A 138345-nucleotide genomic window follows, 5' to 3' on the forward strand; every position below is an offset into this window, starting at 1 on the left:
CTCCAAATGAGGGACTCGGTCCCATTTAGTTCAGAATTTAACAAATACACCCAATTTACTCCACCTTCCCATTCCTATATTATTTAGGCAGAACTTAGAAGCCCTTACACATTGGGAGGCTGTCCTGAAAACTAACCACACCCACCCACCCACAGGGCAACATATCAAGTATTATATCAACTAAAAAAAAAAAGAGTGTGGCACTTAAGAATTATTTTTAAAACAATTATTACTCTTTTTCTCTTAAGCATAATGTTGCTAACATATCTATATATATAAAAGGCTAATATGCAAAGTGTGCCCTCAGGAGTTCCATCGCTCGCTATGACATTCACTGACCACCAGGGGGCGGCATGGAGCGAAGGAAGACCCCGGCCAGCAACCTGCAGCCAAGGAAGGGAGGCCCCAGCTGGCAGCCAGAAAGCCTCAATCAGCACTGATTGCCGGCCAGGCCTAGGGACCCTACCCATGCATGAATTTTGTGCACCAGGCCTCTAGTCCTACCTTATAATAGAGAAACATGCAAATTGACTGCACCTTCGCTACGCCCATAGCCAATCAGAGCGAACAAGATGGCGGTTAATTTGCATATGCGGGCGCTGAGCGGCCTGGTTCCAGGAAACATCCTCCAGACCCAGGCCACTCCTAGCCTGTAGGCCCGTGCTTAGGTCCTGAGTGGCAGGGGTCCCAGAACGCCCCCTGGCCACTCAGAGCCTATGGGTGTAGGCGCCAAGCAACCTGGCGGGCGAAATATCCCCGCATCGCTATGTTCCGCCCCGCCCCCAGCGGCTTGCAAAGGCTCCTGCACAAAGCGGCGGTTTGGGGCCACGCCCCCAGCCAGGCGCCCAGGACCTGGGGCTGCCACTGGCCTCTTGAGTGTGCCAAGACCCTGGCGGCCACTGCTGTGTGCTGCCCGGGGTCCCTGCAAGCCCCGAGCCTGAGCACCTGGCTGGGGGCGTGGCCCCAAACCGCCACTTTGTGCAGGAGCCTTTGCAAGCGGTTTGGGGCCACGCCCCCAGCCAGGCGCCTAGGACCAGGGGCTGCCACTGGCCTCCAGGGTGTGCCAAGACCCTGGCAGCCACTGCTGTGTGCTGCCTGGGGTCCCTGCAAGCCCCGAGCCTGAGGTCCATGGTCAGGGTGGCTGCTGGCCTCCCCAAGCCGCTTGCAAAGGCTCCTGCACAAAGTGATGGTTTGGGGCCACGCCCCCAGCCAGGTGCCCAGGACCGGGGGCTGCCGCTGGCCTCCTGGGTTTGCCGAGACCCTGGCGACCACCGCTGCGTGCTGCCCAGGGTCCCTGCAAGCCTCGAGCCTGGGGCCCATGGTGGGGCTGGCTGCTGGCCTTGGGGCGTTTGGAGACGGGGATGTTCCCGCCCCGCCCCAGAGGCTTTCCAAGCTCCAGCACCAAGTGGCAGATTGTGTCCACGCCCCATGCCTAGCGCCCTCCACAGGGGGATGGCTGCTGGCCTCTGGAGTGTGCGGAGACCCCGGCAGCCACCACCAGGTGGCAGGGACACGCCCCTAGCCCAGTGGACACAACCCAGGGGCTGCATGAGCTGCAGAGGATACACCTTTTTTAAAAAATTTTTTTATTGATTTTTTTTTTTTTTACAGAGAAGAGGGGAGAGGGATAGACAGTCAGAAATATCAATGAGAGAGAAACATCCATTAGCTGCCTCCTGCACACTCCCCACTGGGGATATGCCTCCAACCAAGGTACATGCCCTTAACAGGAATCAAACCTGGGACCCTTCAGTCTGCAGGCCCACGGTCTATCCACTGAGCCAAACCATTTTGAGAGTAAATACCTTTTCTGACAACTCATTGGCTAAGCTCCCTGTAGGCCCCCAATTGCAGTGTTCTTGGTAATTTGGGTTATAAGAATCCAAGAAGGTAATCTAGGGTTTTTCCACCACACTCTTGAAGGAAAAAATGAAAGTCCCTTGAGGTCCTAGATTGGAGAGACTGCAGGCTGGGCTGAGGGACAACACCCCCCGCTACCCCCCTTCCCCGCTGTGCACGAATTTCGTGCACCGGGCCTCTAGTTTTAATATATAAAAAGACATTAGTTTTCTGCCTCAGTTTCCAAAAGAGATGGAAACTCCTAATTATCTTTTTAAAAATGTCTACCTATTTTTTTAACTTCATTTTTATTGTTGACATTATTACAGATGTCTCCATTTCTCCTCCTCCCTTTGCCCACCTCCACCCATCCCCCACCATTCCTTCTCTCAGGCCATCACAACACTGATGTCTATGTCTATGGGCTATGTTCTTTGGCTAATCCCTTCACCTTCTTTCACCCAATCCTCCCTCCCCCCTCCATATTTTCTTTTGATCTCAGCTTAAGATGCCAAATCACCTCCTCTATGAAGCCTCCCTGTACCCCGACCAACAGAGTGACCTTCTCTATGCTTCCAAGCAGGCCAAGCAGGCCCAGCAGAGCACTTGAGCCTGTATCTCCTTCATCCTATTTCTCATTTGTGACTTCCATTAGACTGAGAGTCTTGAAGGTAATAAACTCAACCTTTTCATTCATTCAATTCTGTCCTATCTTGCTTCTGGACCTTCACTCCTAATCATCCTTTATGGCTTTGCTTAAGCACTGCCTCCTATGTGAAGCCTTCCTTAATACTTTCCCACACTCCTCCATCCTAGACCAAAATCCTATTGCCTTGTGACCCACTGGATTTACTGTAATCACCTATTTGCTAGTCTGTGTCCAGTGGTGTGTTGGTAAATGTTTAATAACTTGTTTTCTGAAAAAAAATCCTAGTTTATAGTGATTGCTGATTTCCATGGTATAAGTATTCCTACCACAGTCAATGTAGGAGTACATTGCTACTAATGTGAAGTCAGTCACTCAGCACTGTGTTGGAAAGAAATGCTCAGCAACACAGCATTATATAGTATTTCCATTATACAGATACAGTAGATGTAGGTAATCTCAAAAGTATATATAGTAATGAAAGTCAGAGCAATAATTAGAAAGCAATAGCTTAGAGTTTGGTATTACCTTTGTTTTAACTATATTTGTATTTAATTGCGAGTTTATATAATTTAACTCTTAATAACAGTGTGTTTAATAATTGTTTTTGCAAAATTTCTGAAAATTTATCAGTACTCATGAGCCAGTAGGACCTGACCCCAGCACATCACTGTCTCCCTGACTAGACTGCAAGCTCCTTGTACACAAAATAATATATACTGATTTAAGAGTAACTCTCTTGTTACTCATTGTACCTATAGCACCTAGCATAGAGAAGTCACTCACAAATGTTCACTAGTGGCAACCAGGCAAATCCATACTTTTGTCTTCTCAATACTACTTGGACTTAAAAAAGGGCCATTTTACCATTTGCAACAGCATGGATGGACTGGACTTGGAGATTATTATGCTAAGTGAAATAAGCCAGTGAGAGAAAGACAAATACAATATAATCTCTTATATGTATAATCTAATGAACAAAATAAACTGACAAACAAAATAGAAACAGAGGCAGGTTGGGGTACTGGATGAAAGAAGGTGTAGGGATTAACAAAAACATATACACATAACACATAGACACAGACAATAGTGTGGTGATAGCCAGAGGAAAAGAGGAATAGGGGTAGGTAGAGGTGGGCAAAGTTGGGGAAAATGGGGATGGAAAGAGACTTTGCTTTGGGTGGTGGGCACACAATGCAGTGTACAGATGATGTTTTGTTGAAGTGTGCCCTTGAAACCTGTATGGTTTTGTGAACCAATGTCAGCCCAATAAATTCAACTTTAAAAAAGAAGTTAAGAGAGAGCTCAGTGTGCTGTTTAACCACAAAGGCCACTTGGCAAACTCTCTAGAGGAAGCCAACCAACCTCAGCTAGGAACAAGGTCAGACCTCTGTTATATATAGCACCTTATGACCAACTTCCTACACACTCAACTAATGTGCCACTCCCTGTTGAGAAATTGAACAAGGCTCTGCAAGTGTTTTATCCTTTCCTTGAAGGGGTTAGCTTCAGCTTTCTTACTAAGGAATCAAGCAAGGATAGTACAGGTCTACTCTTAATGCCAAATTCACACCAAATCCCAATCCACAAAAGAGAACTTTTGCTGTTCCAAATCTCAGACACTGATTTAATTATTTCAAAACCCATTAGAGTTCACCAAATTTCAACCCAGCAGAAGAATTTAGACATTTTCCTAAGGTTTCTTTTAATGGTTTTGAGAGCACCAGGCTGGCCACTAGCAGGACAGAACCACAGCAATAGTCACAGTGTGTTTAAAGTCAAATCCTAATTGTAGTAAGTAAGCCTACCTTTCAGTCACTGGAAGTGATCTTTTTTGTAATTATAACAATAGTTAACATACAATGAGTGCTTTCTACCTCTGTGCCAAGCACCATGTGAGACCATCCTAATGGCCTAATTAATGACACCTCACATAAAAGTCCTCAACTGGTTGTACTCTCATTTAAATTGTCAGTATATTGGAGCTGTTGCCAATCCAGTAAGATCAGATTTTGGTTGGGATCAAAAGGTTCTGCAGAACAAATTGGTAGTTGTAGAATAGCCACAGAGATGTAGATTACAGCATAAATCAATAACCTATATATATAAAAGCCTAAGCGACCGTTTGACTGTTCAACCGGTAGCAATGATGTGCACTGACCACCAAGGGGCAGATGCTCAACACACAAGCATGGAAACATGGAACAGACTGATGAATCTCAGAGGGTAGAGGGGAGGGGGGAAAGAGATTAACCAAAGGTATTATATGCATACTAGAGGCCCAGTGCACAGATTCATGCACTGGTGGGGTCCCTCAACCTGGCCTACGGGGATTGGGCTGGATCCATGCACTGGGCCTCCAACATCCCCCGAGGGGTCCCGGATCGCGAGAGGATGCAGGCCAGGCCAAGGTATCCCACCAGTGCACAAATATGTGCACCAGGCCTCTAGTATCATGATAAATATCTATGGGGCCAGGAGGGTACTTGAAGCAGCAGGGGGAACCACTCCATAAAGTACATGATTTTTCTAACCACTTTGCTGTACATCTGAAACTAATACAGAATGATATTGAATGTAAACTATAATCGAAAAATTAAAAAAATAATAAAAATTATGCTGTAGATCTCTGAGAAATCAGTTAGAGGAAAAGTCTCTCAGAGACTATTTACTTTGTTGCCAAGATGGTACTATTCAAACTGGCAGGAGACATGGCTTCCTAAATAAGTGTGCTCAAGTGAATCACTCCATTGAGAAGCATGGCAGGAAGAGATCCTATGGGCTCAACTTTGCGCCTCTCTGACATCCGTTCAGAGTTGAAATCCAATGCCTTTTCAGGGCAGTGGGTGACACTACCCACGTTCCCCTACAGATCTTCAACAGGTTGACATTTCAAGTCATTTGAATAAATCAAAGTGACAAAGGTGCATTAAGTTGCTGAGTTAGGAAGATGATCATAGAGAACTGAACAAGACATTTTCATTTTCTTGCTGATAAGCAAAATAAGTTCATTTTGAAAAGGAAGTGGGATGTTTTGTGGGAGGAACCTTCTCAAGGAGAGAGCTGCAGTGGTACTTCTGTGTTGTCCAGTAATGAACCCTAAAAATCCAATATGTAGAATCCACACTTTCCCTTAAAACAAGAGAGCTCTGACTTGGTAAACCCTGACCTTGGAATAAAAACTCAGTGTCACATGGAAAATTAGATCCAGTTTCCTTTAAGTGAATCTTGAGCCTTGGTCCACCATGGCTGTTGATCTTTATCTTTTCCTACAATAGGAAGTCATTTTTCTACCACTGTTGGAAACTGGATGAAAAAGGGGCCACATGCTAACCTGACTAGCTCAGGGAAGGCCTGCATGGTGGCCTTGCAAACTCAGAGACCTAAAGTAATCACAAAGGATGGTCTGAAATTAAAACTTTTAAAACCAAAAGCAGTTGTGGTAGATAGTCATGTCCTAGGCTAGTATCTTCCCTGACAAAGGTCAATATTTACCTTAACTGAGCCTGTTTATTGTCTTTTTGCATCTATGATAACATAACGTTGGCTAACAAAGTAATTTTCCTATTTCCAGACCCTTCAAAGCACAGCCACCACTCTGCAGAGACCACAAGTCCCCCTCACTGTCATTGAGTTAATTGTTTTTTTTGTTGTGTTTTTTTTTTAAATATATTTTATTGATTTTTTACAGAGAGGAAGAGAGAGGGATAGAGAGTTAGAAACATCGATGAGAGAGAAACATCGATCAGCTGCCTCTTGCACACCCCCTACTGGGGATGTGCCCGCAACCAAGGTACATGCCCTTGACCGGAATCGAACCTGGGACCCTTGAGTCCGCAGGCCGACGCTCTATCCACTGAGCCAAACCGGTCTCGGCCATTGAGTTAATTGTTGACTGTTAACTATCCAATACCCACTTATGTAAAAGAAGTATGTGTTTATCCAATTTTACTTTTTATCCAATCCCAGAGTATCCCTGCTTTGCTTTCTCCCACCCCTAATCTATTACCAATGGATTTCATGTAACTTACATATATCTCCTCTTTTGATTGTAAAGTATAAAATAAGGTGCAAAACTGCCATTCTCTGGAGCATTATCTCAATCCTTTGAGACTTTGCTTCCTGGCAATTGTCAAGTTTGGCTCAAATAAACTCTTCATAGGTTTGAATGTTTCTTACATTGACAAAACACAAGCTTAGAGAGGTACTCTTCTATTTGTATGCAGAAACAGCCTAACACTGTTTTCAAGCTACTTTGTTCAAACTGAGTTTGAGTAAAAACAAAAAGCAAGCAAGCAAACAAACCAAAACCCTAAATTGTTCTGCAATTTAGGTAAGAAGTTGAAAAGCACAATTGTGAGGCCTCATTGAGGAAGGAAGATCATTTTTATGCTAATCAACTACTAATTATAAAATCGGTGATAGCAGGCACTGTGAGGAACTAAAAAGGAGGGGGTGGGGTTGTGCTACTTCATAGTTTAGTCACCCTTGATTGGAAAGTGGGCGTTCAGAATTTGGCACCAAACCCCAGCAACTCACTCTGTAGTGTGGGTTTCTCTCACTTTGAGTTTTCAGTTTGGACACAGAAAGAGCAAGCCAAAAATTAAAGCCAGAAGGGGTGATTTTTAAAAGGCCAAGTTGCAAAGAAGAGTGTGCTTCAGAATCCTTTGCAAATACAGGTGGAATAATAGGAATAAATTCTCAAAGGCCTGGGGGGAAGGAAACTCCTAGAGGTGGTCAGCTATCATTCCAAAATAATGCCCTTAGAGTAGCCTCTAAGATCCTGGGTATAAATGGAAGTCCTGATTGGGGGTACTAAAGCCATTATAAGATACCAAGTCATAGCATTGCCAATGTCAACTGCCCAGAACCAAGTCAGGGGAAGTGTATTTGGTGTCTAGGAAGTAAACCTAAGGCAAGTGGTCTCAATTTTGCCTGCATATTAGAATCATCTGTAGAGATTTAAAAACTCTTAATGTCCAGGCTATGATCCAAATGGATGAAATAAAAATCTCTGGGAAAGGAATCAGTATTTTAAAATGTATTTATTTAGTCTTCAGGAGCCAAGATGGCGGCGGAGGTGAATGGCTGATCTGTTGCCTCGCATGGCAGTTTCAGAAATACAACTAAAAGATGGACTGGTGAGCGCGGCGACTCCTGCTTGCGTCTCCCCAGGCCAGGTGGCTTCTCCTCTCAGTCAGCACCTCAGCCAGGGCCATGAGCTCGTGGGCGGCTGTGGCAGCTGCTGTGGCGGCGGCCGCGGACTTGGCGCAGTGGCTCTCAGTGAAGGAAGAGACCATCTTCTGCAGGACGGGCCCATCTGCGTCACCGACCTGGCCGAGCTACCCAGTGAGATCCTTGGGGCCCCGGAGACTGCCAACACCTACTCAGAGGATTTTTAGGACTTCCCGTCTTACATTCAAATCCTTTAGCCATTTTGAGAGAGGAGAACCAAGAAGACAGCAAAGTTAAACAAAGGAACTTTGCCGCGCACAGCAATTTCAAAAATACAACTGGAGGACAGAGCGTCTGCCACCCAGAACCACAGGAGAGCTGGCTGAATGGTGGACTTACAGCTAAGAGGGAAGAGGAAAGAGTGAACTCGGAGGGGATGAGGTGTGGAGGCACGTGGGTCGGGCTGGTGGCGGGGGAAGGGTCGTGCGGCTTTTGTTCCAAACCTAGGGGAGATTAGCTCCCCATCACCCTGAAATCCAGCTTCTGGGGACACGCAGGAGACCCAGACGCCTGCGGGGAGAGGCTGGACTCTTGGCCTTCGTGTCGGAGAGTGGGAGTAACTTCCTTGTGGAGGTGCGCCCAGCAATCAGTGTTTGCTGCGCTGGAGTGTGGAACGAGGGGGCTTAGAAACGTGGAAAGCAGAAAAAGCAGACTTGCAGCCATTGCGGTTCGCCACGCCATGGCCTGGTGGCGCCCTGAGGCCCCGCCCCGCCCTGAGACCCGCTCCGCCCTGGGACCCGCCCCGCACGTTTTGCAGACCCGCCCCGCACGTTTTGCAGGCCCACCTGGGCTCCAAACAACGGCTTTTGCATGTGGGTGGCCTGCCCTATGGCAGCTTGACCAGATAAACTGCGGTTCTAGTCAGACTGCTCCAGGGCCGCTCAGACAGGAGGAGGAAACTGCAGTTTTTGTTGTAATTCCTGCTGAGTGGCCTCAGGCAGTAGCTGACCTACACTCCATTGGAGACCCAGAAACGAGGGCATCTAGTGGTCGGTGTGAGATGACACCAGATTTCAACCACTCGCATAAGGGACACATTCAAGAGGCAGACTCAGTGAGCGCCAAAGCCTTGCTGCACCAAGACCCGGCCCATAAACGTGTTTCCTGCACAGCAACTCTTCCTTTATAGACACAGAGGGTCCGCACGGCCAATTGGCCTGGAGGACAATTCCTCCCAGCAACACCAACAACAATCAAGACTTAACTATACAAAGGAGGACCAAGATGGAGGCATAGGGCGGAAGCCTGATTGTTGCCTACCACAACAATTTTGAGTCTACGACGGGAGAGCAGAGCAGACACCATCCAGAACCACCGGAGGGCTGGCTGAGCAGATGCTCTACAACTAGAATAAAAGAGAGGGGTACACGGGATGATGCTGATGCCGGTGACCCAAAGATCACACTTTAAGAACTACGGCTCAGGCGACACAATGGCGGCCTGGAACGTGCTCGGCGCAGTTCCCCTGGCGGTCTCTGGCTGAGGGGACGGCTCCACTCGCTGCCGAGCACGGACAGACGAGCCCCTGGGAGACATGGGGTGGGAGACTCCGCGCTTGCTGACCTCCGAGTCCTTCAAGAATCTCAGCGCCCCGGAAGCGGCCAGGTGCGCACGCTCAGCGACCAGCCACCGCTGCAGACCCAAGGGCCGACGCAGCCATCCCGGACCAGCCTGCCGCCGTGCACCGGGCACACCGGAGCTTCACCGAGCCCACCGCCCAATGAGTTCTGTGGTGGCTGCCCTGGAACTCTGAGAAAATAGCCGAAGGAATTGCTGAGATGGAATTGACCAACAGGAATTGGGATCAAGAAGATGAAACCCCGCTGGGTCCCGGATCCGGGTGAAGCCACGCGCCCCTGGGTCCGGGTGAGGCTGGGAACTGGGTCAGGGTGAGGCTGGGTCCAGGGTCCAGGCGAGGCCACATGCCCCTGGATCCGGGTAAGGCCGCACGCCCCTGGGTCCGGGTGAGGCTGGGTCCCGGGTCCAGGTGGGGCCGCCCCCTGGGTCCGGATGAGACTATGTGCCCCTAGGTCTGGGTGAGGCTGGTACCTGGGTCCGGGTGGGGCCGTGCGCCCCTGGACCCGGGTGAGGCCACGTGACCCTGGGTCTGGGAGAGGCCACGCACCCCTGGGTCCGGGTGAAGCTGTATCCCGGGTCTGGGTGAGACCGTATGCCCCTGGATCCGGGAGAGGCTGGGTCCCGGGTCCAGGTGAGGCCTCGCGCACTTGGGTCCGGGTGAGGCCATGCGCCCCAGGGTCTGGGAGAGGCCATGCGCCCCTGGGTCCGGGTGAGGCCACACGCCCCTGGGTCCAGGCGAGGCCGTGTGCCCCTGGAACAGGGTGAGGCTGGGTCCCGGGCCCGGGAGAGGCCATGCGTCCCTGGGTCCGGGTGAAGCTGAATCCTGGGTCTGGGCGAGGCCGTGTGACCATGGATCCGGGTGAGGCTGGGTCCCGGGTCCGGGTGAGGCCGTGGGCCCCTGGATCTGGGTGAGGCCACGCGACCCTGGGTCTGGGAGAGGCCACGCGCCCCTGGGTCCGGGTGAGGCCACGTGCCCCTGGGTCCGGGGGAAGCTAGATCCTGGGTCTGGGTGAGGCCATGTGCCTCTGGATCCGGGTGAGGCTGGGTCCCGGGTCCGGATGAGGCCGTGCACCCCTGGATCCGGGTGAGACCACACAACCCTGGGTCTGGGAGAGGCCACGTGCCCCTGGATCCGGGTGAGGCCACGCGACCCTGGGTCTGGGAGAGGCCACGTGCCCCTGGGTCCGGGTGAGGCCACGCGCCCCTGGGTCCGGGGGAAGCTAGATCCCGGGTCCGGGCGAGGCCGTGTGCCCCTGGATCCAGGTGAGGCTGGGTCCTGGGCCCGGGAGAGGCAATGCGTCCCTGGGTCCGGGTGAGGCCATGCGCCCCTGGGTCCGGGTGAAGCTGAATCCTGGGTCTGGGTGAGGCCGTGTGCCCCTGGATCCAGGTGAGGCTGGGTCCCGGGTCCGGGTGAGGCCATGGGCCCCTGGATCCGGGTGAGGCCATGCGACTCTGGGTCTGGGAGAGGCCACACGCCCCTGGGTCCGGGGAAAGCTAGATCCCGGGTCCGGGTGAGGCGGTGTGCCCCTGGATCCGGATGAGGCTGGGTCCCGGGCCTGGGTGAGGCCACGCGCCCCTGGGTCTGGGAGAGGCCATGCGTCCCTGGGTCCGGGTGAGGCCATGCGCCCCTGGGTCCGGGTGAAGCTGAATCCTGGGTCTGGGCGCGGCTGTGTGACCCTGGATCCGGGTGAGGCTGGGTCCCGGGTCCGGGTGAGGCCGTGGGCCCCTGGATCTGGGTGAGGCCACGCGACCCTGGGTCTGGGAGAGGCCACGCGCCCCTGGGTCCGGGTGAGGCCACGCGCCCCTGGGTCCAGGGGAAGCTAGATCCTGGGTCCGGGTGAGGCCGTGTGCCTCTGGATCCAGGTGAGGCTGGGTCCCGGGTCCGGGTGAGGCCATGCACCCCTGGATCCGGGTGAGACCACGCAACCCTGGGTCTGGGAGAGGCCACGTGCCCCTGGATCCGGGTGAGGCCACGCGACCCTGGGTCTGGGAGAGGCCACGTGCCCCTGGGTCCGGGTGAGGCCACGCGCCCCTGGGTCCGGGGGAAGCTAGATCCCGGGTCCGGGTGAGGCCGTGTGCCCCTGGATCCGGGTGAGGCTGGGTCCCAGGCCCGGGTGAGGCCACGCGCCCCTGGGTCCAGGTAAGGCCACGCGCCCCTGGGTCTGGGTGAAGCTGGATCCCGGGTCTGGGTGAGGCTGTGTGCCCCTGGATCCGGGTGAGGCTGGGTCCCGGGCCTGGGTGACGCCGTGCACCCCTGATCTGGGTGAGGCCACGCGACCCTGGGTCTGGGAGAGGCCACGCACTCCTGGGTCCGGGTGAGGCCACGCGCCCCTGGGTCCGGGGGAAGCTAGATCCCGGGTCCGGGCGAGGCCGTGTGCCCCTGGATCCAGGTGAGGCTGGGTCCCGGGCCCGGGAGAGGCCATGCGCCCCTGGGTCCGGGTGAGGCCACGTGCCCCTGGGTCCAGGTGAGGCCATGCGCCCCTGGGTCCGGGTGAAGCTGAATCCTGGGTCTGGGCGAGGCCGTGTGCCCCTGGATCCAGGTGAGGCTGGGTCCCGGGTCCGGGTGAGGCCGTGGGCCCCTGGATCCGGGTGAGGCCATGTGACCCTGGGTCTGGGAGAGGCCACACGCCCCTGGGTCCAGGGGAAGCTAGGTCCCGGGTCCGGGTGAGGCGGTGTGCCCCTGGATCCGGGTGAGGCTGGGTCCCGGGCCCGGGTGAGGCCATGCGCCCCTTGGTCTGGGAGAGGCCACCCGCCCCTGGATCTGGGTGAGGCCATGTGCCCCTGGATCCGGGTGAGGCTGGGTCCCGGGCCCGGGTGAGGCCACGCGCCCCTGGATCTGGGAGAGGCCACCTGCCCCTGGGTCTGGGTGAGGCCATGTGCCCCTTGATCCAGGTGAAGCTGGATCCCGGGTTCGGGTGAGGAGTTGTGCCCCTGGATCCAGGTGAGGCTGGGTCCCGGGTCCAGGGGAAGGCGCGCGCACCTGTGTCCAGGTGAGGCCACGCACCCCCTGGGTCCAGGTGAGGCCACGTGCCCCTGGGTCCGGATGAAGCCGTGCCCCTGTGTCCGGCCGAGACCCAACCAGAGGGAATCGAACCTGCATTACCACCATTTGTCCACCATCCAGAGCTCAGGGGTCAGTGCCGACATGTACACATAAGGAACTGGTGGACATTGATATTGGGTCTCAAAAGAACTGTTGGTCCAGAAAGAAACTCACTACAGACTGATTCATTTGCCTGTCAGCATAACTATTATTGCTCGTCTCACATTCAGTTCATATAAGTATATCTCTAGTGACACATGGTCTCGCTCATCTAGGGGAAATGATGAACAACATAGACTGATGAACAAGAACAGAACCAGAAACAAGGAGGCATCGATCGGACTATCAGGCCTCAGAGGGAGGATAGGGGAGGGTGGGGGGAGGGGGAAGAGATCAACCAAAGGACTTGTGTGCATGCATATGAGCCTAACCAATGGTTAAGTTCAACAGGGGGTTGGGGCATCCATGGGGAGGGGTGTGGGTTGGGAATGAGGGGATGAGGACAAATATGTGACACCTTAATCAATAAAGAAATTTTAAAAAATAAAAATAAAAAATAAAATGTATTTATTTAAATAAGTAACTTTTCTGATTGATTGATTGATTTACTTATAGGTATCAGTATTTTTAACTCCCTAGGTATTTTCAACGTATAGCCAAGGTTGAGTGAAAATCATGAATTAAACAACAATAAAGCATTGCTAAAATAATAAAATATTCTATTACTTATATAGTCTTGTGTTTTTCCAAATGGTGCATTCTTTTATATCTGGCATGCAATATAGAAAATTACTGTTAGTGTTGGTACTCCAATTTATTTAATTAATTAATTTTTATTACATAAGTTTCACTTGTACAACATTGTTAATTTGAGATTTTATATACTAGAAAATGATCACCCCCAAAAGTCTAGTTATTTTTTATGTAAAATAAATATTTTTATTTTTTATATATTTTTTATTTTTATTTTTTTATTGTTTAAAGTATTACATATAGTAGTACATATATCTCCTTTTTTCCCCATTGACCTTCCCCCAGCCTCCCCTACCCCCTGTCGCATACCCTCATCCCATCGCCCCAGTGTCTTGTGTCCATTGGCCGTGCTTATATGCATGCATACAAGTCCTTCAGTTGATCTCTTTCCCCCCCACCCCAAACTTCCTCATCCTTCCCGCTGTAATTTGACAGTCTGTTCCGTGCTTTACTGCCTCCGTATCTATCTTTTTGTTTATCAGGTTATAATGTTCTTTATTTTCCATAAATGAGTGAGATCGTGTGGTATTTTTCTTTCATTGCCTGGCTTATTTTACTTAACATAATGCTCTCCAGGTCCATCCATGCTGCTGCAAATGGTAAGAATTCCTTCTTTTTTATAGCAGCACAGTATTCCATTGTGTAGATGTACCACAGTTTTCTAATCCACTCATCTGCTGATGGGCATTTGGGCTGTTTCCAAATCTTAGCTATGGTGAATTGTGCTGCTATGAACATAGGGGTGCATATATCCTTTCTGATTGGTGTTTCTAGCTTCTTGGGGTATATTCCTAGAAGTGGAATTACTAGGTCAAATGGGAGTTCCATTTTTAGTTTTTTAAGGAAACTCCATACTGTTTTCCATAGTGGCTGATCCAGTCTGAATTCCTACCAGCAGTGCACCAGGGCTCCTTTTTCTCTGCATCCTCGCCAGCACTTGTTTGTTGATTTGTTGATGATAGCCATTCTGACAGGTGTGAGATGGTACCGCATTGTCCTTTTGATTTGCATTTCTCAGATAATTAGTGACTTTGAGCATGTTTTCATGTGTCTCTTGCCCTTCCTTCTGTCTTCTTTCGAAAAGATTCTATTTAAGTCCGTTGCCCATTTTTTTTAATGGATCATTTATCTTCCTTTTATTAAGTTGTATATGTTCCCTGTAGATGTTGGAGATTAAACCTTTATCAGTGATAACATTTGCAAATATGTTCTCCCATACAGTGGGCTTTCTTGTTGTTTTGTTGATGGTTTCTTTTGCTGTACAAAAGCTTTTTATTTTGATGTAGTACCATTTGTTTATCTTCTCTTTAGCTTCCATTGCCCTAGGAGCGGTATCGGTGAAGAAGTTGCTTCGGCATATGTCTGAGATTTCTCTGCCTGTGGATTCTGAAAGATAAAACAGAGGGCCGGAGACCATGGGATACCAGGACACAGGCTTTATTGGAGATCACCCTGCCAGCCACCTTCCAGAGGGGAAAAGAAGAGAGAGAGAGAGAGCGTGCCCGGGTGAACATGCCTTTTGAGGGGAGGAAAGGAGGGGACGGGGCTTAGGGCACTCAGCACACGCTGATTGGTGGTTTCATACAGGGCACTTGATTAGGCACCTAGGGACTTAGGAATCAGGGGCTTAGGGTATTTGGCAGGTGCTGATTGGTGGTTCAATGTACAGTCCATATAAGGTGTTCAGGAATGTCCGGCTGCAGGTGGAGTTTATGTCATACTCCGTCCATCAGTTGGGGGAAGGGAGGAACTATCATTCCAGGCTTTTTTTAACCTTTTGCACTCAGATGTGGAGTGTGACTCGACACGGTTAGCATTAGAATAAATGAATCGAGAAAAAAGCAAGCGAGTGCAAAGGGTTAATATTAAAAAAAAATTGAGAGTCCGGGCAGGGTCAGGGGGTGGAGGTCCATCTTCCGTAACTGCTTCCAGCTGAGAGGGGTGTCATTAGGGGCGTCTACCCAGAGTCTCAAGGATTCTGGTGTTAGGTTCTGAATTCAGTGCCAGATAGATCTCTCCCACCTTCTGGTTGGCGAACGCCTGCATTCTGTTCTGCAAGAGACTAGAAAACAGAGCATGTGAAATGGGCCAAAGAGCAAAATTAAGAGTATAAATACCAGTGGGCCTAATAGTGAGAGGCGAGAAAAAAACAGGTAGTGTTTTCCGTGCTTGACGAGGGGTGCAGCTGCATGATTTCCCCAAGAGACTGGTTGGTGAAGTCTTGAGAGCGATCCTGTTGAGTCACTTGGAAGGTAAAAGCTGGTCCTGAGGCTGCCACAGCGTCACTTGTCTGTTTTTGCTGCTTTTCTGGACCTGGAGCTGAAATACAACTGAGACCTATATGTTATTTTTAGGGTGAAAAGGAGTAGGGGTCTCAATTGCCTCACTAGTGATATGAAAGGGGAGAAGAGGTTACCCTGGGGGTGAGATTCTTGCTTTCCCAGTTTTTCCCCTTGCTGGGCATTCACATGCTTCTTGTAGGTCCTGAGACAGGAATTCAAAATAGGTAGAGAAGTGGTTAAGCTTCCTGTGGCAGTTCCGACTCCTGCGGTGATGCTGAGGATTAGGAGGAGAGGGATGATCTGGACTGCCCTTTTGTGTCAGATATGGTGGGTTATGGGGACAAGTAAACACTGATTATTGGGGCTGCATCTACATTGGGTGAGAGATAGATGAGAGTACAGGTTCCTGTCCAGCTGATGGGGAGACAGATGTATGTGTTTTCCTCACAGAGGAAGAAAAATCCCTATCATGGAGACAAGCTGAAAGGTGTAGGGAGAAGAGGTGGGCTAAAGGGTATGAGATTCCTTTTTCTAGTTCCGCACTCCAAGCTGAGAGGGTGGTCACCATGGCACTACCAATAAGGGGTGACAGATGAGTGATTGAGATTGTATTGTAGTGAAAGTGGGAGGGAAAGGAAGGAAAGGAGCAGTGGAAGCCAGGGACCTGGATGGTTGGATAAGAGGTTAGACACTGAATATTCTGGTTTAGCTTAAGAAATATCCAGCAACCTTGTCCTGCCAGGCTTGGAGACTGAAGCCTCACTTTAAACATGTCTAGATGCTAGAAAAGGCAGTGGGGGAGGGAGCAGACTCCGAAGACTGTTCCCAGGCTAGCCAGGCCTCTAGCCCCTTCAGTCCCAAATGGCCACATTCTTCCTACAGATAATGATCATCCTATCTAATAAAACAGTAATATGCAAATTGACCGCACCTTCGCTACACCCATAAGCCACGCCCACCGGCCACGCCCACCGGCCACGCCCACCGGCCAACCAGGAGCAAATATACACGTTAAACCAGCAAAGATGGGGGGGCGGGGAAAGGGCAGCACCCATGTCAGTGAGATCCAAGCCATGATGGTGGACCAGGGCAGGCGGTGTGGGTTAAGGCCGGCAGCCGCCTGCCCAGGTCCGCTATCCCCGATCGCGGACCTGGGCAGGCGGCGTGGGTTCACGCCGGCAGCCGCCTGCCCAGGTCCGCCATCCCCGATCGCGGACCAGGGCAGGCGGCGTGGGTTAAGGCCGGCAGCCGCCTGCCCAGGTCCGCCATCCCCGATCGCGGACCAGGGCAGGCGGTGTGGGTTAAGGCCGGCAGCCGGCTGCCCAGGTCCACGATCACAGATCACGGACCAGGACAGCTGCCTGCCCAGGTCCATCACTGATCTCAGAGCTGGGCAGGCAGCGTGGGTTAAGGCCTGCAGCCGCCTGCCCAGGTCCATGATGAGGGATCACGGACCAGGGAAGGCGGCGAGGGTTAGTGCCCGTAGCTGCCTGCCCAGGTCCGCCATCACCGATCTCGGACGAGGGCAGGCAGCTTGGGTTAGCGCCCACAGCCGCCTGACCAGGTCCTGGATAAGGGCTTCGAGTCAGCCATTGCCAGTGGCAGCTGACTTAAAGCCCCTATCAGGGATCATGGACCAGGTCAGGCAGCGTGGGTTAAAGCCCACAGCCGGCTGCCCAGGTCCGTGATCACCGATCTCAGAGCAGGGCAGGCAGCGTGGGTTAAAGCCTGCAGCAGGCTGCCCAGGTCCACGATCATGGATCACAGACCATGGCAGGCGTCATGGGTTAGCACCCGCAGAGGCCTGCCCAGGTACCGGATCACGGATCCAGGTGGCGTGGGTTAGCACCCACAGCCGCCTGACCAAGTCCCCGATAGGGACTTGGAGTCTAGCATAAGGAAAAGAATAGTCAGCAAAAGCAGGAGACAAGGTTTCATAAGTTCTCCCCCAGGTCACCACTGTTCTCTTATACATTTTAAGTATCCCAGACTTTGCATGATGGGATTTGATTTGAATTATGCCTGATAGAGATTTCATGACATGAATTGTAGGCTCATTCTTTCTTTTTGTGGTTGCCTGACTGAGAAAGGCCTTGGAATGAGAGAAGGCACTTTTATTTTCCTTTTTCATTCTTTAGAGGCTGAGGAATTACAGTTATATGAAGAAGTTAGTGAGAGAATGAAAGTCTCATGCTGTATTATTCTGTAAGTTTTATCATGTGGACTATCAAAAACTTGGTGGGATCCTTTTCAAGAGGTGTTACAAAAATTATGTTGAAATTAACATTCAAGAGTAAAAGGAGAGAAGTGAGTGGTGGGTAAAGGAAAGAACTTTGTCCTAGAAACCAAATAGAAGCCACATAAACCTTCAGATTCTTACTCATTGTGCTTTGGAGGTATCCTATCTAATGAAAGAGTAATATACAGATTGATCATCACTGCAACACACAATATAGCTGCCCCCATGTGGTCAAAGATCCTGCCCCCATGTGGACACAAGATGGCCACCACAAGATGGCCAGCAGGAGAGGGCAGTTGGGAGGCACCCAGCCTGCAAGGGAGGGCAGTTGAGAAGGACTAGGCCTGCAAGGGAGGGCAGTTGGAGGTGATCAACCCTGCAGGAGAGGGCAGTTAGGGGTGACCAGGCCGGCAGAGGAGGGAAGTTGGGGGCAAACAGGCTGGCAGCAGAGTGGTTAGGGGCAATCAGGAAGGCAGGCAGGCAAGCAGTTGGGAGCCAGCAGTCCTGGATTGTGAGAGGGATGTTCGACTGCCCGTTTAGGCCCGATCCCATCGGGCCTAAACGGGCAGTCGGACATCCCTTGAGGGGTCCCATATTGGAGAGGGTACAGGCTGGGCTGAGGGACAACCCCCCTCCGTGCACGAATTTCGTGCACCGGGCCTCTAGTAGAGGAGATAAGGAGATAAGGCGTTTACAGTCCAAGGAATGGCTTGGCCTTTTGGGGTAAGAGAGTGAAACTGAGGTAGGTGACTGTGGTTTGGGACAACTGGGTTTTATGAGGGGATGCATGGTAGTCCTGGCTGGGCACCAAGGTAGAATGAGAAAAGAGTGAATGGGGAATTTAGTAAGATGTAGTGTAGACATGAGGTGGCTAATGGCTGTGAGACTAATCCGTCAACCCCCGTAATAGAGACTGAGGAGTGGACAAGGGTCCCAGCAAATTAGGAGGGCAGAATAAGTGGCCCTAGTGTCAGTTAAAATGGAGATCGACTTACCTACCACCACAGTGGTTACCCGAGGCTCTGTCCTCATGATGTAAGTCTGTGGGGCCCTGTCAGGGCCTGGGCAGCTTCTTCGGTGGCCAGTCCCAGGAGGTCTGGGAGCTCCAAACCGGATCCAGAGGGTGGCCTGCTGGACTGGCTGAGGCCAGACCCGGAGGACCCCGACTACAGTCTGATTTCCAGTGGCCTTCCCTTCCGCACCTTGGGCAGGGCCCAGGCGGGGGTCTTGGGTTTGAGCAGGACTTGGCTCAATGTCCTTCCTTGCTGCATTTGAAGCATGGGCCCGGAGGAGGCTTAGCCCCTGACTTACCCGCGGTTGGAGGACTGGCACTTCCTTTGGGGTTTGAAAGAGGTGGCTAGGAGCTGGAAGGCTCCCTACTGGGCCTGATCTCGCTTGATTTTGGATTTGGGTCTCCTTGTCTCTATTATTAAAGACCTTAAAGGTCAGGTTAACGAGGTCTTTTTGAGGGGTTTTTGGACTTGTATCTATTTTTGAAGTTGCGGCGTATGTTGGGGAGTAAAGGTGGTCAGGTCAGTGGAAAAAGAAACCTGAGATGCCTCTCAATCTGTGAGGCTGGACATAGAGAATGGGACGTGGACTCAGACTATGCCCTCAGTTCCTGCTGCCTCCCTCAGGGGTAGAGTGGATGTGGGAATAGAAGAAGCTGTTGAGGAAGGCAGTCTTTGGGTGGCCTGAGAATGAGTGTTAGATGGGAAAGGCTGTTTTGGAGCTCAGGTTCTCAGGGTTTGGGCTCAGGGTCTGGGGAGAAGGCAGCTGCTGGTTAAGAGGGTCTGAAGAGAAAGAGCCTAGGTGGTTTTCAATTTGAGAAAGATCAGAGAGTGAGAAGGGAAATGGCCAGCCACCTGTGAATTTTTTTGCTGGAGGCCACAGGAGCGGAGATTAGGCGGAGAGCACAGGGGAAGGCAGGGGCGGGGGGGCGGGGGTGTTAGAATTCTCAGAGGTAGAAATGCCCAATCCTGCCTCCCATAATGAGGGCGGGACCAGGAGGGGCTTTGCAGGGAGACTCAGGAAGCGAACACCCTGAGGGAGAGGAGGAGCGTGTAAATGCTGCTGCTACTGCAGCCGCTTTTCTGGCTCAGCTGCTACCACCTCTGCAGGTCAATGGGCAGGACCAGTGTGAAGGAAAAAAAAAAAGTTAAACATACTCCCGGAGTCCTCCAAGGACTCCACTCCGGCATTGACCTGGGAAAAAAAGTGCTTAGTCAGAGAGGGACAGGTTTAGGATTGTAAGGAGGTGGCGAGATTGAGACACGTAGAGAGAAACGATCCGCTGAGCTAGGTCGAAAGAGTCAGAAGACAGAGAAAGGAGTTTGAGAGGGCAAAAAGGACTTTGCGAGGAGGATCTGATGAGTGGAACATGAGGAATAAAACAAGGGGGGAGAGCAGGAGGTGGGTAGGGGAAGCCTGTTCATAGGAATCTTGAATGCTTCCCAATCCGGTGGCAAAATTATCTAGATCTCGGAGGATATTGGAATTTTCAGGCCACAGAGAGACATTGTCGAATTTATATTGTGGCCAGGTAGAGCTTTGAGGTTATGAGAGGGTTTGGATTGAGGGGTTCCCTTGACCGGAGGGAAAGGGCCACTGAGAAGTTGGGGAAGGAATAAGAAGCGTCCTTCTTTTCCCTCTGCCAACCTGTAGATAAAAGGACGAGAGAAGGTTGCAAGGTCGTCACCCTGAACCTTTCCTGTGGAATAGAGCAGAGTTTTCCAGGCCAGGTACCTGGGCTTTCTTAGAACGTAGAACGTAGTAGAACGTGTAGCCGTGTAGTCGAGAAAACTCTGAGGCCCTTCCAGGTCAAGGGAACCAGGGGGAAGGGGGGTCGGGAAGGTCCCTGAAGCCTACCGGTTAGAAGGAAGTGACGAGATTCCCATGTGTCCTGGTACGGCAGGGTTTGAGAAGTGTTCTGAGCAGGCCAATCGACTCAGAACCATGCCGCAGAGCAGAGCTAGAGCAGGAGTCAGAAGCTCGGGGCTAGGTTCGAGGATAGTCCATGCTCACCCAGGTTCGGAACCATAATGAAAGATGAAACAGAGGGCCAGAGACCATGGGATACCAGGATACAGGCTTTATTGGAGATCACCCTGCCGGCCGCCTTCCAGAGGGGAAAAAAAGAGAGAGAGAGAGCATGCCCGGGTGAACACGCCTTTTGAGGGTAGGAAAGGAGGGGACGGGGCTTAGGGCACTCAGCACACGCTGATTGGTGGTTTCATACAGGGCACTTGATTAGGCACCTAGGGACTTAGGAATCAGGGGCTTAGGGTATTTGGCAGGTGCTGATTGGTGGTTCAATGTACAGTCCATATAAGGTGTTCAGGAATGTCCGGCTGCAGGTGGAGTTTATGTCATACTCCGTCCATCAGTTGGGGGAAGGGAGGATCTATCAGATTCCTCTAGTATTTTTATGGTTTCCTGTCTTATGTTTAAGTCCTTTATCCATTTTGACTTTATTTTTGTGTATGGTGTGAGTTGGTGATCTAGTTTCATTTTTTTTGCATGTATCTGTCCAATTTTCCCAACACCATTTATTGAAAAGACTGTCTTGACTCCATTGTATGTTCATACATCCTTTGTCAAATATGAATTGAGCATAGTGGTTTGGGTTGATATCTGGGGTCTCTATTCTATTCCATTGGTCTATATGTCTGTTCTTGTGCCAGTACCAGGCTGTTTTGAGAACAGTGGACTTGTAATACAGCTTGAAATCTGGTATTGAGATCCCACGTACTTTGTTCTTCTTTCTCAGGATTGCTGTGGCTATTCGGGGCCTTTTTTTCATTCCAGATGAATTTTTGGAGAGTTCTTTCTAGGTCTATGAAATATGCCATTGGTATTTTAATGGGGATTGCATTGAATCTATAGATTGCTTTGGGTAGTATGGACATTTTAATAATGTTGATTCTACCAATCCATGAACATGGTATGTTCTTCCATCTGTTTACGTCTTCCTCTATCTCTTTTTTCAGTGTACTGTAGTTTTCCACATATAGATCTTTTACCTCCTTAGTTAAGTTTATTCCTAGGTATCTTAATTTTTTTGGTGGGATGGTAAATGGGATTGCTTTTTTAGTCTCTCTTTCTGTAAGTTCACTATTGGTGTATAGATATGCCATAGATTTCTTGGCGTTAATTTTGTATACTGCTACCTTGCCAAATTCAATTATTAAGTGTAATAGTTTTTTTTATGGAGTCTTTAGGGTTTTTATGTACAATATCATGTCATCTGCAAATAAGGACAGCTTTACTTCTTCTTTTCTAATTTGGATTCCTTTTCTTTCTTCTTCTTGTCTAATTGCAATGGCTAATACTTCCAGTACTATGTCGAACAGGAGTGGTGAGGGTGGGAATCCCTGTCTTGTTCCTGTTCTTAGGGGAAATGGTTTCAGTTTTTGCCTATTGAGTATGATGTTGGCTGTAGGTTTTTCATATATGGCTTTTATTATGTTGAGGTATGATCCTTCTATTCCCACCTTGCTAAGAGTTTTTATCAAGAAAGGGTGTTGGATTTTGTCAAATGCTTTTTCTGCATCAATTGATATGACTATGTGATTTTTATCTCTGTTTGTTTATGTGGTGTATCACATTTATTGATTTGTGGATATTGTACCATCCTTGCATCCCTGAGATAAATCCTGCTTGGTCATGGTGTATGATCTTTCTGATGTACTGCTGGATCCTATTTGCTAGAATTTTGTTGAGGATTTTGGCATCTATGTTCATGAGGGATATTGGCCTGTAATTCTCTTTCATTGTGTTGTCTTTATCTGGTTTTGGTATTAGGGTGATGCTGGCTTCATAGAATGAGCTTGGAAGTGTTCCTTCCTCTTGAATTTTTTGGAATAGTCTGAGGAGGATAGGTTTTACTTCTTCCTTGAATGTTTGGTAAAACTCCCCTGTGAAGCCATATGGCCCCGGGCTTTTGTATGCTGGATGCTTTCTGATGACTGCTTCAATTTCTTCCATAGTTATTAGCCTATTGAGATGTTTAGATTCTTCCTGATTGAGTTTTGGAAGGTTGTATTTTTCCTAGGAATATGTCCATTTCCTCCAGGTTGTCCAGTTTGTTGGAATAGAGTTGTTCATAGAATTTTTTAACAATCCTTTGTATTTCGATGGGGTATGTTGTTATTTCTCCTCTTTCATTTCTTATTTTGTTTATTTGTGTCCTCTCTCTTTGCTTCTTGGGGAGCCTGGCTAGAGGTTCGTCAATCTTGTTTATCCTTTCAAAGAACCAGCTCTTGGTTTTGTTGATCTTTTGTATTTTGTATTTTTTTGGTCTCTATGTCGTTTATCTCCGCTCTGATCTTTATTATTTCCTTCCTTCTGCTTACACTGGGCTTTTCTTGTTGCTCTCTTTCTAACTCTGAGTTGTAGGGTTAGGTAATTTATTACCATTGTTTCTTGTTTTTTTGCAGTAGGCTTGTAGAGCTATGAACTTCCCTCTCAAGACTGCTTTTCCTGTGTCCCATAGATTTTGGATTGTTGTGTTTTCATTGTCATTTTTTGCCATGATGTTTTTTGTTTCTTCTTTGATCTCTCTGGTAACCCAGTCATTGTTTAATAGCATGCTATTTGGTCTCCATGTGTTTGATTTTTTTGGATTGTTTTATTATAGTTGATTTCCAGTTTTATGCCACTGTGATCTGAGAAGATGCTTGATATTTCTATCTTCTTGAATTTGAAGAGACTTTTCCTGTGACCCAATATATGGTCTATCTTTGAAAATGACCCATGTGCACTTGAGAAGAATGTATATCCTGTGGCTTTGGGGTGAAATGTTCTGAAGATGTTGATTAATTCCATCTGGTCTAGTGAGTCATTTAGGATTGATGTTTCTTTGCTGATTTTTTGTTTAGAGGATTTGTCCAATGGTGATAGTGGTGTATTAAAGTCTCCTACTATAATTGCATTGCTGTCAATCTCTCCCTTGATATCACCCAGGAGTTTTTTTTTTGTTTTGTTTTTTTAATGTATTTGTTTCCTCCTGTATTGGATGCGTATATGTTTACCAGAGTTATTTCTTCTTGTTGGATTGTTCCCTTTAGTATTATGAAGTGACCTTCTTATCTCTTTTTATGTCCTTCACTTTGAGATCTAATTTGTCAGATATAAATATTGCTACCCCAGCTTTTTTTTCATTTCCATTCGCCTGAAAAACCTTTTTCCATCCCTTCACCCTCAGTCTGTGTACGTCTTTTTTTCTGAGGTGGTTTTCTTGTAGACAGCAGATATATGGGTCATGTTTTCTTATCCAATCCATTACCCTATGTCTTTTGATTGGGGCATTTAATCCATTTACATTTAAAGTTATTATTGATAGTTACTTGTTTGTCGCCATTTTTATTCTATACCCCTGTGTTCTTTCTTCCCTTCCTATTTCTTTCTTTCTTTCTTTCTTTTTTTTTTTTTTACAGCAGACCCTTTAGCATTTCTTGCATTGCTGGTTTGGTGGTAATAAACTCCCTTAGTCCTTTTTTGTCTGTGAAGCTCCTGATTTCACCTTCAATTTTGATTGATAGTCTTGCTGGGTACAGTATTCTTGGATTCAGACCCTTCCTTTGCATGACTTTGTATATTTCATTCCATTCCCTTCTGGCCTGATGAGTTTCTGTTGAGAAATTAGTTGCTAGTCTGATGGGGGATCCTTTGTAGGTAACTTTCTGTTTTTCTCTAGCTGCTTTTAAGATTCTTACTTTGTCATTGGTGTTTGCTAATTTAATTATAATGTGCCTTGGTGTCGGTCTTTTGGGATTCATTTTGCTTGGGACTCTGTGAGCTTCTTTGATTTGTGTGGGTTTTTTCTTCCCTATATCAGAGAAGTTTTCTGTCATTATTTCTTCAAACAGGTTTTCTATTCCTTGCTCAGTTTCCTCTTCTTCTGGAACTCCTATTATGTGGATGTTGTTTTGTTTCGTGTTGTCCCAAAGTTTCCTTAGGCTCTCCTCCTACTTTTTTTTTTTTCTAGAAGCTGTTCTACTTGGGTATTTACCTACCTTGTCTTCTGGCTCACTGATGCGGTCCTCTGCTTCTTCTAGTCTACTCTTGATGCTTTATATTGAGTTCTTTACAGTAGCGATGTCATTTTTCATTTCCTCTTGGTCCTTATACATATTGTCTAATTTGTCTTCCATTCTTTTCATTCACCTTATGACCAATTCTCTGAATTCTTTCTCTGACAGGTTGCTTGTTTCCATTTCGTTTAGTTCCTTTTCTGGTGATGCCTGCTTTTATTTCATATGCGGGCTGTTTGTTTGTCTCCCATGATCTCTCTTCTCCAGGTGTCTGGTTATGTAATTCTCTCTCTCCTTTCCTTGAGGGAGTGTAGAGCTCCTCTGAATCCATGTGCTTGCACCACTTGGGGACCGGTGTGGTGTTCTTGGGTTCGCAGCTGTTCCGTGAGTGCCATAGTTGTAGATTCCCCAGGTTTTTCAGGCTTCCAATAACATCCACTTTCCCCTTCAAGATGGTGCGGTCTCCATGTCCGAGCCGGTCGCTCCGGGAGGGAACTCAGCAGCAGTGGGGGCTGCCCAGCATTCCCCCACAGTCTCCTGGAGTATAGCTGTCCCTCAACTCACCAACAAACACTCCCCGTGCGACCACACACTCTCCCTTTGTTTTCTCACTCACACACACTATCTTGCAGTCTGCCTTCCCATCAGCAGCCATCTTCCTTTCCTCCTCAAAAGTCTAGTTATTATCCATTACTATACAGTTGACTCTTTTTATCTATTTTGCCCACCCCCAATTCCCTTCTCCTCTAGTAACCACTGATCTGTTTGTTCTCTGTATCTATGAGTTAGTTTTGTTTTATTTTGTTTGTGTTGTTTTTTATTCCATGTATAAGTGAGATCATATTGTATTTGCCTTTTCTGTCTGCTTTATTTCATTTGGCATTATATCCTCAAAGTCCATCCATGTTGTCACACATGGGAAGATTTTCTTTTTTCATGGCTTATTAGTATTCCATTTTATATGTGGTATCTCATTTTAGTATTGAAATAAATATATGTAAAGTGGATACCTAATCAGGAAGCCAAGTCGGTGACTTGACATTAAGCAAAGAGTAGGCTGGCAAGGCTGATAACCATCACAGAGATATGGGCTCCTGAGAGCTTGTGGTCTTGGAACTTGGTATGGTTGGCCAATCAGTTGCTATCAAATAATCAAGGTGGATCCAAAGTATGAGAGCCAGGCAGGTATATAGAGATTGGTCAGAGCAGGCAGGGTTTATTTGATACTGAAGTTTGAGACAGTGTGGAGAAGCATGAAACATGTATGTCCCAGAGATGGGATAGAGCACTGGAAGGGGCTCAGAGAGAGTGAGAGTGCTTCACTTTTTGCAACACTACAGTCTTTATTCAGGTGCAGACAGTGGCTTCCCTTCTCTTTGGAAGTTTTTTTGAAGTTTCAGGGGAAACACCTGCTAAGGCATCTGCTTCATGGTCAGTCTTAGTTTTATGTTCAGTGTGTTCTAGTCAAGAGCAACTTGTCTGCTTGAGGACAGTTCTGAGGTGCCTGGGAGTTTCCTGGCTAGAGAAGCTGTATGCTGGTATGGTGAGACTGGTTATGCCAGGCCCTTTCTCCATGGTTGAAGTCATTATCTATTCTGTCCCAGTTGCCTTCACTGTCTGACTGTTAAGATGTCAACCAATAAATATTGTATTTTTGAGGATATTCATTAATTTATTCACCCAACAACTCTTTATAGAGGGCATAATAAGTTTCAGGTGCTTATGAGAGATGAATGAATCAGCTAAGCAGAGGGTGGGAGTGAGGTGTGTCCCAGTCTTCTGGGGAAGACGATTCCAATAGGGCTTAAGGAGTACACAAAGCAAGAAAAACCTTGTATAAGAAGAGTTCCTAGAGGTAATGAATCCTTTTATTAAATTTTATTTTATTTGCATCATTTATCCTCCCTGTACCCTCTCCCACCTCCATCCACACTCCTCCCCACACAGTCATCACACTGTTGTCTGTGTCCATGAATTCTTTCTCTTATTTTTCCTTTATTGTTCAATCCCCTAACACCCCCAGTCTCTCCCCGCCTCCCGCCAGACTCTATCTATGAGTCTGTCTCTATTTTGCTTGTTAGTTCAGTTTGTTCATTAGATTCCAGATATGAGTGAAATCATATGTCTTTCTCTGACTGGCTTATTTCACTTAGCACAATGTTCACCCAAAACACTAATTTGAAAGAACATATGCACCCTATGTTCATTGCAGTGTTATTTACTACTAGAGGCCTGGTGCATGAAATCCATGCACTGAGGGGCGTGTCCCTCAGTCCGTCCTGCACCCTCTCCAATCTGGAACCCCTCCGGGGATCAGGCTTAAACCAGCAGTCGGACATCCCTCTCACAATCTGGGACTGCTGGCTTCTAACCACTCTGTCTGCCTGCCTGCCTGATTACCCCCTAACCACTCCCCTGCTGGCCCAATTGCTCCCAACTGCCTTCCCCTGACAGCTGATTGCCCCCAACTGCCCTCCCCTGCAGGCCTGGTCACCCCTAACTGCCCTCCCTGCTGGCCATCTTGTGACGATGTGGGGGCCGCCATCTTGTTGCAACCATCTTGTGATGACATGGGGGTGGCTATCTTGTGACAATGTGGGGGCAGCCATCCTGTGTTGGCCATTTTGTGATGACGTAGGGGTGGCCATCTTGTGAGGGTGTGAGGGTCAATTTGCATATTAACTCTTTATTATATAGGATACCCAAGATTTGGAAACAGCACATCAGTAGATGAGTGGATAAAATAGCTATGGTACATTTACATGATGGGATACTACTTTGCCATCAAAAGAAGAAAATTTTACCCTTTGTGACAACATGGATGGACCTGGGGGTGCTGAATCTTAAAGAATGAGTAGAAGCTCCCTAGGGGAAGAAACATGGGAAGGATGATCCAGGCAGAAGAGACAGGGAAGAAAAAACATGTTTCTGCGGGATACCAAGTGCAGATCAGTGTGGCTGGCGTATTTAGTGTGAGGAAGGGAGGGACAAGAGATTCAGATAAACAGGTATAAGGGTGCTGATGATGGACCTCTGGGCCATTAAGAAGCTAAAACTGTATCCTAGGAGCAATAGGAAGCCACTAAAAAGCAGTGTTTCTCCATTTTGGCTTCATATTTAAATCACCTGGAAAGATTTAACACTATTGATTCCTGGATCCAACCCCAGAGATTCTGACTTAATAGGTCTTGGGTGCAACCTGGGCATCAGGATATTTTAAATCTGTCTTGTTGATTCTAATGCATAGCCAGAATTGAGAGCCACTGCTTTAAAGGACTTCAAGTAGGATTATGATGTTGTCAGATGCCTGTTTTAGAAATCTCTTTGTGACAGCAGGTAGAGGAGCAGTCAGAGGCAAGAGCCAATTTAGAGACTATTGCAATATTCCAAATGAGAGATGACATAGGACTGATCAAAACAGTAGTACTAGGACTGGACAGCAAGGGACAGTTTTGAGAGATGCTTAGGATGTTAAATGGCAAGACTTGGGTGATTGATTAAACGTGTGAACTAAGGAAAAGGGAGGAATCAAGAATGACTCCAAAAGAATTTTGACCATCATACATTACTTGTGGGGTTGTAAAATGGCATATTAATTTTGGAAAATAGTTTAGCTGTTCTGCAAAATCTTAAGCATAGCTTACTATATGACCCAGAAATTCTGCTTGTAGAGAACCGAAAACAAATGTTGCACAAAAACTTATATGCGGATGTTCATGGAAACTTAATTTATAAAAACCAAAATTGGAAACAACCAAAATGTCCCTCAACTTATAAATGGATAAAGAAAATGTGGTACATATATACAATGGAATATTATTCAAACATAAAACAAAATGCTACAACATGGACAAACCTTGTGAACATTAGGCTAAGTGAAAGAAGCCAGTTACAAAAGACCACATATTGTATGATGCCATTTATATGAAATATCCAGAATAGGCAAAATCCACAGAGGGTGAAAGTAGATTAGTTGTTTCCAAGAGTAGGAGGGGTAACTGCTAATGGATATGAGAGATCTTTTTGGGGGCAAATGAATGTTCTAAAACTAGATTGTGGGGTTGATTGTACAACTCTGTAAATTTACTAAAAAGCACTAGATTGTACACTTTAAAAGGATGAATATTGAATTACGTCTCAATAAAAAAAAATGACTTCCAAGTTCTTACTTTGGCTGGCTGGGTTAATGATGGTGCCATTTAAACAGTGCAGAGAAGACAGGTGGCAGAACACATTTAAGAGATACTAGTGTCTGTGGGATCTTGGGTACCAATGTCCAATAGACAGGTGGATAATGAGTCTCAAGCTCCCGGGAGAGGGCTTGGTGGGAAATGGAGATTTTGAAATAATCAATTTGGTCATCAATTCTAATTAATGTTGTGGGAAAGAATGCAATCACTTAGGAAGAGGGTGTAGTGTATAAAGGCTGTAGGCAAAGAAAGATCCCTGGAGAATATAAACATTTAGGAGATGGTAGAGAAAGAAGAGCTCATGAAGGAGCCAAAAGAAGAGACTCAGAAGAGTTGAGGAGATGCAGCAAAGTGAGAAAAGAAATTTCATGGGAGAGAAACCAAGATGGCGGCATAGGTTAAACACCTAACCCACAGCCTGGCACAACAATTTCAAAAATACAACTAAAAGTCAAAGCGGACATCATCCAGAACCACAGGAAAGCTGGCTGACTGAAATGCCCACAACTAGAAGGAAAGAGAAAACCACAAGGAAAATCAGAGGAGCCATAAAAGCCTGAGGTATGGAGACACGGGAGGAGACACGGGTGCGCACGCATGCGGGGAGGATGGAGCCGGAGAGGAAGGGGCGGCTGACGGCCTGGCCGGCGTTCTCTAGCAGGAAGGAGATAAAAGCGCCAGATTGTGCTGAACCCCAGCTCCGACTGCACTGAACCCCAGTTCCGGGCGAAACCCTGGGAAGCCAGGCTCATGCTGGGGGAATCTGGGCTGTGGGGCGGAAACACAGAGGAGCGGCGAAAGGCAGAGCTCTGGAGGCGTGCATGTGAATGCGCGCAGAGGAGGGACTGTTGCCTGTGCCGCTGAATTGCCCTGGCAGGAAGGAGACAAAAGCTCCAGACTGTGCTGAACCCCAGTTCCGACTGCACTGAACCCCAGTTCCGGGCAAGACCCTGGGAAGCCAGGCTCATACTGGAGGAATCTGGGCTGTAAGGCGGAAATGCAGAGGAGCGGCGAAAGGCAGAGCACAGGAGGCGCGCACGGGAATGTGCGCAGAGGATGGTCTGTTGACTGTGCCACTGAATTGCCCTGGTGGGAAGGAGGCAAAAGCGCCAGACTGCACTGAGCCCCAGTTCCGACTATACTGAAACCCAGTTCCGGGCGAGAATCTGGGAATCCAGATTCATTGGGGGAGAGACTAGACTGTTTGGCGTCGGGCGAAACTCCAGGGCGCTTTTCTCTCAGAGGTGTTTGCAGGGAGTACAGAGGGACACTGAGACACAGGAACTTCATAGGGTGGGGCTGACGGGAAGCCAAGGCTGTAGGCTCCACCCTGAAACTCCGCCCCATCCAAGCTGAGCACAGACGCTTTTACAATTTTGCAAGTCTAGTTGAATAAGGCTGTCTCCCGGCATAGACACAGCTGATCCTCACAGCCAGTTGGACTGGAGGTCAAATCCTCCCAGTGTACCAACAGCAATCAAGGCTTAACAACATCAAGACTTTGCACTCAGCCCACAAAGGGGGGTATCAAGAGCGACCACCTAGGGAGATCAGGGAAGCTGAGCTATAGGGAGGCAGCCAAACAGTGAAGACACCGAAGCAGGTCACGAATAGAAGGGATGAAGGAAAGTAAACTAATGGACGACACAGTGTTCAGAACCACATTTATAAGGTTACTTAAGAATCTTCTGGAGGACCAAGATGGCGGCATAGGGCAGACGCCTGATTGTTGCCTACCACAACAATTTTGAAACTACAACTGGAAAACAGAGCAGACACCATCCAGAACAATGGCTGGAGGAATTGCTGAGAAGGAATTGACTGATGGGAGTTGGGATTGGGAAGAGGAGGCCCCGCTGGGTCCTGGATCCAGGAGCGCTCGCCCGGCGACTGGTCACTGCTGCAGACCCAAGTGCCGCTGCAGCGACCTCAGACCAGCCCGCCGCCGCACACCGGGCGCACTGGAGCTTTGCCGAGCCCGCTGCCCAGCAAGTTCCGCGGCAGCCACCCTGGAGCTTTGAGAAAATGGCCGAAGGAATTGCTGAGAGGGAATTGACCGACAGGAATTGGGATCAAGAAGACGAAGCCCCGCTGGGTCCCAGTTCCTGGTGAGGCCACGCCCCTGGGTCTGGGCGAGGCCACGCGCCCCTGGGCCCGGGCGAGGCCACGCGCCCCTGGGCCCGGGTGAGGCCGTGCGCCCCTGGACCGGGTGAGGCTGGATCCTGGGTCCGGGCGAGGCCACACCCCCCTGGGTCCAGGTGAAGCTGGAAACCGGGTCTGGGTGAGGCCGTGCGCCCCTGGGTCCGGGAGAGGCCACGATCCCCAGGGTTCAGGTGAGGCCATGCGCCCCTGGGTCCGGGTGAAGCTGGATCCCGTGTCTGGGTGAGGCCGCGTGCCCCTGGATCTGGGTGAGGCTGGGTCCCGGGTCCGGGTGAGGCTGCGCCCCTGGGTCCAGGAGAGGCCATGCGCCCCTGGGTCCGGGTGTAGCTGGATCCCGGGTTCGGGTGAGGCCATGCGCCTCTGGATCCAGGTGAGGCTGGGTCCCGGGTCCAGGCGAGGCCGTGCGCCCCTGGGTCCAGGAGAGGCCATGCTCTCCGGGGTCCGGGTGAGGCCACGCGCCCCTGGGTCCGGGTGAAGATGGATCCCGGGTCCAGATGAGGCCGTGCGCCCCTGGATCTGGGTGAGGCTGGGTCCTGGGTCTGGGTGAGGCTGCGCCCCTGGGTCCGGGAGAGGCCACGCGCCCCTGAGTTCGGGTGAGGCCACGCGCCCCTGGGTCCGGATGTAGCTGGGTCCCGGATCCCGGTGAGGCTGGGTCCCGGGTCCCGGTGAGGCCACGCCCTAGGGTTTGGGAGAGGCCATGCGCCCCTGGGTCCGGGTGTAGCTGGATCCCGGGTCCGGGTGAGGCCGCACACCCCTGGATCCGGGTGAGGCCACGCCCCTGGGTCCGGGAGAGGCCACGCGCCCCTGGGTCCGGGTATAGCTGGATCCCGGGTCTAGGTGAGACCGTGTGCCCCTGGATCTGGGTGAGGCTGGGTCCCAGGTCCGGGTGAGGCCGCACCCCTGGGTCCGGGCGAGGCCATGCGCCCCTGGGTCCGGGTGAGGCCACGCGCCCCTGGGTCCAGGTGAGGCCGCACGCCCCTGGATCCGGGCAAGGCTGGGTCCCAGGTCCGGGTGAGGCCGTGTGCCCCTGGGTCTGGGAGAGGCCATGCGCCCCGGGGTCTGGGTAAGGCCACGCACCCCTGGGTCCGGGTGAAGCTGGATCCCGTGTCCGGGTGAGGCCGTACGCCCCTGGATCCAGGTGAGGCTGGGTCCCGGGTCCGGGTGAGGCCGCGCCCCTGGTTCCGGGAGAGGCCACGCGCCCCTGGGTCCGGGAGAGGCCACGTGCCCCGGGGCCTGGGTGATGCTGGGTCCCAGGTCCGGGTGAGGCCATGCGCCCCTGGATCCAGGTGAGGCTGGGTCCCGGGTCCGGGTGAGGCCGCGCGCCCCTGAGTCTAGGTGAAGCCGCGCCCCTGCATCCTGGCGTGACCAAACCAGAGGGAGTCGGACCTGCATTACCACCATTTGTCCACCATCCAGAGCTGAAAAGTCAGTCAGTGCTGACATGTACACATAAGGAACTGGTGGACATTGAAATTGGATCTCAAAAGAACTGTTGGTCCAGAAAGAAACTTACTATAGACTGATTCATTTGCCTGTCAGCATAACTATTATTGCTCGTCTCACATTCGGTTCTTATAAGTATATTTCTAGTAACACATGATCTCACTCATCTAGGGGAAATGATGAACAACATAGACTGATGAACAAGAATAGACCCAGAAACAAGGAGGCATTGATCGGACTGTCGGGCCTCAGAGGGAGGGTAGGGGAGGGTGGGGGTAGGGGGGAGAGATCAACCAAAGGACTTGTGTGCATGCATACGAGCCTATCCAATGGTTAAGGACAACAGGGGGGTGAGGGCATCCGTGGGGAGGGGTGGGAGATGGGAATGGGGGATGAGGACAAATATGTGACACCTTAATCAATAAAGAAATTAAAAAATAAAAATAAAAATAAAAAATAAAAAATAAAGAAATTTCATGGGATCCCAGATAGAAGATCCAGTTCAAATCATCCTACCTAATAAATGGGTAATATGCAAATTGACCACACATTCGCCACGCCCACCAACCCAAGCCACGCCCATCAGCCAATCAGGGTGAGTATTCAAATTAACCCAACCAAGATGGCGGTTAATTTGCATACATAGGCGCCCTGAGCGGACCCCCTGCAACGTCCGCCCCAGAACCAGGCCAAAAGCTTCCAGGGGAGGCTTTTGGCCTGGTGCATGAGCGGACCCCCTGGGATTGATCACAGGGAGCTGGGTGTCCACTCCGGTACCAGGCCGAAAGCCTATGGCGGAGGCTTTTGGCCTGGTGCCGGAGCAGACCCCTGCAATCAATAGCTGGAAGCTGGGTATCTGCTCTGGCACCAGGCCGAAAGCCTATGGCAGAAGCTTTTGGCCTGGTGCCAGAACAGACCCCTGCAATCGATTGTAGGGAGCTGGGGATTGCTTCAGCCTGGTGCATGAGCGGACCCCCTGCAATCGATCACAGGGAGATGGGTGTCCGCTCCAGCACTAGGCCGAAAGCCTATGGCAGAGGCTTTCGGCTTGGTCCCAAAGCAGATCCCCTGCAATCAATCACAGGCAGCTGGGGGTTGCTCCGGCACCAGGCCAAAAGCAGACCCCCTGCAATCAATCCCAGGCAGCTGGGGGTTGCTTCAGCCTGGTGCATGAGCGGACCCCCTGCGATCGATCACAGGGAGCTGGATGTCTGCCTCAGCACCAGGCCGAAAGCCTATGGTGGAGGCTTTTGGCCTGGTGCCAGAGCAGACCCCTGCAATTGATTGCAGGGAGCTGGGGGTTGCTTCAGCCTGGTGCAAGAGCGGACCCCCTGTGATCAATCGCCTAGGCAGGGAGCTGGCTGTCTGCTTTCGGTCTGGGCAGGAGCAGACCCCCTGCAATTGATCGCAGGGAGCTTGGTCCACTCCTGCCCAAGAGGCTTTCGGTCTGGGCAGGCCTGGGCAAGGGCTGAGCTGGTGATCAGAGGGAGCTGGAGGGGCCTGCCCAGGCCTAAAGCTTCGGCCAGAGGCTTTAGGCCTGGGCGGGGCCCAGCCCTCTATTGGTGTGAACTATAGAGGAAACACCTTTTCTGACTGCACATTGGTTAAGCTCCCTGTATGCCACTGGTAATATTCTTAGTAACTTGGGTAATAAGAATCCAAAAAGCTGATCTAGAGTTTTTCCACCACACTTCTGGAGAAAAAAAATGAAGGTCCGCTGCTGGAGGGCTAAGAAATGTCATATACTGCCCTAGGCGGTTTGACTCAGTGGATAGAGCCTCAGCCTGAAGACAGCAGGGTCTGGGTTCATTCTGATCAAGGGCATGTACCTAGGTTGCAGCCTTCTCCCTGGCCGGGGCCCAGATCAGGGCTCATGCAGGAGGCAACCAATCAAAGTGTTCCTCTCACTTTGATGTTGCTCTCTGTCTTTCCCTTTCTCTTCCACATTCTCTAAAAGTCAATGGAAACATATCCTCAGGTGAGGATAAAAAATAAATAAAGAAAAAAAGAAATGCATATCCTATGAAAGACACATCTTGAAAATGCCTAAAGAAAGTTGTCATTTTTTCTTGGTGAAGGGACTGGAGTCCGTGTTGATGAAAACACCTTGGTGGCTGTGGTGACTGACAGTGGCTGCAGCAGTAAGGTGATGGGGCTGGTGCCTTCCCCTGACCAGCCCGGTTGCCTCCCACAAAGGGAGGCCAGACTGCGGCTTAGGCCCACTCCCTGTGGGGCGCGGGCCTAAGCCGTCAGTAGGATATCCCCTGAGGGCTCCCAGTATGTGAGAGGGGGCAGGTTGGGCTGAGGGACCCCCGACCCCCAGTGCACGAATTTCGTGCACTGGGCCCCTAGTAATAATAATAATAGGCCAAGCGGTGTCATGACCAAAACGACCAAATGACTGGTCACTAGGAGGTGCATGGAGCACCTCTCAGACATAATTACCTAACAACCAGTCACTATGATGCCCACTGTGGCCAGCAAACCGGCCTGATCAGGGGGTGGGGCAGGCGGCCAACCTCGTGGCCCCTCCCCCTTGCCGGCCTGCCCCTGATTGGACTCTCCCACCTCGATCAAGACCTGGACCTGCCAGCCAAACGCCCCCTCTCTTCACCCCCCTCCACCAGCTGCACCCCCATCAGCCCGCCCCACCACGATAGGCCCACAGCCCCTCCCCCCAGGCAGCCCGCCCCTGATTGCACCCCCCCACCCCAATAGGGGGCAGGGATGAGCAGCCAACTTTCTGCAGCCCCTCCCCACAGCTGGCCACACCCCCAATGGGCCCCCACCATCCTGATCGGCCCACAGCCCCTCCCCCCAGCCAGCCCCACCCCTGACCGCTCCCCCACCCCAATAGGGGGTGGGGCTGACTGGCCAATCTCCTGCAGCCCCTCCCCCCACCCGGCCCCACCCCAGATCAACCCCCCCACCTCAATCAGGGGCAGGGCTAGCCAGCCAACCACCCATGGCCCCTCCCCCAGGCTGCTGGCCCCCAATCGGCACCCCCCCACCCACCCCATTTGGGGGTGGGACCAGTCAGCCCACCATCCACATCCCCTCCACATGGCCAGCCTTGCCCCCAATCGGCCTCCCAACCCCAATCAGGGGAAGGGCCCACCGGCCAATTGCCTGCAGCCCCTTTCCCCAGCTGGCCTGGTCCTGATCGGGGGTCCTGATTGGGCCCTGATCCAGGTGGGATGGCTGGCCAACTTCCCGCCATCTCCTCCTCCCGACAGGCCCAGCCCTGATCTGCCCTGATTGGGGCCGGGATGACTGGACCCCACCCATGCATAAATTCATGCACTGGGCCTCTAGTACTATTATATAATTCTCAGTATCAGCCCTTGTTTTGCAGATATGGATAAGATGAATTTTGTCCAATGATAAATTCTCTATAATTTTTAAATTCTCTTTAACAAGGTAACTTTTTCAATAAAAACATTTTTAAACTATATTTTTATTGATTTCAGATAGGAAGTGAGAGGGAGAGAGAGAGAGAAACATCAATGATAAGAGAGAACTATTGATCAGCTGCCTCCTGCACTCCCCACACTGGTGACTGAGCCCGCAACCAAGGCATGTGCCCTGACTGGGAATTGCACTGTGACCTCTTGGTTCATAGGTCGACACTCAACCACTGAGCCACACTGGCTGGGCTCAATAAAAACATTTTTTAATTCTTTTGTTTTCCTTCTGCTACAAAATTCACTTATTTTCAGCCAGATAAAATTTTCCAACTGCATACATGGATATATATTGTAAGTTCCTTCATTGATAAATGTCCTGTTAACAAGAGCCATTTCTAATTATTAAAATGCATACCAAACATCTCGTCTCTTAAAATTCAACTTAATTAATTTGCCCTGGCCAGTTTGGCTTAGTGGATAGAGCATTGGCTTGCGGACTGAAGGGTCCCAGGTTTGATTCCGGTCAAGGGCACATACCCGGGTTGCAGGCTTGATCCCCAGTGTGGGACATGCAGGAGGCAGCCGATTGATTATTCTCTCTCTTCATTGATGTTTTTATTTCTCTCTCCCTCTCCTTTCCTCTCTGAAATCAATAAAAATATATTTTTAAAAATATGACTTAATTAAACTGCTAATGTATACTAGTAAGCTATAATTCTGGTCATTGACATGAGTGGCATGTGATTTTTCACTGATGAGTCTAGAGCAATATTGACATATTACCTCTCAATGACATTTCGTTTAACATGAACATTTTAAAATTCTATTTTACAAGTCCTGGTCCCTCTGGCAGTTTCCTCCTTAACCCTGTGACTAGAAAGACAGAGGTCACCTCACTAGGGCAGACTTTGTTCCTCTACCCTTTGTAGCCCTGTTATTTTTACCGGTACTCTTAGAGACAAGAGGAAGAGGTATTGTCTCTGAAAGACTGAAAAATGAGCTATCAAGAGTGGACTCTTCACACGTTGCCAAAGTTGTCTGCCTCATGTGTTGAGAGTGATATTAAGAGCTAATGTTTATTAAGTGTTTACTATTTTACTGACATAAGCATTTACTCATTTAGTTCTCATAATAACCTTGTAAGTTAAGTACTGTTATTATTCCCATTTAAAAGATGGGGAACATGAAGCAAAGAGAAATAATTTGCCTGGCACTGTCTATAGAGAGTGGTTGGATGCTAAGGAACACTTGGCCTCAATCATTACTCTACTTACATCTCAGTAAGCAGCACAGAGCAGTGTGGTGCAACAGTCATGGGAATGGATTTGAAGTCAGACAGTCAAGTCCAAGCTCTGTAACCTAAGAGCCAACTATGTATCATATAGCACCTCATGCAACCCATCTGAGCCTCAGTTTCCTAATCTAAATAATGGGGATATTAATATTCGGTCTGCATATCTCACAGGTTTGTTGTGATAACCAAATGAGATGTGTACTAAGTGAATGTTTAAAACAATAAGCTCTGTGCAAATGCAAATAGGTGGCATTATTGTTTTCCCAGAACCTCACTTGGAAGTTGACACAGAGTAAGAGCTCAGTACTGCTGATTGAAGGAACACACATATCCTGTTCCTTGCTCCATTGTGACAATAACTGCACTTTATTATAATTCTGTGTCTGGGAATCTGTCTTCCCCATCATATTGAGTTTGTCAAGAACACTGACCAGAACTTGTCCCATCTGTCTCCACCGCACCTAGTTCAGTACCTGGCATTGGAAGGGCACTTTATAGGTGCTACTAGTTTGTGGTAGTAATAATGGTAGTAGCAATAGGAAGAGGAACCCCAGCAGCAGCATTTTGAATGAGTCACTTTTTCAGCGACTATAGCACCAGCCTGTGGCCAGCAGAGAGCAGCAGAGACTCCCCACCCCTTACCCCAAGCATAGACCTCTCTTCATGCACGCCCCCGTATCCGGACCAGGTTTTCTTTTATCTCTAACCTTGCACAACATTTGGCCTCTCTCCAAAGAAGTGGAAATCACACTCAGTTTGACTAAAATGTTTCCCCAAACCTAAGCAGTTTGCAAATTTTGGCCTGAAACTAGGGCAACAGGAGCAATTTTAGTCACCAAGGCCATTCCCAATGTTAACTAAGCCAAAGCATCCATGAGGTTGAAACTCCCCAGGGAAGGACAGAACTTACCACTTCCATCACACAAAGCTCAATGAATTTGACAAATTTGAGAACTGGAGACTTCTGCTTTTTTTTTTTTAAGTAGTGTTTTTAAAGGTCCTATCTACATACTATTCTGATGTTCTACAATTAAGTAGAAAATCAAATGAAAGCCCCACAAGTCCAGGTTGAGAATCATTCAAGTGATTAAATAGATGGTAATTATTTTAGGTAGCAATGGGAAGAAGGGCCCAGCATATTGGTAGAGTGGCCTATCTGCTTGTACTGATGGGCCAACATTATTATTTTTCTATTTGACACCAAAAGGCTGCTGAAACTAATGGCCTCTTAAGAGAAGGCTAAAGCTTTCTATTTATTTATATGGCTTTTACAAGGTTCCATTTTAATACCCCTTAATTATTCTACAGCAGTTGAGTGTAGAGGTTAAGAGTACGAAGTCAGACAAAATCAGGCTTGAATCTTGGCTCTACAATTTACCAGCTGCAGGGGCTGGGCCACTTACTTCACTACTCCAAGCTTTAATTTTCTTATCTATAAAATAGCAACACAAATCCTTGCCTTTAAGGGTTATTATGAAGATTCAATGAGATGATGCATCTAAAGCACTTAGGCCAGAGCTTGACACACGATGAGTGTTCAGTAAACCATAGTCCTTATTACTCAAATATTGTAAGAATTCTAAACATACAAGCAATTATGAATTCACCTTGAGCATAGTCAATGGCAATGATAAGATGTTCAGAACAAGCCCTGTTAAAGAAATGGGGCTTTAGAGCAAGCATGTAAAATTCGTGGCCGGCCATGAGTTTGACATGCTTGCTTTAGAGCAGTGGTTCTCAACCTGTCTAATGCCGCGACCCTTTAATACAGTTCCTCATGTTGTGGTGACCCCCAACCATAAAATTATTTTCGTTGCTACTTCATAACTGTAATTTTGCTACTGTTAATGAATCATAATGTAAATATCTGTGTTTTCCGATGGTCTTAGGCTCTACAGCAGCGGTTCTCAACCTGTGGGTCATAACAGGAACTGTATTAAAGGGTCGCGGCATTAGAAAGGTTGAGAACCACTGCTTTAGAGGGATGGGGTAATTGTCCAAAGTTAGAATATACTAGAGATTGACCTTAAGCCCTGTCTGAAGCCAAAGGTCCTACTTCTAATCACAAGAACTAAGCCTCCCCTGTCAACTTTGTCTGGAAGGACAATCTATTCTTCCCTCCAGCCTTAGATCACTCAGAGTACTAGTGTAAGAGAATGCCTTGTGCCCCCTTGAAAGTCTGTCACCGAGCCCACTGCTCTAACTGAAGCTGGCTCCCAGGAAGCCAAGTTATTTGTCTAAGTTCACAGATTTGGCTGATCAAGGAAACCTGGAGAAAGAGTGGCAAATATAGTATTCCATAGCCTTGTACTTCTTGAACATAGAGTATAATTAATATTCTATACATTCAATCATTCATAAACATGGCACTGGAGTGCAGTAATGATCAGGGCAGACATAGCTCACAGTCTAGTGGGAAAGACAGACAAGGAAATAGTCCATTGGGATCAACACGTGTGACCAGCACTATGATAGGGGAAGCCCAGGGAGCCATGGGAGTTCAGAAGAAGGCAGCTAACCCTGCCTTGGGTAGAGATCCAGGAATGATCCATACAGATTACTTGTTATATTTGTTGGCCAAAAGTAATATCAATTTACTGAATGAGATGTCCCTGTGCCAGGCACTGTAATAGGCAGAGATGGATATTGCCCTTCTGAAAGTTACCTCTTTCCTTTAAGAAGTGGGTGGCAATAATGCTTTTTTGGTTTATTTAGAATTATCAACTTCATCAGCTTCAGGTAACAAGTTGCAATAACTAAGTCTGAAGAACTCATTGGTTGGATTTTTGCCTGGTTAAAACATCTGTTGATTGTTCTTTTTGTGTCACAAAATGTGTTGGCTCATGAGCAAGAAAGTGTACCCGAATTTCTGGAACCTCCTGGCATGGTTATATGTTATGGTATTAGCTAATGGAGTCTTGAAAGACCTATCTTCAATTTTTGAGGATGAAATCAAACTCAACATCAGTGATATGAGCAGACATGTTAACACTGAGGTTTGTCCCACCTACCATGGTGCAGAGCACTTGGGTAGGATGTATTAAATTGCTTTGATGGGATGATGGCACAAACTCCTACCTAAGCTTCTTGGGAAATGTTTAAATGGTGTGCTTATTATTGATTACAGAATGTTCCTTCATGGCACCTCTTAAGTGTACAGTTTCCTACACTCTTACAGTGGTTTGGAAGGCATTGCTAGTTCCTCTGTTTACTTGTTTTCATGTACTTCTTTTGCTATTTCTGCCCATATGCCTACTGAAAGTTCCATCCTGGAGCTTCCAACCTTGCATTTCCTCCTAAGACTTTGAGTCTATAATAGGATCCTGGCCTTATATACCTTAAAGATAAGAAAATAGTCATGATGTTGATTTTCCAATGAAAGACAACAGTGCTCCCTGCTAGGTCTTTGTGGGTCATTTGGGAAAAAACACACCAATAATTAGCTCAAACTGTGACTGTGATTCTGAATTTCCACTCTGGGTGGAGTTTGGCCATACTACTTGGTAGGTTATCTAAAAATTGTTGTCAGAGGAAATTCTTTCAGCCTTATGGGAATTTTGCCCTTTGCTAATGAATTTAACAGGTTCTGGAGTAACTCTGCAAAGCTTACTCCCATTGGAAGGCTTTAAGGGATACCTTGACCAGAATGATTGTGCTGAACCAGAGTTTTCAGCTCCAGGCCATGAAAGTTATCCCAATTTGCAATATGCACTTCTTCCAGTTGTCTTAAATTCTCTGAGCAAGTCAAAGAATGTCTTTTGTAACAGGAGGACTTCAGTAATTTAGTCCTCATTGACTGAGGTCACCTGTCTATTTCAGCTCTCTGCTAACTTTGGAGTCAGTCCCATTAGGACTAGAGTTGAAACTTTACTACTTCCTAGCTGTGTGACCCTAGACATGTGACTTAACCCCTCTGAGCCTCCATTATCATTGGTAAAATGACAATAATAATAGTACCTCCTGTATAGTGTTACTGTGAAGGTTAATGAGATAATACATGTAAAGTGATTTAGGGTGACTAACTATCCTGGTTTGCCTGGGAATGAGGGGTTTCATGGGACACTGGACTTTCAGTGTTAAAACTAGGGCAGTCCTGGGCAAACCAGGATGGTTAGTCACCCCATATGAGTATGAGGTAGGTGTTTCCTTTCCTTGTTGTTATCACTAAATAGCCACCATCTCCAGGTTAGGGGACTCTCTCTTGACAAATATCTCATCTACAACCCCTGTCTGATCCAGGCAATCTGTTGTACATACATGAAAGTCAGGAATTGAGAGCCTCAAACTGTAAAGTGCTATAGGTGTTTAAATTATTATTATTACTCTTATTATGTATAATGTCACATTCTAGTAATGGCAGGTTCAATAATAGAATACACAAAGCCATTAAAAAAGATTCAACATTTATTGAGTCCCTACTCTGTGAAAGATACTATGCTAAGCATCAGGGGAAGGATAATGTACTGGGGAAAACTGAATAATAAAATTATAACTTCTCTTTTGATAAACTTATTTTTAATATTTTAATATATTTTTATTGATTTCAAAGATGAAGGGAGAGGGGAGAGATAGAAACATCAATGATGAGAATCATTGATTGGCTGCCTCCTGCACATCCCCTACTGGGGATTGAGCCTGCAACCCAGGCATGTGCCCTGACCAGGAATAGAACCCTGACCTCCTGGTTCATAGGTCGATGCTAAACCACTGAGCCACACCAGCTGGGCTTGAAGGTAAATAACTTTGAGAGAAAATGTGCTGGGTAATTTTTTTTATTTTTTAAACTAATCTAGGAAACATGTAACACACTGGAAAAACTGTTCTTGAGACAGGAGGATTACTGCATTACTACCCAAGTCAATGATTCACACACACAAGACCTGTGGTCAATAAATATATAGCAGATGGGAGAAAAATTATCTAAGAGTCATTTTGATGTTGATAAGTATTATGTTGGAGAGAAAAGAGCTCTAAGGTCAGACATGTCTTCAGCACTGGCTCTACGATCTTAGCAGACCATTTATCAACCCTGATTCTCAGTATCCACATGTACTATTTGAAGATAATAATGCCAATCCCAGGGTTATTGGAAACTGCATGAGACCATGGATGTGAAAGAATTTAGAATTAAGAATAGTGTAATCCAGCCCAGCTGGTATTGCTCAGTGGTTGAGCATTGACCTATGAACCAAGAGGTCATGGTTTGATTCCCCGTCAGGACACACAGCCCAGTATGGGCCAAGCAGGAGGCAGCCGATCAATGATTCTCTCTCATCATTGATATTTGTTTTTGGTTTTTTTTAAGATTTTTACATATTGAACTTTTTAATAAAGTGGGGCACATCTTTATGCTTTTTAAATGTATCTTTATTGTTGAAAATATTACAGATGCCTCCCCTTTTTCCACTGACCGCCTCCACCCTGCACCCACCCCTCCCAGGCCTTTAACACACTATTGTCTGTGTCCATGGGCTATGCATATAAGTTCCCCCATTAATATCCCACCTCCCCCCCCCAAACCCCCTCTGAGATTCGTCAGTCTGTTCCAAGCTTCTATGTCTCTGGATCTATTTTGTTCATCAGTTTCTATTTTTGTCTCCCTCTCTGAAATCAATAAATATATATATACTAGAGGCCCGGTGCACAAAATTTGTGCATGGAGGGGGGTTGTCCCTCAGCCCAGCCTGTACCCTCTCCAAATGGAACCCTCGAGGGATGTCCGCCTGCCCGTTTAGGCCCGATCCCGGTGGGCAGTCGGATCCCTAAACGGGCAGTCAGACATCCCTCTCACAATCCAGGACTGCTGGCTCCCAACTGCTTGCCTACCTGCCTTCCTGATTGCCCCTAACCGCTTCTGCCTGCCAGCCTGATCACCCCCTAACCACTCTACTGCCAGCCTGTTTGCCCCCAACTTCCCTCCTCTGCCGGCCTGGTCACCTCTAACTGCCCTCTCCTGCAGGGTTGATCACCTCCAACTGCCCTCCCTTGCAGGCTTGGTCCCTCTCAACTGCCCTCCCTTGCAGGTCGGGTGCCTCTCAACTGCCCTCTCCTGCTGGCCATCTTGTGGTGGCCATCTTGTGTCCACATGGGGGCAGGATCTTTGACCACATGGGGGCAGCTATATTGTGTGTTGCAGTGATGATCAATCTGCATATTACTCTTTTATTAGATAGGATAGAGGCCTGGTACAGGGGTGGGGGCCAGCTGGTTTGCCCTGAAGGGCATCCCGGATAAGGTGGGGGTTCCCTTGGGGTGTGGGGTGGCCTGAGCGAGGGGCCTGTGGTGGTTTGCAGGCCAGTCACGCCCCCTGGCAACCCAAGCGGAGGCCCTGGTATCTGGAATTTATTTTCCTTCTACAATTGAAACTTTGTAGCCTGGAGCGGAGCCAAGCCTGGGGCTCCCTCCAAGGCCGGCAGCCATTTGTGTTGGGGTTATAATTGAAACTTTGTTGCCTTAAGCAGGTGGGCCCGGCCAAGGTGTGCGGAAAGCTTTGCTTCCCCTGTTGCCGGCGGCAACCCTGGCCTGCTCTCTCAAGCTCCATTCTGCCGCCATTTGTTTGAATTTGTTTACCTTCCATAATTGAAACTTTGTAGCTTGAGTGGAGGCTTAGGCCTGGCCAGGGCAGGTGGAAAGCTTGGCTTCCTCTGTTACCTAGGAAACCTTGCTCTCTGTGGTGGTAGCCATCTTGGTTTAGGTTAATTTGCATATTTGCTCTGATTGGATGGTGGGCGTGGCTTGTGGGTGTGTCGGAGGTATGGTCAATTTGCATATTTGTCTATTATTAGATAGGATATTTAAAAAAAAAAGAATAGCACATTGGCAAGGATTCAGAGAAAAAGGAACCCTTTTGCACTGCTGGTGGGAATGCAGACTGGTGCAGCCACTGTGGAGAACAGTATGGAGTTTCCTCAAAAAAACTAAAAATGGAACTCCCATTTGACCCTGCGATCCCACTTCTAGGAATATATCCCAAGAAGCTAGAAACACCAGTCAGAAAGGATATATGCACCCCTATGTTCATAGCAGCACAATTCACCATAGCTAAGATTTGGAAACAGCTTAAGTGCCCATCAGCAGATGAGTGGATTAGAAAACTATGGTACATCTACACAATGGAATACTACACTGCTATAAAAAAGAAGGAATTCTTACCATTTGCAGCAGCATGGATGGAACTGGAGAGCATTATGCTAAGTGAAATAAGTCAGTCAGAGAAAGATAGATACCACATGATCTTACTCATTTATGGAATATAATGAACAACATAAACTGATGAACAAAAACAGATCGAGAAACAGAGAAGCATCAATCAAACCGTCAAACCTTAGAGGGAAGGTAGGGGAGGGTGAGGGTAAGGGGGAGAGATCAACCAAAGGACTTGTATGCATGCATATAAGCCCAACCAATGGAGACAGACAACAGGGGGGTAAGAGCATGAGTGGGGGGTTAATAGGGGGATGAGAACACATATGTAATACCTTAATCAATAAAGAAATTAAAGATTGAAATAAAAGAATAACACAATCCAGAAAAGTGAAGTTTTATTATTCACCCTCTGAGTAGTACACAGGAACAAGTGGAGTGTGAGTGGGGAACATTGACTGCAGGGGCTTCCAGTGTTGTCACATGGTAAGTACCAAGCTCACAGTGGACACAAGGTTGTCTACTACGTTAGAGAGATTATTGAGTTTGGAGAAATTTGTCATTTTATTAGGAACAATCTGCAGGGAGGTCTTGCCGCTATGTCTTGGACCAACCCTTTCCTTTCACCTCTAGTTCATCTAAGATACAGTGTGTTAGCTACATGGGTGGCCCCAAAGGTTCTGTGCTGAAAAAAAGTTAATTTTCCCAGATGCTACTAAGAGTGAAAGAGCTAAAGGAAAGTTTATGGAAGTTAGGTTGGCCCCTGTGGAAAGCCCAAGGTGCCGCCAAGGTCCAAATGAATACGCCAGAGTCCTCACCCTCAGGCTTAGGGCAGACAGGAACTCATGGAACTGCGGCTAAGAAATGCTTGGGATACAAAACTTACTCCAGGCCCAACTTTGAATGAGGCAATTTGCTAACTAACTTCCAATAAGTTAGTCCTCGGATTTCTCAGCAATTCTAGTTGGAATCAATTTTTTAGAACTGAGGAACCCAAATTTCCAAGTGAAACCATTTCATTCATCAGGGTCATCCTGAGACCTTCTCAGTTTTCTTCCAGACTTTGAGGATGAGGGGAATGGCCAGCCTCAACCCATTACCTTGCCCACCCCATTTTTTCATTTTGATTTTGGTAAAGGCAGGAGTGAAGTTGATCACAGTCTGGTTAAGCTTGGAAAGCTTAATGCTGATCCTGGTATCTCTATTCATTTGGAAAAGTAGGACAACCTCATAGAATACCCCACAGTCAGTCTTGGTTTGAAAGACCCTGCTAGTAGAGAGTAAAAGGACTATGATTTCTAAGGAGGACAGCAGTGGTGCAGTGGCAAGGTGGGATGAGCAAGCAGGTGGGCCTCCATGCTCCCCATCTAATGATTTTATGTGCTGGGGATCACTTAACAAATTCTAAAACACCTGCCATAGGGTATAGGTGCCAAGGAAGAGAAGTGTACAATTTTAGGGAGAATGGAAACTTGCTCCAGACTCAGTGCTCTTTAGTGACAAAAAGAGAAAAAGACCGTGCTGTATTTAGACCGTCTGGTTTCACAGTAGAAAATCATAAGCAGGTTTGGAAAAAGGAATTCTTTTCTTTAAACTGAAGTTCAGTAAAAGAACAAATCTTTTCTTCTCTCTGGAGACTGGCTTTCTGAAAAACAAGATAAGCATGATGAGGAAGAAGCTGGTTCTGAGGGTTAAATGAATACAGGTTTGACTTGACCTCACCACTGCCTAGCTGTGTGACCTTGGGCAAGTTAACCTAGGCTATCTGAGCTCCACTTCCCCCGTTTGTTAAATGTGATTGCTAATGATACCTGCCTCTTAAGGTCCTGGAAGGATTAAGTGAGTTAAACACATGTAAGGCCCTTAGAACAGTGCCTGGGATATATATGCTCAGTAAATGTTAAGCTATTATTTTGTTAAAGAGGCAGTGTCTTTATTTGTATAAAGTGGAATTTGTGGTCACACTACAGCTTAAGCTTACTGGATAAGACCAAGACTTTGAAATCAGAAAAAAATTGACTCTGGCACTTACTCACCTTAACTTTGGGCAAGTTACTTAACCTATGTAAACCTCAATTTTTCTATCTGTTAACTGCATAGTAATACCACTTCTATTACAGATAGATATTGGTTCTTATTTTGCTTCACTTCTGTGATTCCTGCCATTCTCCCTGATGACCTTTTACTTCACTCTACCTCAATCAGACATTCCCATAGTCACATATTAGACTTTGTCATCATCTATACAGGTGGTACCCTTGTCATCTCAATTTCAAACATCTACTCTCCAACCACCACTTCCAATTTCATTGGCTTAGTCTTATTACTGCATTTTTACATAATCTAATCCTCCATTCCATCAACCTCCACTACCCATCACCCTCCATCTGTCTGTTACTGTCTTTGTGCAGCTTAGACACCATGGTCCCTTGTGATAATCACTCACTTGCAATACCCTAGATCCGTGGTCGGCAAACTGTGGCTCGTGAGCCACATGCGGCTCTTTGGCCCCTTGAGTGTGGCTCTTCCACAAAATACCACGGCCTGGGCAAATCTATTTTGAAGAAGTGGCATTAGAAGAAGTTTAAGTTTAACCTTTTGCACTCGGATGTCGAGTGTGACGGTTATTGAATGTATCAATAATTTGAAATATTAAAAAATCCAAATAAATAAGTTTGTATGAAAAGAAACTCCAGTTTTTTATTCTACTGCCGCGCCTTGTAAAATCTGGGTATTTAAAAAATTAAATCCCGAGTAGAATAAAGGAATCGAGAAAAAAGCAAGCGAGTGCAAAGGGTTAAAAAATTTGGCTCTCAAAAGAAATTTCAATCGTTGTATTGTTGATATTTGGCTCTGTTGACTAATGAGTTTGCCGACCACTGCCCTAGACTCTTTTTCCTCTTTCTTGATCCATCATACTCACTTGCCAAAACCTCAACCCTGGCTGAGCCTCACCATTTGCCTTCTCTGTGCATTACACTAATGTAACAACACTGGTGAAAATCACACAACCCAGCTAACTATTTCCACATAAAACTCATGATCTCAGACTTGAGATTAGCACTCAGAAATCCTGCTCATATTCATCTACCAGAAGGCTTGCTTTCCCAGTGTCCAATATCACACATTCTCAATCTCAGCTAATGATCTTGTCCCATATTTGAATGAGAAAATATAAATCATTTGGTTAGTACCTTGTAATTCCCCACAAACAAGCCTGTAAATATATTTGTACCTGTATCCTTTTTTGGGGGGGTACACTTTCAACAGTAGAATGTTCTCTCTTCCTAGCAAATGGCAATGCTTCCTTATGTCCCTTAGATCTCCTCAAAGACCTCACCCATGAAGTTATCCTCATACGCCTCCATCATCGAACTCCTTTTCCTTGCCACTCTCATCCAGAGCATTAGAAAATCCTAAGAGCTAAACCTCCCAAATAGATATCAAATACATATACTTCTATCTCCACTCCTGCAATCTAATCCAGGTTAACGTCTTCTCATGCTTCTTGCCCCCAACTGGTCTGTTTTCATTCTTGCCTTTCTTCAATCTATCCTCTCTACCACAACTTTTGTGACCTCGTTAAATGGACATTGGATTTAATAAGGGTCTTCCAGGGCTCACCAAATCACTTAGAAAATAAAATCCAAATTCTCAGCATGACCCATAAGACCCTCTGTCATCTGGTCCCTGTCTACCTCTCCAGCCTGCTTTTGTGTTACTCTATTTCTCACTACACTGGCCACACTGACCTTTTACCCATTCCTCTCATACTTCTGGGTCTTTGCAGGGGGCAGCTTACTCCACCTCCCTCCATCTCTATCCCAACTCTTCCTAAAGCTGGCTCCCTCACTTCTTTCAGGCCTCTGTTCACATGCCACTTCCTCCAAGAAGTCTTCTTTGACCACTTTATACAAAGTTGCCCCCCCCCATCTTTCCCTATTTCAACACCTTGTATGTTCCTTCACCACACTTAATCATAACTTACAAATTTGTTGTTTTTCCTTTTATTAGGGTGGGGGGGGGGTGTGCCTTTCCCACTAGACTCTATGAGGAGAGAGACCAAGACAGTTTTATTCATATGTAGCCCGGCAAATAGTAATACCAATGCTATTATTATCTGTGGACATAGAAGCTATATACATCCAGTGTTATTTCTACCAATGAAAAAAATAAAATTCACTAAAAATTTTGGCACCAAAGTTTTTAAATCACCTTGAGAAAATCTGACCACCCTTCTGGCTGATTGCTCTTCTCTTCCACATGGTCACTGCATCTGAGGTACCTGACAGCCCACATGTGGGGACTAGGCCATTTTGGAAGGACAGGAGGAGACTCTGCCTTCCTTCTTTTGACAAAAATTTATCTGGGGCCTCACATAGGAAATCTTTCAGAACTACCAAAATTCCTACTGAAAAGTTCATCCAGTTCACTTTGAAATCAGGTTAATATAAAATATATAAAGAATCAAACATACAGAGGCAGCTGAGTCCCATGCCAAATCTATCAAACCAAAAAGTGAGGGTGCAGAGTCTGTGCATTTCACAAACTCCCCCCTGTGGTTCTCACCATCAGGCAAGACTGGGAGACTGACTAAGAGCATGCATGGGCTTTTCTGTGTTTCCTGATCCTTTTATTCAGAGCCCTAAGTTGTCCCTTCCCAGTTGCCATGTTCTTCTGCCTCCCTCTGCTAAGAGCCAAAGTGGCAGGATAGCCACCTCTCCTTAACTACTCTCCACATGAAAACTCATTCCCTGCCCCTTTCCTAAGGTAATATTGCTCCTTTGCATGCTTTCTAAGCCTTCTACATTCCTCTGCTTATTCTAGGATAGTGTCCTGGCCACAGGTAGACATTGAACCCAGATACAGTAAAACAATATTAACAGTTGCTAATTTTCACTATTGTACATATTTGATTTAAGTTGGAATTCTTTTTTATTATTGTAATTTATGATTTTGACACTGTGGAAGCAGAGATACATCTGCTGCTTGCTGTGATCTTAAAGCAAGTCTTTTCACCTGTTTGAAACTCAGTCTTTTCATCTATAAAATAGGAATATTTATTCATTTGTTCAATCCCTATTTACTGAAAACCTAATGTGTAAAGCTCCTAAGATACACTCATATGCCTATCATGAGGTTATGGTGAGGATTGAGCAGGATGGTGTGTGGGGTATCTGGCTCATAGTCACTACCCATACATGCTGCTATTACTTTTGGCCTAGAACAATTAAACGTCTCAAGTTTTCAATAATTCTAAGGCTTACAATTTAAAAATGTATAAATTATTAACAAGTATTTAGATTTTATAATCCTGACTTCATTAATTAGAAGCCCAGCAGAGCTCACTCACTTGGGCAGAGACTGATGCAAAATCTGACTCAGCCATGCTAAGGCTCTTGAACCAGCCCTAAATCCATCTCCTCATTTGGGCATGCACAATTAAGCACTCAGGGTGGTTTGTGGCTTGTTTATTTGTTACTCTCAGGCAAGGGCTTCAAACAAAATAATTTGTACTACATTGGCAGATATATTTGTACCATTTCCATTATCAATGTTTTTATTGTTTCCAGCATTCAGTCATTGATAAAATATGCATTGATCTCTGTGCTAGGAACTATTGCAGGTGCTGGCTATGTGGATGTGGCAGCATACTCCTCAAAGTCTCTGCCCTCAAGGAACTGACATTCTAGTAAGGTCTATATGTTGCCCCCCCCTTCATATTAGACTCTAAAGTGCCTGAGATCAGGTGCCATGGTGGTAGCTATTCCTTTTGTTCCTCTCAAAAACAGCACGGAGCACAGCTTTTGGCACACAAGATGTCGTGTGTGTGTGTGTGTGTGTGTGTGTGTGTGTGTGTGTGTGTGTGTGTTTGGTGGCTTACTGTGGCTAATTTACATTAGGATATAAATTCAAAGCGTTTACATATACACTGAATGGCCAGATTATGTTCTCTGAACACATAATAATCTTGCCACACAGTGTATATCCTATGTAATAAAAGGCTAATATGCAAATTGTCCCCTTGACCAGGAGTTCGACCAGCAGGCAGGCCTGCCAACCGCCCATGTCCCCTCCCCGTGGCCAGGCTGGCCGGACCCCACCCATGCACAAATTCATGCTACATATACTGAGTGGCCAGATTATTATGCATTCAGAGATCATAATAATCTGGCCATTCAGTGTATTATCATTTAATATTCACAGAAACACTGAGGTGGGCACTATTTTAATCCTCATTTTACAAAGGAGGCAACTGAGGTATGGAGAGATTAAGAAATGGAACCAAGTTCTTGAAATAGTAAGTAATGAAGCCACATTTGAACCCAGGCCATGAAGATCCTCATGTCGAGGCATGGCGCGGAGGGAGGAGGCAAAGCCTCGCAGTCTCCAGGTCCGCTCTTGGTCCAGCTGCCGCGGTCTATTGCACTGCCCACCCAACCCGCGCCTGCCACCGCTGCTATGGGAGTGCAGGTGGAGACCTCTCCACTGAAGAGGGGCGCACCTTCCAAAAGCGCGGCCAGATCTGCCTCGTGCACTACGTGGGGATGCTTGAAGATGGAAAGAAATATGATTCCTCCCAGGACAGAAACAAGCCCTTTAAGTTTATGCTAGGCAAGCAGGAGGTGATCCGAGGCTGGGAAGGGGTTGCCCACATGAGTGTGGGTCAGAGAGCCAAACGATCTCCCCAGACTATGCCTATGGTGCCACTGGGCACCCAGGCATCATCCCACCTAATGCCACTCTCTCTTAGACGTGGAACTTCTAAAACTGGAATGACAGGAATGGCTACTGCCTGAGATTCCTGTGTTTGGATGTGCCATGGAGGGATCTGGCGCCCCCAACGCGCACACGCGAATCTGTGCGGAGCTTTTCCTGATGTTCCACTACACTTTGTATAAACATCTGCTCTGACTGAATGTGTTCTGTCACCCAGCTTTGCTCTTCCCCTTTCTCCTCGTATGTGTATTGACCTAAACTACTTGCCATAAACCTCAAGTTACTCTTTTCATTTTGGGGTGAAGATTCAGTTTCAGTCTTTTGGATCTAGGTTTCCAATTACCTATTAATCAAGTATTGACAGCACAAGTAATGGGTTGACTTTAGACTAGATTGATGTGTGGGGGATGCAAGTATCTTTATTTTTTTTTTTGATAAAATTTATTTCTATTATATATTAAACATTCTTGCTGTTGCCCTGCAAAGCCATAGCAGACTTGAGGCACTGTTGAGGGCCAAATTATCTCCAAGTTGAGATATGTCTTTGGATTGAATTATGAGCCCTACCCAAAACTGAAGTGGGGAGGGGAGAGCCCATGCCTCCTCTGCCCCATCCCACTCTCCCTAAACCATCTGCCTTTTAAAAGCAAATCGTTTTCACTGCGATGTTGGACACTACAGGCATCCAACCCCGGGCCAGCAGAGACCTCTGAAGCCTTCTTCGTGGCCTGGCTTCAGACCCTCCTGTGGGGGGTTTTCCAATAGATATTCACAACTTTTAGAATGTCATAGCTATCCAGGCTCCACTCCCTAAATTTTAAGAACTTTAATCGAAAGTTTAAATTGAAGGTGCTGTTTGTAGACACTTAAAACCCAATAAAAGTCCAGCCATCATGACAAATCCTTCAGTGTTGTCTTAAGAAAATGATGCTGGTCATCACAGCTTCAGCATCTCCTGTGTTTTGATGCTCACCTCCCCCTGCTGAGCTCAAAGTTTCCTGGGTTTATTTCCCTCATCTTACTCCTTTGCTGTCCTGTGTAGTGATTTGGTGAAAGAAATTATTGCTGCCTACCTCCCACCCACCTCCCCTGCACTACATATGAGTTTCAAGTTTTATTATTGCAATAAAAGTTCTTGACACTGGCTTTTCTAAAAAAAAAAAAAAAAAAAAAAAAAAGATCCTCATGTCATTCCACCCAGATTGTCCTCATTTGTAAGTTCCTACTGACACCACTTTCAAATTGAGTGTGAAGCCCATAGTCCTGGCCTTTTGTCTCCAGTGTCATTTTCCCTGACTGTAGAGTTCTGGGGTGGCCCTGTGTTCTTGGCTGAAAACTGGACATCTGGGACAGAGCAAGCTAATCTTATGAACTTGTTCATTTTTCTGAGTCACCTCAGTAACCTCAGTTAAACACAGCTCAGATTTTTACAAAAACTCAGAAAACGGTCAAGAATTTTGTAAGATTCCAAGTGCATGGAATCTTTGAGATTCTGATGAAACAAGTTCTAACTATGAAAATACTAAATAATACAAATGAGTCTTTTCAGTTGTTAAAAATATTGGTTTTTACATTACAAGCTTCTCCTCAAGTTTTTTCTCAGGACACAGAGCAGAACCATATACTTACTTCCACTTGCAAGGCTGGCATTGGCAAGGCTGGCACTGGCAGATCCACGATCTGGGCGGAAATATTTCTTACCTAGTAAAGAAAAAATATGATTGAAAATTAAATTCGTAAGGCTGGGTTAGTAAGTGCTCAGTTGTACCCCAGCACCTCCAAATCAGCTGCTCCTCGGTTTATGGACACCTGGCATATTTTCTCTTAGATGCTACAAAAACAGAAAAGCATCTGTTTTTAAGGTTCCCTGGGCCTTGTCCCCATCTTCTAGGCAGTGTTTCTGAGTAAGGGTCACTAACTTCCTCAACAGATATAGAAGCATCAGTCACTAATTAATATGACTAATGTCAACATTAGCAGAAAAGTCCTAAGAGTTTGCAGCAGTCAAGAATGTAGTGACAAACATTATACTTTTGCCTATAGTAGAAGCTCACTAAGTATTTGATGGATTGGATTTAAACTATATAGAGTTATGCTTGGGAGGCGATAATTTAAGCCACATGTGTTCTAACCAACTGTTGAAACAGGGCTCTGCTGTGTATATATACACAGGCATATACACAAACACAGTTGGCCTAATCTTCCCTCTGAATATAGTAGAAACAGATTTTTGACAGAGTATATGGTGGGAATTTTCATAGGTTTCCCAATCATGACATTTTTATAATTTACTCTTTTTAAATATTTACATTTTTAATCAAACTCTGGAAATGATGGACTGGTATCTTAATGGGAAATTTTTTCAACATTAGGATGGAACACAAGGTCTGACTTAGGAAGGCTATGCTGAACAGACCCTTTGTGTACTATATACTTAGTTCAGAGTAAAGGCAGCTTTTAGCAATTTATTTCAGGCATGGGGCACTAGAACCACAGATATGTATGGATTTGGGAACTATAAAAGAATATTCACCCAGAGTGCAGACTTGGCCCCATGAAACTATTATATATATACTGAGTGGCCAGATTATTATGATCTCTGAACGCATAATAATCTGGCCACTCAGTGTATATCCTATATAATAAAAGGCTAATATGCAAATTGTCCCCTTGACCAGGAGTTCGACCAGCAAGCAGGCCGGCCCCAACCCGTGCATGAATTCATGCACCGGGCCTCTAATATGTGTGTGTATATATATATATATATATATATATATATATATATATATATTGAGTGGCCAGATTATTATGCGTTCAGAGATCATAATAATCTGGCCACTCAGTGTATATCTCCAGTATTTCATGTGAAAGGAAAATCCTACAGCAGAGTGGGTTGCTCTTTTGGTGAAAATGTACCCCGGGGCCAATTCTTTCCCACATTTTTACAAAGAAAGGAATCTTTTTATGGGTCTTTTTCATCTAGTAGGCACTAATTAAATATTTGTTGAATGAGTGGGTAAGTGAAGAAGTGTTTTAGTTCAGTGGGATGGGTTTTAGTTCGGGGAACAGGACTACAAGGAAAACCGCAGGAGGAGCCAAGTGCACAGGCACTGTCATGGTCTCCAGGCAGCAATAGGATGCTTCTACAGTTGCTTTGAATTTTAATGTGTGGAGCAGATGGCTGGTATATATTGCCCTTGTTTTTGCCTGAGCCTGACATCATTGCAAGTTGCCAACCTGTTTGGAGAATAGAGTTTTAGCTTAGAGGTATAGCACCGAGTCCTGTTTGTGTGTGTGTGTGTGTGTGTGTGTGTGTGTTTAAATATATTTTATTGATTTTGTACAGAGAGGAGGGAGAGGGATAGAGAGTTAGAAACATCAATCAGCTGCCTCCTGCACACCCCCTATTGGGGATGTGCCCACAACTAAGGTACATGCCCTTGACTGGAATCGAACCTGGGGCCCTTCAGTCCGTAGGCCAAAGCTCTATCCACTGAGCCAAACTGGTCAGGGCAGGAGTCCTGTTTTACAAATGTGTTATTTGGTGGCTCACAGTGAGGTGAATACAGACCCCTACAATTTTAGGCAGCAACCCATCATTTTTCTAGGATAAGTCCAACTCAACAGACTGGATGAATATTCCAGGTCAAGTTCATCTGACTGGCTCTCTATATAACCCTTTATTCATTAAACTGTGAATGTCATTGAAGCCTAGTGAAGATATATGGAACATTTAAGCAGAACATTCTGTCCCTCAGAACCTCCATGTCCAGAGTAACAGCAATTAATCTTGACAACCCACCTTATGCCAACTCACTCTCAACCCCAACCAACCAGAGGCAAGCATTTACTTACAGTGGACTGAGCTGGAAGGCAGGTTGAAGGGCAATCCCGTGCTTCTGGCTGCCTGGGCGGAGTTGCAATTCTCCCACATGGCAGATTGCTGAGGATAGGCTACACATCTCTCTTGCTGGAGGAAATTTAGGAGGGACTCATATTTCCCATTAGGCTGGACCTCTGGAACCAGGTGTCCAGCAGAGAAGGCATGAGGGTATTCTGGCTCTGGAGAGCCTGGGCTGGGTAGGGAGGAGAAATGCCACAGCTCACCAGACTGAACAGAGGGACTCCCAGTCAGGGGCAGTGGGTACTGATCCATAGCCATGGGACCAAACCCATTCGTGATGCAGTTGACGGTGCCATTTGCAAAAGATACGTCTGGTTGTGGCTTTGTCCACTGAGAAGAGAAACGCCAATGATTTGGAGGCATGTCACTATCTGGGAAGGAAAGATTTAGAAGATGTGTTAGGCGTGTATTTATTGTTTTCAAAATGGAAGTAACTTAATTTTTCTGGTTAATACATAATATATTTTTTAGTGTGAAGAAATGTAGAAAAGATTAAAAAAAATAACTCATCATAATATCCAGAGACCACCATTGTCAACCTTTAGGTGTATTTCTTACTAGGGTTTGTTTGTATTCATGTATGCATTGTATTATTTTTTTATTATTGATTTTCTACAGAGAGGAAGAGAGAGGGATAGAGAGTTAGAAACATCGATGAGAGAGAAACATCGATCAGCTGCCTCTTGCACACCCCCTACTGGGGATGTGCCCGCAACCAAGGTACATGCCCTTGACCGGAATCGAACCCGGGACCTTTGAGTCCACAGGCTGATGCTCTATCCACTGAGCCAAACCGGTTTCGGCTGCATTGTATTATTTTTATTTTTATTTATTGATTTTAGAGAGAGGAGAGAGATTTTAGAAAGAGAGAGAGAAACATCAATTTCTTGTCCCCCCCATTCATGAATTCATTGGTTGATTCTTATATGTGCCCTGACTGGGGATCAAACTACAACCTTGGCATATTGGGATGGCATTCTAACTAACTGAGCTACCCAGCCAGGGCTGCATTGTTTTCACATCACATATTGTTTTTAAGGCTGCTTTCACATCATTAAAATACCACAAATATCCCCCATAGAGATGAATGGAGCCAACATCAGCTTTTTAAATAGCTGCACAGTATTTTATCATTAGGTAGTAACATGACTAGCAAACATTGTATTTGTGAGCAACTCAGTTATTTGCAATTTTGTTATATTAACAACATTGTGATGAACACTTTTGTATATACATTTCTGCATCCTTGTCCAACTAGCCACTCAGGGAAACTTCTAGAAGGATTGCTTGATTAAAGGTGATTTGTGTGTGGTTGTTGCTAGTGTTTTGCTTCATTTTATAGCTGATCCTTTAAGTACACAGACTATAAAGACTCCACAGAACTTTATAAGGGGTGTAACACTTGCCTATGTCCATAACTTACACAAATCTAGGGGTTGAAACCCCATTTTCAAGAGGGATTTGGGGCACAGGGATGTTAGGAGACTGGACCAAGTTAGAAAAGCAGATTAGCCAAGTTGGGATCTAAGCTGGAGTGATAAGTGATGGGGTAGGGAAATGGTTGTTTGGACCTCTTCCTACATAAGCAAAGCATTCAAGGTCAAACAGTAACTTAGTTTTTTCTGGCGGACTAACTAATGAGGATAGAGGCACCTTTGGTCTCAGAAACACTAATTCTAATTGTACCTATAAATAGCAGCAGAATTTCCGTTCTCAAGAAGTCTAGGATAGTTCATGACATGGATGTTTCATGATGGATATTTTCTCTATTCTCAATACCCACTGAAGCAAAAGGAGAAGAGGGAGAGAGTTTTGGCAGATACTTAAAGCTTGGAGCCTCTCAACTATCCAAGATAATGAAGGGGACATAGGTGTAGAGACAGAAGATTGAAAGGCTGGAAAGGCTGTCTGGTCTCTTTTCCCTCCACATGTGCCTCTCTCAGCTCTTCTGAATGTTCAGTTTGCCTGGATTCTGTACAAGAAAAAAAACATCTGAGAGGTCTACTCGGTGATACTGGAGTGCTCCCATCCACACCAAAGCTTTTCGATGTCATAGAGATGATAAGAGCAAAAAAGCCCTAACCTACGTGGCACAGACATTCTGCCCAACATTTCACATCATTTACAATGGTTGGCTTCTTTCAGTGAAATCAAGGGCAAGGAAACATATAATAAGATTTGATCCTGGGGATGGATGCTACTTTCGAAAACTGATATCTGCAGGCCAGTAGCAATACAGGGCACTATATAGCACTAATAGAGTGATTAAGCTAACTAAGTATAATCATTGTCCGTTCTTTGTATTCAGTGAGGGTACTACATGTCTTAAGAACAAATTGAAAACAATGTATACCCTCTGACAACTGGACAGTTTCCATCTGAACTGGCCTTACTGATCTCGTACATATGACCTAGGCACTGAATGCACTCTCTCAGAAAGGATCTCCCTGACCCTCCAATCTAGAGTTTGTTATTCTGCTATTGACTGTGACTATGTTCTGTTTATTTCCTTCATAGCAGTAATCCTAACCTGTAATTTCTTCATTTATTCATTCACTCACTATTGGCCTTCTCTGTTAGCCAGTAAACTTTGAGAGGACTGAGATAATTTTTCTTTTGTTCACCACCATATTCTCGGGTACTTGCACTGTGCCTGGCACTTAGTAGGCCCTGACTAAATATTATTCTAATGAACGTACACATATGCTTACACATACATGTACCCATTCTCAAACATATGCACACACACATACTTCCCCATTAAATCTTTCTACACTGATGAGAACAGCATGCAAAGTGGTTAAGAGCACAGACTTTGATGTCAGATGTTAGACAGGCTTGGGGTCTAATCCCAGCTCTGGTCCTTCCGAGCTGTGTGACACTGAGCATGTCCCCTCCCACCTCTGAGCCTCTGGGACTGTTGTGAAATTAAATGAGACAACCCATGTAAAGGACATGGCACAGTTCCTGGTACATAATGGGCCCTCAATAGTGATAGCTGTTGCCATTATTGTTAATCATTATTTTGGTTTATAAACCCAGTTTGGGCTCATATTCATAGGTTTCTTTCCTAGTTTGCAACACTCATGTAATCAACCTAGGAAAAAGCAAAATGGTAATGTATGAGGCCTGAGTGTCCTTCTGCCCTCAGTGCCAAAAAGGGAAGAGAGGAAAGGACTAAACAAAAAAACCCACAGCAGCAGCAGCACTTCAGGGATGATGTGGAGGATCGAATAGATACTGGCTCTAAAAGAGATTTCAGAAGCCTGTGCTCAGTATTTGTCCATTCCCAGGAAAGATTATGTCAGAGATGGGCAGGAACAACTATAAATCTAGAAAAGCTTTTCTTTATTGAACACTTACTATGGAGCAGACACTTTGCTTAACACTCTGCATACATGGTCTTATGCAGCAAACCAGATGAAAAACTAGAGACTCAGAGAGGTTAAAGTAATTTGCCTAAGTTCACACAGTTAGCAAGTGATAAATCTGTATGATTCCAAACCTCATGCTCTTACTGGCTATGCTTCTCCAACACTGCAAAGAGTACTCTGAGATGGGCATTTCCCCACACTACTAGGGTTGGATGGGTGGCAGATGGGCATAACACTTCTGGGGAGCACTTTGTCAGTACATGTCAAAACCCTAAAATTAGTGTGTACTCTTTGACCCAATTATTGCACTGATAGCAATTTAAGGATATAATCAATGATGTATGTAAAAATTTAGCTACAATGATTCAATGTGACATTTATAATACAGTTAAAGATTGGCAATAATCTAAATGTCTAAGACTTTTAATAGATTTGGTATGTCTATAAGGAAGATATTATTGATGTTGTAGTAGAACATATAATGGCATAGAGAGATATATATGACTATTGTTGATTAAAAAAAGTTACAACCCATTTTGTGCAAAATAATGTTATGTTGCAAAACTTAGTATGTGTGCATAGATGCACATGTGGTTTTGTGCCCTGATTGCTTCCCGTGTTTTCTAAATTCTTCAAAAATTAACACATTATTTTTTTGGTTAGAAAAAGTTATTTTAAAGTAAAAACTTAAAAAAAACCTCTTGACTCATTGACTCTGGGTCACAATTATGATAAGACCAACACATAAATGCCTGATTCCTTTCCATCTATCCTTTCTTCTTTCCTTCCTTCTCTCTGTCTCTGCCTTTAATACAAATCCTGCTTTGTGATTAAATTGAAACTGAGATCCCTCAGAACACACACCCACATCTTGCACCATGAAAGTCCAAACTTTGGCCTGCCCAATCTGCACACATTGACTCTCTCCTCTCTGCCTTCTTTGCATTATATTGTTTGTATTAGCTAAGATAAAAATAATACCGGAGATAGAGGGACAGTTTTTAGGAGACAGTCCTGTTCTTAGGCACTGGGAGTGGGGGTGGGGTACTGTTCAGTCCCTCACCATACTTCACAATCACTTCCCTGAGATACCTAGTATTTTGGTGATTTATCCAGATTCCTTTTCCCAACTGAAAATGGAGATGAAATACAGAACATGTGAAATAAGAAAGTGGCTAAGAGCTCAAAATCTGCAGTCAAACTGATTTGCTTGCGAATGGCTGCCCCTTTCTAGCTGTGGGATCCTGGACAAGTCACTAGACTCTTTGAACTTCAGTTTCTTTACCATGAAATGGACACAGTGAGAGTTAACCAGTAAGTTGGCATGAGGATTCAATGAGATCATCCATGTGACACCCCCTAGCAAGAGGTCTCACTCACAGAAAGTATGTGCTCAATAAATGTTAGCCATTGTAAACAGTATTAGCTATAGTTCTTATGGGCATTATTAACTCTCTTGCCAGGGTGTTGTCAGAGTCTACAAAGGCACGACAGTGAAGTGGACTGGCTCTGGAGTCTGACTGACCTGGATTTCAGTCTCTATCACTCGCTTGTGAGATGCACTGTGTCATTTACCCTCTCTGGGTTGCAGTTTCCTATTCTGTGAGGATATAGAAATCCACTGTAAAGTGGTTTTGTGAAGTACAACACACATGCAGAAAAACGTACAAATATAAAGTGTACAGCTGGGAAATTTTCACAAACTGAGTAATGAGCACCCAGATCAAGAAACAGAATATGACCGCCATCCCAGAAGCCCCCCTCATGCCCACATCCAGTCACTAACCCCCATCCCCAAATTAACCCCCATACCCCAAAGTAACCCATTTCCTATCTTCTAACAACATTGATTCAGTTTGTCCATCTTTGACCTTTATAAACCACTGAAGTGGATGCAGTAATTGTAGCCTGGAGCCTGGCATCCAATAGGAGTTCAATATACATTGGCAGTTTCCTCTCCCTGGCTAAAAAGGAAGATACCAAGTTGTCAGTGTTCACAAGAGTCATAAAAAACTAGGATGATTCTAGCTCATACAGCTATTCACATTAAAAAAGAAACCCAACATTTATTTCTCACCCTCACTAGACCATGGAGCAAGGGAGGGAGGGTTTTTCGACCCTTTTAGAAAGGCTATAAAAGGCCCCTAGGCACTCAGGTGTGCACCATCACCTTCTCAGCAGCCCTCAAGCAATGTTGCCAGGCCTGGGGCTGGAATCAGGGGTGCAACAGGAAGAATGTGGGGTGGGATGTGCACCAGGACTGTGCCTTCCATAATGGTAACTACTGAAGCTTCTTGAGTTATCTATTCTGAAATCATCAATGTCCTTTTTTTAAAGGGAGAAGTACGGCCAGTATAAATTATACATATGTAAACTTACTTAAACAACAACAACAACTTTGATTTGGGAAAAGCAGCCAGGAAATTCGATGGCATTTTCTAGCCACAGAGACCTATGTTTGGGATTTGCATATTTGGCTTGACAGAGCACCCTTAGAATGTAGGCCAGTCAGTGCTGGGAGCCCATGAATGGAAGCCTGTTCTAGGCATGGCTCAGGGACTCAGAGGATGCTAATGGTCAGTCAGGAATGGCCACCTTACGGATTTCTCATTATTTTTGAAGCTGCAGGTATCTCATATAACATCTCCAGTGAGAACCATGTAGCCCTCTTCTGAGGCAGAGCTTATGAGAAACATGACTCCTAACTGCAATAAGAGAAGCCTTGAGGAAGACTGGATTTCTCCTTCCTTTGCACAACTAGCTGTACAAACATTTGCCTAGTCCACACTACACTCTATGAGGAAGACATCTTCACAGTCAAAGGATCTGAGATTCACTTTAGGGAAAATGCAACAACCAAGAAGTTAGGTGGAGATGAAAACTGCCTCTCTGTTTGGCTTGGGAAGGCTGGCTTGGGCAACCAATGGCCACGTGCCAGAGCTTTAGTGGACCAGGGCTTTATGGAATAGAGTGAAGTCAAAATACATGAGAAACAGTACAGCTGCCACACAGCAGAAGCCCCGGCACAACTTGGAGACTTACAGCAGGGGCCTGCTGCTCTGTGATTCTAATGTTTTGAACACAGGCACTCATATCCACTCTAGACAATCAAAAACACATGTCAAGCTTTGGTGCCACCACCACTAACACCTCATGACACTTACTATATGCCATTTGACATGAATTATCTTATTGATTCTTATAGTTAAATAATACTCAATTTTAGAGATAAGGAAACTGAGGCACAGAGAGATGAAGTGATGTACATGAGATCACATTGTTAATACATGTTGAAGTTAGCTTGGCCCCAGACTGCCTAGTTCTAAAGCTGTATACCACATGATACTCCCTCTCTACAGTGATTCTATCTGTGGCAGACATCAATACCCTGTGATCCAAATCACAATCTCATTAATCCAAGCAATATTTATTGAGTACCTTTCATTGGGCTAGGTCATTGGAAAGCAGCAGTTAGGAGGTTGAGTTTCTGATGCCATGAAATTTAGAGTATAGGATGTGGGGAGAGACAAGATGCACATAAATATATAATACTAGAGGCCCAATGCGTGAAGATTCATGCAAGAATGGGCCTTCCTTCCCCTGGCTGCTGGCACTGCCTTTGCTCTGGCCCGGAGCCGCCTTTCCGCCTTCCCATGCTGCCCAGAGGCCTGGAGCAGCTGGGGAGGTGCAGAATGCCCCCGGCCTCTCGGCACCTGTGTATGCAAATTAACCCGCCATCTTTGTTGGGTTAATTTGCATATTCACTCCTGATTGGCTGGTGGGCATCATGAAGGTATGGTCAATTTGCATCTTTCTCTTTTATTAGTGTAGCTGCCTAATGGTGACAAATGCTAAAAAGGTAAGACATGGGGTTTGGGGTTCTATTTTGTAATAGATTGTTCAGAGAAGGATTGCATGATGAGAGGACATTCAGATGGAAACTTGAATGAAGACAGGATAAGTCATGTAGTTATATGGGTAAGGAGCATTTCAGGGAGAAGGGAGAGATGTTGCAAAGGGCCTGAGGCAGGATTGTACTTGGCATGTTCTACAAATAACAAGGAGGATAGACCAGAGTGAATAAGATGGAACGTAGCAGGATATGAGATCAGAAAGATAATGGGCCCAGATGAGGTAGGGCCCCATTAAAAACTTTGGATTTGATTTCAAGTGAGATGGGAAGCTGTTGGAGGGTTTTGAACAGGAGTGCTATGATATGGCTTTTACTTAATGGTATATTCTGATTTCTATCATGAGAATAGACTGAAGGAGAGCAAGGGCAGAGTCTACTGCAAAAATCCAGGGGAGAGATGATGGCTTCTTGGACCAAGGTGATAGCAGTGAAGATGGGGTGAAGTGGAAAGACCTTGGAGATATTTTGAAGGTAGAACTTGCAGAATTTTTTGAATAATTGGATATGGGATGTGAGATAAAGAGAGGAGTTAAACATGACTCACAATTAATTAGAAAGATGCAGCTGCCATTTACTGAGATGGAGGGACTATGAATGGAGCAGATTAAGAAGATTAAGAGTTCAGCTTGGGACTTTTTGTGTGTGTGTGTGTTTTTTTTGGGGGGGGGGTTGAGATTCCTATTAGATGCATAAAGTGAAAGTATCAAGTAGGCAGCTGGATAAGTGGATCTGAAATCCATCTTTGACTGGAGATATACATTTGAAATTTATCAGCATACAGATGGTATTTAAGACCAAGAGAAGAAAGAGATCCCATAGGGAATGGATGTAGATAGAGAATTTGTCTGAGACCTGAGTCCTGGAGCCTCAAACATTTAGAAGTTGACGAGAAAAGAACATCCAGCAAAGGAGATTGAGGAGCAGTAAACAGGGAAGTAAGAGGAAAATGAAGAGTATGATGTTATAGAATCCAAGTGAAGGAGGTATTTCCAAAAGGAGGGAGTAATCAACTGCAGCAAATGTTGTTCATAGGTCAAATAAGATGAGGACAGAGGACTATTGGAGTTGGAAAGTGGAGGTCACTGGCTCATGGTGATAAAAGTAATTTCAAGGAGTGATGAGGATGAAACTTGAGGAGTGGATTCTAGAGAGCAGGAGAGGAGAGGAAGAGGACAGAGTGTGCATGGACACTACTTTTGAGTCTTGCTACACAATGAAGCACAGAAATGGATCAATAGGCTAAGAATTGGTTTTTATCTCAGGTTGGGTTTTACCAGGCAAGCAGGATAAAGGAAGTGAGGAACTATGGATGGATGGTACTTACAAATGAATGACTGTAATGAATCCAAGCCAATGTATTTAGATCTAAATCAAAAGACCAAAATTAGTAATATCTTGTCTGTGCATAAAGAGCCTGGGGTTTTGTCCCTTCTTTGGGGCCAGATAGATCCTCTGAATCCCAGTATCCACCTATCAATTCCCCAAATGACTCAAGATCAATCATTCCCTCTCCTGTTCTGAAGTACTCAGCACACTCTTGAACATCACCTCCTCACCTCTCCATCTACCTCCTTGTTCCCATTTTAACAAGATCTACAGCATTTCCTTTATTATATGTTACTACCACATCCCCTTCCACATGTTTACTTAATTCACAAGAGTCTCTAAGAAAATCACATCTCCTGAGTGGAAAATAAACTTCTTAAAGAAAAGTAAATTCTGTAAAGGTGAGTAAATACATCAGATGTATACCAACTCCTTGTCCAAACCCAAAGAACAAAGCCCGAGTGATGGCATCTAAAAACAGAGGAGCTCCTCCTATGGGGGCAGAGGCCCTGAATGGCTGCTTTGCACAAAATGTCCAATTTGGAGGCATGTACATTTTCCAGTGGAAGCAAGGCATTCAATGTGTGCTCAGCAACTGCAATGAAGAGCTCTTAAATCAATCAGACCTGCCCTGGCTGGTGTAGCTCAGTTTGTTGAGCATCATCCCATGCACCGAAAGGTCACAGGTCAGGGCCAGATGTTTTTCTCTCTCTCCCTCTCCCTTCCTCTCTCTCTAAAAATCTATAAAAACATATTTTTTTTAAAAAAAATCAATCAGACCCTGGTCTATTTGCACATTTCAAAAAGGTGATAAAGAGCCCTATCAAATCACATCCATCTGGCAAGGTGACTTCTCATTAGGCACAGCAGGTACAGTGTCTAGGGCCCATGAATACTTTTAGGAGTCCATGAAAATAAATATTTTAACTGCTTTTAAAATTGGAAGAAAAAATAAATATAATTATAATGAATATATAAAATGAATGCAGCCTGGATTATATTTGTTTTTATGCCATTTTAGGACAAAATGTCCTTTTTCATATCTTTATGGAGGAATGGGCCTATGAAGCAAAGTGTCTAGGGTCCATAAAAGCCATACTGCAGACCTTGTCAGCTTATTTATGGCTTTCTCCAAACATATATTTTGATGAGCACATTTTTAAATAGCTCTTGAAATAATTGTTTTGAGATATAAGAATGTATATTTTAAAATAATTACTAAATAGTTAATGCAATAGCCATCCCTGATACTGTTAAGGGTGCGAAGAGGGTTGTGGTAAGGCTCCATCTACCTCTCTCTGGCCCCACCCCTGACCACCAGATCATCCACTATTAGTAGAGAGGAGTCTGGGTGTACCTATATGGGACATGCTTTTTTATATCGTGAATATTTTGGTCTTCCTGCCCCTGTGAGGCCAGTAGTAGTAGTAATAATAATAATAATATAATGATAATAATAATAATACTGATAAAGGTAATAATAGCAAACAGTTATGGTGCTCTTATTGTATACCGAGTAGTTAATCCAGCCAGCATTTGACACAATTGAGAAAAATTAAATAGGTGAACTAATTTGATTAAACAGTGTCCATTATCACATTAAACTTCTAAGAAAGGGGTGCCAGCATCTTTCTGACAATGTGGTTTGCCTTCAACAAATATATACATGTCTATGTGCATTAAGAGAATCAGAGAACTATCTTTCAGTGATAGCCTCGATTGGAAATTCCAGCCTCTTCCCCCACAATATGCTCACCATTCTTCAGGATCACATCTCCATTCTGGCTCAAGGGGCTCAATTCCTGGGGGCTCTTGACATTGCTCAGAGCTCTGGAGAAGTGTTCATCCACTACGCTGCTGATGTCCCCTTGAAAATAGGTGAAAAGGACACACCGAGAATTCCACTCAGTCTTTATAGGCTTCTGCATCTGGGTGGCACGCATACTCATTTCTTCCATTGTGACACAGGTGATAGCTGCAGATCAAATGTGAAATATTACTGGCACTATTTTTCCAAGTGGCTTGGCTATAGTTTGGATGAGCAGCATCCTTGGGGGGCAAGCAATTAGCTCCTACCAAGTAAAAGTTCAACAACCATGCTGTGCTGCTCTGGGGACCAGCTGAGGAGCCTGATTTGATCAGTGTTTAGGAAACAACTGAAGGGGCCCTTTCTTTTTTTTTTTTTCTTTTTTTTTTAATATTTTATTGATTTTTTACAGAGAGGAAGGGAGAGGGATAGAGAGTTAGAAACATCCATGAGAGAGAAACCTCGATCAGCTGCCTCCTGCACACCCCCTACTGGGGATGTGCCCGCAACCAAGGTACATGCCCTTGACCGGAATCGAACCTGGGACCTTTCAGTCCACAGGCCGACGCTCTATCCACTGAGCCAAACCGGTTAGGGCAGAAGGGGCCCTTTCTTACAAATTAGAAGAATTTTCTGGCAACATGACTAAAAGAGCATTAGGAAATGAAAGAAAAAAATAATAATGAGGCCAAATCATGAGGTTACTTGCTTTCTGGGGAAGTGCCTTCCTCCTCCCAGAACTACATGATCCCCCTGGAAAAAAGGGGTGAGGTTCCCTGACTCAGCAACCCAGTGTGTATTGACAATTTCAATTGTCATAGTCATAGTAAGCATTGCTTTCCATCTTGACCACTTCCATGCAAGAGAATAAAACACATCAAGTTCTCCCACTCCCCCTGATACCAAAATCTATGTATGATGGTGGCCTTCACCCACCCACCCCATCCCAATCTTAGAAACTAGCATTTACAACTAGCATTACCACTCCAGTCATAAGGCCTCCATAGAGATATATTCTGAACCAAATGCAGATCTCAACACACACACACACACACACACACACACACACACACACACACACACATTTCTTGCAAATGTGAAAGATAGCTCTGCTCACTACCATATCCTCTGCACCTAGATCAGGGCCTGAAATAGAGCAGATGTTCATAACTGTTTACTGAATTGTCTTAAGCTTGGCCTCTATCATTGTATTCTACCTTGAACTTCCTGAGGGCAGAGGCTATCCTTTTGCACCCAGGCCAGTAAATGGCACACAGCAGGCAATCAAGACATGCTGTGGCCTTCCTTTAACTGGAGAAGTAGCCCATTGATTACTTCTTTACCATTGGCCACCTTTGTGCTCAGGCTAAAGACACCTTTAATACATTCATTCTTGTGAATATAATGAAATGAGGGGAGTTGAATAGTACTGTCTATGAGATCTTTTAGGATGGGACTTTTTCTTACTCATTTCTTTAACCCTAACACCGAGCACAATATAGGTATTCATTAAACAATGGCTGAATAGCTGAATGCCATTTCATGCAGAGACAGCACAATGCAAGGAAATAATATCAGAGGAGTCAGAGAATCTGGGGTTGACTTTTGGGAAATCACCTGGCCTCTTTGGGCTTCAGATTCCTCTTGGATAAAATGAAGAGATTATAGTATATGAATTCTGCAGACTATTCTTTTATGGTTTTGTTAGAAGTGTTAACAGATTATGATGGGGACATTAGGAAGGAATCTGGCAGTCAGCGGGAGACACTTTCTAAAGAATTCTCCTTTCAGAATCACTCTAGCCCCAGTCATAACTGGACTATATTGTCTACAGAAGCCTTTGATTGAGTACATCAATCTGTTCCCCCTGGTTGACGGACACACTAAGTATAATCAGACACTACTTGAAAAATGTATCTATTATATCATTATTTCAAAAAACATGTGGACAACTGCTTTGAAAAAATGTTTGGTAGTTGCTTTATAAAGTTAAGCATACCCATACCACATGACCCAGCAATCCCATTTCTAGGTACATATAACCAAAAGAAGTGCAAATATATGTCCACACAAAAACTTGTACGTGAATGTTCATAGCAACTTTATTTAAATAGCCCCAGCCCTGGCCAGCTTGGCTCAGTGGATAAAGCATCAGCCTGCGGACTGAAGGGTCCCAGGTTTGATTCCCAGTCAAGGGCACATGCCTGGGTTGCTGGCTTGATCCCCAGTAGGGGGTGTGCAGGAGGCAGCTGATCAATGATTCTCTCTCATCATTGATGTTTCTATCTCTCTCTCCTTCTCCCTTCCTCTCTGAAATCAATAAAAGATTTAAAAATAAATAGCCCCAAAGTGAAAACAACCCAATCTCTGTCACCAGGAGAACAAATAAACTAGCTGTGGCATTTTCACACAGTGGAATGTTATTCAACAATAAAAGAAGCAAATCCACACATCATGGAATAATCACAAAAACGTGTTGAGTGAAATAAAGCTGGACACAAAGAAACACATTATATGATTCCACTTACATGGAATAGGCACAATCTCTAGTTATAGAGGTCAGAAAAGTGGTTGCTTGTAAGGTAGAGATTGGGAAAAGATAGGAGGAAACTCTCAGGGGTGCTGGGAATGTCCTACATCTTGTTGAGGGTGAAAATTATACATGGATGTATACATTTGTCAAAAATCATCAGATTGAGCACTTAAAATTTGTGAATTTTGCTGTAGATAAATTATTCCTCAGTGACAGAGCACATTATATATTTACATACCCAGAGTTGTAGAAATAAAGCAAAGGTATTATCCTTGAGCACATTATGAGATAAGTCAGAGAAAGACAAGTACTGCATGTTATCACTTAGATGTGGAATTTTAAAAAGCCAAACTTGTAAAAACAGAAAATAAGATGGCGGTGATCAGGGAACAGGAACAGATGTTGTTTGAGAGTATAAATCTACAAGTTGTATATAAGCCCTTGAGATCTAGTGTACAATACAGTGAATATAGACAACAATGCTATATTATCATCATCAAAACTGCTAGATACTAGAGCTTAATTATTCCAACTACTAAAAAGGATAATTATATAACACGAGAGCTGTTAATTGTGGCTACCATGGTAATCATATTATAATATATAAATTTACCAAATTAACATGTCGTACACCATAAAGTCACATAATATAATGTCAAATATATTTCAAAAAATAAAGCAAAGGTGTTATGAATTATAAAGTAATAATAAATGTGGAGGCAGCACTTTTTCCAAAGCTACAGTTTACAGAATACCTACTTTGTGACAGAAACATAACATATTTTCTCCAATCTTTACAACCCTCATAGTTGGTATCATTATCCCCATTTTATAGATGAGCAAATAGGGGCTTAGAGAATGTGAATAAACTGCCCCAGCCACACCGCTAGGTGGTGGCAGAGCTGGGATTTAAACCCAGGTCACTCTAGCTTCAATGTCTGTCCTTTTTCCATTGTCCCTTAGTGTCTACCTGGTAGAACTAATAGTCCTTTTCCCTCTGTCGGCCTCAGTCTCCCCATCTACCAAATGTGAGGACATGGCCTCTAATTTCTAGAGGACCTTGAGCTAGGACCTTAACCCAGTCATCTGGTTTCTTTTACAGAATGCAGGCAGAACATTCTTGCACTCCCTCGGGGCTTCTCTTTGAAGCCTTTCCCTTCAAGAGCCGCTTAGCACCTTTGTAAGACTCTTAATCTCCGAACTGCCTGTGGCCACTGCTCCAGGCTAAGGCTTGGGCTTGACACAGCTTGCTTTCTATCTTTGCCAAGTCTCCCTGAAGCCACAAGAGAAACTGCTGGCTTGACCTGTGGGACCTCAGGGCCCTAAAGCACGTACTCTCCTTGGGAAGAGACCACAGGCTACCTGGCCACAGGCAGGAAAGGGTAGAGATAGAGAAAGTCAGAGGCAACATTTCAACTTCATCATCTTGAAGGGCTCAGACCCTAGAACTGGGGATCCTAAATAAACCACAAGTACACCCTCTGTCCCTCTGTTCCTCCCCAAAACACTGACATGCTTTCAAAGAAATGCCATGAGTGACTTTTCTCTATCCAGCTCACAAACAGTTCTCTGGGCTGCACTTGGATCTCAATGGACAGGATCTGTATTAGAGAGATGTTGAAATTCAGAGAACTGCTACATGACTTAATCTTTTGAAGAACTGCATCTCACTGCACCTTTGGAGAAACTTGAGCAGTTTAGTCCTCCAATGAGCCTTCTGTGAGTGGTCTCTATTAATGAGTGAATTGGTCAGGATGGGTCTTGCTTAGAAATGGATGCTGCAAAGCGGGAACTGAGGGGATATCAGTGAAGCAGGAGAAAGGATGGGGACTTTCCTAGAGAAGATGTTTCTGTATAAGTACCTGGCTTGTAGTAAAAATCCTCTTGCAAATAAAACCCCAAGGCCAAACTTTGCTAGCTGTGCAGTGAGAACAGCAAACTTACAAAAGTACACCGAGCTTACAATTTCCCCAGTGTACAAAATATAGTGTTCAAATAGACCTCAAAAATATTGCCCAATCCTCTGCACAAATATTTAAACATGGAATCCCATACCAGCTGTTTGGCTTCAACTCTACCACAGTCTGCATGCACAGACACACTTACCACCCTTCAGCAAACCGGTACCCAGCACCCGGGGCGGGGGGTGGTGGAGTGAGGAGTCAGAGACTGTCACAAGGATCACTTGGAATAAAAGCCCCAAAGGGGCTAGATTGTATCTCCTTGAGCAAAGCATATGATGCTCACGGCTCCCTACCCTCCTACCCCTGCGCCCATTCCTTTCCATTTGAATTTCCATCCCTCCTCCACACACACAAAAAAGTCCCTAGCTTATCTTACCTTAATTACCGACCATCAGCTAAGCCAGAGCAAGATGCAGATGCCGAACTATGGCTGGTCAAAGGTGCGTTTTGATGCCTGGCCCCCTTTATAGCAACTCGGCGCTTACGGAAGCAGGGGCTGGGGATTTTGTACCCTCCCCTTGCTGCTCTCTGCCACTCTAGTAGGGCTATAAAAGGCATTTCCTGCTAGCTATCTATTAAGAATGCAGAAAATGCACTCCAACAAGTCAATCGGGTTGGGCACCTGCAGGAATGAGGAAAATAGGTAGCTCTTTTTTATTTCTTTCTTTTGCATTAAAAAAAAGCACTTAGCGATATTGTCTCTTAAAGTAGGCAGCCAATTGTTTGCCAGGAAACCACACACAGAGTCAATAACGTCTGAAGCATCAGTTGTGGGGCTTGGATCAAACTGATGTCACTTTGAATCTCAGGAATTGAGAGAGTCCTTTAATTTATCACTATTTTCTCCCTCTTTCCCTCTGCTAAGAGAAGAGCCCAGACCCCCAGGATAACCTGCAATAGATGAAGCAGTTCAAGGACTCTAGCTGGAAGTTTGGAGCAGGGGGTCCCAATACTCATTTTGAAAAATCTTTAATATTACTTCAGGAAGTGGCACCATCATTCAGGCTCCAAACCCTGAATCCACTCTTTGCTCCTCTCATTCTCTGTTTCAACAATATTAATTCAACAAGTATTTATTAAATACCTGTGTGCCAGGCACTATTTTGGGAGTTCTGTTCTAGAGTGAACAAAACAGACCACATCTCTGCCTTCATGGAATAAATACAGACACGTTACATGTTTGTATGTACATATACGTATGTATATTAAATGTCTATGTGGGGTGGCAATAAGTATTACAAAGAGAAATTAATCAGGAAAATTCAGAATGTAGGGGTGAAGTGATCATTTATATAGGGTGGTCAAGGACTTTCTGATAAGAAATTTGAGCAGAACCCTGAGGGGCGGGGGGCAGGAAACCATGTTGATACCTGCTTTCTGACATTTGAGGGAACATCAAATGCAAAAGGTGGGATCATGCTTGGTCTCTTCACAGAAGAGTGAGAAGGCCAATGTTGCTGGAGAGGAGGGAGCTAAGGGGGCGGCAGGTCGGGGGAGGGCAGATCATATAGGGCCTCATCGATCAGGTTAAGACTTTTGACTTTTCTAAACCCACTGGTGGGTTTAGAGAAACACATCAAAATCCTGAAAGCTCTACCTTCAAAACGCACGCCAATCTGTTCTTTCTCACCATGCTTACCCTAGTCCAAGTCCCCATTATTTCTCCCCAGGACCACTGCCACAGCCTCAGCTAGATTTACTTCCACCATTAGCTCTCTCCAATCCATTCACCTCAGAACAGTCACAGAGATCATTTTAGAACATGTATAGAATTATGTCAATCACTCCTTGTTTTTCCCATGAGATAGATGTTTTAAAATTGAGATAAAATTGACATATAACATTATATTAGTTTCAGATGTACCACATAATCATTCAGTATTTGTATATATTGCAAAATGATCACCACAGTAAGTCAACGTCTGTCACCATACGTAGTTACAATTTTTTTCTTGTGATGAGAAGAATTTTTAAGATCTACTCTCTTAGCAGCTTTCAAATATACAATACAATATTATTAACTACTAGTGGCCAGGTGCACGAAATTCATACATGGAAGGGGGGTGTCCCTCAGCCTGGCCTGCACCCTCTCCAATCTGGGACCTCTCAGGGGATGTCCGACATCCTTCTCACAATCCGGGACCACTGGCTCCTAAACGCTCACCTGCCTGCCTGCTTGATTGCCCCTAACCACTCTGCTGGCCTGCTTGCCCCCAACTGCCCCCCCACCGACCTTCTGGCCCCCAGGCCCCCCACTGCCGGCCTGATCGCCCCCAACTGCCCCTCCTGCTGGCCTGATCACCACCAACTGCCCTCCCCTCCTGGCCTGATCACCCTTAACTGCCTCGGCCCTGCCACCATGGCTTTATCCAGAAGGTCTCCTGGTCTAATTAGCATATTACCCTTTTATTAGTATAGATAGCTCAGAGGTAGAGCATTTGACTTCAGGCACTCCTTGTTTAAAAGCTTTCAATGACATCTCTCCCTGTCTCATGGCTACACTGCCCTGAATGACCTGGCCCCTCACTCTCTGTCCTAATCTCTTACCACTCACCCCTTTGCTCCACTCCAGCCCCACTGAATCCCTGGCTGTTCCTCAAGCAGGTTAAATTCCCTCTATCTTTACCCTCTCTATTTTCTCTCCCTCAAATTCTCACCACTACCACCCCAGACATCCTCAGGACTTGCTCTCTCGCTTCATTCAAATCTTTTTACCTATTTTTACTTTTTCATAGCACTTTTCACCTCTTGACGTCATATTGCTTATTTTTTAGTTTGTCAACCTTTCTAAAATAATGCCTGGAATATAGGAAGGGGTATAGTAAATATTTGTTGAGTGAATGAATGAGTAGTGATGAAGAGAAAAAATTACTGAAGTATTCACACAAATGCACAACTGCAATGGTAATAAATCAATATCTGGTACTAGTAGAGCTCTGATAAGGATACTTGACTTCATCCAAAGTCTTCCCTGTGGAAATAATGCTTGGGCTGATATCTGAGAGGCCTAGAAGGAGTTAACCAAGAAAAGAAGGAAGAGATGAGTGTTCCCAGCTGAGGAAACCACCTGTGCAAAAGCCCTGTGGTAGGAGGTTTCTGATAATTATGCTCAAAAACAGTAAAAAATGAAGCCATGTGCATTTAGAATGACAACTGTGGAAGGGAACATGGTACAAGATGAGCTGAAGAAGTAGGCAGAGGCCAGAGCAAATAGGGATTTGCAGGCCATATGAAGGAATTTTGTCTTTTTCCTAAGAAAAACAAGAAGCTTTTACAGTGTTTTAGAGATATGTTTTGAGGAGTGTGGGGAAGGGGAGGGTGAGGGAAGTGACATAATCAGATGTGAATTTTGAAAACATCAATCTGGCTGCAGTATAGACCAAGGATTGAGAGAGCAAGTAGATGTGAATAGACCAGTTAGAGGGGTATTCACTTAGTGGGGAGATGATGGCAGCAGCATGTAGGGATTGGGGAAGGAGGTGGAAGTAGAGGGAAGTGGATGGATTTAAGATGTAAAAAGAAAATAAAATAATAGATTTGGTATGGAATTGATAAAAGAAATGAGGAATATCAAGGATTAGTCCTAGGTTTGGGGGTTGTATAACCTGATTGATGAGTGTGACTTTCACTGAGCTATAAAACATTTAATAGTGTCATCTTCAGTAAAGAAAATAAAGATTTCTGTTTAGACATTTGATTTTGGGGAGTCTTTGAGCCATCTAAGAAGAGATGAGCCCTAGCCGGTTTGGTACAGTGGATAGCGTGCTGGCCTGTGGACTGAAAGGTCCCGGGTTCGATTCCAGTCAAGAGCACAAACCTCGGTTGCAGGCTCTCCCAGGCCTGGCCTGGGCCCTGGTCCTGGCTCATGCAGTAGGCAACCAATTGGTGTGTTTCTCTCACATCTATATTTCTCTCTGTCTTTCCCTCTTTCTTCTACTCTCTCTAAAAATCAATGGAAAAATATCCTCGGTTGAGGTTTAAAAAGAGGGATGACATATTTCAGTGGGGAGAGAGATCTATGTTGGAGATATTAATCTGGGGGCTGATGGTACACAGATAGTTATTGAAGCCTTGTGCTCTAACTCACCCAGGGAGAGTAGAGAGTGAGACATAAAGAACTAATACCAAGCCTTGTGTAACCACAGCATGCACTGGCTAGGTGGAATTGATGAGCCAGCAAACATTACTGAGGGGGGAAAAATGGGCAAAGAGGTGGGATAAAAATCAGGAGAGTGTTTGTACACTAATGCCCAAAGAAGAACATGTTTCAAGATGGTGGAGCTGGTCACACAGGTCAAATGCTGCTGAGAAGTGGGAGAATCTGATGCCTGAAAAATTTCTGTTGGATTTAGTATCATGGAGGTCATAAGTGACCTTAGTGAGAAATGTTTGCTGGAGTGTGAGGTCAGAGACAGAGTCAAGTGGGATGAAAGAAGAGGAAAGCACTGATAGTATGGAGAGTACTTTGCAAGAGTTTGGAGGTGAAAGACTGTGAAAAGATAGAGCAGAATCTGGTAGTGGGAGTATGAAGGGTCAAATGAGTTTGCTCTTCCTTTTTCTTTTTTTAATATATATTTTTTACTTTTGATAGTATTACAGATATATTCCATTTTACCCCCTTTACCTCCCTCTTCCCAGCCCCTACCCACCCACCCTCAAATCGTCACTATCCTTTTTCTTAAAGTAATAGATTTTGACATGATTAAAGGTCAATGGAAATAATCCAGTTAAGAACAAGAGGTTGAATATACTACAAAAGAAAGAATTATTAATAATATGAAATTCTGGAGAAAGGAGGAGGAGAGGATGGGATCAACGTACAGGTGGAAAGAATGGCTTTAAATAGGAGGAGGAAATGAGCATGGGATGGGCACAGACATATGAAATGTGTAACCTTGGCACCTATGGTAGATATTTATTTACTTATTTTTAGTGGTAGGAGAATTGGACTAGGAGGCAAGAGATCTTGTATAAGATCTTCCCCTAGAAAGATTTGCTCCCTTAGGGAAGTTATTTCTCATTTCTTTGCTCAGTTTTAAAGTGAGAGTGCTCTATTAGATGATCTCTAAGGTTTCTTATATCTGTGCCACTCTAAGCAAATCAAAAGAATATGAAATTCAAAATGGCAGAAAATTAGCAACCTAGAATGTTCATTTTATTATCAAATGCAAGTGCTCACTTTCAGTTCAAGGTGATGAACTGAGCCAGTGTGTTTAATCTCATCTTCCTTTTAAAATCCCACTACCCCTACCTCGTTTGCCTCAATGGATTGAGTGTCAGTCTGGGGACTAAAGGGTCTCCAGTTCGATTCCCCAATGGCACATGCTCAGGTTGCAGGCTTAATCCCCAGTAGGAAGTGTCAGGAGGCAGCTGATCAGTGATTCTCTCTCACCATTGATGTTTCTATCTCTCACTCTTTCTTCCTCTCTGAAATCAATAAAAATATATTAAAAAACAAAATAAAATCCCACTAAAATGCCTGAAGAAATATAAAAATAATAAGAAAAATCCAGAGCAATGCTACAAAGCCAGAAAAGATATTCAGACCAGAGAAACAAAACTACTGATAATTATTCAGTGCTTTCAATGGGGCAGATACTGCACTAAATAGTTTACATGTATTAAACCACATAAATAACTCTACAAAATAGGTACTATTATTATCAAAGTTTAAAAATTAGTAAACAGAGCTACAATGAAGTTAAGAGCTTGTCCAAGCCAGGCAGTCGGATTCTGGAGTCTGTATGGTAAACCACTGTTACGTAATCTTTCAGCAACAATAAGAAATTTATGCAAGTTATAATGTGTAATCTACCCTTTGCTAGCACAGGAATAAGAGAAAGATATTGGAGAAATGATTATATAAGTCTTCCAAATAAATCCCCAGAAATAGCTCAGAATTAGTAGGGGTTAGCTAGTAGCTAGAGTGAGTCATGGAGCAAAAAGCAGAGAGAAGTTAGTTAAAGATCTGCCAAAGCAACTGGGCCACTCTCCAACTCTGTACACAGTGAGAACCTCTTTCTCAATAAAGTATTTCTTGTGCACAGAGACAGAGTCTGGTGTGGACTTTGTCATTGGATAGAGAAGTTGGGAGAGCCCAGGTAATTTGGGGACCACCATAAGGATATGGACTCAAAAGGCATCTTGGCACAGCAGTTCAATCCTCTAAAGAACTATATATCTAATAAGACATTTTCCCAACCTCTGACTCAACCTGTTCCTATCCATGCTTCATAAATGGGAATCCTCCTATTGGCACACCCCTGGCCATTCACCTGCACAGCTCTGTCGTATTTAGAGAAAAAGTCTCTCAGATGAATAGTGACCTTCACAATGGCTGAGGGCTCCAAATCAGTCACCAAAATGTAGCAATCTAATCCTTCATATGAATGGGCAATCATCAGACATTTAAGAAAAGCCAAGAACATGAAAGAAAAACACTAGGATGAACAAGCAAAACAACTGACTTCTGAGGGAAAAGTTAATGTGCAAAATTTTTTAAATTTCTAACTAGTATCTTGAGAGATGTCCAATAGAATATTGCATCCATAGAACAAAATTAGTCCACTATGAAAAAGAAATAATCAGAGAATAAGACAGAGTTATTATAAATTGAAAACAACTGCTGAAATTAATAAAGATAAATAGCAATGGACATCATTTGAAAACTATTCTAGTACCTCCCAAGCCCAAGTCATGGAAAATTAGTGGGACAGACTATAAAGTACAAATAGGAATTTCATATTTTTAAAGATTTCAAATTGGTAGAGAACAGATGGATTAATCAACTGATGGTATTGAGAAAACTGGCTATTTCTTTTGAAACAAATCAAGTTAGAGGCCTATCTTAACCCTGTTATCCCATTTCTCTCTCACTTCAATTTCTCCATTTCTACTGAATCATTTCTTTCATCATTCAAATATACCCATGTATTTCCCATTTTTAACAACCCAAACACCTTTATTTCCTTTCCTCTGTTCCCCTTCACAGCAACACTTTCTTGAACTTGTTGTCCGTGGTTGGTCACCATCTCTACTTCTCACCTTTTCTTGTGATCCTAAACCTACTTCAGTGGGGTTTCCATTTTTACTACTCCAATGTATTTATCTTGTCAAAGTCACCAATCCCATCAATGTTACTAAACCCAATGACAACTCTATGTGCTCATCCTACTCAACCTCTTAGAGGCATTTAGCAGGATTGAAAACTCATTTTATTCTTCATACATTCTCTTGGCTTCTTCCATGACACCACTCTCTCCTGTTTTTTTCCTAACTTCATTGGCTACTTTCTAATCTTCTTTGCTCAATTTCGAAATATTGGATTGCCTCAAGGAGTGACTAGTTCTGAGCTCTCTCTTTTGATTCTATTATCTCTCCTTTGATGATTTCAGCCCCAGAGGGATTTTACATATCTTCTATGTTACTATGACTAACAGATTCACATCTCTAGCCCTGACCTCTCCTCTACATTTAGGCATCTCACATGTAATATGTCTAAAACTGAGTCTTAATTCCCCCACTCCAATTTGTTCCTCATGTTTTATGCAAAGGTAAAAACCATAAGGGTTAAATATAAACATACAAGTTAAACTTTAAACTAAAAAAAGAATAGATAGAAACACATAAATGGGAAATATATTACAATAAGTATAATATTGAGCTGGGGAAGGTCTTTCTAAGCATGACACAAAACTCAGGAGTCATAAAGAGAGTGTTTTACCAATTGACACACAGTGAACATGTGTGCCTAAAACCAACATAAAGTTTCAAGGGTAAGGACAGGCTGAAAGCAATTTCTTGCAGTACCTATAACAAATGGTTACTATATATAATTCAAAAAGAACTTTTACGAATCATTGAAAGACAAACAAGCCAATAGAAAACTTGATAGTCTATGAATAACCAAATGCAAGCTAAATAAGTACAAATAGTAAGCATTTGAAGAGCTACTTAACTTCTCTAGTTATTAGGGAAATACAAATTGAAATAAGATACCATTTTCTTTTTTTTAATTTTTTCAATGATAATATTGGCAAAAATTTTAAAGATCAATAACTATTAATAACAATATGGGAAACGAACACTTTTACACACTGTGAGTGGTGGTGTGAGTTCAATATTTCTGGAGGGCAATTTGGCCTAATGGATTGAGACTTAAAATTCAGGATTTATGATGCATTAACCCTACTTTATAAAATACTAGAGACCCAGTGCACGATTAAATCGTGCGCATGTAGGGTCGCCTAGGCCTAGCCTGCCATCAGAGCCATGTCCACCGCCCTGCAACGCATCGCACGCTCCGCAGGCGCTCCCGACGCTACGCCCCATGATGCCTAGCACACTCTGCAGATGCTGCCAGCACCCAGCGATGCTCTGGGGATGCTCGCTCCGCTAATGCTGCCGGTGCCCCCAGGGGGGGAGGGTCAGTTGTTTGGTCGTTCTGCCATTACGGCGTCATAACCACAGGCCTTTTATGATATAGATTTTTTAATACTAAAAGATATTTTAAAATAAAACTGGCATTTGAAAAAACAACTTTCTGATTTAACTGCAAGTCAGCTGTGAAATTTTAGCATAAACACGGCTCATCTGTGCAAACCATGAGAGAGACTGATAACACTGTTGGTATTTGCTTAATTTAAAAACAAAACTAAACCAAACTAAAGCATGTCAGTCTATAGAGAGGTAGAGTAAAAAATCTCTCTTTATTGGATGGGTAGAGCCTGTGGCAATTAAATAAAGCAAAGTTTTCCTGGGGAGGGTTACAGGGGAGAGAAGTTGCTGGGTAAAAGAAACTGCTGTGCATAGGCCTTCAGTAATGTGGTGGTGAGTTGGAATGGATGGAACGCATTTTAAAGTCCTGTGATTAGGTCTCAGTCTTTTAGTGAGCCTGTGCTCCTGGAATGTGAACTTAACCAGTATTTCTCAGGGCTCTTCCCTCCCCGCTTAGATGCTTAGGTGGTACAGAGTAGTTAGAAACTCAGATCAACATAAAGAAGAGAAGAGCATTGGAGAAGGAATAAGTTTAGAAAAAATCTTTCCCTTAACCTTATATTCTCCTCTAAAATTTGCCCCATTCTCTGCAAAAATCCTCCAAATAATCACCTATATTTGCTGTCTCCACATTCTTGCCTCCCATTCTCTTCTCACCCTCTCCCCAATTTGAGCATTCTGCTGAAATGGCTCTTATCAACTATCACTGACCACCTCCAATTTTCCAAATTCAATGGTCAATTCTCTGTTCCCATCTTTACCTCCCAGCATCCTTGGGCACAACTGATCACTTCTGCCTTCCTGAAATACTGTCCTTTCTTGGCCTCCAGAAACCCATAGCTCCTCTCTTTCCTCCCATATCACTGGCCACTCATTCTCAGTCTCTTTTTCTGTCCCCTCTTCCTTTGTCTAACCACCAAATGCTCACATACCTGAGGGGTTGATGTGGCCCTTTCAGTGTGTCCTGGTATTACTGGACAGAGGACCCAGCCCTGAGTGAGTCTGCCTAAGGCAGGTTGGTAGTGTGTATGTTCTTGACTTTGTGCAGGAAAAATTTCACAACATGAGTCCAGGTGACTATGAGGGAGCATTTATTAAAGCTTGGGACACAGTAAAACAAGAAAGGGCTTGGTAAGAAGCAACAGAAAAGCCTAGGCTGGTCTGCCTTAGCAGTCTGGGAAGTCAGAGAAAAGGAGCCTTGGGAACAGGTTCAGGGGACTAGCCTGCAAAGAGCAGCCGCTGCCCACTGCTCCCCAAGTTGCAAGCCTCCTGAGGTCTCTTGGAATTTAGGAGATGGATGTCTGTGGGGGGAAAGTGGGGGATGGAGAGGGGGAAGAGAAGGTGGGGGCTGCTCCTCAGAGAGAGAGCACAAGCTGGGTTCTTTGTCTTGAGGCTTTATGTCTTTCTCTCAGGCAGGAATCTTAGGGGAGGCCTCAGGGGAGTGTTTTAGCAGAATATTAATCAATTTTTTAGGTGTACTCTTCCAGGGCCATGGTCTTCACTGATTGGTCAGTGGTAGGGCAGGGGGTTGTCAGTCATTACAGCTGGTCCTGTGTCACCCACCCAGTGTTGCTGCTTTTCTGGGTCAGGAGCTGGAATACAACTGAGGCCTAAGTGTTGTTTCTAGGAAGGTGACCATTCTCTATCTGCTGTAAATTGCTCTGTCAGTTTGTTCAGCTATCTGTCTCAGTTTCCCTATTCCACTTGTCCTGGCTTACTGACCTGTCTCATTGGGGACTCCTCACCCTGTCCCCTGCTTTAAATGTCATCTAGATGCTATCAACAAATTTAACTTTCTAGCTCTAACTTTATCCCTGAGTTTCAGAGTCATATCTCAAATTGCCTATTTGATACATCCCCATAGATGTCATATATACATCTCAAACTTAATATGGCCCCAAGTAGAGATTAACTCTACCCGCAAGCCCTGTGCTTTCAAAATCTTATCTCATCGCTTTTATGTTAGAGATAACTACTACTCCTCCTCTATTGCCATACTTGAAGTTCTGAACATTCTTTTAAAAATATGGAGCGCCTCACAGACTACAGTGCATTCATTATGATTATTATCAAAACTAGAAAAAATATTTGGTGGTCTATTATATGCCAGTCACTGTTCCAGTGACTAGGGAGACAGCAGAGAACAGGAGAAAGCCCTGGCTATTACAGAGCTTGCATGCTGCTAGAGTGGTGAAAGGATGAGATTGGGGGACAAGTAAGCAAATAAACAAGACAATTTGTTGCTCAAAAGGGTTCAACATTAAGCATCAAGGGAGGGAGGTGGGGTGGCCAAAATTCCCAAGAAAGGTGATACTCAAGCAGTCTGAAGGATGAGAGAGATCCATCCAGCTTAGTTGGGGAAAGAGCATCCCAGACTGAGGCATGTGCAAAGGTCCTGAGGTAGGAATGTGAACCCAAGATAATGTCAGTGTGACTGAAGAGTGGTGCACTAGGAAGAGTTCTGCAATGAGTCTGCATAGATAGGCAGGGCAAGATCATTCAGAGTTTTGTGAGCAGGCGATCGTAAGAAGTTTGGATTTTATTTTATGTGCTACTGGAGTGTTTTAATGGAAAGCCATCAGGGTATTTTAGGCAGTGATTTTTTTTTAATCACCCTGGTTGTCATGTAGTACTGTGGGGGTAGTGGACATGAGGAGAAGTATTCAGATTTTGGGGGTTTTTGGAGTTAGAGCCAACAGGGCTTGAGGGTGACAAAAAAAGGAGAGAGATAAATCCAAGATGATTCCTAGATTTTTAGTTTGGACAGTTGGGCTACTGATCTGGGAAGACTAGAGAACAAACAGGATTATTTACTTTGATATTGAAATAATCAAGAATGGTGATGAGGAAGGAATGCCCATTTAGTTGCTAGATGGGATGTTGCTTAATAAAGTCAATTGAATCTTCAACTTAACAAAAAAGAATGGTGATGAGGTAGTGGTGAAGCTAATACCTCTGCAAATGAATGAATGGGAGTGTGCCATCCAGCATATCCATAGGATAAATTCATTCATTCAACAAGTATTTATTGAGCCTCTATTATGTGCCAGGCACTGTTCTAGGCTGTAGAAGTGGTATTACTGAATCAATGCCACATTTTTTTGGCTGTCTTGTCTCAATATAGATTACAATTGCTATTTGAGGAGGGTCCATGTCTAATGCTGCCTTTATCCTCACTGCTCCACCTCATCTAGCATACTCTTGGACATACACTAGCCCAATATATACTTGCTAATTAACTGAACAAAATTACATTGAAAATATTTCATAGTGAGTAAAATACACTAAATCAATAGTCTAACACTACCAGTATCTCAATATGGTAATCAACATATTCTTAGCAAGAGGTGATAGAAAAACATTAAATGGCAAAATTTTAATAGCCCAATCTATAATTTCTTAAGAATCACCTAAAAACAAAAGCTTATATTGTTTATTTAAAAGGTAGCATAGCCCAGCCCATGTACCAAGAGGTCACTGGTTTAATTCCCGGTCAGGGCACTTGCCTGGGTTTCAGGCTCGATTCCCAGTAGGGGACGTGCAGGAGGCAGCCAATTGATATTGCTCTCATTGATGCTTGATGTTCCTCTCTCTCTCTCCCTGTCCCTTTCTCTCTAAAAAATCAATAAAAACATATTTACAACAAAACAAACAAAAAACATACTAGAAACCTAAAATAAATAAATAGACAAACAAATAAATAAATAAATGGTAGTACAAGTCCTGGCCAGGTAGCTCAGTTGGTTAGAGCATTGTCCCAATTTGCCAAGGTTTCGGTTCTATTCCTAGTCAGGGCACATACAAGAATCAACCAATAAATGTACAAATAGGTAGAACAACAAAAATTGATGTTCCTCTCTCCCTTTCTCTATCTAAAATCAATCAATCAATAAAAAATTTAAAAATTAAATACCTGGACAGGTGGCTCAGTTGATTAGAGCATCGTTCCATACACCAAAAGGTTGCAGGTTCGATTCCAGGTCAGGGCACATACCTAGGTTTTAGTTTGATCAGTTTTGGGTTCATACAGGGGGAAACTGATCAATATTTCTCACTCACATCAATGTTTCTCTCTCTCTCTCTCTCTCTCTCTCTCTCTCTCTCTCTCTCTCTCTCTCTCCTCTCTCTCTTCCTCTCTCCTTTCCACTCTCTCTAAAATCAATAAACATATCCTTAGGTGAGGATAAAAATAAATAAATTCATAAATAAATAAAAATAAAATATTTTTAAATTTAATTTTATTGCTTAAGGTATTACAAATAGTAGTACATATGTCTCCTTTTTTCCCCCTGACCTCCCCCCAGCCTCCCCTACCCCCCATCACTTGCCCTTGTCCCCCTGCTCCCAGTGTCTTGCGTCTGTTGGTTGTGCATATATGCATGCATACAAGTCCTTCGGTTGATCTCATACCCCCCCCCACCCTCCCCTACCTTCCTGCTGTAGTTTGACAGTCTGTTCGATGCTTCTTTGCCACTGTGTATTTTTGTTCAACAGTTTGTAATGTTATTTATCCTATCTAATAAAGAGTAATATGCAAATTGACCATCAGTCTAAGACACAAGATGGCCGCCCCCATGTGGTCAAAGATGGCTGCCCCCATGTGGACATAAGATGGCCGCCACAAGATGGCCGGCAGGGGAGGGCAGTTGTGGGCAGTTAGGGGTGACCAGGCCAGCAGAGGAGGGCAGTTGGGTGTGACCAGGCCAGCAGAGGAGAGCAGTTGGGGGAGACCAGGCCAGCAAGGGAGGGCAGTTGGGGGGGGGGACCCAGGCCTGCAGGGGAGGGCAGTTGGGGGGGTACCAGGCCTGCAGGGGAAGGCAGTTGTGGGGGGGACCAGGCCTGCAGGGGAAGGCAGTTGGGGGGGGGACCAGGCCTGCAGGGGAGGGCAGTTGGGGGGGGTCTAGGCCTGCAGGGGAGGGCAGTTGGGGGGGGAGACCAGGCTTGTAGTGGAGGACAGTTGGGGGGACCCAGGCCTGTAGGGGAGGGCAGTTGGGGGAGACCAGGCCTGCAGGGTAGAGCAGTTGGGGGGGGGGACCAGGCCTGCAGGGGAGAGCAGTTGGGGGGGGGACCAGGCCTGCAGGGGAGGGCAGTTGTGGGCAATCAGGCCAGCAGGGAGGGCAGTTAGGGGTGACCGGGCCAGCAGAGGAGGGCAGTTAGGAGTGACCAGTCCAGCAGGGGAGGGCAGTTAGGGGCAATTGGGCTGGCCGGGGAGCAGTTAGTTGTCAATCAGGCTGGCAGGGGAGTGGTTAGGGGATGATCAGGCTGGCAGGCAGAAGCAGTTAGGGGCAATCAGGCAGAGGCAGGCGAGCGGTTGGGAGCCAGTAGTCCTGGATTGTGAGAGGGATGTCCCAGATTGGAGAGGGTGCAAGCTGGGCTGAGGGACACCCCCCTCCCACCCCACCCCCCGTGCACGAATTTCATGCACCAGGCCTCTAGTTATCTATAAATGAGTGAGATCATGTGGTATTTATCTTTCACTAACTGGCTTATTTCACTTAGCATAATGCTCTCCAGTTCCATCCATGTTGTTGCAAATGGTAAGAGTTCCTTCTTTTTTATAGCCGCATAGTATTCCATTGTATAGATGTGCCACAGTTTTCTAATCCATTCATCTGCTGATGGGCATTTAGGCTGTTTCCAAATCTTAGCTATTGTAAATTGTGCTGCTATGAACATAGGGGTACATATATCCTTTCTGATTGGTGTTTCTGCTTTCTTGGAATATAGTCCTATAAGTGGTATTACGGGGTCAAATGGCAGCTCCATTTTTAACTTTTTGATGAAACGCCATATTGTTTTCCACAGTGGCTGCACCAGTCTGCATTCTCACCAGCAGTGCAAGAGTGTTCCTTTTTCTCTACATCCTCTCAAGCACTTGTCGTTTGTTGATTTGTTGATGATAGCCATTCTGACAGGTGTGAGATGGTACCTCATTGTTGTTTTGATTTGCATCTCTCAGATGATTAGTGACTTTGAGCATGTTTTCATATGTCTCTTGGGTTTCTGAATGTCCTGTTTCAAAAAATGTCTATTTAGGTCCTTTGCTCATTTTGTGATTGGATTGTTTATCTTCCTTTTGTTAAGTTGTATGAGTTCCTTGTAAATGTTGGAGACTAAACTCTTATCAGAGATAACTGGCGAATATGTTCTCCCATGCATATATCCTTGCATATATGTTCTCCCATGCATATATGTTCTCCCATGCATATATCTTTTCTTGTTGTTTTGTTGATGGTTTCTTTTGCTGTGCAGAAGCTTTTATTTTGATGTAGTCCCATTTGTTTATTTTCTCTAGTTTCCATTGCCCTAGGAGCTCTATTGGTAACGATATCACTATGACAAATGTCTGCTATTTTGTTGCCTATGGCTTCTTCTAAGATTTTTATGGTAAACATCTTACGTTTAAGTCCTTTATTCATTTTGAGTTTATTGTTGTGTATGGTGTAAGTTGGTGGTCTAGTTTCATTTTTTGTTTGCAAGTATCTGTCCAGTTTTCCCAACACCATTTATTGAAGAGACTGTCTTGACTCCATTGTATGCTCTTGCCTCCTTTGTCAAATATTAATGGAGCAAAATGGCTTGTGTTGATTTCTGGGTTCTCTGTTCTGTTCCACTGGTCTATATTTCTTGTGCTAGTAACAGGCAGTTTTGAGAACAGTGGCTTTGTAGTATAGCTTGATATCTGGTATTGTGATCCCTCCAACATGGTTCTTCTTTCTCAAGATTGCTGCAGCTATTCGGGGTCTTTTTTATTCCAGGTGAATTTTTGGAGAATTTATTCTAGGTCTTTGAAGTATGCCGTTGGTATTTTAACGGGGATTGCATTGAATTTATAGATTGCTTTGGGTAGTATGGTCATTTTAATGATGTTGATTCTACCAATTCATGAACATGGTATATTCTTCCATTTGTTCATGTGTTCCTTTATCTCTTTTTTTAGCATCCTGAAATTTTCTGAGTACAGGTTCTTTGTCTCCTTGGTTAAGTTTATTCCTAGGTATCTTAATTTTTTTGTTGCAATGGTAAATGGGATTGCTTTTTAAATTTCTCTTTCTGTGATTTCATTATTGGTGTATAGAAAAGCCATAGACTTCTGGCTGTTAATTCTGTATCCTGCTACATTGCTGAATTCATTTATTAAGTCTAGTAGTTTTTTGATGGAGTCTTTGGGGTTTTATATGTACAACTAGCGTTCCCGTTGCAGGAAAAATCCTGCAATAGGGTTTCCTGCTGCACTCTACCCCACCCTGCCTGCTCTCCTCCCTTGTCCCCCGCCCCGCGATCTCCGCCAGCCCCCCTGCTTTTGTAACTTCTCCGCCAGCCCGCTCTCCTTCCTTCTTCCCTGGCCCTGCCTCTGCTCCTCCCTTCTCCCCCGGCCCGCCTTCTCTGCCAGCCCGCCTGCTTTTCCCTTCTCCCCTGGCCCGCCTCCGCTCCTCCCTTCTCCCCCGGCCCCGCCCCTTCTCCCCCGGCCCCGCCTGCTCAACTTCCTTCTCCCCCGGCCCCGCCTCCGCTCCTCCCTTCTCCTCCCCCCGGCTTGCTTGCTTCTCTGCAGCTTTGCTCCCTTCTGCAGCTCTTGGCTTCTTTCTATGCTGTCGCGATATGCAAATTAGCCGCCATCTTTGTTTTGATAATTTTTATATTCATCCTGATTGGTTGGTGGGCGTGGCTTGGCTGGTGGGCGTGGCTTGGGTGTAGCAAAGGTGCGGTCAATTTGCATATTTGTCTATTATTAGATTAGATATCATGCCAACTGTGAATAAGGACAGTTTTACTTCTTCTTTTCCAATTTGGATGCCTTTTATTTAGTCTTCTTGTGTGATCACAATGGCTAGTACTTCCAGTACTATGTCAAATGAGTGGTGAGAGTGGGCATCCTTGTCTTGTTCCTGTTCTTAGGGGAAATGGTTTTAGTTTTTGCCCATTGAGTATGATGTTGGCTGTGGGTTTGTCATATATGGCTTTTATTATGTTGAGGTATGGTCCTTCTATTCCCACCTTACTGAGAGTTTTTATCAAGAAAGGGTGTTGGATTTTGTCAAATGCTTTTTCCGCATCAATGGATATGATTATATATTTTTAAATCTCTCAGTTTGTTTATGTGGTGTATCACATTTATTGATTTGCGGAAGTTGTACCATCCTTGCATCCCTGAAATAAATCCCACTTGGTCATGGTGTATGATCTTTCTAATGTACTTCCCTCTCAAGACTGCTTTCACTGTGTCCCAAAGATTTTGGATTGTTGTGTTTTCATTGTCATTTGTTTCCAGGATGTGTTTTATTTCTTCTTTGATCTCTTTTGTAACCCACTCATTATTTAATAGTGTGCTATTCAGCCTCCAAGTGTTTGATTCTCTTATTGTTTTTATTGTAGTTGATTTCTGATTTTATGCCATTGTGATCTGAGAAGATGCTTGATATGATTTCAATTCTCTTGAATTTGGAGAGACTTTGCCTGTGTCCCAATATGTGGTCTATCTTTGAAAATGTCCCATGTGTGCTTGAGAAGAATGTATATTCTGTAGTTTTGGGGTGGAATGTTCTAAAGATGTCAGTTAAGTCCATCTGATCTAGTGAGTCGTTTAGGATTGATGTTTCTTTGCTAATTTTTTGTCTAGAGGATTTATCCAGTGGTGTTAATGGGGTATTAAAATCTCCTAGTATGATTGTGTTGCTGTCAATCTCTCCCCGATATCTTCCAGAGTTTTTTATGTATTTGGGTGTTCCTACATTGGGGGCAGAAATGTTTACCAGAGTTATATCCTCTTGTTGGAAATTCGTGCTCGAGGGTGTGTGTGTCCCTAAGCCCAGCCTGGACCCTCTCCAATCTGGGACCCCTCGAGGCATGTCCGACTGCCCATTTAGGCCCAATCCGCTTCTGTATGACAGCCTGATCACTCCCTAACCACTCCCCTGCCAGCCTGATTGATGCCTAACTGCTCCCCTGCCAGCCTGTTTGCCCCTAACTGCCCTCCCCTACAGGCCTGGTCACCCCTAACTGCCCTCCCCTGCAGGCTTGGTCACCCCTAACCGCCCTCCCCTGCAGGTTTGGTCACCCCCAACTGCTCTCCCCTGCAGGCCTGGGTTCCCCCTAACTGCCCTTTCCTACAGGTCCGGTCACCCCCAATTCCCTCCTCTGCTGGCCTGGTCACCCCTAACTGCCCTCCCCTGCAGGCTTGATTGCCCCCAACTACCCTCCCTTGCAGGACTGGTCCCTCCCAACTGCCCTCCCCTGCTGGCCATCTTGTGGTGGCCATCTTGTGTCCACATGGGGGCAGCCATCTTGTGTGTTGGAGTGATGGTCAATTTGCATATTACTATTTTATTAGATAGGATAGAGGCCTGTTGCACAGGTGGGGGCCAGCTGGTTTGCCGTGGGTGGTGGTTCCCTTGGGGTGTGGGGCTGCCTGGGCAAGGGTCCTGTGTTGTTTTGCAGTCCGGCGATGCCCCCTGGCCACCCAAGCAGAGGCCCTGGTATCTGGAATTTATTTATCTTCTATAATTGAAACTTTGTAGCCTTGAGCGGAGCCAAGCCTCCTGCTTACTCCGTGGTCACAGCCATTTTTGTTGGGATTTATTTATCTCCTATAATTGAAACTTTGTAGCCTTGAGCAGAGGCCAAGGCAGGCTAGGGCTGCAGAAGCTTGGTTTCCTCCATCGCTGGGGGCAACTCAAGCCTCCTGCTCTCTCCAGCTCTGTGGCTGCCGCCATTTTTGTTGGGATTTATTTATCTTCTATAATTGAAACTTTGTAGCCTTGAGTGGGGCCTGGGCCTGCCAGGGTGTACGGAAAGCTTGGCTTCCTCCATTGCCGGGGATACCCAAGCCTCCTGCTCACTCTGTGGCTGCAGCCATCTTGGTTGTGTTAATTTGCATATTTGCTCCTGATTGCCTGGTGGGCGTGGCTTGTGGGTGTAGTTGAGTGATGGTTAATTTGCATATTACTCTTTTATTAGATAGGACAGGTACTTGTTTGTAGCCATTTCTGTACTTTATGCCTATGTTCCTTCCTCCCACTCTATTTCTTCTTTTTACAGCATTCCATTTAGCATTTCTTGCATTGCTGGCTTGGTAGTGATAAACTCCCTTAGCCTTTTTTTGTCTGTGAAGCTCCTGATTTCCCCTTCAATTCTGATTGATAGTCTTGCAGGATAAAGCATTCTTGGATTTAGTCCTTTGGTTTGCATCACTTTGTATACCTCCTTCCATTCCCTTCTAGCTTGGTGTGTTTCTGTTGTGAAACCATTTGATAATCTGATGGGGGATCCTTTGTAGGTAACTCTCTTTCTCTCTCTTGCAGCCTTTAAGATTCTGTCTTTGTCATTAATATTTGCCATTGTAATTATGACGTCTTGTTGTGAGTCTTTTTAAAAAATATATTTTATTGATTTTTTACAGAGAGGAAGAGAGAGGAATAGAGAGTTAGAAACATCGATGATAGAGAAACATCAATCAGCTGCCTCTTGCCCACCGCCTACTGGGGATGTGCTTGCAACCAAGGTACATGCCCTTGACCGGAATCGAACCTGGGACCCTTGAGTCCGCAGGCCGACGCTCTTTCCACTGAGCCAAACCGGTTTTGGCATTGTTGTGAGTCTTCTGGAATTCATATTGCTTGGTATTCTCTGTACTTGTGTAACTTTTTTCTTCCCCATATCAGGGAAGTTTTCTGTCATTATTTATTTAAATAGATTTTCTAATCTTTGCTGCTCTTCTTGTCCTTCTGGCAGCCCTATTATACATGTGTTACTTCATTTTGTGTTGTCCCAAAGTTCCCATAGGCTCTCCTCCTGCTTTTTAATTTTTTTCTCCAGCTGCTGTTCAGATTGGGCTTGTTTCTCTACCTTATCTTCTAACTCACTAATTCGGTCCTCTGCTTCTTCTATTCTACTGTTGAAACCTTCCATGGTGTTTTTGATTGTAGCTATTTCGCTTTTGATTTCTTCCTGATTTTTGCATAGGTTGTTGATTTTCTTGTCCATCCGGTGTATGAACTATAAGACCATTACTCTGAGTTACTTTTCTGTCATGTTGCATGCTTCTGTTTCACTTATTTCCTTTCTTGGCGATTCCTCTTTTTCTTTCCTCTGGGAATTGTTTCATTGTCTACCCATTCTAACTATCACCAGAAGGTTCAAACGTTGAGTTGTGTGGGCCTGGGCTGTGTGCAGTGGGAGCTTCACACCACCCAAGTGTCACTGAAGAACTCCAACACCAAGACGTGTGGCTGCCATGGGTTGGTGGGAGCCACATTTGCCCAGGATCAGAGTCACTGGCACTCAGTGTGGCCTCGTGCGCACACCTAGAATCAGGGACCCTGCCTGCACTGCACTGAAATAGAGACCACGCTGGCGTGTGTCGATAATCAGAGTCCCCTAGCACATGCCAGGAGTCAGAGTCCCCCTGTTCCCACACCAAGAATCGAGTATCAGAGTCTCTGTTGCTTGGTGCAGCCTCATGCAGAGAATCAGGGTCCCTGCGTGTGCATGTGCCAAGAATTGGAGTCACTGGCTCTTAGTGTGAATGCATTGGGAATCAGGGATCCTAGGTGCACACGATGAGAAACAGAGTCAAGTCACTGGTGCTCAGTGCTGCCTCTCACGCAGAGAATCAGGGTCCAAGGTCTGCTTGGGGGACCGGGTTGCACAGTAGCACTGTGTCGGCAGGAGGTCCACTCCTGCGCTGTGGAAAACAGATCTCCATGTGTGCTTGCCCAGAGTCGAAGTCAGGTGGCACTGCCGCCCTGTGTGGGCGTGGGGTTTGGTCGCCTGATTGCGTTGCGGGGAACAGATTCCCAGTGTCCGTGCAGGTGCCCAGGCTCAAATTCCCATAGGAGCCGCAGCCCTGTGTGAGGGGCAGGTCTAGCAGTTCTTATGACACTGCAGCAAGCCTGCATGGAGGGGGATGGGCTCTGTGACTCACAGAAATCTGAGGCCAGGATTTCTGGATTCTTGGTGTCTCTGGGTCTGCAGCTGTGGTGACAGGTCTTTGTCCCTGGTGGCTGTAGGGTCCTCGTTTGTATCTGAGACCAGATTGGGTGGTGCTGAGGCTAGGATCCTAGACTCAAGCAGTTCTGTTTTTCAAGGTGGTGTGGTCTCTGTGCCCGCCCTGCCGGCCCCAGAGTGTCTGTGGTGGCAGTGGGGTTTCGCCATCTAAGACTGCCCAGTTTGGCAGCCCCTTGGAAGACCTGCAGGATCTAACTATCTATAGCTCATACACACACATGCCACACACGTCCACATACTTCCACACTCCTCTATCGCTCCCTCACTCTCTCACACTCTCTCCCTCCCTACCTTCTTGCCAGTCGCCATCTTAATCTCCAAAATAAAATTTTTTTAAAGGAAAAACTCCCCTTTACAAAAATAAGGTAGGAGGTTAAGATATCACTTTTTATTTTTTTATGTAGTGATTTGAGAAAGGGAGATGAGAGAGAGAGAGAGAGAGAGAGAGAGAGAGAGAGAGAGAGAGAGACAATGATTTGTTATTCCACTTATTTATGTATTCATTGGTTGAATCTTGTATGTGCCCTGACAGGGATGGAATCCATAACCTTGGTGTATTGGGATGAAGGTCTAATCATCTGAGCTACAGGCCTAGGGCTAAGATATCACATTTTCAAACTTTAAAGTTAGATATACAGTTGAGCCTAGAAATTTTTACATTAAGGTGTTGCAAGTTTATCACTAGAAATTAGACTTAAATAATTTCTATGAGAAAGCTGGAAATGGCGAATCAAAAGTACTTATTCTTAGAACTTTACTCTTCTAATATTATCATGGTTATTTCAGCAGAAACATTCAGCAGAAGTGGTACAAAAAGTAGAGTCCTGGCAGCACAAAAGCCACCATTGTGCTGCTGTTGCTGTCCTAGCTTTCTTTATTGGCCCGGACTGCCAGTGCATTTTAATATCACAGCCTGTAAAGTCTACTGACAACTAAACTATAAACACAAGCCAACCTGCTTATGCTTTCTATTTGAGAATAATGCAGCTGACAAACCATAATATCAGTATCCTACTGGTTTCAAATGAAAAGTAAAACTTATCTGTAGGTCTCTGAACACCTATAAATAAACTTTAAACTATGAGAAGTATTTTTCTCAATCTATTCCTGTAATAATTGTTCAAGAATTTCAGGCTATTTGCAATATCAATTTTTGATTTAGGAAAGTGTTTAATACTTAATTTTTGTTATTTTTCAATTACACTTGACATGCAAAATTATATTAGTTTCAGGTATACAACACAGTGATTAGATATTTATGTAATTTACAACATGATCCCCCCAATATTTCCAATATCCACCTGGCACCATAGTTATTACAATATTATTGACTATATTCCGTATGCTATACTTTACATCTCCGTGACTGTTTTAAAATTTATTTGTTGATTTTTTAGAGAGAGAAACATAGATTTGTTGTTCCATTTATTTATGCATTCATTGGTTGCTTCTTGTATGTGCTCTGACTGGGGATCAAACCTGAAACCTTGGCATATTGGAATGAAACCATAATACCATGAACTACTCAGCCAGGGCCTCTGTGACTGTTTTTATAAGGGGCAATTCGTACTTCTTAATCCCTTTATCTTTTTCACTCAGTAACTTTTTTCTTACATCAGGTTAGTATTTTACATAGAGATGTAAAGCCAGTCATGTAAATGACGTGTGATAAGAGGAAAATTAATTTGAGCAAACTGATTTTAAATGAAGTGACTGTCTGGAAAACAACAACCACTAAAAAGGCATGCAGTTTATATCTGAAAGAGGCCCAATAAGGACAAAACAATGTATGGACAAATATTTACAAAGGGCAAGTTGATAAGCCTTCTACTGTTCTCCAAGCCACGGTTTTGTTCAAACAATTTAAGAGCGCTTCTGGGCATTACACTGAAAGGTTGGTTTACTTAATGGACACAGACAACAGGGGGGTGAGGGCATGAGGGGGGAATAGGGAGGGTAATGGGCGAATAAGGACACCTATATATCACCGTAATCAATAATGAAATTTTAAAAAATTAGATTCATGTTATTTCAGAAAGGCGTATGCAGAAAATTAGCTAAATCCTCCCTTTCCCAAGCCTCAGAAACACCAGATAATTTACATCAGGAAAATAGGTTCCACTCCAAAAAGGAAGAGGCAGTGTGGCCCAAATGGATCAGATTTGGCAACTCAGGGCTTCAGGATGAGTCCAGGGCTATCATTACTTGAGAAGGAAAACAGAGATCCTTAGAATAAATTAGTCTAATTTTGCCATCAGATTCTTTTGCAGAAAGCAGTAATGATTTCAAATATTTCATTACTACTGGCAAGACCAATATTTTTATCTTCTAAAATCAAGTTTCAAGTTTGTTTCTATGATGGTACTTTTTAGACTCAGCAGGGCATAAAAGCCTTTCAAAGGCATCCCTGAAGACACTTTTGGTTCACACATTCAGAGCTGAATACATTATTTGATATTTATATAGTTTATATATACTCTTAAGGAGCTTTACATTTAGAAAATGCTGGGTTAATTGTTGAACATTGCTGTGTTTAATATCCAACCCTCTATTTTTCTTTTCTTTTGATAAGAGGATGTATTGTTGCCTCACAATAAACTTTATTTTCAGGAAAAAGAAAACCTGATTAATTAGACAACAGGTGACTGTGTGTGCTTCTTGACACTTAATTTATCATTAACACCTCATAAATTATTAACCAATTTACAGGTGTTTGCAACTTTAATTTCCAGGTGTCTATGTGAAAAGAGCATGAGTATTTTGATACCAACCAAATTAATGAGCAGGGAAGTCAGAATGAAAACAGCCCCTTTCTAATGGTCTTCAAGAGCTCATTTACAAGTTGTAGTTATATGTCCCACTCATTGTACATGGAAGATAAAGCTTATTTCCTTTCACTTAGAAAACCAATTTTCCAATAAATTGTGTTTTGGTGCTTCTGGCTTATCTTTAAAGGGAATCCTATTTTGGTTTGCAAACTTTCAATTTAACTCTTTACCTCTTTTACTGACTTAACCCCGGTGAAAATCCTGCAGATCTTAATAAATTCCAGACATCAACTAAAATCTTCTCTGAAAGCTGGCTTTAAGTACAAGAATTCTTTTCGATCTGAAGGGGGTAATGATTACACTTATAAGCAGTATAATGAAAAAGCATCAATGCAGTTTATTTCAATACTTCTAATTTATGAGAACAACTTTGTAATGGTACATCAGAAGTCAATTAATCAGTACTTAACTTGGAAAGCATAAGCAAGAAAGACCCAACATTTTATTGGGACTACACAATTTAGCACAGTACTAGGCACCATATTAGAACAAAAACACACACAAAATTGAAGTATGAATGATGACAGACATTCTTAAACTCCAGGGGAATCAATGAACCTCCCAAAACTGTATACAAAAAGTTGTGTAGTGCATGCACTTTTCTGGGGAGAGGTTCCACAACTCCAACTTCTCAAGGGGCCAAACAGTACAGAGCAGAATTCTAATGCCCTTCCCTATATTTTCAGTAAAGGAAGCTGTGGATGGACCTCAGGAAGTTCACTCTTGCACATCTAAGAGTCAATTTTCATGGAAAGAGGGTAGAAAAGAAAACAAATAAAAGTAACTTGCTAGGACTGGGCAGGGGAAAACTCCAAAGTGCTGTTTACATTATTAGTTTAGTAACATGTTCTGGTTTAGAGAGGAGAAATGGGGACCTAAGTGGTAATATAAGCTGGAAGCAAGGAGACTCCTATAGGATTTTTCAAATCCTTAAACAACTAAAACCTTAAGTATGAATAAAGCAATAGCAAGAACTTAAAATGCAAATTTAATGTAAGTCAAATTTTCAGTTTCTGCATATTAACAACTTATTTTTATTTCTGAGTATCACAAACTTCAATCAGAATACTTTAAAAAATATTCTGCATGCATTTAACAAATGTGACAAAGGACGAGTAACCAGTTTAACTTATATTATACTATGAAGTTTTAACTGAATAGCCAATTAACATACATTTGAGATCATTAAGTACAGGTAACAATGCAAAAGTAAATGCATTAATCTGATGGCATCCTATCACTATGCAATGTTTATGAACACTAGTAGTAATTACCCTGGAGAATAGGCAAAATGTAGATGGAGGAATTTCCCTCAAAAGCAAGTTTAAGGGATTAAATATCATCATCATCATCATCATCATCATCATCATCATCATCATCACTACTGAGGATAAAGCTGCTGCATGTGGACAGGGCCCTTTCTTCCCGAACATTCCCCATACGACACACAGTCCCTTTCTCATCAGAATCATCAGACTTCTCAGAGGAATCCTCATCATCTTCGAACATGTTTTCATCTATACCTTCTTCATCTTCCTTTGCATCTACTTCACCTTCTTTTTCATCTGAATATTCAAACATCTTTTCATCTGCATCTTCTTTGCCCTCTTTTCCATCAGACTCATCATCAAAAACTTTTTCATAAGTATCTTCTTCTCCGTTTTCATCTGATTCTTCATCGTCAAACTCTTTCTCAGAGCCTTCCTCATCAATAACTTTTTCAGAGCTGTCATCATCAAATTGTGATCTTTCAGAGTCATTTTCTTCTAATTCTTTTTCTAGAAAGCTTCCACTAAAATCATCAGAGCCATTCTCATCAAATTCTTTTCTGAGGCCATTTTCTTCAAATTCTTTTTCAGAGCCATCTTCAAACAGCTTTTCAGAGTAGTCTTCTTCAGCTTCTCTTTCTGACTCATCTTCTTCAGACTCCTTGTTGGGACCATCTTCTTTAGACTCCTTTTTAAGGCCATTCTCTTCAAAATCACTTTTGAGTAGCTTCTTTTTGGATTCTCTTCCGGGGCCATTCACTTTGGACTCATTTTTAGGACCACGCTCTTCAAACTCTTTTTGGGGGCAGCCTTCCTCAGACTTTCTTTCAAGGCAGCCTTCTTCATATTCTTTCTGGGGGTAGCGTTTCTCAGCCTCGTTTTTGAGGCTACTTTCTTCAGTATCTTCTTCAAATTCTCCCTCATCTTCTGACTTTTCAAAATTCTTTTCATCTACAGGCTCTTCAAATTCCATTTGAGTATCAGCTTCTTCATCATTCATTTTAGATGTGCTAGGGCACTCTGAAAAATGCCTTACTCTAGAAGGCCCTGCCCTTTCTGAAGCACAGATGGAATTTGAACGCCGAAGGCCTTTATTGGCCTCGGGAGACTCGAGGAAAGCCTCCCATCCTTTTAGCCTTTCCTCCCTTTCTCTTGTGGTCTCCTCCACCTGTGCATAAATGGAAATTGCCATTAAAATAAGTTTTAGGCTAAAAGTAACAACATCTCCAAGCATTACTAATATTGACAAAAGTATCCTGATTTTATAAGGCATTGCTTCTTAGGAAATCAAAGCAATTCCCTATCTTCAGTTTCAAAACTTTACATCTTGATTTACTAGAGTTGACCTTAAGATCATTTAAATAAATTCACAACACCACAGTACTGCAGAAATGTCTCATCAATTAAAAAGTTAATATATTAACTCTGCCTTTACAACACAGAAAGGAAGAGGAACATTTTGATTAATATGTTCTTTTCTTATCATTATTCTGAGCAAGCCTCAAATTTCAGACTTGTAAAGTGAAAAGTTGAACATTTTTCTTTCTATGCTCTGAATACAAAGTAGTATTTAAAAGTACTACTATTAGCCCTAGCCGGTTTGCCTCAGTGGATAGAGCATCAGCCTGAGGACCAAAGGGTTCCAGGTTCGATTCCCGTCAAAGGCACATACTTTGGTTTCAGGCTCCTCCCGAGCCTGGGCCCTGTTCAGGGCTTGTACATGAGGCAACCAGTCGATGTGTCTCTCTCACATCAATATTCCTCTCTGTCTTTCCCTCTCTCTTCCACTCTCTCTAAAAATCAATGGAAAAATATCCTCAGATGAGGATTTAAAGTAAATGAATGAATGAATGAACTACTATTACAATACACAGATTAAACCAAATCCAAAACTTATCTGAAGGACTGCTAGTTCAGTGTTTGTTGGTAACAAATTATGTTCCCTTGATAGTTGCAGAATTTACCTGGTAATCTGTAGTTCCATCCCATACTTGGGCAGTGATTTGACGACCTCCAAACCACCGTCCATCCAGAGTTTGAATACAATAATCAGCTTCCTCTGGTTCCCTGAAGGACACAGAGGCCACACCATCTGGGTGTCTCTAGAAAAAATAAGAAAACAAGGGAGTAAGTGTGAAAATTCAAAATAAAACATACACATTTGACTAGGTAAGTGGGAGTTGTGTTTTTCTGATAAACTGAGTAAAAGATACTATGTATGAAGCCTTTCTTCCCTTTTACCCCAGCCAGTAACACACAGCTAGCTGCCTCTTCAGCTTAATCTTTTCTAGCAAGAACCAAGCATGATGTCATTGGAAATGTTTCTGCTAATAACATTGTCTAGGACAGGCGAGACAGTATAGTTGTTAAATGTGGACTCTGAAGTTGAATAGCCCTGGGATTCAATCCTGGCTCTGCCATTTAGCAGCTGAATGATCTTGGGAAAGGTGCTCAATTTCTAAACTTTCAACATCCTCATCTGTAAAATGGGTATACTAGCACCTACCTACCTCAAAGGATTGAAAATTAAATGAGATAACATGTAAAGTAGCTTGAAGTACGTAATCAATAAATAGCGACTATTTTATTATAAATGTGTCAAATAAATAGTGACTATTTTATTATAAATGTGTCAATTTTGGAAGTAAAAAATGGCTAAGAAGGGGAAACATATAAGAGAATATTTTCCTTGATTGTTTTTCTACAAATATAGAGGAGAATCATTCAAGAGGGGAAAATATGGGCAAACAGGGAATCATACATTTTTCTTGTACTTTCTTTACCTGATCATATACTCTAGAGCCATGGTTGGCAAACTGCGGGTCGTGAGCCACATGCGGCTCTTTGGCCCCTTGAGTGTGGCTCTTCCACAAAATACCACGGCCTGGGCGAGTCTATTTTGAAGAAGTGGCATTAGAAGAAGTTTAAGTTTAAAAAATTTGGCTCTCAAAAGAAATTTCAATCATTGTACTGTTGATATTTGGCTCTGTTGACTAATGAGTTTGCCGACCAATGCTCTAGAGTGATGATAAAGGGAAATAATCACAGCATACCAAATCTATCAAAGCCTTGACTTATAATCCATGTTCATCTAATTATTGCTAACAGATGCCTACCACTAGATGGAAGACCTACTAGATAAGAACATTAATGTAAAATTTAGGGCATACTGTCAACTGGTAATAACTTTTAACTGGAAGAATGATTGTTTCAGAAATCATTTGTCCAAGCCATGAACTTACATCAAACAGAAGGAGCTTCCTAATTTGTCCAAACTTCGAACACTCTACTCGAAGATCTTCTCTGATCTCATTTAGCACCAATGGATCATCCTGCAAAAATACAAATTCCGATAATTACATGTCCTGCTTTGACATACCAACAAATAAAAAAGGCTTTAAGTTATTTATATTTGTCTGTAGTCTACAAAATTAAAAAAAACAACCATGAGCCTAGATTCTACTATATTGGACAGGTCTATACTATATACTTTGAGGTTCAGGCCCACAGAGACACTGAACAAAAAACAAGATTGTCTGTAGTCCCTCTGACTGACAGGCTCTCATTAAGTTCAGCAGATCAAACCAGACCAAGGCAGGTGGGCAAACAAGGACAGCACCAAAGGTTTCTCTACCTGTGAACTCTGAAGTCTACTATTGCCCTTCCAGCTAGGTGGCATAAGCATATGAAAAGAAAACTTTCCTTTATGTGCAAAGATGCTAAAGAGAAAATGTTTTTATCCATTCAGGAATGAAAAGATTCTGTCTTGTGATTAAAAGGGGGTTCATTCAATCATTCTTGTACGTTTTCTTCATATAAATACCAAGGACCTATTAATATATTGAGAGTCTATTGTGGTGCCAGGCACAATTCTAAACACGGGGAATATTAATAGCAAACAAACAAGGTAGACAGAGTCCTGGCTCTCATGGAGCACACATTGAAGCAGAGGAGATCCAATTATTTCCAATAATACAAAATGCAATGAAAGAAACAAAGGGTATAATATAAAGCTCTATAACTCTAAAGTAAAATTTACACTAAACCAATAAGGGTGTTGTTGTTTTTTAAACAATCAAAAATTTATAAGCATGAAACTTCTATCCTTAAAAAATATCCACTGGAGGGAATTTCTAGGAGTCAAGGTAGAATAAATGTGGCTTTTGGAGGAAAGAATAGTTGTTAAGGTAGGAAAAGCTAAATATGGCCAGGGTGATAGCTAGACTCAAATGAGGTGTCTCAATGAGCAAGACAGGAGGCAGAAGCAGGAACAAAAACAATGTAATTACACAACAGACTCCTTACTTGCAGACCTTCCAGATACTTTGAGTTAGGTTTGCATTCATATTCACATTCAAGTGTTAGGAGTATGCAATGTGTGTGAATCAAGGACCTTAAGTCAGATACTAATAGGTCTCCTAATTTAAAAAATCAATTATTACCAGGGGGTAAAATGTGATTTACTGTAGTCAATTCTGGACTTGTACCTAGTAGACTAGATATCATGATCCATCTATGCATTCCTTTTAAAGCCCCACCTGACAAGGACTACATTTCAAAAAGCATTTAGTGTGCATGTGTACACGTGTACTTTTTAAACATAGTTCATTATCACTGCAAGTCTAAAGCAGCTCTGCTATATTTCAAGATTCTTCAGAATTTCAGTCAGAAGAGACATAAAAAGTCTTAAATAGACCACATGTATCTTACCAATGATCTCAAAAGATACACAGACTCCATAGGTGCATAGTAAACCCTATCATATCACGATTCACCCAGATAGAGCTCAAAGACTAGTCTGGGGCCCTAGTATCTAAGGAGAATAAAACGATATTTCCATTCTGACTCTGTTTAAATGCACAAAAGGAACAAGAGTGGGCTTTGGTTGCAACTGGATCATTCGTAAACCTGGAATTCTCATTATGAACATTTTCTCTTATGTGTAAGTTATCATTATTTCAGAACCCAGGAAGATAGTAAAGACTTGTTCTTCCACAAATAATTCCATTGGTCTCTGCCAAAAGACAGAGATAAGAACAAGAGGCAGAATGCAATATGAAGGTACCCTGATGGCAATTAACATTCCTTAAAACTCTAGGCCCTAGCTGATTTGGCTCAGTGGATAGAGCATCAGCCTGCGGGCTGAAGGGTCCCGGTTCAATTCGGGTCAAGGGCACATGCCCAGGTTGCAGGCTCGATACCCAGTAGGGGGTGTGCAGGAGGCAGTCAATCGATGATTCTCTCTCATCATTGATGTTTCTCTCTCTCTCTCCCTCTCACTTCCTCTCTGAAATCAATAAAAATACATTAAAAAAAAACCTCTCTAGTAGCCCTTCCTTTATTTTCTGTTCCTGGAATTTTACCTGGGCATTAATATTATAAAGTCCTCCTAACAGCCACCAAAGACTTGTGTAAAAATCAGGTCCTGAAAAACAGCCTTCAATATTAAAACATCAGGGGTTTTATTTCATTAACCTAAGGAATTCTAAGACAAAACTTTTAATACTAAAATGAAGTTTTCACTTCAAGTGTGAAACTAGTCCTCCCCACCAAAATCAACCCGTACTTGCAGCTCCCATAAATCTTTTAATGATTATATTTTTTATAATTTCCCATACCAAGTAGCTGCCATTTGGGGCCACAGTATAGGTATTAAACAGTCTTACCTATGATACAATTAAAGAAACACTGAGCTAAACATGGGAAAATCTGAAAAGTTTGACTGATTCTTGGCTATGTTTTCCTATCTTGAAGACTACATAAATGTGCAGGATGTGACATGAGAAAGATGGGGGGAGGCAAGCTTGGGCTCCCTTAAAAGAAGGCATATCAACGTTTTAATCAGTAAGAATATTGTACCCTACCTCAAAATCCATAGGATGAAACATATTTTTGATGATGACAACTCGTTCATGGCGCATTCGGATTGACCCATCCTTTCTCTCAGGTCTCCAATCCAACTGCCTAATGCCATAAAGTAGAAATAATCCTTTATTGATTATTTAAAAATGATGATTATTTGATTCCAAAACAACAATGTATATTTTAGTCACAGTTCTATTCAGAGAACTTTCTGGAATAAAAATAACATGCAGGTGAAAGATGGACCCAATATCTGAAATCCCCAGAATATACAGGGTGGGGTAAAAGTAGATTTACAGTTGTTCATATGGAAAATACAATAATTAATAAATAATAATACAAGAATAAACTGTTTTGAATACTCACAACTGGAAACCTATTTTTGCCCCACCCTGCTTTTTTTTCAGAGCTGCTGTATGGTTACAAATATTCCAATGACATTCCTGAAAAATTGCTAATTATTCACTGTTTGATTATCTAGGAAGATATACTCAAGCCAAAAAATATGTTCAAATTGTACTGGTTTTTAGGCACTTTATGATTATGACAAATTGTACTGAAATATGTAAAACTACTCATTCTTTGTTATAATCTTAAATTTTACTGTTTATAAAAATTATAGGTATCTGTTTTAACTATTCCTGTAAAAAACTATAGGATATCACCTAAATGCTATCATAATCATATTATCAATAGTTTAAACAGTGTTAAAAGTGTTATCAGAACTCTCTATGTTAAAGGTATTTATCACTTTGGCTAATTTCTTAAAACTAGCATACTTCAAAACACATATTAAACAAATGGGTTAACAGAAACTTGATAGCATTATGCATATACTACTAGTATATGTAATCCTATATAATAAAGAGGTAATATGCAAATTGACCCTCACACCCTCGCACAAGATGGCCACCCCATGTGGTCAAAGATGGCTGCCAGAAGAAGGCCAGCAGGGGAGGGTAGTTGTGGGACATCGGGGGATGGCAGGGGCAACCAGGCCGGCAGGGGAGGGCAGTTGGGGGCGACCAGGCCAGCAGGGGAGGGCAGTTTGGGATGACCGGGCCTGCAGGGGAGGGCAGTTGGGGGTGACCAGGCCTGCAGGGGAGGGCAGTTGGGGGTGACCGGGCTGGCAGGGAAGGGCAGTTGGGGGCAATCGAGCCAGCAGGGGAGCAGTTAGGCGTCGATCAGGCTGGCAGGTAGGCGAACGGTTGGGAGCCAGAAGTCCCAGATTGTGAGAGGGATGTCCAACAGTCGGGGGAATCAGGCCTAAACTGGCAGTCGGACATCCCCCGAGGGGTCCCAGATTGGAGAGGGTGCAGGCTGGGCTGAGGGACACCCCCCCACCAGTGCACCAATTTCGTGCACCGGGCCTCTAGTACGTTATAAATAGAATGATAAAACCTATCATTTCAAATTTCTAATACAAACCTCTATGTAAAAATTTAGCTCCTGGTGTAGCTGATTTCAATGCACATTGAAAGTGAACTCATGACTCTGATATACAAGCCTAAACTATCTTATTTAATCTGATGTTCAACAACTTCCGAAGAGATAGCTTTGTTATCTCATTTAAGTCCCTGTTGTATTACAAATGAACACCCCAGAAAATGAAAAACACCACTGCTGACAAATCATCCTGTGGTACAGATTACTGAGGGTTCCAGATGACCTAAAGAAGTTCTTTAAAAATAATTTGTAGGTGTATTTATATGATGTCCTATATGAACAAAACTAGGTGGCTATTACCAAAAGCATACTCTAGGATATTCATAAAAATCTTTCAAAGAAGAAAAGAACACAAACTTTTGTTGCTGAGACAGCTTTTTCTTGTAATCCTTGCACTTTTTCTTCTTCTTAGAGGCATCATATTCTCCCTTCAGTTGAAACTTTGCCACCTCGACATGTAATCTGTAGCCTCTAATTTCATCTTCATCCAAAAGTTTTAATGCAAGATCCACAGATTCCCTCTTTATTAAGGAAAAACAAGACAGTCAGAAGGTACACACTGAAATAAAACTTCACGAGCTTTTTTTTTTAGATGAATGATGACTATATATGCAATAATAATTTAAGCATAAATACCCAGTTTGGGATAAAGAACTCTAGAATGCATATCAGGAAACCTGCATTCAAGATATAGATACCTCCAATCAGCCATGTGAACTTGGGCAAGTTATTCAAGATTCCTGAACCCGTTTTTTTCATTTGTAAAATGGGAATAGTAATGCCTTCATCATAAGTTCTTGACAAAATTAAATGGAATACACATAAAGGCTAGTGATTGGCATATAGTTGCTCAATAAATTATCATTATTAAAGTAGTTTTGTTTCTTGGCATCTCGATTTCTCAACTAGAGAATAAGGCAAATGAACTTGTGTGATTTCTAAGGTGCATGCCAGTTTTAAAATTATAAGGTATTCCCAAAAAGCTGTCAGCTTAATCCTACCACCTTCTAATTTCATTGATATGCTGTATACTCACAACACACCCATGGTGTTGGTACTGTTGTTTTATCACTTTGATTTTACTTTGTAATTATTTCCAGGTTTTATGACATATGAGTATGTCATCATTGTACCCATTTCTTTTATACCCTGCAATAATGGGTAGCACCTGCTAAGATGATAGGTGTTCTAGAAATGATGAATGTCTTTAACATGGAGTTTTCCCTGTGCAATTTATGACACCATGAATAGAGTTCTACCAATTTCTGTTAACATCATACTCTCCCATTAAAAATATTTTGAAGTAGTAAGCATAAGCTATCATTCTCCTTTATGGTCTAACTCAGGGGTCAGAAAACTTATTTTGTAAAAAGCCAGTTAAAAAATATTTTAGACTTCGTGGGCCATGTGGTTTGTGCTGCAACCACTCGACTCTGCTGTTCAAATATGTAAGTAGACATAGACAAATGCGTAAATGAATGAATGCAGCCATTTCAATAATAAAAAATTTATTAACAACATCAGGCAGTGGGCTGGAGTTTGCTGATCCTTGGTCTAATTCATTCAAATAGGAAAATAAAATATTACTGGCTTTCTTTTCCTTGTGGATTTTGAAAATGTGTTCGGAATTGATTATATGCATACACTCTGAAAGAGCTCTTTGCAGTGAGAATTCTTTTTAAGACAAAAGCACTCTGGTCATATAACTTACATAATACTTTGACCTGACAAACAAGTAAATAATCTTACCAATTACCCACAGGCACAATCTGAAATTTCAGTCTTCTTCATGTCCTGTTTTGAATAGTTCTCCTCTTAGTAATCATCAATATAAAATTATAGCCCTGTTTCCTGATTTAAAAATGGAAAAGAAACTTATCTGACCACATAACTAACCTTCAAATAACAGCAAAGCCCATCTCCTTTGAGATTTCCTTGATTATCTTTGTAAAGTTTGACCTTAAATTCTTCTGTTTGAGGATCTCTCATAATAATGCCAAACTTGGACATGAGCTGTATAAATTCATCCAGTGTAATGTCTGGAGGCAAACCTATCAATAATAGGAAAATTTTTTTAATTTATAAAGGCATCTAAATAAAGGTGAAGGTTATTTAGCATTCTACTAATTAGAAAGCTACAATTTAGATGAGCACAATTTTGAATTTCTAAATGTATATAAAAATTTCACATATATAGAATTGAGGAAATTTCTTTTTTCAATGAATCTGAAGGGACAAACTGCCACAAGTAACCTAAAGCACACAAAAAGGATGGCATGCATGCAAAGTTACATACACTTAATTTTTCTTAGTTTTGTAATAAACAACAAACATATTCCTCACTAATGCAAACAATTGAACAAAAATGGCACAATAATAACAGGCTTCAGAGAAACTGAAAACTAAAAATGACTTTGTGAAAAATATAAAAATATTTTCTACTCTAAATCTGTTTAAAAAGGTATACATACCAGACACATATACATTTGTATTTCTGTCTTCTTCAACATGAAACCACCCTAAAAATCAAAATGAATAAATAAAACGCATGCAAGAAAAGGTAAAAGTCACATTATAAAATCTTGGCAGTGTGGCAGTCTCTCAAAAGTTCCAGGAACTTTTTCTTACCCTGAGAACAAGAAATATTCAAACTACTGTCCAGCTTTCAATGTATTTGGCTCTTTTGACAGATAATCAGTTTCAGAACTCTGTCTAAAAAAAAAGAAAGCTATTTATATTTTTTAAAAAATTTATTTTATTGGAGTGACATCTATACTAATAAAAGGATAATACGCTAATTAGATCGGGTCGACCGGCCATCTTCCGGATGTCCAACTTCCTTCTGGACAAAGCGTTGGTGGTGGGGGCCAAGGCAGAGGCAGTTAGGGGTGATCAGGCTGGCAGGGGAGGGCAGTTGGGGGAGAAACCAGGCCGGCAGGGGAGAGCAGTTGGGGGTGAGATCAGGTTGGCAGGGGAGGGCAGTTGGGGCAAGATCAGGCCGGCAGGGGAGGGCAGTTGGGGCAACCAGGCCTGCAGGGGAGGGCAGGTGTGGGTGATTAGGCCAGCAGGGGAAGGCTGTTGGGGGCGAACTGGCCAGCAGGGGAGGGCAGTTGGGGAAACCAGGCCTGCAGGAGAGGGCTGTTGGGGGTTACCAGGCCGGCAGGGGAGGGCCATTGGGGGCGACCAGGTCGGCAGGCAGAGGTGGTTAGGGGCAATTAGGCAGGCAGGCAGAGGCAGTTAGGGGCAATCAAGCAGGCAGAGGTTAGGGGCAATCGGGCAGACAGAGGGGGTAGGGGCAATCAGGCAGGCAGGCAGAGTGGTAGGGGTGATCAGGCAGACAGGCAGGCAGGCAAGCAGTTAGGGGCAATCAGGCAGGCAGGCAGGTGACTGGTTAGGGGCAATCAGGCAGGCAGGTGAGTGGTTAGGGCAATCAGGCAGGCAGGCAGGTAGGTGAGTGGTTAGAAGCCAGTGGTCCCAGATTGCAAGAGGGATGTCCGACTGCTCAGACATTCCCCAAGGGGTTCCCGATTGGAAAGGGTGCAGGCTAGGCTGAGGGGAACCACCCCCCCCCACGTGCAAATTTCATGCACTGCACCTCTAGTCTTACATAATAAAAAGGTAATATTTAAATTACCATCACTCTGCTACGCCCATGATTGGGCCAGCGGGTGACACAGGGGGTGGGACTCGGGGTGGCTAGGGTGGTGATTGGGCCGGCAGGACGCTGAGCTCGCGTTGCCAGCGGCGACGTGAGCTCAGCGTCTGCGCCATGGCTGTGCTGTGGCACAGACAGGCCTCTGGGGCAGCGAGCCAAGCCGGCGTTTTGGAGGTTTGGAGGCGGTGGGCGGGGGGCATGGCTCCCCGGGGAGGAGTCTGGCGGCAGTTGGGCCGCAGGAGCACGTGGCGGCGGACCCAGCCTTCCTGGGCGGGAGGCAAAGGCAAGACCCTGGCCTGGGCTCCGGCAGCAGGAGGACCACGCCCCCGCCCCGCCTCGCCCTAGGGGCCCAGGGACTTCGGAGCTGCCGACCAGCGGACAGACAGCTTACACGTGCATGATTAAATCATGCACTGGGCTTCTAGTTGGTTAATAAAATTATATGTGTTTCAGGTGTACAATTCTATAATGCATCATCTCTATACTGTATTGTGTGTTCACCTCCCAAACTCAAGTCTCCTTCTGTCAACAATTATCTTTTTTACCTTTTTCTCTGTCCCCCCATCCCCCTTTCCCTCTGGTAATCACCTGTTGTCTGTGTCTATGAGGTATTTTTTAAAATTGATTTTAGAGAGAGAGGAAAGGAGAGGGAGAGAGAGAAAACATAATCAGTTGCCTCCAATATGCACCCTGACAGGGACCAAACCCACAACCTGGGCCTGCCCTGAATGGGAATTGAATCAGTGATCTTTTGGTGCAAGGGACAATACTCAATCAACTAAGCCATACCAGCCAGGTTCTTTTTCTTAATCCCTTCACTTTTTCACCCAGCCCCCAAATGCCCCTCCACTCTGGCAGCTGTCAATCTGTTCTCTGTATCTATGAGTCTGTTTCTATTTTGCTTTCTTAGTTAATTTTCTTTCACATATAATGAAATGATATGGTATTTGTCTTTCTCTGACTGGCTTATTTCACTCAGCATAATACTCTCTAGGTCCATCCATGCTGTCTCAAAAGATAAGATTTCCTTCATTTTTTTTTTTTACAGCGAGTAGTATTTCACTGTGAAAATGTACCACAGCTTTTATATCCACTCACCTACTGAAGGGCACTTGGGCTGCTTCCAAATCTTTGCTATGATTCTGATGCTTCCTTAACCTTTTGCACTCGGATGTCGAGTGTGACTCGACACAGTTAGCATCGGTAGCAGCTCTTTTTATACTCTTTGAATGTATCAATAATTTGAAATATAAAAAAATCCAAATAAATAAGTTTGTATGAAAAGAAACTCCAGTTTTTTATTCTACTGCCGCGCTTTGTAAAATCTGGGGTATTTAAAAAATTAAATCCCGAGTAGAATAAAGGAATCGAGAAAAAAGCAAGCAAGTGCAAAGGGTTAAAAAAAAATCATCCTGGCACTGACTTTAGACCTTCTCATTAAGTTGCTTCTGACTCCAATCTACTGTGTTAGACATGGCTAAGCTGAAGCAAAACTGGCTTAAGTTCCATTTAATTAAACTCAAAAACTGTAAAAAATAACCTTACAAACAGAACTTTGATAATCCCTCAATAATAGCTCTATTTTTGCAAAGGAAGCAACTGAGGCATAGAATTGAAACAACCCACTCCATGCCCATAAGTTAGTGTGAGAACCAACATATGAACCCAAATAATTTTTAAATACCCATCTCAATGATTCCTTCAGAGCCATTATAATTATCCAAAAACACACATTTTTTTCACACTCATGTATTGCAAGCTAAATCCACTTGCCTGATTCAGCCTTCCTCTTTTCTCCTCTCTTTTTGGGATCAGTGGGTTCAGGGTTTTTTCTTTGTGGAGGTTCTTCTGCAGGCCTAGCATTAACATCTTGTATATTTGCAGTAGAGCTAGACGCACCATCATTAGAAAAGCCATAATTGGCCTGATATGTAGCAATGAAATCTTCAGTGATCTGAACAAGAAATTCAATACACACACACACACACACACACACACACACACACACAGAAATTAAATTATTTTATCCTGTAAAAAGTTTACACTGTGTTAAATTACAGCACATTCAGTTATACAACTTAACATAGAAGTGTTGTGGCAATAAAGTGTAAATGCAAGAACAGTCACCTTAGGGGTGGGGCAAACGTAGGTTCACAATTGCTTGTATGGAAAATAATACATCAATTAAATATCATTTTTAAAATATGTTTTTATTGATTCCAGAGAGAGGAAGAGGGAGAAACATCGACTGGCTGCTTCCTACACGGATCGAGCCCACAACCTGGGCATGTGCCCTGCTTGGGAATGGAACCAGCGACCTCCTGGTGCATGAAATGACACTCAACCAACTGAGCCACACCAGCCAGGCGATAATACATTAATTAATAAATAATAATACAAGAATAAACTCTCTGTTGCATGCTCACAACTGTAAACCTGCTTTTGCCCCACCCTGTATATAGAAAACTGTGTATGATAAGAAATAAGACATGGGTACTTGGATTACCAACACAAAAGTCTGAGATATTACTGTTATTTTAAATGATATTGACACCTTTCTAGTTGTTTCATTTATAAATTACTACCGCTCCACAGTCTACTTGAGCAAGGCTATGAGAACATATAAAAAAAGGAAGTACCAGATAACAATAAAATAAAAACCAATAGCCAACTAGTAATCTAACAACAGAATTCTTTTTTAATGTTTTATTTATTTATTTCAGAGAGAAGAAGGGAGAGGGAGAATTAGAAACATCAATGATCCGCTGCCTCCTGCATGCCCAGTGGGGGATCGAGCCTGAAACCCGGGCATGCTCCCTGAGTGGGAATCTAACCAGCAACCTCCTGGTTCATGATCGATGCTCAAACACTGAGCCACACTGGCCAGGCCAGAATTAATTTTTCTTTAACTATATAGATAGATGTACAAAGTATATGTACACTAAATATTTATATATGCAAAAAGAGCAGAACAGAAGTTTTATTTGGTGTTTTTAAAAAAGGGCTAACAACAGTAAATCTAAATGCTTGTTTTAACTTTATAATGAATTAAATCACTTTATTATTTACTGTAAAAAAAACTAAGAACTAATCCAACTTACATCTATCCTGGCTTTTAGGGGGGAAAAAAAAGCACAATTTCACAATGCAAGAAGTGTAGTTATGTCTTCATACCAATTGAGGTTAGGCACACATAGGAATGGGAAACATTTTATCTCAAAGTTTGAAGAGATATGGGCTTCTGTGGCATAAAATGACAGAGTAACAAGTTAATCTAATTATCAAACTAATATAAAAGATAATGCTTACAGTACAAAACGGGCAACAGTCAACGAATTGAGGGCATACAAATACCAAACGAAATGATTCTCGTTTGCAATTCCATTGCTTGGCATTATAAGCAGTGCCTGGACCAGAACAGTCATTAGTTTGAAAACAGGCATTGATGAAAAAATTATTCAGTTCTGTTGATTCTTTTAAAATTTAAAAATGAACTATATGTTAATAAACACTGACTTTATAAGCATTCAAAGTATGTATACATTTTTGGGACACCCTGTATATTGTATACTGTATTCTTTTTTTAAATTGATTTTTAGAGAGAGAGGAAGAGAGAGGGAGAAGGAGAAACATCGATTTGAGAGCGAGACATCGATTGGCTGCCTACGGCACACCCCCTACCCAGGATTAAGCCCACAACCTAGGCATGTGCCCTGACTGGGAATGGAATTGGCAACCCTTCAGTGCATGGGATAATGCCCAACTATCTGAGCCACACTGGCCAGGGTGTATGCTGTATTCTTAAAGCTACAGAAAAGGTGATTAAGAAAATCATAAGAAAGAGAAAATACATTTACAGTACTGAACTACATTTACTGATACCATATGTTTATGTAATCTGTTTACAAGATGAAAAAAAATTTGAGTTTAAGTGGATCCAGTTCAAACCCTGGTTGTTCAAGAATCAACTAGTACATTTAACAATTTGGAAGGATTGGAACATACACAAACACAAAATGGTAAAGAAAGAAGTTGAATAATTTTTAAAGTTATGCAATGGAGACATGGTTTATTTCAGGCTTCCAAGTCAATTAGTGTGCTATTGGTATCCTTTTTCCCCCCAACCATATGAGATTCTGGTTAACAGGATATTTTTACAGAAAAGTTTATAGAACCAAGTCTAACAGCAGTTATTTTACTGAAATTAAGCTGAAGTAAAATGCTTAACCATTTCCAAATACTCTAAATAAATATACACATGTATTTTCCATTCATATTTTGTGCACCTCTAGTCATATTCCTGTGGTTATATGGTTCAAGCATGTGTCTAGGGACAAAACTTAATAGGAAAATAGAGGTGCAAAATTCAATCAGTAATGCTATATAAATGGCTAAATTTAAAAAAATCAAGAAGCTGCATTTTGCACATAGTATATAAGCTAAACACCTGAATTCCCAGGATAAGTGAGGTTGGCTTCCTGAGAATAGCAGCTACCAAGTTTGTTCTTGGTGTTTTTCCTCTTTGCAATAAAAAGCAGTCACCAATGTAAGACCCAACTATGACCTTCACAGATAAAATTAATAAGGCATAGAAAAAAGACAAGAATTAAATTACATTTACGACATCTCCCTAAAGATTTCCGTTCCTTTACACACTGGTTCTGCAACAACAGAACAAAAAGAAAAGCCACTACTAATGGGGGCTCTACCCCAAGACCTCGAAAAGAAAATGAGCGGCCTGCTCTGCAGGGGCACTGGCGACACACACTTACCTTGGGGAACCAAGCCTTCTTGTCCAGGTCCCACTCGTAGGGAGTGTCATCTAGCTGCTGCCCGAAAGAATTGTTTTCTCTACCGGGACCTTTCTGGGTGTCTCTGTCCTGGGTGTCTCCATACAATTTTTGCATTCGCAACTGCTCATCAAAGTCGTCTTTCCCATCCAAGTTGTTGCGGCTCATGTTGCCGACTTAGCCCAGGGGGAACAGTCCAGGGGAGCTCAAAGGCCGAGATGAGACTAGGGGGGAATAGAGAAAATGAGGTCGGCCAAGCTCGGCCCGGCCCTCCCTCCCGGCGCGCCTCCCCGCAGCGCCCCAGCAGCCCCCAGGAGGTCTGGCCACGCAGCGGCCACACCGCTCCCCCGCCCCCGCCCGTCCGCCGCGCGGGCCCGGCTGTGCAGCCGCCCACCTGGCTCGCTTCCCGGGGTCTCTGAGCAACTACTACCCGCAGGGCGCGGGCCACCGCCTACTGAGTCTGAGAAGATTGCAAATCCCGAGGCAATGTCGGGAATTGACTTGAGAACTGAGGCCCGCTCACACTGACGCAGTCGCCATTGTTGGCGCGTCAAGACGTTGCGGGTCGCGCCGACACGCCCACGTTGGCGTCACGGAGCGCGGACGCAGGCCTGGGGGCGGGGCCCAAGGGGCGGGACGCTAGGGGGCGTGCGCGGCTGCCACGCGCAGGTGCCCACGCGGACCGCCTTGGGAGGGCGAGGGGCACGGGGTTTTGGGTCCCGCGACAGGCAGGGCTGGGCCAGACCGGGGCGGCAGCCTGAAAGCACTGGAATATTCGCATCCGGCGGACGGATATCGGAGCGCCGCCATTTTGGGGGCGGTGCTTGGGACGGACTGAAATGGATTGTGTTGCTGAGAAACAGCCGCGCCTCCTTCGCCCAAAGGCCCCTCCTCCGCGTGGGAAACGTCTTTTACTAGTTTCTTTCTGATTCCCTAGGATAGGCATTGGTTCTGATGCATCTTGGTAGCCTAAGCTCCTAGCATGGAGTCTGATGTCTAATGCGTTGTGAATGAGGGAATGAACGAAGGAGCGATAGGTGGAAGCATCAACCTTCTCCAAGCCTCAGCCCCCTGCTTTATTTCTTTGGTACTTTCCTCAGGCCGACGTTAGACTCTGGGGAAAGGGAGGGAGGGCAGCTTGCCTCTTGCACTCCATGATTCAGAGGTGCGCAAACTCCAATCCTGAAACATAAACATCCACATATAAACACCAGCTATACTGGCCAACTAACTTCATGGTTCTTGTCTTTCTTTGAGAAAGACACAGAATGTTTCTCCCCCGAACAACTTTGTTTTTCCTAGAAATTACACATGTCGCTGAAAATGAAGTGTATAACTTTTAATTGGGCGGATATTTATTGAGTTCGTGCTAAGTGCCAGGCACTGCTCTGGTGACTCAACTGTCAACCACACAGGTACAGCTCAGGGGATACACATTCATGGTGATTGGGAAATGATAGGGTGGAAGTACTGGATGCTGGCCAACAGCAGTTCTCAAATTTTTAAATCTCAGAACTCCTTAACATGAAAAAATCATTGAAGACCTCTAAGGGTTTTTGTTTATGTGGATCATACTTATCAATATTTGTCACACCAAAATTAAAACAACCATTTAAAATTATTTATTAATTCCTTTAAATATAATGAACCCATTATGTGTAAACATAAAGTTGAAAGTGGGGAAAAGTATCCCAAAAGAAATAATTTCTACTATTTCTTTGCTTCTAAACTTCCTGACTCCCCAGTTACTAGCTGTGTGAATATGGTTTCCACCATAACAAAAATTTTTAAATCGTATCTTGGGTTTTTGGTGTGTTGTTTCAATTGCATTTTTTTAATGAAGTTCTTGTGTTAGGAACTATTGGAGAACTGAACTTGCATGCATTTTTATAATATAGACAACATGAGTTGTGTTAGGCTCATTTAAGCATCGCTAAATATTTGTTCCTGGATCCAAAAATAGTATACAGCTGTTTTCAGCAATGTGTTATGGAATACTTTTCATTCCTGGGTGAGTTGATAGCATAGGTGATAATATGCTGCATAGCCCTACTGCATGTAACACTCTGAGTGCCTGCTGTATCCACAGGCTCCCCTGAGTAGGTGGTCACAAAGGTTCCTTATGCCTATGTCCCATGTGACCCAGCCACCCTAGCCCAAAGGCTATCCAGAGGCCTGTGAAGTGACTTGGCAGGGTAGCCCTGCATTCTAGACAATTTGATGAATTGAGCCAATAAGAGCCTCTCAATGAGAGGAATGAGTCTGGAACAGACAGGGACATGGTCCAAGTAGCACAGAAGCAGGGAGGCTCATATAGGAATTGTAATAAGCAGAACAGAGGCCTGCTGTGAAGTTTCCCAGAGATGAGAGGAGTAGCTGACACAGTGACAGAGGGTCACTGAGTCACTGTAATAGTGGAGTTGGAAACTAAGCACACTTGTACCTAAATGGTATTCTATTTGACCATGAGACCTGACAGTTATTTTTTAAACAATGCTATTGTCTATATGAGGCCTGGCTTCTCTTTGTTCTTATTTCCCTATGTATTCGTAGAATTAACTAGCTAGTAACCAAGGTAATCTGGAAGCATCTCTGTCTTGGTAACCTGTCTTTTTCAAGATTTTTTACAAGTCACAGAAATACTCAAGATAACAAGCAAAAAGGGGACTCATTATTATAAAGATAGAGAATAGCTCCTGAAACTCCAGGACCAGAATGTAGATGGGCCACATGAGTGGCTGCCGAACCCAGGAAGCTAAACCTATCTTGAAACCCAGACAGGTGGCTTATTTCTGAATATCTTCATTCTTCTTCTTTGACTTCTGTAAGTGGTGATCTGTGCTGTACTCCTGGTCTGACAGACCACAACCTTCTTGGTAGATAAAAATACATTAACCTATAAAAGCAGAAACTGCTTGGCCAGAGAAATCACCTACCTGGCCTAGGGACTTTTTCTGGAGAATTACTGAACTACACCAAATGAGATTTATTTTAATGGCCTTTTCAAGCTAACTCTATTTGGGGATTTTTCTGTCCCCACTTCCTATAATCTCAAAACTTAGTGAAAATAAGTAACTCTTTTTGACAAATGATTGATGGATCCCTGACCGAAAGTGGTTATAACTATGGAAATTCTTAAACCCAAATTTGCTATTTTCAGTTTAATGTTTTGTGGCACTTTCAACTTCATTGACAATTACTCGCTGAACATTTTGGTTATACCTAAGTCTGTGCCTTTGTTTTCCTGCATTAGAGCATATTCTTATGGTCCATTATTCTTAGTCGTGGTCAGGGCAGACCCTGAGCAAAACTGAGAAGTATATAAAATTTGTTTTTCTTTTTAAAAAAATATATTTTATTGATACTTTTACAGAGAGGAAGGGAGAGGGATAGAGAGTTAGAAACATCGATGAGAGAGAAACATCGATCAGCTGCCTCCTGCACACTCCCTACTGGACATGTGCCCGCAACCAAGGTACATGCCCTTGACCAGAATCGAACCTGGGACCCTTGAGTCCGCAGGCCGACGCTCTATCCACTGAGCCAAACTGGTTAGGGCTAAAATTTGTTTTTCATGTGTCCCATCTCTCCCTCCATTTAGGACTCTCTCCAAAGAAATGAAATCTTCCATCATAACATTTATAGCACCACAATAGGCAATGACAATGTGAAAGACAATGTAGATATTGGAGCCTACTTGTAAGGTTAGCCCTGACAAGAATAATATGTTTTAAAAAAAAGATCACCCCCTAAAAAACAAACAAACGAACAACAAAAAAAAAAAAAAAAAAAAAAACACACACCGCAAAGCCACAAAGTTTAATCCCAATTCTTTAACTCTGGAAGGGAGACTGATGCCCTATTAAACTAGGGAATTATTTTATATCAGATCCATAAGTCACCTTGGGATTACTTAGAATGAAGAAAACGAAAGTTCTTTGAGCTCTAGTTTTATCAACTCCTAAAAGACACTCTCTCTCAGCTTTTATAATCTGGTACCTATATCAAGTTATTTCTAAAATGTTGTACTTAGGAGAGTAAAGATGTAATTTTTACCCAAAGTGAGGAAAACAGTAAAATATTTGGGAGCGTTGTGACTTTAAAAAACTTAAATTTTGGGATTAAAGTGTGTTCCCAGTTATATTCTGTCAGAAGTATTGTTTTAGAACATAAAGTTACACAAAGTTATTTGAAACTTTAATATTTATTTGTTTTGCCCCACTTATTACAATGTCCAACTTAAAACAATACTAATACAATATTGGCACCCTCACTTAAGTAAACCAATTTTACAGAAATGTAAAGTCTAGTGGTAATATATATCCCCTTTTGAACCACATTATCCAAAAGTTTACAATACACAGCCATTTAAAGAAAGCTCAAAAGCACACCCGAAAATCAAGTTTTTGAAAATGCAAATGTAGCTATTCTCTAGTGTCAAACATATGCTTTAAATTACTCCAAGAAAACATTCTCTGAAATCACAAATCTAAATCTGATGTCTACTGACAACAGTTTTTTGAAGTAAAAATGATTAACAAGTTTATAGCGATAGCAAGTAGGAGCAGAGGGTAGGAAACCAGAACTTTACATCTGATTTCCAAGGGCAGAGATTAAGTAGGTCATACTCTTACAGGACTTAAGCACCCCATCAGCTTTAATGAAATCAAGCAGAAATATGATCTGATAGATAACAACTGCACACCCAGGTGTTAGGGATTTCATGTGTACTTCTGCATTTTTTAGAAAGAGGGCACTGCTTACCAGAAAGAAATGAATTTCCTTAAAGGAAGCTTTCAGACAGGCAGGCTGGCAGATTTTTTAACAGGGGTTTGTCCTTCTCTGGGGCTCTCAAATGACACCATAAATGTGTCCACTTATTCTGCCTGTAAAGGCAAGTTCTTCAGTATTTGTGAAAGAAAACGCTGCCCAATTATCAACCAATGGTAGTTTTAAATAGAACTACATTAGGTCAGTAAGTGTTGACCCAGTAAGGCAAGCTCCTTGTCCCAGATCCTTACTCATTACCTTATACTCACTGACCCCAAAACATTTTCATTGCAAGTGCTCAGGTTTAGTTACATTGGACTAGAGATTAATAGAAAAGGGCAGTCAAAAAATCCTGTTAAGGTTTATTTTTTAGGACTTTTTAAAAAAATGTATTTTTATTGATTTTAGAGAGGAAGGGAGAAGGAGAGAGAGATATAAACATCAATGATGAGAGAAAATCATTGATTAGCTGCCTTCTTCACAACCCCTACCCCACCGGGGATCGAGCCCACAACGCCTGCATGTGCCCTGACCAGAAATCAAACCATGACCTGGTTTAAAGGTCAACACTCAACCACTGAGCCACGCCAGTTGGGCAAGGACTTTGCTTTTTAAGAAAAGTGCAGAAGAGATGTTTTTTATCCCCTTTTCATATGCAAGACATAATGTCTAGATTTACAGCACATAATAAACACAAACACAGTTTATGAAAATCACGGGAATATATGAGTAATTAAAAGCATTATAGATGGGATGGAAACAAATTAGATTTTTAAATGTTATCTTGTTTGTTTTACCTTCCCTTCTATGCAAGCTCCCTTAGGACACACCGACATATATAAATGTATCTTTCTAACCTAGGGGGCTTCATTTTATTTAGAAAGCCCAAATAACGTTAATACTTGTACATTTTAAAAATCATGGTTTGTCTTTTACTTATAAGGGACCTTCACTCCTAAGATTTCAACACAATTTACAAACAACAAAAATCCTGACAACATACACCTACGCACAGCTCAGAATCAGATACACATGCTGGGAAGAAAAAATACCAATTTAATTTAAAAGCTAGACTTTGTCATCTTCCTTTTTCACACTACACCCAGTGAACAAAGTCACACTAATTTCAGACACCTGCGTGCTCCCAGCACAGGGGACCCTTCCCATCACAGACAGGTTGTCAAGCGGGGTATCTGCAGGAGGAGGGTCAGGCAGCTCTGCCTTGCAACAGAATAACTGAGCTTTAAAATGCTTCTGGAAGGTTTTGCTCAGCCAGTAAAGAGCAAAGGGGTTTACACAAGAATTGCTGAAAGCCAGAACCCGAGAGAAAATGGTGATTATAAAGTGAATGGCAGAGGGGTCCACGTAGGTTTGATAAGTGAATGAGCGGTAAAGATATAAGAGGTGATTCGGCAACCAGCAGAGAGCAAACAGAGCCACCAGCACCAACACTGTTTTGGCAATTCTCTTCCGGGATTCAATCTATAAGAGGGAAGAAAAATGGCAAAAGAAAAAAAAATCATTTAGCTTGAAGATTTAAAAAAGCCATTCTCTAGATTTACCTAGAAATTTGTAGTCAACAAGCTCATGTCCCTTTAAACATGCGTTTATGAGATAACTGCCTGGGATGTGTGGGAAGGCAGCCTGTGGCTATAGGATACATATGGTAACCCATGATCTTGGTTTCATTACCTCCAATTCAGAGACTCCAACCCCTGGTTTTGAGGTATTCTAGGATGTCTCCAATGATCTCAAGGAGTGTTATGGAATTTTGGAAATTTTAATTAAATTAACAATAGAGAGAGAGATACTATACAAGACTGCTTTCACCATATCAGCAGAGGCTGAATAGGTTAGAATATTATTCTGGGGTTTATGAAAGTTGCCAAGTTGGTATCAAAAACTGCTTTTAATCTGTAGGAATTATAAATATATAGTCAAAGAAATAAATATCAATGTTCTTCCTTCATATGTGAAAATAATCTTACACCTATTTAATTTATTGACTTTGAGAAAGAGAAAAAGAGAAAGAGAGAAACATTGATTTGTTGACTATGCTCTAACCAACTGAGTTAGCTAGTCAGGGCCAGTCCTACACTTATTTATTTTAATAATACATTGTACTATTTAGGCACTAAGATTTGTCCATCAACATTCATCATGAGATAAATGAGTGATGAGAAATCTGTGGTGATTTGAATCCATAAACAATTCTATACTTATATCTGACTCTGCATTTTATGATATAACTAGAGGCCCGATGCACAAAATTCATGCAAGAGTAGGCCCTCGCAGCCACGGCTGCCTCGGCCCTCACAGCCCCTGCTGCCTTGCAGCCCCACCCCCTGCCACTGGTCTTTCCGGAAGGTTCTCTGGAAGGTCGTTCCAGAAGTTCGTTCCACTGTCCGGTCTAATTAGCATATTAGCTCTTTATTATATAGGATGGCAGAAAGAACATGACTAAATTATCTAGACAAATATACGGTAACCTATCTTTATTTTTCCTTTCCAGTGAAGAAGTTATTTTTATTTCCATCTAGGAAAATTACTGTAGAGTAGTAGTGTTCAACTGAATATAATGTAAGCCACAAAATAATTTTAAATTTTCTATAAGTCCCACTTAAAAAAGGTTGAAAGAAATAAGTGAGACTAACTTTAATATTATGTTTTATGTAACTCAATATATTTGAAATATTACCTGATAAATGCATTAAACAAACTAATATCATACTAAGTAGTGAAGTTTTTTAATGTTATAAACTTCCAGCCTTTCGCAAAAGTTTTTTCTCTGATCCCAAAAGAGTTCTTCTTAGCTGTCTTTTCTCCTGGTTTTCTTTGGTCATCTTCAAGGTGGTTTACACTTCTCTTAACTATCCGATCTAATAAAGAGGGAATATGCTAATTGACCGCCACACCCTCAAAGATGGCGGCACCCACAGCCACAAGATGGCGGCGCCCAATCCCCTCAGCCCCACTGGGGACTGGGGACTGGGGACTGGGGACTGAGTCCCCCAGTCCCCTCAACCCCCCAGCTGCCCAGGGCCAGCCTAAGGCACAGGCAAGCCTCTGATGGCAGCTGCCCAGTCACCCAGGGCCACCCGAGGCTCAGGTAACCAGGGTCGGCCGAGGTTTGCGCTGCTGGCAGTGGCAGCAGCAGAGGTGTGATGGGGGCATCGCCTTCCCCTGATCGCCGAGTCGCCTCCTGCCCCTGAGGGCTCCTGGACTGTGAGAGGGGGCAGGCCGGGCTGAGGGACCCCTGCTCCAGTGCATGAATTTTCATGCACTGGACCTCTAGTTAATAAGAAAAATGAACCAGATGAAATGAAGACATTGCGTATAGTCACAGATAGAGCAAAGAAACTGTTCACCTGGGCATTAAATGTGCAACTTTAGTCTTATGAGCACCACTGTTTAACTATCCAAATGAACCAGCTCCAAAAAAGGCGCTGAGCTCTCTGCAAACATGTCAAGAGATAAATGGAATCTTCCCTCTCCCCCAAGAAATATAGAAATCCTGTTGCATTTTTAAAAATGGAACAATGTTTTGGCAACACTCTTTTTATTTATGGGAGGAGAGCACACCTGGGTCTTGCAATAGTCTTTTAAACTTGCTTGCTATAGTCTTAAACAAGTGTCTGTGAATCACTGTGTTCTCTTACCACTGACACTTCATACCTGCAGACCTCAGTTTACTCATCTGTGTGTATGTGTTTTGCATTGAATAATGTTATGGCTTCTTGCCAGTTCTATCATCCTGTGTTTTTCTTTCATTCTGTTACACTTTTTAAAACAAAATATACTTCTATTTATAGAACTACCTTGTACAATGTTCCTCATTATTCCATTATGTAAATAATTTTGACTGTTCCCATACTATCCCTTTTCTAATAATAGTAGTTCTACCATTTATTGAATTCTTACTATGCACCAAGAACTATGCTAAGCATTTAATATAGAACATCCACTCCCCATGTTCATTTTACAGACCAAGAAACTGAGGCTCAGGGAGGTTAAGTAAGTTGCTCAAGATCGCTCAGCTAGTATGTGATAGAGCTGGAATTAAATTCTGGGTCTGACAGACTCCAGAGCCCATGACTGTAACAAAATACCATACTGCTATTGTATTTATTGCTCACAGGTGCTAAACTAGGACCTTTGACTTATAAATTCATGCATGAGTCCTGATTAATACACACCTGCTTGCGGACATGGCTTTGTTCTTCAGTAGGTATGTTCAAGGTGCTTTTGTAAAGAGTCTTAGCAATCAAAGAATAATAGACAGAAATAATAGAGAGTGGAATAATGTAGAACACTAAAAAGCACAGCAGAGAATGTATCTCTTGCAGGAGCCTCTCTGAAACAGGATAAGAGGCACATGATTCAAATGTCATATTTTTGCTGGGATCTCGAAAAGTATATACATTTGAAAATATAGCCTCTGGTAGAGCAATTATCATAGACATGATCCAGATGCAGCCAGCTTTGGCACAGGTCTTCAGGATGGCATTGGAGGGCTGTCGCTCCAGAGGCTTCACAACTGCCTTGTATCTAGGAACACATAAGCAGAGGCAAAGATCAAATAAATATCAAAATTACAGACTCTCAGGGTTAAAAGTGGTCATCCAGTTCCACTCCTATCTGAATGTATATAACTAAGCCAACATTAACCACCTGGAATTAGTTATGGTTTCAAATACACATAATACATCCCAGTATTTTTTATTTGTGTCAATCACCTTTTCCCTTATTCACCAGTATGAGATATTGCAGGTTTGCAATTTTATAATTTTGTGTGTAGATCTTTTATTTAGTACAAATAAGTTTTTTCCAGCATAATTTTATGTGTGATTGAGAGTAATTCATTACCTGTGTATTACTGTAAGTATTCTAAAATACTTTTTATATCAGTGACTGATGTTAAACCTAATTCTCCTTTCTTCATGAGTGAGCAGTCATGGAATTACTAGGAAAGTAATTCCACGAATGTATGCAGTAAAGAGGAGAGGGTTAATTTCTTCCCTGTTGAAAAATGCTAATTTGTTGCCCAAGCCTGTTGTAGGTAGATTTGGGGCAAAGCGAGGGTGAAATCAGAAGCCCTGTCTGTGCCCATGCAAAGATGCCTCTTTATTCTGACATATCCACCTTAAAAATCTACAGCCTCTCAATAAATCTGTCCTCAGATAGAATATTAAAAAATCAGGATCAAGAAAAGGCATCAGGAAAGCTTTTCCTCCTCTCAGATTCCAGAATCTGAAGAAACTATTCCTTCTGGTATTTCCAGGCATTGATTACTTATCGGCTTCTTGCCGCCTTTCTTAAGCATCACTTTGAACATTTAGAGCCTCAATTTTGTTCATGTTTTCAGTTACCATTCTACAATAGGAATACAGAAAAACAATACTTAGACTGAAAATATCCTAACAGAGCCTGAACACTCTAGCTGCCAGAGGTTCTCACATGCTTTATACATAGAGATCTAAAAGTTAAACAAGATTAATTTATTTCTCTGGAAACGACAATGTCGTTGAATGCCTAAAGAGAAAGCAAATACAATTAAGTGATGATATTACACTGAGTTATCAGGAAGCTGAAAACCTCACTGCTTTTCTGCCACTAATTAATTTGATGAATTTAAAATAAATTAGATACATTTTGTTTGTTTGTTTCTTTTGTTTTTTTACTGGTCTTCTGGTAGTCAGTAATGCATATGTGGTCAATTTCACACTTAGGCTGATTTTTAAATGTTGACAATATTGCACCACTAGGCTGCACTAACGTATAAAGCATGAATTGTTTTTCTTTTACACCTGAAACAATTTTCCGTTATAAACTGGGGGGGGGGGGGGGGGGAACAACATCGTTCACATATTCTTTCAAGCAAACAAATTTCACTTCAAAGAGAAAACATTATCCCTAAAACATACAATTTCAACCTCTCCTCTGATGCTAACACAGGAATTTTAACATTCTTACACCAACTTTTATTTAAAATGCCCCCAATTTTCTTACATCCAGCTTACAATATGAGAAAAGCAGAGTAGCCAGTGAATGCTAAGTACAAGCTTTCCTTTTTTCATCTCATTTCACACTCTGGCAAATATAACTGAGAAAAGAAACCCACCTGTCAGCGCTGAGAATTGTTAAGGTGAACACTGATACACCAACAGAAGTGAGCCGAATGAAAGAGAGCACCTTACATCCAATTCTTCCGAACAGCCATCCTTCTGCAAGGTAATGGGTTGCATCCACCGGCACACAAGTTAGCAGAAGTAAAAGGTCTCCAAAAGCCAGGCTAGTGATGAAAATATTTGGAACAGTTTGCATGGATTTAGTCTTGAAAAATACTTTGATGAGAATAGCATTTCCAAGGATGCCCACTGAAATGATCACAGCATACGTTATATAGATGGCACACAATGCTTCTATTCCTGGAGAGTTGTCTCCGGTCCATCCTTTATTTTTGTTATCATTAGGAACAACAGAGCTGGATGATTCTGTGTCATTTGTGATGGAAATGAAAGTCTGATTAGGTGACTGAGGCTGTCTTTGAGGCATTTCTTCTGAAGATTATGCTTTTAATATTTCTTCTGTTCAGTTCAAGTGTGGTTGACTGTCACGTCTAATGCCCATGTCTAGTTATGAGATGGTAGAGGAACACAGCAGAATGGCAAGCAAATTCAAGACATCCGGATACTGCTTTACTTCAGTTGCTCTGTGTCTCCCAGCATGCTTGGCTAAGTGCTTACGAATCTGGCACTGAAGAGTCAGAGGTGGAGGAGTTTTATTGGTGTTTCTGTGACAGAATGAGGGGGGTGGGAAATGCTCTGCAGTTGCTTGTTCTTCCCTGTTGGGGAATCTTATGAATAACAAGATAGTTTAGAATAATACCTATTGTTTATTAGAATCACTCTGTTTCCATACTGAACCACAAAAACCTATATAGATCTTGTCACTTTTCTACTGGGGCTCATCATTCACTTTTCTGCAATCAGAAGATGGTTTAATGCATTCTTTTAGATGATAAATAAGTATGTATGTCCCCTGAAGCACAAACTCGAATCCACTTCTCCAGATTTCATATCAGTGAGGTGCTGAAGCAAACATCACTCACATTTTGACAGGGATGATGTCACCTCCAAGGAGGGATAATTCAGGTGACCTGAGCTTATCACTTTGTTCTGACACATGGTAATTCCCAACTTTGTGCGTATTACTTGGGCTGCACTGCACAATTGCAAAGCAACCTTTATGAGATGAAAATGCAGGCAAACCACCAGTTTCTTTGTCCATAAATGTCCTAATAAAACAGTTTTTACTGTTTGACTGTCTGTTTTAAAGATATTTATTTTTAAATGCTTTTTAGCATTTTTCTCTTTAGAAATGGTTATAATGAATCTGCCTTGTTACAAAACAAAATAACACAGAACACAGCTTAAGGTTCCGACACAGAAAGACTTGTAAGAATGAAAATCATTCTTTTCAAGTGAGGGAATATCATAGGTTACTCCAGAGGTGACGAGCATATAGATGATATCAATGGAAGGAGGCAGAAAATGAAGACAATTTACCTTAGTACCTGCAAGAAAAGACCTTTGTTACAGAAAATGTGACTATGTGATTTATGTGTGTATGTGGGGTGGGGGGTTGTTTGAGAGTGTGCAGCCAACAGTTTGAAGACATTTAATAATATAACCTGCTAAAAATATTTTCTGAAATGATCAATTTCAAAGGATAATCTCTCAGCTAGGAGAAACTTTTTGTAGTAAGGTGTTTATAAATATACCTATATAAGAACTAACCTGGGGAGTAAAATGAAAAGCTAGCCAGTGAACAGGAGGGGCAAAGAAAGGTTGCTCTTTATACTGACAGAATAGTTGTAATAAATTCTACAGGGAAAATGAATTGGACGAATTGAATCAATTATCTGGTTAATTTGAACCACCTAAACCACACCTATCCTCTACCCTTCATGAAATTATCTCCAAAGCTTGAATTACTCAGCTAAATAACTGTTTTAATGGGAATGGGGAAGGGAAATGTTTGGGTAAAACCAAATCCCTTAGCTTTTAGTATATACACTTAAGTAATTTCATAGTTCATATCTTGTTTCAACAAAGCTAATGATAAAATCTCTCTGTGATTCCTACATATCATTTAGCAAAGACCAAACAGTATCTCCCAATTCACACCTCAACTGATAGCCACACAGCAAGAAACAAAGCCTGCCAGTGATTTCCAAAATCATCTGGATTCCAAAGATCTAGGGCATGGTTTTCATCAGCCTGCAGCCACCAGCCTGTCTTTCCTCCTCCTTCCTTCTAGTCAGGAGAGGTCAGGAGAGAGCAGTGATATTGGGGTGCTCTTGGTGCAATGGAGTTCTTATCTCTAGAATCCTAGAATCCCAGAATATCAGAGATTGAAGTGACCTAAAAGATGATAATATCGAATCCTCTATTTTTTCAGAGGCAGAAATGAGGTTCAGAAGGGGAAAGTATCTCATGCAAGGTCACACAAGTATTTTGTAGCTGAGATGAAATAGGTTATCTCTCTATTCCAAAAGATTAAAAATCAGTGACAAGAGCTGAAAATCACGGTTCCTGACCATAAGTCATATTTCCTCATTTGGCATTGTGGACTTAGGTTTTCTGTATGTTTTATTAACCAAAGAACAAGAGATTTCCTGCCTAAGAAGCAAATCATGATAGTTTAAATGCATCTGCTTTTATATCTACTTCTTTTACCTTATAATTCACCCATAAAACACAATCATGTCTTTTGTAGTTAAAGTTACAGGGCACTTGGTCTATACAAAATGATGAAATATTTTTGTTTGTTTGTTTTTAGTGCTTAATTGGTCAATATCATCATCCAAGGTTTTCAAAACCAACTACTTGGCTATAGATTAAGCAGCTGTAATACAATTTAATGTAGCCTTTTAATTTGAAGGAAGTAGTGGATATTGAAAAAACAAATTAGCATTTTTCTGAAGTAGGGATTCCTGATTCAGTCCAATTCACTTAGTGTCAGAAAAATCTTTTTTTAAATCTCCAAGGAGCTGGAGATCTAAGGATGCTGAAGAACTCTTCTCTGCCTCTTAAGAGTTAGGGAGAGGGATTAGAAAACGGTTGCTAGAGAGACTGAAAATTTAGCCCCAAAGGTTTCAGCCATCAGTTACACAGAAGTGTGGTTCTCTCAAATTATGGCTTGCATCAGAATCACCAGGAATGCTCATCAAAATACAGATTGCCGGGTTTCACCTCCAGAGTTTCTAATTTGTTAGTTTTGGGTGAAGCCTGAGAATTTGCATTTCTAACAAGTTCCCAGGGGATATAGATAATGCTAGTTGGGAACCACACTCTGAGAACTACTTATGTAGGATAAAAATAATCCAGTTGTTTAAGAGAAGCCCGGCTTTTCCTGATACTGAGGTCAAAGAGATATTTCTGTTGGTCCTTTTTAAAAAAATATATATATTTGTATTGATTTCAGAGAGGAAGGAGAGGGAGAGAGAAAGACATCAATGATGAGAGAGAATCATCAATCGGCTGCCTCCTGCATGCCCCCTACTGGGGATCAAGCTCACAACCCAGGCATGTGCCCTTGACCAGAATTGAACCCGGGACCCTTCAGTCCACAGGCCGACGCTCTATCCACTGAGCCAAACCAGCTAGGGCTTTGTTGGCCTTCATTAAAGAAAAAGGAATTTCCCCAGCTGGTGTGACTCAGTGATTTAGCATCAACCTATGAACCAAAAGGTCAGGATTTGATTCCTGGTCAGGGCACATGCCCAGGTTTTGGTCTTGATCCTCAGTGTGGGGCGTGCAGGTGTGCAGGAGGCAGCTGATCAATGATTCTCTCTCTCTCTCTCTCTCTCTCTCTCTCTCTCTCTCTCTCTCTCTCCCTCTCTCCAAAATATATCTTTATTGATTTCAGAGAGGAAGGGAGAGGGAAAGAGAGATCAAAACATCAATATGAGAGAGAATCATCAGGCATGTGTCCTTGAGTAGAATCGAACCTGGGACCCTTCAGTCTGCAGGCTGATCTCTATCCACTGACCCAAACCAGCTAGGGCCAATGATTCTCTCTAATCATTGATGTTTCTATTTTTCTCTCCCTTTCCCTTACTCTTTGAAATAAATAAAAATTATATTTAAAAAAATGAATTCTGTATAGTGATGAATACTTCAAAAATGTTCTCTATATTTTTCAGTCCCTGATAAGCCAGATCTGCTGAACTCTTGGGTACCTATGCTCAAATTACCCAATATGTTTGGGGTGATCTTTTCATTGGGAGAAAGATAAAGTGGATACACTTTTTGCCTATAACTCAAGTGCTAATTCTGGTTGTATATTTGAGAACTGAAAAATAAATAACTAGATTTCTCAACCCATAAGTCTCTAATTACAGAAGCCTCTTCTTTTTCTGTTAATCCTCAACTGAGGATATCGCTTTATTGATTTTTATAGAGATAGAGAGAGAGAGAGAGAGAGAGAGAGAGATAGAGGAGAGAGAAACATCAATCAGTTGCATCCTTTACATGCCTCAACTGGGGATTGAACCTACAACCTAGGTATGTGCCTTGACCGGGAATTGAACCCACAACCCACACTCCAACCAAGGCAGATATATATATATACACTCTTTTGCTGGGAAACAAGATGGATTTCTTTGTTATTAATTAACTGGATTAGATCAATTTTAAGAGGACACAATTTGACTTGTGGGTGTATTTTGATGTATATAATAGTGATTTCTGTTGTCACAGAGTTCTCTGTTCTCCCTCATAATTTCTAGTACAGTTTCATATTTCAAGGGGAGACTATTCAGAATGGCCTCTGCAGAAACCAGCTAGAATAAATACAAACTGTGTAATAGTAGGCTCTATAAATAGTACAAATTCCAACTGAAATTTTTAAGTGCAATTTTTTGTTAAAGCAAATTCTTGTCGTGATTAAACTAATGGCTCCCTAAAAGTGGACAACCATGGGCTGTTCAGATTTAGATGTCTTTATATGACCGAATCACTGTACTTGTCCACCCACACATGCCTAATATTGTGTGCTGGGGTCAATGTGAAGTTCTATAATTATAATAGAGTGAGGCAATTTTGCAGCAGTAAAATGTTTAGGCTTTCTGAATACTGAGGTACAAATTATGAAGTAGATGAATTTATCTCTTAATGCATTTCTACCTCTCTTCTCAGTAATCTCCCTTTTCTTAGAATTATCTCATGTCCCTGATCATGTGTTCCATTCCCACAGGGCTTACTTTCAGCATCCTTCAGGTTAATTCATGCTAAGGCACTTTAACTCAATAAAGACTATACACTTATCATATGGCCCCATAATTCCACTCCTATGTATCTACCGAAGATAATTTAAAGCATATGTTCACACGAAGATTTGTATATGAATGTATATGGAAGCATTATTCATAAAATAAACTGGAAACAACCTAAATATCCAGCAGTTAGTGATTGGGTAAACAAAATGTGGCTTATACAATGGAATATGACTCAGCAATAAAAAAGAATAAACTAGTTTTTAATGCAGTTCATTGGTTATCAATTTTACTTTTTTATGAGACATAAATATTAACACTCTGTGGCTATTTAGTTAGTGATATGAAACCCTTTCATGATTTAGAATTTGTAGTGGGAATTGTCCCAAATCAAACTAGTGACACTTGCAAATTGGAAATTGCACATTATCAAAGACACAAATGATTAAGTGCATTTTTATTATTCTCATCTCACCTTCACTGTAGGATGAGAATATCAAGAGATTTGGTTTCCTTACATGTTAGCAGTAAACTCTTGTGAGTTCAGACTTGTAACTAATCCCAAATAAGAACAAAATATTGGTACATGTTACAAAAGGATGAATATAAAACATACTCAATGAAAAACACTAGGTTCAACATATGATTCTTAAAATGAGAAAAGTCAAAACTAGGAAGGCACATCAGTGATTGCCTGAGTCTGGAGGTTGGGGCAAGGATGACTGCTAAGGAACACAAGGGAAAATTTGGGGATGTTCTGTAATGATGGTTGCATGATTGCATACATTTATTAAAACTCAAACTGTACATGTAAAACAAGGTGGATTCATGTTATGCAAACTATACCTAAATAAAGATGAAAAATGAGAAAAAATAGTAAGCCCCGGGCTCGATACCCTTAGAGGATAGAAATGAGTAACATATTTCTACTACAGGGATGGTGGGGCAGGAGAATGTCACCTATGCTCAGAAACAAGTCTGCTCTTCCTGGAACCGCTGCTTCTCTACTGGGCATCAGACTCCACCCTATAGCATTTTATCCAGACTAGAGATCATACTTTTGGGAGATACAGAGATGAGTAGAACTCAGAACCTGTCCTCAAAGAACTTAATGAGAGAGATAAGATAAGGATACAAATAACCAGAAAACCTGAATTTCTCTGGCTCCTACACACACTTGCTCACACAAGATATTTAGCTTCTTGCAAAGTCCTCCACCTTCAGCACCTCTGGTAGCCCCTAGGGATGGGGGTATTACATGTTGTTTGGGACTAAGGTTGTGGGAGAGATTGTGGCAATAGTTTAACCCTTTAAGGTCTTTCCTGGGGCCTTCCCAGTGCTTACAAACAAGTAAATTCCCACCAACATGGTTGCTGCTCCACTGGGTGCTCCACACTCTCCCCCCTGCCCCAGTTCCATGTCACTCTGCTGGACTTTGTAGTCTTTTCCATTACACCAAGCACAGGAGTCACTCTCTTGTGATCACCACTGGTCTTCTGGGAGCTGCTATTATAATAGGATATGATAAGCCTGCAAATTAAAAATAAGGTCTCCTTAAATCTTAAAAGTTCTTATCATAAGAAAAACATCCTATCTAATAAAAGAGTAATATGCAAATTGACCATCACTCCAACACAAGATGGATGCCCCCATGTGGTCAAAGATGGCTGCCCCCATGTGGACACAAGATGGCCACCACAAGATGGCCAGCAGGGGAGGGCAGTTGGGGGGGACCAGTCCTGCACGGGAGGGCAGTTAGGGGCAAACAGGCTGACAGGGGAGCAGTTAGTCATCAATCAGGCTGGCAGGAGAGTGTTTAGGGGGTGATCAGGCTGGCAGGCAGAAGCAGTTAGGGGCAATCAGGAAGGCAGGCAGGTGAGCAGTTGGGAACCAGCAGTCCTGGATTGTGAGAGGGATCCCAGATTGGAGAGCATGCAGGCTGGGCTGAGGGATCACCCGCCCCCCCGTGCACAAATTTCATGCACCGGGCCTCTAGTTTTTTAAATAATGTAACAATGATGTTAACTAGACTTATTATGGTGATTATTTCACAATATATACAAATATCAAATCATTATGTTGTACACCTGAAACTAACATAATATTGTATGTCAATTATACCTCAATTTAAAAAATAAGGTCTCTTATTTTTCAGTATTCAAATTACAATGGCATTGGCATTGAGGCCCCCATACAAACAAATTTTATTTTCTTAAAAGAATTCTAATGGTCTCCACCTTAAATAGGTCCAAAATTCTGTATGGTTGTGTCTATCTATGCACAAATCAGTCCTCTACTTTATTTGTTCAATCTAGTTCTCTGGGTTACTGACAATTTAAAGTTGCATCTTGAAGTGTACTTCAGCACTGCTAATATCAAGGTGGTCCCGCTTGCTGCTCTGTTAACTGATTCAATTATCCCCACTTACATATGAGGAAATTATTGAACCCAGGTAGGTGGTTCCAGAGTCCATGCTCCAAACCACTACCCCTATCAAACAGAGGTGGCTCCAATCAAGCCACCAGTTTAACTGGTTCCAGCACAGAATGCTGACTAGATCCACTCTCATCAAGATGGTTTCTCAAGGTGTCATCTTTACTCTCAGTATCAGGTCAGAAGTGTCCTAAAGAAAGACTGCCTGGGTTCCTAAGGATTCTAACTCTTTAGTGGCTTAGATGCAGCTATTTCCTTTGAGGAACATCCATGGGATGTTCAGAATGACTGCCTTTCCCAAACAAGACCCCTCCAGTGACCGGGACTCTGATTCTCAGTGTGGATCATCTGTGAAGTGACTCACGTCCCATGTCCCGCGTGGTTCAGGGTTCAGGCTCTGGAAGAGGGGCTGCATGCAAATGAAAGAGATGAGACAAGAAATAATAATTTTGAAATATTGGGGAACCAGACGGGAGCCCAACTCAAGAGGAAGGACTCTGGTTGGGCTCAGGCCTTGCCATCCTTTTATTCAATTTGGGATACACCTATAGCCCTTAGGCAGGCAATTTCCAGATTTACATGACTGTCTGGTGGGGAAGTTGCTTCAGCTACCATTGTCTCTACTAAACAGTGGGTGCATAGCTCTGACCTTTGCCAGGGCTCAGGGTTACCAGCATTCCGGGATCCTTGTCCACACCTCTCTGCTAGTGAAGACAATAGGCGGTTTCCCACATCATCCACTTTCTCTTTCCATAGGAAGGCTCTCAGAGCACCTCCCTCTTGTTCCTTCTCTGCATTTTGACCTCATTCAGGACCATCCAGGACATTAGACATCATTTATGCCTTTGAACATCAATGGGCTGTGTCAGGAAGAGAGATTCAGGATCTCATTCCCTTTGTTGCCAAGATAATCCTTTCTGGATGCAAATAAGTCCTTGGATAGGATGGAGGCAAGCATCCAAGTAGGCTGGGCTATGGCAGATTCAGCCATCATATTGTACTCCAATTCATTGCTTTTCTACTGCAGACTTGAGATTTGTGCTTGAGTCAGCTCTGACATGCCTTGTTCTTTTATCCTCTCAGGAGGACTTATCTCATTAGAGGCCACCAGCTCCACTCCATTCCCCCACTTTACCAGACTGTCCAGTATGTCTTAACCCCCAACAAGGGCTACAACCTAGACTCAAGCTAGAATCTATGCCACAAGCAAGGTCTAAAGTAAATTCTATTATGGTTCAGGAAAGTAAATTCTATTATGAAGGATCAAGAAAGCATTCATGGGAGATATTCCCTTTTTTTTTTTTTTTTCAGAGGAACTCTAAAGAATTTCAGTAGGTAGAGTTGAGGGATAAGGAAGAAGTCATAAATAAAAATAAACAGCAAAGACATAGGGGTGGGAGTGTTTGGGGCCATGTTCAGGGAATAAACAGTGCAGTTTGGCTGAAGTATTGGTGTAAATGGGGAAGCAAGGTGGAATGAACCTGGCAAGATAGGTTTAGGTTAACTTGTGAAAAACATTTGAATGTTGTGGGCTGAGATTACACTTAATTCAATGGACAATAAGAAGTTATTTCAGCCATAACCAGTTTTGCTCAGTGGATAGAGCATCGGCCTGCGGACTGAAAGGTCCCAGGTTTGATTCCGGTCAAGGGCATGTACCTTGGTTGCGAGCATATCCCCAGTAGGAGGTGTGCAGGAGGCAGCTGATCGATGTTCCTCTCTCATCGATGTTTCTAACTCTCTATCCCTCTCCCTTCCTCTCTGTAAAAAATCAATAAAATATATTTTTTTAAAAGTTATTTCAAATTTGAGCAGAAGAGTGATATGTACAGACACCCTCTTACAATCTCAGACCAGAAGCCCAGGGGGAATTCTCATATATTTTGATTGACAACTTAGGGATACAGCAGCCACACTATACTTGTGGTTGGGCGGTGTACTTGAGTGAATTAAAGTTGGTGTCTGGATTATCTTGGCTCCTTTAAAACCATACAAGGCACATTTGTTTTTTCAAGAAGTGTACTGAACCATATCTAAGAGGTATACTATGGGTGCTGACCTATGTTCCTGGAATCATTTCTGAACATCACCTTGACCTGCCAAAAAGCTCATCTTATTTTTGACTACATTGTCTCCAAGTAGTCTTATTTGACTTTAATATCCGGTCTTGTTTTGCTTTTCTAGTTCCCATTTTCTGAATCCACCCCGTACAAGCACTGCTTGTTGAATTATAGTGAGGGGCTGGAAATGAGGAGGGGCTTAAAAAAAGAGGTTTTTAGGGCCACACCAATTTTTTAAAAGCCTGTTTGCTAGAGCTTCGCTGGTGGAGAGAACTCACATGGTTGTGGAGGGAAGTGCTCTAGCTAATATATATATATATATATATATATATATATATATATATATATATATATAGTGGCTGGATTTAAATATTAATTGCAGAATGTGCATTTCGTTCATCCTCTCATTTGACCACAACTAGGCTTACATTAAGTGGAATAGGTGCTGCCTCAATAGCTTGATTTGAAGTGGAATAACAGCCAAGATGCACTGAGCACCTACTGTGCATTGGGTGCTGTAATGTATCTTCACAGGTGTTATGGCACTTAATATGAAGACAGGTCTGAGAGGTAGATGATATGCTTTTACATTTTAGAAATGAATAAAGGCTTAGAAGATAAATAAATTTGCTTAAGATTACAAGCATTTGCCAGTGGAAGAGTAGAATTCAAATACCAAGGTCTATTTCTCTTTTTTTCTTTTTTTTCTATTTACAAGGCCAGACAAAAAAGGAAAAAGCATAAAATAAGATGGAAGCAGAGCAAAATCAGATGCAAGGAATGAAGGCTGTTAACAGCTGAGTCTTTACTGGAGCACCCCTTTCCTGGGCAGTTCCCTGGTGCACAGTATAGGGGCCAGTGTGGCTACTTAAAAGATCTACTCTCTAGGAGCCTGGCCTTTCTGGTTAATGGCCTGGATGATCTTTAGTGTAGATTCCTTTGGCACTATCTTGGTACCCCTAGGCCCTTGTGAGCAGCTCTGACTAGCTGAATCTGGCCTGGTTTCTGTAATTTGGGCTCATATATGGGAGGGGGACATGTGGACAATAAAGTTAAGCAGCTAGACTCTAGGAGGAAGATGAGGTATGTAAATCAGAGAAGATGGGATATGTGGAATGGGGAGGTTAAGGATTGGTGATTCCGAGCTATTTCAAAGATTATTCTAGAACCTCACAATTACATTCCAAACTATGATTCACCCACCTCCACCTCCTACCAAGAAACAAGAGAACTCCCCATCTAGGGAATAAAAATGAAGGGTACTTTGTAAATTATCAAGATAAGGACTTAGGCAGGTCCAAGTTTAGAAAAGGTAGGAAAAAGGTAGGGTTGAAGTCATCTAAATTAAATGCAAAGGCAGAGCCACAAAAGTAAGAAAGGTAGCTTAAAGCTGAGACCAGAATGCTGGTCTGGAGTTCTTTATATACCCCTTTGCCTCAAAGCCACGATTTGACATATGGACAGGGCACTGGGACTGAATGCACAAGTGGGAGTCTTACTGTCCCAGGAATGGGGACAGTAGGACGTCAGAGTCTCAGAGTATGACAGGATCTGCACTGCCCCTCTCACAAGCCATATAAAGTACTTTAGAGTCTGGTACAAGAGAAGAGTGACTCTCCTGGCAGTGCTTTCTCCTGAACTTCCAGGCTCTAGAGACCATGCCTGTGGCATCTTTACTACTGAGTGTTATTTGGGTGTCTAAAACACATTTCTAGTAGATGTGCAGAGGACCTGAATAATAAAACATCAGGTACCATGACACAATCTAAATATCAATGCTAAGGAAATAAACATGTAGATGAATTGAGATAATAGTTGTGAGTAATAAAGATAGTTTGAAACTCTGCACACAGATAATAAATGGACCAGACTCCTGACAAGCAAAACAAATTGCTATGGCATTGTGAATTGGTAAGCATGCTCCAAATCACATTTTCTCTCTTTTGTTACACTGAGACGCTATTCCCTCAGTTTTCACACTATGCACTTACTTTCCAGTAAAGTGCTGGGAGAAATAGCAATCTACATTATCTAGCTGATAAAAGCAAGGGGCCCCCTTTTCCCTCCCCAGGAGAAGGCATAGTGCCTCAGCACCAGCAAGGGGCAGTTACTAGTAAGAATGGCTTGGACTTAGCTGGGATTCCTCCTCACAACTGGCCTTTCCTTCAGCTTCCTAGGGCAGGCATTTGTTAAACCAAAAGTTTTCATTCTTTCTTCACATTTAGGATTTGAGCCTGACAGACCCTCAAAGGAACTGGTCAGGCCTGTTCCGTGAAGTGGGATAAGGTTGTGTTCCCAGTTACTTAATTGGTATGGTTATGTGGACTTAAATGCCAGTCTGAGTCTCACAGCCCTTAGCTAACTAGTGGTCCATAGTGGACATGAGGTTGGGGAATGGACAACCCCAGACTAACCTGAGGTTGGTTAACAGAGGCAGGATGAGAAAAAGGCTGCCAAAGGAAGACTCCCCACACCTCCAATTTTCCTGTGTTTTAGAGTATATAACAAGCCTGCCTTAGCAATTTTTGTACAAGGGTAATGAACTGTTTTGTAGTTCTCTTTCACACACACTACATGTTCGAGTGCACATCAATATGCAAAGTTACTTACATAATCTCAAAAATGATCTTTTAGAAGACATTGAAAAGGTTACATGATTACCACAATCATGAGTATGGAAGGGAGATAAATTGGTGAGCATGGAACAATTTGCTAACATAGCAGTTCTAGAGTCCTTTAGAACTGAGATTCTACTTCTCACAGGTCTGGGCACTTGGAGCCATCTGCCTTGCTCCATTCTTTAACTCCCTTGTAAATAAAAGCAACTGTGGCCCTGGCCAAGTAGCTCAGTTGGTTAAAGCATCCTCCCAATATGCCAGGGTTATGGGTTCGATCCCTGGTTGGGGCACATACAGGAAGTATCCTATGAATGCATGGATGAGTAGAGCAATGGATCTCTCTCTCTCTCTCTCTCTCTCTCTCTCTCTCTCTCTCTCTCTCTCTTTTTCTTACTCTCTCAAATCAATCAATCAAAAATGTTTTAAAGAAACTGTGTTAGGGCTTTTACAGGGCTAGAGTAAGGAATTTAGGTAATGTTTTACACTTTCTGCTGAATCTATTATGGACAAGGGGTCACAAGCTCTTCGGGTTTCTAAAATGAATAAATCAAGACTAATCTTTTAATCTTTGGAAAGTCAAACTTTTTCCAAACTGAGTGATCCTCTTTACCTAAGGATCAATACACTTTTTTTTCTATACAATCTCCTCCACTCCATTTTCTTCTGTCTATCCTGTGAAGTCTATAATGTGGGCTCTCTAGATCTCACCCATCTCTTGGATAGACTGAGATTGAGCAGTTATATTTGTGCCTTTACAGAGTCTTGGGACAGAAAACACCATCAGCTTTTCCATTTTACTAGAGCTTGATCTATTTCCAGTAGAAACAGTTGGGGCACTGATTATTACGGGGATGGATCGAGAGTCATCCCCCCTTGCTTGACGGGTGGGAAGGCAGCCCAAAGGGAGAATTAGAGGGAGCTTTAGTCCAGAGAAAATAAGTAGCAGTGGAGAAAATGTTGCTGTCCTGTGAGGTCCAGAACCACATCCACAAGCCTCTGAAGACCTCTCCTCTAAGAGAGACTAACTAAGATTTAATAGTTGTCATAGGATCTCTACCGAGGCTGGGACTGGAGATATCATCACCTTTTCTGTTTTTCCAGAGTCTGACTTATTACCAATAGAAAAAATGATGCACTAACAGAGTGGGATGGATCAAAAGACATCCTACTCTTGCTAGGTGGTCAAGAAGAAGCCCAGAGGGACACTCAGGTAGATTGTCCCGACAAGGAGATTTGGTATTAGTTAAGAAAATGATGAGAACAACAGAGACACATTTTTTGCCCTGTCCACATTAGCTCCTCCTTTATAGGTGTTACCCCAGGGGAGGAGATTTAGTGTGAAGTCTCAGACAGGGAACTCTGATATTGTTCCTCCAGAGTATGGTAGAAATAGTGGATAACACGTTTTAGCCCTGGACCAGGGGGTGTGGAAGATCTCTTTTCTGTGATACAGCAACTGTGTTCCTGTCTGTACAGAGGCAGGTGCCTGGAATTACTCATGGCATTTCTGTCATCTTTGAGCTTTAACTATGTGGAAGGGATGTGTGGGTGGTGATTTGTAGTAGAACAATTTGCATCAATAGTGATCATTGTCTTGTGAGGTAGGTAGGCTGGAAGATAGCTCAAAGACTGGTTTACTATAGGCCAACACTGTTTAGGGACCTCTGAAAGTATTTTGCGAAATGGTAGGAACAGTAATGGAAATGTTGTTGCCTTGTACCTCCTTTATGAGACTTTTCTAATGTGCCAATAGACCCACTCACTCCATACCTCCCTGCTTTTCTCCTTTTGCAAGCATTTCTAGGTTTTTGCCCTATTGATGCAGGGGCCTAGAGTACCTAATGCCTTTTATGTACATTGGTTCTTAAGGGAAATAGACCAATTAGTAGATTATTTCTTTTAGGGCTTTAACAGGGCCTAAAGGAGGATAGATCTCAGGGGTAATTGAGTATTCACATTTGGACTAAATTAGCAGTGGTGGAATTAAAGGCTGAACAGGTAGAAAAAGTTTAATTTGTGGTGCACAGAAGTCTTTTCAAAGTGTACTTCCAATTAAACAGCATAGACTAAAACTATTTCTGATGCTATTCATCAGATAGAATCTGGGAAAGCCTCTGGCCTAGCCTCCACTCCCCTCCCACTGCCATTCCCTCCAATGACCTCTGCCCTTTCTGCTTGGTGGCTTCCACTATTTTGCCGCTCCTATTGGAAGGAGGTGTGGCCTTGGGGATAAGGGGAAGGCCTCCCTTCCCTAACCCTACCTCATACCCACTCCTCCCTTCTTCCTTGCTAAGGCATTCAGAAGCAGGAAGGGGAGCATTCGCTGAGGCACTACAGGATTAGGCTTAGGGACTAGCCTTGTGGAGGGGAAGGAGGGCCTCTTATTCCCAGGTTTACTTCACAGCGCCATTGTCTGTGAGAGGTATTTAGCCTCTTCTCATCCCCTCAGCCCCTATTGACTATACCCAATGGAAGAGTTGGCACCTTTCATCTCACTGGCTGACCTCTCCCTCCCCCTGCCTCTAAGGCCCCCATCTTCCCTCCCTCCAGTAGTCTTTCCTTGCTTCCTCTCCCTCCCCCTTCTCTCCTCCCTCCTGTCACTCTAATTCCCTCTTTGCCTTCCTCCCCTTGTCTTCAGGTCTGTTAGGTTGACTCTTCTAAAACAAGATTTTAGCTCAGGAATAGGTGTTCTGACACTTTGTCAGGGGACTAACAAAATACCTCCAGGAGAGAAGCGCACTTTGAGTGGCATATGCAATCTGCTTTAGCTCCTGTTGGCTGTGACTAGTGGTCTGGTCACATCACCCAGAGCTGGACCGCCTGCACTTAGGTGGAGCCTCTGTCCTTTAAAGGATACCTTCCCTGACTGGCTTCTTCTGGAACATTTTCTGTTCCTAGACTTCGTGCAAAAGTGTGTGTGTGTGGGGGAGGGTCTTGGAAAGCCTGGTATGTGCTGCCTTCATGGGTCTGCTTTAGCTGCCCTGAGCTATGAGGTTCTGAGGAGTACCACGAGAGACACAGGGGGATCAGGTAGGGCCAGAGACAATCAAGTGTAGGTGATACTTGTAAGTGTTTGGTGCAAATACCTGTGCTTTTTAAAACTTCAGGTCTGACATGAAGGCCAGACCAGGAGGCAAAGAATGACTATGACAGGCAAATGGCATGGGCGATGTAGTCAATATCTGTGCCAAAAGAAATGAGGGGGAGGTCTGACAGATAGGGGAGGAGTGCACTACAGCACTGAAGAATCTGAGATACAAGAGAAATCCAAATAGACTGACAGGAAACTATTAGCAGGTATCAAAGTCTAGAAGTCAGATTATGGTTCCTAGAAGAGAATCCAGCAAGAGCAAGGCCAGTGTTGTGACATCACAAACAGGATATCCAGACCATGACACAAAGTTCAGGCTGGTCACAGTTTATTTCTTGCTCTTGGCTTACTAGTTAGATAAGCACAATTTCCCAAAAAGTTTAGAACAGTTCCCTTGACTACTGGTGAATGCTTGCCCTTATTTGTACCACACTCTATGACTTGCATAGGATTTTACCTAGCCCTAATTGTAGGATTGCAGAGCATGAAGGCATGATTAATCTGATAGACACCCTTGTTTAGAGTGAGGTAGCATTGTTATATCTAAGTTGGTCCCCTCCTGATAGTCAGTCGTTTCCACAGAGGGCTCCCCCAAGCAAATCACCCTTGGAAAAGGCTACTGGACTGTGCAATACTGAAGTCCATATTTCCTTATAGGGTTGGCGACAGAAAAAATTTCAAAGCCTTTAGGGTTTATGCTGTCGTTTCTGTCTCTGCCTCTAACACAAAGAAGCAGAACCTCCAAGGTCTAGTGAGACCCATCCATGGTGCCCCATGGCAAAATCTTTGATGTCATCCAGCCCTGAATGCTTAAATCCCTGAGATCCTGTTAAGAGAGTGAAAAGACCAAGAAGAGACTAGGAAAAAACATTTACAAACAATTAGTTTCTTTTTTTTTCTTAAATATATTTTATTGATTTTTTACAGAGAGGAAGGGAGAGAGATAGAAACATCGATCAGCTGCCTCCTGCATGCCCCCTACTGGGGATGTGCCCGCAACCAACGTAGGTGCCCTTGACTGGAATCAAACCTGGGACCTTTCAGTCTGCAGGCCGATGCTCTATTCACTGAGCCAAACCGGTTTCGGCACAATTAGTTTCCTAGGGCTGCCATAACAAATTGCCATTAACTTGGTGGTTTTAAACAATGGAAATTTATTATCTCACAGTCTGGAAGCCAGAAGTCAAATATCAGTGTCAGTAGCTTTCTATGAAGGCTGTAAGCAAAGGATTCTTCCTTGCCTCTTCCTAGCTTCTGGTGGTTGCTAGCAATCCTTGGTGTTTCTTGGCTTATATCTGCATAACTCCAAGTTTTGCCTCTGTCTTTTTTTTTAAAACATTTTTTAAAAATATATTTTATTGATTTTTACAGGGAGGAAGGGAGAGGGATAGAGAGCTAGAAACGTCGATGAGAGAGAAACATCGACCAGCTGCCTCCTGCACACCCCCTACTGGGGATGTGCCCACAACCAAGGTATATGCCCTTGACCGGAATCGAACCTGGGACCTTCCAGTCCACAGACCGACACTCTATCCACTGAGCCAAACCAGTTTCGGCTTGCCTCTGTCTTTACATGGCACTCTCCCTTATGTGTGTCTGTGACTCTGTGTTTTCCATAAGGATACCAGTCATTGAATTAGGGCCCACCCTAATCCAGTATGACCTAATCTTAACTAATGACATCCGCAAAGAATATATCTATATGTATAAAAGGCTAATATGCTAAGTGTCCCTCCAACCATCCAACTGGTTGCTATGATGTGCATTGACCACCAGGGGGCAGACGCTCAGTACAGGAGGTGCCATAAAGCACACTGGCCATTTACAAAGAAATGGCACCATGGACCTGGCACCAACAAAGCAACACTCAGCTTCCCCCAAGTGGGACACAAGCCCTGCCACCCCCCCAGAGTGACA

At 43.5% G+C, this 138345-nt stretch overlaps 3 protein-coding genes and 1 pseudogene across 4 annotated transcripts; 1 reads left to right on the forward strand and 3 right to left on the reverse strand.

Annotated features, from left to right (window-relative positions):
* Positions 1-44667: 44667 nt before the first annotated feature.
* VGLL1 (vestigial like family member 1) lies at positions 44668-70338 on the reverse strand. The gene is made up of 5 exons (XM_079766037.1): positions 70204-70338; positions 65280-65498; positions 54862-55281; positions 52636-52707; positions 44668-45931 (listed from the first exon to the last, which is right to left on the reverse strand). The coding sequence occupies exons 2-5, from the start codon at positions 65479-65481 to the stop codon at positions 45888-45890; spliced, it is 738 nt and encodes a 245-aa protein (XP_079622163.1). The 5' UTR covers positions 65482-65498; positions 70204-70338; the 3' UTR covers positions 44668-45887.
* Positions 50749-51328, forward strand: LOC307096263 (peptidyl-prolyl cis-trans isomerase FKBP1A-like; annotated as a pseudogene). The gene has a single exon. The product of its transcript is annotated as a peptidyl-prolyl cis-trans isomerase FKBP1A-like (transcript).
* Positions 70339-93468: 23130 nt separating the features above from the next.
* HTATSF1 (HIV-1 Tat specific factor 1) lies at positions 93469-110733 on the reverse strand. Its single transcript, XM_079765044.1, has 10 exons — positions 110570-110733; positions 110158-110399; positions 107159-107339; positions 104202-104249; positions 103627-103781; positions 102088-102251; positions 100287-100386; positions 97665-97754; positions 96387-96524; positions 93469-95590 (listed from the first exon to the last, which is right to left on the reverse strand). The coding sequence occupies exons 2-10, from the start codon at positions 110341-110343 to the stop codon at positions 94487-94489; spliced, it is 2166 nt and encodes a 721-aa protein (XP_079621170.1). The 5' UTR covers positions 110344-110399; positions 110570-110733; the 3' UTR covers positions 93469-94486.
* Positions 110734-116013: 5280 nt separating this feature from the next.
* BRS3 (bombesin receptor subtype 3) lies at positions 116014-121500 on the reverse strand (the record flags this gene model as incomplete). The annotated part of the gene is made up of 3 exons (XM_079765605.1): positions 116014-116427; positions 119142-119493; positions 121067-121500. The coding sequence occupies 3 exons, from the start codon at positions 121498-121500 to the stop codon at positions 116014-116016; spliced, it is 1200 nt and encodes a 399-aa protein (XP_079621731.1).
* Positions 121501-138345: the final 16845 nt, after the last annotated feature.

The sequence above is a fragment of the Cnephaeus nilssonii genome (genome assembly GCF_951640355.1).
Source record: "Cnephaeus nilssonii genome assembly, chromosome: X".
NCBI lineage: Eukaryota > Metazoa > Chordata > Mammalia > Chiroptera > Vespertilionidae > Cnephaeus > Cnephaeus nilssonii.

Bases quoted from the DNA above. Each gene is read 5' to 3' on its own strand.
- VGLL1 (XM_079766037.1), bottom strand. From the start codon at position 65,481: ATGGAAGAAATGAGTATGCGTGCCACCCAGATGCAGAAGCCTATAAAG. The intron at 52,708-54,861 runs GTAAGTAAATGC...TTTCTTTACTAG, and splicing joins GCCTTCCAGCTCAGTCCACT to GTAAGAAATATTTCCGCCCA. The intron at 45,932-52,635 runs GTAAGTATATGG...CTTGTTTTTCAG, and splicing joins TGCCAGCCTTGCAAGTGGAA to AAAGCCAGTCTCCAGAGAGA.
- HTATSF1 (XM_079765044.1), bottom strand. From the start codon at position 110,343: ATGAGCCGCAACAACTTGGATGGGAAAGACGACTTTGATGAGCAGTTG. The intron at 97,755-100,286 runs GTAGGGTACAAT...GTATTTTTGCAG, and splicing joins TTCATCCTATGGATTTTGAG to GATGATCCATTGGTGCTAAA. The intron at 96,525-97,664 runs GTAAGTTCATGG...TATTTTTTCTAG, and splicing joins GGAAGCTCCTTCTGTTTGAT to AGACACCCAGATGGTGTGGC.